General features: G+C 35.5%; 1 protein-coding gene and 1 pseudogene across 1 annotated transcript; one reads left to right on the top strand and one right to left on the bottom strand.

The window, feature by feature from the left end:
- The first annotated feature begins 32,082 nt into the window (after nt 1–32,082).
- B4GALT6 (beta-1,4-galactosyltransferase 6) lies at nt 32,083–121,484 on the top strand. The gene is made up of 9 exons (XM_044666440.1): nt 32,083–32,664; nt 55,718–55,834; nt 77,002–77,115; nt 88,407–88,531; nt 94,075–94,191; nt 99,614–99,801; nt 112,413–112,535; nt 119,549–119,650; nt 121,069–121,484. Exons 1-9 carry the CDS (start codon nt 32,550–32,552, stop codon nt 121,214–121,216), a joined length of 1,149 nt encoding a protein of 382 aa, XP_044522375.1. The 5' UTR covers nt 32,083–32,549; the 3' UTR covers nt 121,217–121,484.
- A 15,461-nt stretch (nt 121,485–136,945) lies between these two features.
- LOC123253702 overlaps nt 136,946–144,179 on the bottom strand; it is a 68,831-nt pseudogene continuing 61,597 nt past the window's right edge.

Raw genomic sequence — 144,179 nt, forward strand, 5'->3', positions numbered from 1 at the left:
GGTACATAATATTAAAAGTAATCTTTTTGTTTCTATTTGACTATGACTTGGACATTAAATAGATAAGAGATCTTTACAAATAATTTTATTTGCATTTTTTTCGGTCATGAATCAAGATTCAGAAATTGCTTCTGTTTCAATGAGAAAGAGAATATGGGATGATTGGGTTCTCCAGCACTGAATCGATTCTAATGGAATATTTATGAAATGCTGTTTAATTCTAGAAGGCCCCATAGTGTGTAGTAAAGGAGCAACTCCAATGCAACAGCCCCCAAAGAGTAGAGAATCCCAGCGGGTTCTTGCTATTGCTCATTTCAATCAATTTTATGCTGCACTCAGCGCCAAAAAAACAGGGAAACGTCTCCTTCAGAATGGTGCTTGGGTCCATGATTTCTTACTTCCTCTTATCCAGCAATAATATGTGACTTGATCCTATCTATTCTAGTTCACCATAACATAGTCAGGTAAAATGAACAAGTAATCATTAGTAATAGGCAGTTAAGTGGCAAATGTTGATAGTCAGGCTTGCGATCAGCAAGCCCTGAGTTTAAATCTGGCCTCAGACATTTACTAGCTATGTGAGCCTGAGCAAGTCACTTAAACCTGTTTGCCTCAGTTTCCTCATCTGTAAAATGAGATGGAGAAGGAAATGGTAAACCACTCCATTATCTTTGCCAAGAAAACTTCAGATGGGGTCACAAAGATTAGGACAGAACTGAAATGCCTGAATAGCAACAAATTAGTATAATGAGAGAATTTTTGTCACAAACTATAGTTGAGATAAATTTAGTTTCTCGTTAGTCGATTTCAAAGCATTGAACAGTTCCTTCCATGTGTTCCCTACTATTGGTCCTCTCTTCTCTCTCTTGATTTTTAAAAAATCCCTTACCTTGTATCTTGGAATCAGTATTATATATTGGTTCCAAGGCAGCAGAGCAGTAAGGGGTAGACAATTAGGGCTAGGCAGATTAAGTGACTTCCCCAAACTCTCATAGCCAGGAAGTGTCTGAGTTCAGATTTGAACCCAGGACCTCCAGTCCCTAGGCCAGTGATGGGAAAACTGTGGCCCATGGGCCAGATTTGGGCCCCCTGAAATGTTCTATCCCAATGGGACATTGTTCCTAATTTGACGAATACAACGAATAGGATACCATACAATGAAATTTTGAAAGTTGCCTTAGAAACAGACTGACAGATGGGCATTTCCTTTCCTTTGGCCCCCTCTTTAAAAAGTTTGCCCATCACTGCCCTAGGCCATTGAGCCATTCAGCTATTCCCCCAACCCTCACCCCTCCTTTATTGATTTCAATCCTAAAGATTGCCTTTTTTTTTTTCCCATTCTACTATCATTGTACTTTCCTGATTAAGTCTCTGAAGAAGTAAGATCTTTTCCTTTCTCTTTCTGGGCCCTAACCTAATCTTTTGCAGGTATGTGAAATCCCAATGTAGACAACATCAAGTAGGTTTTGGCTCAGGAATTGTTTACTCAGTCCCTTACATTAGACTGATTTGATCTTGAATCAGACTAGATAGTTATTAAAGGCACAAACACACAATGTAGGAGACAGATTGAGAGGAAGATGTTGGGGCTTCAAGTACTCAACATCATTGGGAGGTTCCCATCCAAGACCTAATAAACGGGGTCAAAAAGAATGAGAGGCTTAGAGATAAGAGGAAAGAAGTGAAACTTAATGAGGGGCTGAAGGAAGGCCAAGATTTCATAGAGAAGAGAGAGATCAACGAGGACGATCATTTCCCTAGAAGTTCACTGAACAGGTATCTCAGAGCAGATATTTCAGAGAAGAAATCTGGTGAAGTACCTTAAGGTAATGAACCTCTCCAAGGACTCAGGAAAGTTCCAACCAAAGGTCTGCTCTTTCCTCAACTTCCTTTCTGGCTACCTGCCTAATAACAGATATACTGTGTGTGTGTGTGTTATTCCTGTTGGTTCCCAGAGGAGCATAGGGCTGCAACCATCTCACGCCAACGGACTCTGTTCTGGGCAACTTCCCCCAGCTGGGCCCATGTCATTCCGATGGCCTTTGTTTCGTTTTCAGCAGATCTTCGCCAGGTCTGCCAACTTTCCTTGGTCGTCAGAAGATTTGTCAACCAACTGGCTTCCCAAAGGCTTTCTTTCCACCAAGGACTGTCCCAAGCCCGGCTGAAAAAGGAGGAGGGTTGGGCGTGGGGCTAGCAACCTCACCCAGTAAAAAATCTCACTTGCTACAGAAACAGCAACCTCATTAAACAGATATACTATTTCTATAAATTGACACATACTCTGTTTCCTTCTTTTGTCAAAATGTTTCTGGCATAATGCTTTTCGCCTCAAATCAAAAAAGTCAGGAATAATTGGAGATAAATACATTTAAATTAAAGCAGAGAGAGCCAAACTACTGTGTGAATTTTAGGAATTTTCCTAATTTGGAGTTCTGAGTTTTTGAGATTATACAGTTAACTTTTTCCTTGATTTAAACTCCATAAAACATCAAAGTAAGGGACCATTGGACCTGACAGGCTATAGTATAACTACTAGGCTAACAAAAGAGCTAATTGGTATAAAGTGTGGGTGATTAACTATTCACAGAGCAAAATGGTAGGCGAAGAAAGAGAGGGCCTAAGAAAAGACCAGACCCTCAACCATCATTCCTGAGAAGAGCTGGAAATGCCTGGAGTGCCCATCAAAGCAGGAAGGAGGAAGCAGAAAATATTCAGTACCATCTGGCCCACTACTGTCTTCACAGTGACACCAGTACTTCCCAGTGCTACACAAATGAGACCAAAGCTCTTTTTGTGTTTCTGTGGCAAATTAGTAGGCTCTAATCTATAAACTTCAGGGAAAAAAGTTCTACCACTTGGCACTTTTGTAGTAATAGAAAATTTCCTAACTAACCTGGGCCCATTTCCTCATTGGTAAAATGAGAGATTTAGACTAGAGGACCTCTAAAACTTCTGCCTCAAAAATTATCACCCTATGTTGTAAATACCTGAATTTTAAACAGGAAGAACTAAAAAGGGCTGATTAATACTTAAACCTTTCCTTTGCCCATTGTTGTATTTCAATAAGAAAGAAACTGAAATAGAAGTTAAAAATCAAATACTGTTATGTAGAGATGGAAAGCATGGAATCCCTGCAAAATACAGGGACAGCCTCACCCAGAATTCCAGGGGACCCCCCCTGGAGAACTTTGGGTGAGGGGGCAGTTGAGAAGGGTTGAGGCAGTTGCTTTGTGGGGGTTGAGGTGAGCAGACTCACTGCTTACTGCTCCTGACTTGGGAGGGTTCACCTGAATGGCCATTGTGGCATAAGCCATCGTGGTTTCTACTCTGGGGTTAGCCTTTTTGTTAGGATTAATCCTTACCAATATCAATATAATAATTATTTAGTGATTTAGTGATTAGATATATAAACTATCTAGCAAGAGAGCCAGTTCAACTAGGTGCCTTCAACCCCTCCTGTGGGGGGGAAGGGCAGCGTCAACCTAACAGATCAGGGTCACCTTTCCTTATCAAAAATCCTAATTACCTCCTCTAGGTTTTCCTTTACTTCTTAATATAAGCTGTACCTTCAAAATCTGTGCCTGAGAATTATTTGGAAGAATACTCACTGCTCAAGTCTAGTCATCTAGCTTGAATCCTGTCAGCTGCCAGTTTTAAGAACATCTATCTCAGTCCTCAACATATAAATAACTAGCTTCTACTTATTCCTCTATCAGACCCGTGGGGAATATAAGTTAAAGAAAGGGAACATCATTGGGGTTCAGCCATAACAGAAACTTACCAGAAGTACCTCAGTCAGTCTCCATTTTTCCAACTGAAACCTCAACTGCTTGGGGGGAGGGGTTTGAGAGTCAGGAGTGTCTTACCCCTCCCTTCTCACTGAAGCTTGTCAATCAGTGTCTGTGTCTTGAAGGTTTACTGGCCCTGACACATTTATCTGCTTCTCCAAAATATCTGTTATTATCATCATAACAATACAAAATGTAAAATAATTTGATTCCAAAATCAAAATTCCAATATATGTCACCAAAAAAAAAAAATTAAATCAGAGAAGTGAAAGCAGATGACTAAAAAGCCAACACAGGATAATGAAGCAAAGAGAGAAAGGTTAGTAGAAGGTAGAGATAAAATGTTATTTATAAAAGCAACAAACTAACAGTGACACACTGGTTGGCTTCTATATCCTTCAGGATCCTTACTCTATCTCTCTTAGAATAGAAATTCATGTGGCTTCCAAAGCTTGTCTGGTTTCCCAATTCAATTCGACCAACACTCAAAATGTAAGAAACTCTGAATTAGGTGCTTGGTAAGACAGGATATCCCCTGACTTCAAAGGCCTTTTAATACAGTCAAGAAGATAAAATAGTTCTCCTCCATACCATCTTCCTTCCACGATACCAATTCTACCTTTTATACTGGAAATAGCAATCAAATCAATACTAGGTATCCCTCATGACAAGTACCTTCTCTCTCCCCTGATGTATGGATTAACCTCATATGGAACAAAGCAGGCACTTAATTATTATTTATGTGTTGACTGATTGCTATCATTGCTACCAAAAGGGCACATTATTCAATTGCTCTATTGTTCTACTATCCCTGTGTCTTCAAGCTTTCCTGACCATTTCTCCTCTATTAGAATGTAAGCTTTCTGAAGGCAAACACTATTTTATATTTGTATCTTCAGCATTTAGAATAGTGCCTGGCACATAGTAAGCATTAAATAAATGATCTTTTTCCATCCATTCATTTATTCATTTCCACTCCCAGCCATACCAAGGACACAAGGAGATATGCGATTCTTATGCTTCTTTCCCTAAAAGATGTCACTATTCAATTAGAGACATAGGGCCTATATATAATAATAAGATAAATTACAATATATGGGAGTAAATCTAAGGGTCAAATGAGTGGTGCAGGCAAGAAATACTAAAGGAAGTTATAGTTGAAAACAAGCTATGAGGATTTGGTTGGGGATAATTTCATGAAGTTAAAATTTGGATTGGGTCTTTAAGGAACATAAGTATAGAAGAGCAGGTGGGCATTTCAGGTTAACTAGTGTCAAAGGGAGAGAAATGTAAAGCTTTGGAGGTTAGCAAGTATAACCATATGTATATCATACCTTTTAATTTTAAAGTACTATGTAGCATAATGGGGCACTATGACTGGTCTGGCTGATTCTCTCTCATGTATTATATTTTTACCACTTGTAATATATACCATGTGATCCTAGAGGTATCCCAGATTTTAATATTAATCTAGTAGGGCATATGTTTGAAACTGAAGAGAAGAGGAAAAAAGAACTCAGTACTTGTAGAACACTGACTAAATCACTTAACCTCTCTAGGTCATCATAGTTTTCTTGACTATAAAATGACGAATGTAGATTAGAAGTCTCTACAATCTATTCCAGCTCTAAGTTTATGGTTCTATAATTAAAAAAAGAACCTGACCACAAAAATCTACTATGGTGACAGGAAAGATTGAGAAATAAATTCAGAAGAAGGCAATGAAATCAAAAGAGCTACAAGCAAGGCCTCAAAGAAGAATGTGAATTGGTATATGCCCAACAAGGACTCATGGAAGAACTAAAAAATGATTTTCAAAATCAAATGAGATTGGCAGAGGAAAAATTAGGTAAAGAAATGAGAGCAAAAGAAGAAAATTATAGAAAAATAATTATAGTTCAGTAAAAGAGACACAAAAATACACAAATAGCAACTTCTATATCAGATAGGTCAAATAGAAAAAAAGATATAAAAACTAAATGAAAAAAATTATTCTTTAAAAATGAGAAGTTGGCAAGTGGAAGCTAGTGACTCTATGAGAAATCAAGAACAATAATAAAGCAAAGTCAAAAGAATGAAAAAAAAGAAGAAAATGTGAAATATCTCATTGAAAAAAAAACTGACTGGAAAATAGATCAAGGAGAGATACTTTAGGAATTTTGGACTACCTGAAAGCCATAATCAAAGAAAGAGCCTTGCGAGCATAGTTAAGAACTTGTAAAGGAAAACTGCCCTAGTACTCTTGAATCAGGAGATGATAGAAACTAAAGTATCTACTGATCATCACAGAATTTCTCAAATTGAAAACTCCCAGAAAAAGAAATCAAAGCTATCAACAATTACATTTTACAAAGCTCTAAATCACTACTTATTAGAGAAGTGCAAATTAAAACAATTCTGAGATACCACCTCACCTATTAGACTGGCTAACGTGAAAATGAAAAATGGATAGAATAATGTAGATAATACAGAAAATAAAGATAACAGGAAATAGAATAAGATAGCAAGTGAAAATGAAAAATGCTGGAGGGGATGTAGCATATGATTGTGATGGCATGTTATTGTGCTATAAAACTGATGAGTAGAATGGTTTCAGAAAAACCTGGGAAGAATTATATGAACTCATGCAAAATAAAGTGAGCAGAATCAGGAGGGCATCAATAGCAATATTGTAAGGATGATTAACTGTGAAAAATTTAGATACTCTGGTCAAGATAATGATCTACAGCAATTCCAAAGGAATTGAATTCCTAAGTACAAATTGAAGTATACCTTTTTTTTAAAACTATCTTTATCTTTCTTGTTTTATTTTTGTCTATATTTTCATTTTTTGCAAAATGGATAACATTGAAATACATTTTATTTGACTTCCCATGTATAACTGATATCAAATTGCTTGTCTTCTTAAGGATGGAGGTGCAGTAGAAGGAAGAGAGAGAATCTAGAACTTAGACTTTTAAAAAGTGGTTAAATTAAAATTATTTCACATGTAATTGGGAAATATTTAATGAAATAAATAAAAATTTAAAAACCTTTCCATCATCCCCAGTGTCTAATGCAATGCTCTCCACATTGTTGGTTCCTCATAATATGTGAGAGAAATAAAAGGGGACAAAATAGTTTTCTTCCTATGAAATTATTTCTTGATAAATATATCTCTGTGTTTAGAAACCTGGGTAAAGTGAGAAGAGACTACAAGAGTGCTTGAAATAAAAATAAGTGTGACATATTCAGTATTTGAGACATGTCTTAATGCAGTTTGGAGCTTTATATTCCAAAGGATGAATTTAACTCCTGTTCATTGTTTCCTGGTTCCATATCATCCATCCTGTACTTAAGACTTTACAATATAAGCCTATTAAGTTTCATCTTGCTAACTTTAGTGCCATTGTTTCAGTAATTGAAAAAATTTTTTGAAGTCCAATTATATTACCTGACATATTAGTTATGCTTCTAAGGTGTTTTTTACTCCTAAGTTCAGTTAACATGCCATTTAAGTAATTAAAAGACATTGGGTAACATCAGTAATAGCATGCTACAAAATCAGTGGTTCCCAAACTTTTTTGGCCTACCGCCCCCTTTCCAGAAAAAATATTACTTAGCCCCCTGGAAATTAATTTTTTTAAATTTTTAATAGCAATTAATAGGAAAGCTAAATGCACCTGTGGCCATCACCACTCCCCTGGATGTCTGCAGCACCCACCAGGGGGTGGTGGTGCCCACTTTGGGAATCACTGTACAAAATGAAACTAGAGTCAGAGCCTAGTGGCCTTCTGCTAGAAACCTTCTTCCAGGTTAATATTCACCTACTGATCACTACTTTGGGGTTTTCAAACAGTTTAATATTATCTAATCCATATCTGCATCATGTATATGAGGATATTGAATGAGATTTTTCTAAGTAACTTGTTAAATCTAAATGTAGTCAATTAAATTCTCCTGATCTAATAATTTTATTAAAAAAGGAAATTAAGTTAGAATAGAATAATTTGTCCTTAATCAACCCTTGGAAGTTTATAATAATACTTTCTCCCCTTTTAAAATAATCAGGTAAACAATTCCTTCAATAATTGGTTCTAGAATTTTGACCAGGGATCAAAGACAATCTTACTGACTGGTTTGAATATTCTACTTTCTTTTGGTTTCTGTAAACTGGGAGTAGTTGCCTGCCTCCAATTTTATGGGAACTCTCCCTTTCTCACAATTCCTCAAAAAAGACAAACTTGGGGAATTCTGGGAAGATGGCAGCTTAGACGGTGTAAATCCTAAAACCTCTGCACCTTTACACACTGAGATAGAAAAAAATGAGCTTCAAGAAGAAAGAGGACTGTGGGAAGCCGTTCTATGTATTAAAGCCTTTGGAGAAATAGGATCAAATTTAGGGCCTGTTATCTGGATTCCCTATGTGACCAATCCAGGCTGAGGCAGTCTTTGTGTTTGGTCCTGGTCACCTGAGCCCCAAAAGGCTCTGGTACCAGCAGGTAGGTTAATTCAAAATCAACTTGATCCCTCCAAGAAGGCTATTAGGAGTCATTTAGAGAAACAGAGTCTGTAACAGATATTTTATCTGGATCCCATTGCAAAATCATCGGCAAGTAAAACTGTGTGTATGATTTTCTACACTGCATGTCAGGATGCAGACTGAATGGGCCATCTAAGATAAAAATCTGAGGCTCTTCTTTTGACTCAGTCTTTGATCCCCACCTTTTTTACAATTCTTATTGGAGAGCTTTGAAGTGGCAGACCAGCATCTACTGAGTTAATGATTCCTTTCCTAACAAATGTTAATTAAATAAGAGTACATATTCAGATTAGAACTGGCTCCTTTAGGATTTGACTGGTGAGCATCTCCCTGGGATATTTCCTCTCCCGGAATTATCCCCTCCTGAAATTGGGGTTTGGAATTTGACCATTTGTCTTTGCATCTGTATTCTTTAGACTTCAATGGATTATGCGTGACTTATTGCCCCTTACCAACTGTGACTTCTTTTTACTTGAGAAAGGTATATAATAAACTTCCATGCCCGCACAATTCGGGACAGCATGGGCTAACCACTAGTCTATTTGTTCTCATTTTCTTTCTCCTGCTTTAACCATCCTATGCCACCACGCCGCTCAGGACCCCAAAAAATCATATAGAGGCATGGCCCCCTATAGAGGACCAAATCTAATAATGGGACAGAGCAGGGGGAGCCCTACTGCAGCACAACTAAAGAGATATGCCAAGAAAAATTCTTGAACTGTGGGTCTGAGGGTATAGAAGGGGAATCCTAGGATGCCTCCCCCACGTGCTGTGCGGAGTCTCCAGCCCTTGGAAATCTCAGGGTGGGCAGGCACACTCGGGCAGTTGAACAAAGGCACTGGAGAGGTGACTGGAATAGAAAACCAGAGAAACACAGCAAAAATGCCTAGAAGATGGTGGCTTAGAGAGAGCCAAACATCAGACTGCACACCACTTGGCTTCCTCACATGGAGATAGAGAACGAAGGGCTTTAAGAGGAAAGAAAACCAGATCAAACACAAAGACAGTGCAGGGGGACCCTACTGCTGGACAGCTCAGCTCAGCAAAGAGGCTTCTTCTTAACCCCCCTCCCATTTTTTGTTTGCTTGTTTTTCCCTGCTCTTCAGGTTTTAGCCTCAGGCCAGATTAAGCAGTAAAATTAATCCCATCAACACAGGATTAATCCCATCAATTGGATAGACAAGAAGTCTTTAGAGAGAAGAGAAAGTAATTACAAACCTTCATTGCCAGCTAGGGGGAAGATCTTTCATCAAAGATCATTAAATACATCTGCTTAAACTAGCATAACAGAAAAGGAAAAAATATGAGTAAACAGCAGAAAAAGAGAAAATGACAATTGACAACTTCTTCCAAGGAAGTGAAAAGAGAGTAAATGAAATAGAAATAGAAGAGAAAGAAGTTCCAGTGAATTGGACACAGGCTTTGGAAGATCTCAAAATTGAACTTCAGGAACTCAAAAAGCAATCAAGAGAGGCTGAAGACAATTTGAAAAAAGGAAATACATGAACTAAAACAAGAAAATAAAGTCTTAAAAACCAGAATTGGCCAGCTTGAAAATGAAGCAAAGAAGGCAAAAGGTGATTTACAAAGAAAATCAGACCAGAAGGAGAGAGATGACCAAAAAGCTAGGGAAGAAATTCAGTCTTTAAAAAACAGAACTCAACAACTAGAAGCAAATGACTTCACAAGGCAGCAAGAATATAAAAACAAAATGTAAAAAATGAAAAATTTGAGGAGAATATGAAACACCTCATTGATTCAACCAAAGATCTGGGGAACAGAGCTAGAAGAGACAATTTAAGAATTATTGGTTTACCAGAACATCATGATAAAAGAAAAAGTTTAGACAGCATCCTACAAGAAATTATCAGAGAAAATTGCCCTGAAATTCTCAAATAAGAGTGAAAAGTGGAATTTGAAAGAATCCACAGGTCACCTCCTACATTTAATCCACAACTGACAACTTCCAGGAATATTATAGCCAAATTAAAAAAAAACTATCAGAAGAAGGAAAAAATATTACAAGCTACTAAAAAAAGTCATTCAGATATCAGGGAACCACAGTTAGGATAACACAGGATCTGGCTGCATCTACATTGAAGGACCGGAAGGCATAGAACACAATATTCTGGAAAGCAAGAGAACTGGGTCTACAACCAAGAATCAACTATTCAGCAAAATTGACTATATTTTTGCAGGGGAAAGTATAGTCATTCAATAAAATTGAGGATTTCCAAGCATTCATCAAGAAAAAACTCGACATAAACAGAGAGTTTGCTGCCCAAACACAGAACTCAAGAGAATCACCATAAAGTAATTAAGAGAATGGGGGGGGGGAAATATTTCCTTTAAGGGAGCCAATAAGTTCAATTAATTTGTATCCCAAGAAGAAAAGAAGATATTGGCAAATATTAAAAATTGTTATCAACAACAGGATAACTAGAAGAAGTTTACATAGAGGGAATAGTGACAAACTGTATAGGATGAAATGTCAAGCAATATATATGTATATGCATATATATATGTATGTATGTATAAATATATAGAAAACTAGAGGGGGAAAATAAGATGATATTAAGAAAAATAGGAAAACAAACAAAAAAGAATAAATTTATATTCCATAAAGAAGCACGTGGGGCCAACAGGGAAAAATAACAATACACTGTAATGGTAAAGAGGTTGGTGAGAGGAAATAGTTAATAATTAAGTGCATTGAAATTAACTTAAAGAGGGAAGAACAATCAGATCCATTGGGGCAGAAAATTGATTCTTGCCCTATAGAGAAGTAGAAGGGTAACAAAAGGACTGGTGGAGAGGGAACTAACACTAGGAAGGGGGAGGTGTAGCTTAAAAAGATCCTAAAGAAGAATAAGAGGGGAATAAGAAGGGAGAAGGGAGAAAGGGAAGTAAAATAAGGGAAGGGATTAGGGGAACTGATTAAAAACAAAACACTAGTCTAGAAGGAAATAGTGAAAGAAGAAAGGACAGGACAAGGAGAGAGAATCAAAATGTCTGGGAATACACAGTTGATAATTATAACTCTGAATATGAATGGGATGAACTCACCCATAAAATGGAAGCAAATAGCAGAATGGATTAGAAACCAAAATCCTACCATATGTTGTCTACAAGAAACACACATGAGACAGGCAGATATACATAGAGTAAAAATGAAAGGATGTAGCAAAAGATATTGGGCTTCAAATGAGAAAAAGAAGACAGGGGTTGGCATCATGATCTCTGCCAGACCCAAAGTAAAAAAAGATATGGTTAAAAGAGATAGGGAAGGTAACTACATCCTAATAAAAGGCAGTATAAATAATGAAGAAATATAAGTACTCAACATGTATGCACCAAACAGTATAGCTTCCAAATTTCTAAAGGAGAAGCTAGTGTAACTCAAGGATGAAATAGATAGCAAAACTATACTAGTGGGGGACCTCAACCTTCCCTTATCAGATCTAGATAAATCAAACCAAAAATAAATAAGAAAGAGATAAGAGAGGTGAATGAAACCCTTGAAAAATTAGAGTTAATAGATATATGGAGAAAAATAAATAGGGACAAAAAAAGAATACACCTTCTTTTCAGTAGCACATGGAACATTCACAAAGATAGACCATGTAATAGGGCACAGAAATATGGCAAACAAATGCAAAAAAGCAGAAATAATAAATGTAACCTTTTCAGATCACAATGCAACAAAAATAGTTATTAGTAAGAATACATGGAGAGGCAAACCGAAAACTAATTGAAAATTAAATAATATGATTCACCAAAATAATTTAGTGAAAGAACAAATCATAGAAACAATTAATAATTTCATTGAAGACAATGACAATGATGAGACTTCTTACTCAAACCTATGGGATACAGCCAAAGCAGTTTTAAGGGGAAAATTTATATCACTGAGTGCATATATTAACAAATTAGGGAGGGAAGAGATTAATGAATTGGGCATGTAACTTAAAAAACTAGAAAATGAACAAATTAAAAATCCTCAGATGAAAACTAAATTAGAAATACTAAAAATCAAAGGAGAAATTAATAAAATCAAAAGTAAAAGAACTATTGAATTAATAAATAAGACTAGAAGCTGGTATTTTGAAAAAACAGATAAAATAGACAAAGTACTGGTCAATCTAATAAAAAAAGGAAAGAAGAAAACCAAATTAACAGTATCAAAGATAAAAAGGGAGACCTTACTTCTAATGAAGAGGAAATTAAGGCAATCATTAAAAACTATTTTGCCTAATTATATGGCAATAAATATAGCAATCTAGGTAATATCAATGAATATTTACAAAAATATAAAGTGCCTCGATTAACAGCAGAAGAAATAGAATACTTAAATAATCCCATATCAGAAAAAGAAATTGAACAAGCCATCAAAGAATTCCCTAAGTAAAAATCGCCAGGGCCTGATGGACTCACAAGTGAATTCTATCAGACATTCAAAGAACAACTAATCCTAATACTATACAAATTATTTGTTATAATAAACAAAGAAGAAGTCCTACCAAATTCCTTTTATGACACAAATATGGTACTGATTCCAAAGCCAGGTAGATCAAAAACAGAAAAAGAAAACTAGAGACCAATTTTCCTAATGAACATAGATGCAAAAATCTTAAATAGAACAAAAAGATGCCAGCAAGTGATCAAGAGGGTTATCCATCATGATCAAGTGGGATTTATACCAGGAATGCAAGGATGGTTCAACATTAGGAAAATCATCCACATAATTGACTATATCAACAAGCTAACAAACAAAAATCACATGATTATCTCAATAGATGCTGAAAAAGCCTTTGACAAAATACAACATCCATTCCTATTGAAAACACTAGAAAGTATAGGAATAAAAGGACCTTTTCTAAAAATGATAAACAGTATATATCTAAAACCATCAGCAAGCATCATCTGCACTGGGGATAAGTTAGAAGCATTCCCAATAAGATCAGGAGTGAAACAAGGATGCCCAATTATCTCCTCTATTATTTAACATTGTACTAGAGACACTAGCAGTAGCAATTGGAGAAGAAAAAGAAATTTAAGGTATTAAAATAGGCAATGTGAAGACTAAGCTATCACTCTTTGCAGATGATATGATGGTCTACTTAAAAAATCCTAGAGAATCAACTAAAAAGCTAGTAGAAATAATAAACAACTTTAGCAAAATTATAGGATACAAAATAAATGCACATAAATCTCCAACACACCACAGCAGCAAGAGTTAGAAAGAGAAACACTATTTAAAACCACCCTAGACAACATAAAATACTTAGGAATCTACCTACCGAAACAAACACAGGAATTATATGAACACAACTAAAAACACTTTCCAAACAATTAAAACTAGTTCTAAACAATTGGAAAAAACATTAATTGCTCATGGGTAGGATGAGCTAACATAATAAAAATGACCATCCTACCCAAATTAATTTACTTATTCAGTGCCATACCTATCAAACTACCAAGAAATATTTTTACTGAATTAGAAAAAATTTTAACAAAGTTCATTTTGAAGAACAAAAGATCAAGAATATCAAGAGAAATAATGAAAAAATGTGAAGGAATGTGGCCTAGTAAATCTTAAACTGTACTATAAAGCAGTAGTCATCAAAACAGTATGGTACTGGCTAAGAGACAGAAGGGAGGATCATTGGAATAGACTTGGGGTAAATGATCTCAGCAAGACAGTCTATGATAAACCCAAAGAGCCCAGCTTTTGGGACAAAAATACACTATTCAACAAAAACTGCTGGGAAAATTGGAAAACAATATGGGAGAGATTAGGTTTAGATCAACATCTCACACCCTACACCAAGATAAACTCAGAATGAGTGAATGACTTGAATATAAAGAAGGAAACTATAAGTAAATTAGGTGAACACAGAATAGTGTACTTGTCAGATCTCTGGGAAAGGAAAGATTGAAAAACCAAGCAAGAGTTAGAAAAAATTACAAAATGTAAAATAAATAGTTTTGATTATATTAAATTAAAAAGGTTTTGTACAAACAAAAACAATGCAACCAAAATCAGAAGGGAAACAACAAACTGGGAAAAAATCTTTATAACAAAAAATTCTGACAGAGGTCTAATTACTCAAATATACAAGGAGTTATATCAATCGTATAAAAAATCAAGCTATTCCTCTATTAATAAATGGGGAAGGGACATGAATAGGCAATTTTCAGATAAAGAAATCAAAGCTATCAATAAGCACATGAGAAGGTGCTCTAAATCTCTAATAATTAGAGAAATGCAAATCAAAACAACTCTGAGGTATCACCTCACACCTAGCTGACTGGCTAAAATGATAGCAGGGGAGAGTAATGAATGTTGGAGAGAATGTGGCAAAATTGGGACATTAATGCATTGCTGGTGGAGGTTGTGAACTGTTCCAACCATTCTGGATGCCAATTTGGAATTATGACCAAAGAGAGCTAAAAGAATGCCTGTCCTTTGATCCAGCCTTATCATTGCTGGGTTTGTACCCCAAAGGGATCATAGATAAAAAGACTTGTACAAAAATATTTATAGCTGCGCTCTTTGTGGTAGCAAAAAACTGGAAAATGAGGCTATGCCCTCCAATTGGGGAATGGCTGAACAAATTGTGGTATATGCTGGTGATGGAATACTATTGTGCCCAAAGGAATAATAACATGGAGGAATTCCATGTGAATTGGAAAGACTTCCAGGAATTGATGCAGAGTGAAAGGAGCAGAGCCAGAAGAACATTGTACACAGAGACTGATATATTATGGTAAAATTGAATGTAATGGACTTCTGTACTAGCAGCAATGAAATGACCCAGGACAATTCTGAGGGATTTATGGAAAAGAATGCTACCCACATTCAGAGGAAGAACTACAGAAGTGGAAACACAGAAGAAAAACAACTTCTTGAACACATGGGTTGATGAGGACATGATTGGGGATGTAGTCCTGAAACGACCACACTAATGTAAACTATCAATAATATGTAAATAAGTCATGATTGATGACACATGTTAAAACCAGTGGAAATTCATGTCGGCTATGGGGGGAGGTGTTTGGAGGAGTGAAGGGGAAAGTAAGAACATGAATCATGTAACCATGAAAAATTTTTCTAAAAAAAAATTAAAAAAATTAAAAAAAACACAATTACTCAAAAAAAATCACTCAGATGTATCTATCACATTCACAAGTTCTTTAAGGATTTTGAAATGTAGTAGGGAGGGATTGTCCGCTGGGCCTGATGACTTGAATTCATTCAGGAAGCTTTCTTTTTAGAAAGAGTATTTGCATTAGATGTCATACAACAGACAAATAACTAACTTTTCCATTTTGAAGTAGAGAAAATAGAAGAAACTCCTGATAGAAAACTGTAAGGTTAATTCAACTCCTGCTGTGCTTACCTAGTTATCCTTGTGTTGTAGGAGAACTGAATTCCTTCACTCTTGTTCCTTGCCCTAGGTATCACCTCTGCGGACCCCACTGAGCTTTCCAGGGGCCTAATTTGTGGGAAATTTACTTTATTTTTTGCACAACCACTCATGCTGTAACTATGAACATTGTCCTGTTTATCGGTCAGCAACCAAGTCACTACTATTTAAATTACTTTCATTTGGTTATTTGTGCCTACTCAGTCTTGCTCTATGTTAGGAAAGTGGAATTAGTTTTTGACTCTACCAGATATTTCAGGTGACAAAAATCAGTATTTGCATGTTTTCCTTAGCTCTGAAATAATAATGGTTCCTGGAATATATTTGTGGTAGATTTTCTCCTTGCTGATATTGTTAAATGTTTTCCCTCAGTTAATAATAGTTTAGGATGGTCACTGAGTTTGAACCAAGCTCTTTATTTATTTTTGCTAGCACATTTTTGTGCAAGAGTCATATCCTGGGGCTATCATTATATTCTCTGTTAGGCTTTGCAGAACTAATTTCTGTTTGAAGTACGGAAATAATGCTATTATTGCAGGCCAATCATGTTAAAGATTAATATATACTTGTGGAATGGTTGGGAAATGTCTAACCAGGGCATATATTTTTAAGCAGCACAATGTTTACTGGAACATAGGTATCCTCCTCTCCCAAGAGTATATGATTTTTAAAAGAACCAGGGGAAAGAATTCTCTTTCTAAAAGAAGTTAATCACACAATGCTTGCTTGTTGAAAGATAGAGCATTAAAAATGAAATGGAACACAGAGATCATTTGAAGTATAAACCTCTTATTTACTGATGAGAAAAATGTGGATTAGCGAGATTCTGAAAATTGCCCAAGGTCAGAAATACAGCAGGAGAAATAAAAATAGAGCCTAGGTCTTTTAACTCCTTTCCACGTATTATTTCCTTTATACTTTGAGACTTAAAAACAAATTATTAAATGTTGAAAAAAGAAATTGAATGGATAAAAATTTTATTTCATTTAAATAATAATTTCTTTCTTCTGAGATTTCTTTAAAAATTAAAAAAAAAAAACCTTATCTTCTATCTTAGAATCAATACTGTTTTTGGCTCCAAGGCAGAACAATGGTAAGGACTAGGTTGTGGGAGGACTTGTCCAGGGTCACACAGCTATAAAGTGTTTATAACAATAAAAAGAGCCAGTTACCAATGTTATGATAGAAGGGGAGAGAGAGAGTCTATATGGGGTGAGACTTTCTTCTAGCTCTCCCCTCATGCCAATATACTATGGGAGACTAAACTGGGTGACCTGGATGATTGTACTGCCCCACAGGAGTTGGGGGCGAGGCTTCCCTATAATATGAGGTATGTGGTACCCCAACCTGATTCTGAATGAGGGCAGGGTTCACACAAGCCTTCCCCGAGGTCAGTCAACTTTACTGTTGACTGCAGGTGGTCTGGCTTTAAGATGGAGGCATCCAGACCAAGCTGTGATTCCCCTCTCCCTTGTAGTCTCTTAGGCACTCTGGAATGCTATCTGACTAATGAATGGCTTTTATTATTCACAATTCAAGGGTTAGGGAAAGGGGTGAAGGGCAGAGGGATTTTGGGGTGCCCTTGTCTCTATTTCTATGGGGTCTGTCACTTGGGAGGGAACCTTTGGGGTTCTCCCAAGCTTCTTCCCCTGCCCCTTCTCCTTCTGTTTCTATTTCTATCCTTTTCTATAATTGCAAGGTTTGACTGAAAGGGAGTCTCTCAGCAAGGTTGGGTAATGGGGGAAGGAAACTAAGAGATTGCTCTCAAAATGGAGTCCAAACACTTAGCTGACTTGATGGTTGAAGTCTTGCTGGGTGAGATGCAATGGAATCTTTGATCAGGAAATCAGGGTTTCAATGTACAAAGAAAGATTCTCAGGAAGCCCTCAGGACTAGATGTGAGCTGGGATGTTCTCTTCCTCTCTCCTCTCTCAGTCTTCCACTGGAAGACCTTCTCCTCCTTCCTCCTCCCATGTATTACCCAGCATCCTCTCTGGTCTCAACTGTCAGTAACTGTTACCAACTGTCAGCCACTCCTTCTCTGGCTCCTTTTGTCCCATCCCCCTTGCACAAATCCCATCCTTACATGTTTGAGGCCAGATTTAAATCTAGTATCTTCCATATCTCAGCCTGACTCTCAGTCCACTGATTTCTGCATCATTTTTTCAGACTTTGACATCCCATCTTTAAAGGTTCTGTATTTTTTTTCAGACATTTTTCTCAGATGGCTCCTCTTTTTCTTCCTTCTCCTTAATTCCAAGCTGGGTGTTTCCTCCATTAAATGTAGGGCTTGCATGAGATTTATCTACATCCTGTATGGGGTGGGCAAAACAAAATATCACTATGAGTAACAGGAAGATTATCCTTATTGGTTATTATAACCAGTCCTACAACTTGGTCTTTGGTCACTGAGTGAGCCAGCTAATTTGGTAATGTTGCCTCATCTACTAACTTCCTCTCTTTTATCAATTTTCTTGGGCATATGGTATAGTTGACCCCTGGTCTTCTTGGATAGTCTTCCTTCCATGGCTTCCCTAACATGGCTCTTCTGTTTGGTGTTTTTTTTCCCCTATAGATATTTGCTCATTTTCCGTCTCCTATCCTGGATCCTTAGCTGGTCCTGAAAGCTCTGTCTTGGTCTCTTTTATCTTCATTGTCAATACTCTTTCCCTTGGTGATCTAATAAGTTCCCAAAATTTAATTATCCTTTCATCAAAGGAGAAGCAAGGATGATATCTGTGACTTGTCTTGGGAATGCACCTCCACCTAGAGGTCTTGGGTATGCATACTTGTGTCTGTTGGTGGTAGTTGATCAACAGTTGGTTACTGGTGGTGGTGAGGAAGGTGGGCCTTTTCTCCATCAGGATTTCTCTTCTCAATGAAGGCTGTGGGGCCTGGTCTGGAAGCCATTCTATTTCCAAGGGCTTCTGGAATCAGGTTCTTTGGTGAACTCCTTCAGAGTCTGTGGGAGGTAGTCATTGAGATGTGATGGTTTGCTTTATGTGGCACATGTTCCCTCCTCTGAGGGAGAGCACAATTTGGATCCAGACTTTCTGACTCTAAATCAGTGATTCCCAAAGTGGGCAACACCGCCCCCTGGTGGGTGTTGCAGCGATCCAGGGAGGTGGTGATGGCCACACTTTTTTTTTTGTATTACATTCTATTCTGAGTTCAATAAATAGTTTCATAATTTCCAGGGGGTGCTAATATTTTTTCTGGAAAGGGGGTGGTAGGCCAAAAAAGTTTGGGAACCACTGCTCTAAATCCACTAACCTGAAATAGCTGAAGTAGTGAGATGGGTCTGCAGTTGTTTAGTCATGTCCATGGGATTTTCTTGGCAAAGATACTGCAATGGTTTTCAATTTCCTTCCCCAGTGGATTAAGGCCAATAGAGATTAAATGATTTGCCCAGAGTCACACAGCTAGTAAGTGTCTGAGGCTATATTTGAACTCAGGTCTTTTAACTTTTGTCCTAGCTGCCTCAAAGATGTGTACAAAATGTTTTTCCCTCTATAAAAGCAGCTGCACTGACTTAAAATTATCCTATAGAATAAAATTACATAGTATGTAGTTTTATACCAAAGTACCAAAAAAGTACTGAATTTAAAAGTTACAAGATCTAGATTCAAATTATTATTTGTGTTATTTAGTCAGTTTTCTTCCCTGAGCCTCAGTTTCCATAACAATACTATGGTGGATATAATGTTGCCACAGTCCCCTTATAGAGTCAGACACAGAAAAAGACCAAACCAATCCCTGCCCTCAAGGAGCTTACATTCTACTGGGAGAAACAACATATGAGATATGTGCATTGTAAATAGAATGTAACCCTAAAACCAAAGACACTAGCAGTCTGTGGAATTGAGAAGGACCTCTTATAGATGATGATATTGGAGCTGAGTCTTGAAGGAAAACAGGAAAACCAGGAGGGGGAGGTAAAGCAGATGAGCATTCAGAAAGGTGGACAGATAAGGGAGGACCAGGAGAGAGCAGTGTCCCAACAAGTTAGAAAAGAATATCCAGGAGAAGAGGGGGAGCTACACTGTTAAAAGTTGTAAAACTCAGAAGCAGTTAGGTGGCTCAGTGAATAGAACACTGGACCTCAGATACATCCTAGCAATATGACCCTGGGCAAGTCACTAAACTCCAATTGCCTAGTCCTTATTGCTCTTCTGCTTAGAATAAAAACAAGGCAGAAGGTAAGGGTTAAAAAAAGTCACAAAACTCAAGAAAGATAAGGACTGAGGAAAGACCATTATATTTTACAATTAAAACATCATTGTTAACTTTGGAGAAAATAGTTTCAGTTGAATGATGCAAAAGGCAGAGTGCAGAGAGTTTAGAAGAGAGTAAGAAGAGACCTTAGATGGGTTTCTCAAGGTGTTCGGCCAGAAAAGGGAAAAGAGATTTTGGATAATAGTTAGTGGTGATGGTAGGATCAAGGGAGAATTTTTTTTAAAGATGAGGAGAGATGGTTGTATTTATAAGTAGAAGGGAAGCAATCAGTTGATAGAGAAAACTGGAGATTAGTGAGAGTGGGGATGACAGAAGAGTAATCTGCTGGAGAAGAAAGCATAGAATAGGATGATTTGTGCATGTAGTAGTCTTGTTAAGAAGCAACATCATCTCTTTACATGAAACTAGTAAAGGAAAAGATAGTGGGGAAAGGTATCTCTAAGTGATGTGAAATGGGAGGAAGGAAGAAGAGTGAGCTCTTGGGAAATAAGTTCAATTTTTTTTCAATGAAATAAGAGATTAGGGCGAAATGAAAGTAGGTCATGGAAGGTTTAAGAAGAGATGAAAAGGTTTGAAATAGGGATTCTGGTGAGTGGGATAGTGAATCCACTAAGAAGGTATAAAAGGATTGCCTTGCTGCAGTGAGGACTCAGTTACTATTATTATTAATGATGATGAAGATTAAATATAATAAAGTGAGGATCAGGAATTAATCTAAGATTGTAAAACTCATATCTCTGTAAAAAACTTTCTAGATCTTAAATATATAAATATATAAATGTCAGCTATTATTAGTAGACCTATTAGCAGTGTTACAGTAGTCTTATCATAATACAGAGTCTTAAAAGTCTTAGTGTAGTTTTAAGCCATTAAAGCTTAATCTTTGTTATTTGAATTATTCTTAGCTCTTTAAATCTTGGCATTTTTTCAACTAGATTAAAATTGGCTAATTTTGAGTCCATTAAAATATACAAAAATATTATTTGATTTAGATTCACTTTCTAATTATTAATCATTGTAAGGCTGTCCATTATTAGAAGTTGAAAGACAGACTGTGAAGGAAAAATATATTAAAGTTTGGAGAGTTAAAACAATATTCTTTTACATGGGAGTTTGTTGAAAGAAAGAGAAGGAAAGACTTTAAATAAGCTATTAATGGGGGAAGAAGGATAAAACTTCTTCTGCCTAGGCCCAGAGATCTGAACCAAGGAGTAAAAAATGAGGATTTCAGAGAGACAGATTCAGGTTTGACATAAGGAAAAAACTTCCTAACATAGCTAACCAAAAATGAACCATGCTTTCTCAAGTAATATTGGAGGCAGGTAGGCATTACGGTGGATAGAGCATCAGACTTCAGGTCCAGAAATCTTGTGTTAAAATTTAGCTTCAGATATATACTAATTGTGTGATAATGGGCAAGTTGCTTAACTTTTCCATGCCTCAGTTTCCTCTTCTGTAAAATGGTATACAATAGCACCTACCTCTCAGGGTTGTTGCAAAGAATCAAATGAGATATATTTGTAAAGATATTTGCAAATCTTAAAGTTATATAAATGCTAGCCATTATTATTATTTGTGGAAGTCTAAAATGGAAACTGGGATGATCATTGCCCAAGGCTCTAGTAGAGAAGAATCTTAAATTAAAATGAAAGTATTAATTATATTTTTTGGTCTCTGAGATCTTTATATTTTTGAAATTCTATGATTTCAGTTGTACTTCATATAACCAAGTGAGGATTATACTGATTTGCTTGTAGTTTTGAAGTAACAATGAGAAATAGCACAAAAATAGGAAAAATGCCAGATGTGACTTAACTGAATTTGTAGCTATAAATATAAATTTTATTAAATGTAATTACTGTGAGCAATCTTCCATTAAAATAGTGTAGGAAACAAACATCATCTCAATAGTAATCAACAAATATTGGCAAGTACCCAAATAAGCTAAAGGTGTTTTAAAATTTTGATTAATGGGCCAAATATTAGCATCTAACATTGTACTAGAGACACTTTGTACTTCTGAAGGTGAGTTGGCTCTCTCAGGCCTTTAGGGAATATTTAATGAATGTGAACAATGAGTTTTGCATAGTAATCTTCCATTAGACTGAAGAAGTTGGTGTGCTATGTAGCTGCCCTACTTTACCTTGGAAATATTGATTCCTTGCTAGTTTCTGGCCCATGATACTTAATGAAAGCAAGACAAGGACTTTTTGCTTTTATATTTTTATATTTGTATCACATTTTATATTTTGTATTTTTTTGTATCCCCAACACCTAGCATGATGCCTGGAATGTAGCAAGTGCTTAATAAATGTTTGTTGATTGAATACCTTTTTCATATTCCTCCAGAAACAGATTAGCCTTTTCCCAGAATTTTTCATGTTAACTTGGTTTCTTTTTGAGCAAGAGCATATGCCTATGGGAGTCAAGTAAATTTTGACTCTAATGTCTTCAAAGATCTAATAGGACCTGGTCTGACAGATCTGGTAACTAATAAAAGCCAGGTAAGAAATATTAGGGTCCTAACTGGTTGAGATAGCAAATGTCACCTAGAACAGGAACAGTAATGACAACCCTCTTCCGCAACAAAGAGATTCACCAGTTGGGCCCCTTTCTCTTTGTCTATTTTTTTAATTCAAAGATATTTTATTTTCCAGTTACATGTAATAGCAATTTTTAACATAAATTTTCTGAAATTTTAAGAACCAAATTATCTCCCTCTCTCACTTCCCTTCCCCCCTCAGAGATGGTAAGCAATTTGATCTGGGTTATATGTGTATTATTATACAAACCATACTTTCAGATTGGTCATTATTGTAAGACAGTACTCACATAACACCAAAACCTCAAAATAAAAAGATAAATAATGTAAAAAATAGCTTGCTTTCTCATCTGCATCTCTGGTGGTAGATCGACTTCTTTGTTGAAGTCTTTCAGAATTGTCTTGAATTATTGTATTGCTGAGAGTATCTGTCTTTGACAGTTAATAATCATAAAATATTGCTGTTACTGTGTACAATGTTCTCTTGGCTCTACTTATTTCACTCTGCATCAGTTCATGTAGGTCTTTCCAGTTTTTTTATGAAATCATCCTGTTCATCATTTCTTACAGCACAATAGTATTCTAACACCAGCACATACTACAATTTATTCATCTATTCCCCAATTGATGGACATCCCATTAATTTCTAATTCTTTCCCACCACAAAAACAGCTGCGATAAATATTTTTATATTAATAGATTCCTTCCTTTTAAAAATTATGATGTTTATATAATTTTATTTTCCTTTTTTATTATCTCTTTGGGATACAGACCTAGTAATGGTATCAGAGGATCAAAGGGTAGGAACAATTTTATAGCCATTTGGGCATAATTCCAAATTGGTTGGGCCCCTTTCTCAAGAAATTATCTCGATTCAGCAAACAACTAGCTTTGTTTCAGTCTTTCCATTCCTAGGAAAGATCCTGGAATCCTCTTTCCTTATTTTCTATAATAATAGCTTTAGACAGCAAGCAATTTCCCAATAGTACTTTATCATAGGATTATGTTTGGAAAGTGCATAAGATGTATGGCTATGACTTTAATTAGGACTAGTCATTTAATAACCATTCTGAAGAACTTTAAAAACATTTTAAAATAGAAAACTATCTTCAACAACACTACTTTTAGTAAAAATAATAGAAATGGGGTCTGGACCTATCTCATTTTTATAACACCTGGGTGGATAAGTTTTCTCCTTTGATGAAGATATACTTTTTCTGTAATTTGTAGTCTTTTTCTTTTTAATTGGAATGCAATAAAATCAACTATTCATTGATTACCTGTGTCCAGGGCACAATCTCTATACTCTAAGGGTTTATGGTCTTGAGGGAGAGATGAAATATAAATATATGAAAAGTTAATTATTGATAAGATATTTTAATAACCTTAAACAGTATAATCTTGGACAAGAAACTGAAGAACTTAGTGGGAATACTAGTGGTGTGTACATCACTGCTATTGATTGAAGAAGGTGCTTTGACAAGCTGGAGTCCAGAATAAGAAAGACTAAGAGCTAGCCATGGCAAGCAGAGAAGGCATCATTAAAATATGATTTGATTATATTTTAATAGATGGGGAAACTACCTTATTACTTATGTGAGAGTCATTCTTGAATCAAAAATTACCTTTAAGAACAAAGATAAAAATTTTAGTATGAAGCAAGAGGAAAGGATAATAATGGAAAAGAAACAAGGATATAGCACGCTACTGAAACAATTCAATCCTGACCTACTGAAATATACAGTCCCCCTCATTGCCCAGCCCTTCCCAGTCCATCTTGCCCTTTGCCTGGCTCTACTTCTCTCCATAAAGACCAAAAATCTATACCTAGGGCCTAGATTTCAGAATCCATATTTCTAGTCACTGGGAAGTGAATTTACTCATAGATAAAATTCCTATCCTTAGGTTGGAATGACTGATAAATTGCCAACTAGTCCACTTAGTCCAGAATGTCTAGTTTGCTATAGACAAACTCAAATTTGGCTGTTTTTCTGTTCCTCATGTATTACCATCATCTTTTACTCCTGCTCTCTTCTACCTTTGCTCTGGAAATCATAACCAATTGCTGCTGAAATGGGCATTTTTAAAGAGTTGATCTAAATGCAAACTCATCATCTCTTTGTTTATCTAGCCTCAACATTCCTTTCCTCCCAACCTACCACTACCTTATATTTGTGGTCTTCCCTTATTATAATATAAGGCTTCTTGAAGTCAGAAGCTGTCACTTAAAAAATATTTGTCTTTCTAGGACTTAGCATAATGCCTGACACCAAGTAAATATTTAACAAATGCTTTTCATTTGTTGACAATTAAAATTAGGTAATGAATGGTAGAAATGACATTGATACTTAGGATAATTCTTAATTTTAATTAGTGTAAATCATCTGTTAAAATAGGAAGAACAAAAAAAAATCCAAAAAGTTCATTGTTTGTAAATTGTTATGAAGGATGATCAAAGATTATGAGCAGCATTATAAACAATCATCCCCAAACATATATTATGTACTTACTATGTGCCAAAATACTGTGCTAAATACTGGGAATTTAAAAGAAGGTTTAACAGCCTGTATCATCAAGTTAACTATATTCTGATGGGGAATGGAATATATATATGCACATATATATATACATATATATATAAATTAGAACACATAAGATAAATCAGTTTGAATGATGAGATAATCTTATTGAGGAAGGCACTAGTTCCTTAAGCTCTATGAGGGCAAGGACTGTCTTTCTTTCTGATTGTAATTGTATTTCTTACAGTTTAAAACAGTGCCAGACATATTTTGAGTGCTTAATAAATTTTTGCTGATTGACTATGGGATTCAGAAAAGGTCTCTGGAGAAAGTGTTGAGTCTTAAAAAAAGACAGAGATTTGAAGAGACAGAGGCTAGAAGGAAAAACATTTCATAAACTTTAAATAACTGGTATAATGGTATAGAGATGGAAGTTCAAATATTGTGTATGAGGAAAAGTAAGTGGGCCAGTATGATTGGGTGAAAGGGGGTATAGAAAGGAAAGGAATATAAGAAGATTGGAAAGGGAGGAAGAGGTGAGTTGTTAAGAGCATCAAGTACCAAAGGATTTTATATTTTATCTTTTTTCTATATCTTATCTTTATCTTAATAAACAGGGAGTTGATTAAGGAAATGGGAAATCAGGGTATTTGAGGAGACATTTACATGTATGTTGGAGTCCTGTAGAATGAAGTGAGAAAAGAAAGAGAATGTTGTAGTATATTGATGGATGATAGCTATTAGAACCGGGATTAGGGGATAAATTTGGTTTGAATGAAATACAGGAGGAGAGTATGTTGAATAATGATAGTAAGGGGAATATTTAGAAGCAAGGAACATTCTCTCTTTACATCATGACCACCAAATAAAGGACATGAAGTTGAAAACAGTACTGGATAGGGCAGCAAGGGAAGCAAGCAGTGTTATCCTGGAGGAGCCAAATACAGTGAGTTGCAAGAGATGGAAGGAGTGATAAAGGAAGGGGTCTGAGATAAAAGCAAATTTGTTAAATTATGGAGCTATCATTCCAGAGGGTGCCAGGTACAGGCAGATCTGTAGTGGCAGTGAGAGGTAGAGTTGAAGAGGATGTGTTTGAAGGAGTAGTCAATTGAGATTAGAGAGGGTGGGTTATTCTTCAGCAGTCAGGAGTTATTTATAGGAATGGAAAGTGTAAGAGGATCATTAAACAATTAGTTTAGGCAGAATAACAGTGCCATTAACTGATAAAAGCAGATGATCAGAAAGTCTAAGTAAACTTATCTGTGATAGTGTAGTGATCAAATGTTTGACAGGATGTGTTGTAAATTGTGGTACCAACCCCATCCCCCTAGTCCAGAAGTACAGGGATGGGAGGAGTTGGAAGGTGTTTTGTACTAATATGCTTCTTGGGAGCAATGATTGTCTGAGTTTTCATAAAGTTGAGAGAAGCAGTGTATGATAAAACAATTTAAAGAAAGCTTGGTAAGATACCTAACTAAGCAAAGTTATCCAGAGGGCATTTAGGGAGGAGAATGGAAGGACTGAAGAAAAATGGAAAAAGATCTGTAAATATTTTTATAACAAATTATGAAAGTCACTATACTCCATGCTCTAACATCACAGTCTTGGATGTACTTAAAGAAGAGGTGGAAGTGGCACTAAAGAGAACAAAGAAGGAGTAGTGAGATTAGATTAGGTAATCTTGAAGAGATCTGTTCTAGAGGTAGCACAGTTTTGAGGGTAGTAAGGTATCGGTCATAAAGCATTTGAAGGAGGGAATAATACACAAGTGTGGAAAAACATCTTAGATTTTAATACCCTCAAATAGTAACGAGAACATCAGAAACCATTGATTTATAAGTCTTTTATATATTTTACATGATTTTTTTTTTGTGTGAATCATATCCACAGACATTAAGAACATCTTTGAGGGTATGAGGAGGAAACGTGACAGCTTTTGAAAATGACATTCTGGAGTGGTTCACCTTTTTTACCAACATATAATTGGCCAAATAGCTTCCACTGTACTTATTAATTTTTGTTTATTATCTCTTCTATCATTTTTTCTGCAAAAGGGAACTTACGCTGAGAAAACTCTTTCAATAGACTGATCACTATTTGTTCTTAAAAATAAAATGAAACACCCGTCCCCATTTTTGTCTTGGAATCAACACTAAGTATCAGTTCCAAAAGGGTAAGGGCTAGGCAATTGGGGATGTGACTTGTCCAGGGTTAATCACAAAGCTAGGAAGAGACTGGGGTCAAATTTGAACCCAAGACTTCCTGTCTTCAGTCCTGGCTCTCTATTCACTGAGAGACCTAGCTGTCCCCATTATTTGCTCTTAAGTTAGTCTTAGAGAGTTGTCTGGAGCAATAAAAATTAAGTGACTTGTCCTTGGTCATATGGCCAGACTATATCAGAAGCAAGATTTGAAACCAGATATTTCTGATTGTGAGGTTTGCTCTCTAGTCACTAACCACACTGTGCACTTATGTTTATTGCTTGTTGAGGATAAAAACATGAGTTTGTTTACCTTAAAAGTTCTTTTCCAATGAAGGGTCTTCCTGTGATACAGTAAAATCATTAAAGGTTTCTTGAAAGTTCTAACTTTGCTCATTGGACCACTGATTATAAATATCAAGTGAAGCATGAAAGAGGGAAATGTATTTTGCCAAAACATATTCATCATGGTGATGAGGAAAAACCAACAGAGTCCAAGCTGACAAGTATTCCCTTTGGATGATGATGTTTCCCTGATGCTCCTCTTTATAGATGATATCAATTATCTGACTATTCAAAAATGTTTGACTTGACCAAATACATAGAAAAGGAAAAACAAGTGGAGACCCTGAAGACTCCATTAGTATTTTCATAGTTTCACTCAAAGGTAACATGCTATAGCAGAGAGCTAGCCTCAAACCCTAGATGAAATATTGTCTGAGTGATCCTGGACAAGTCATTTAACTTCTCAGTACTTTAGGCCAGAGGTGTCAAACAAGTGACCCACAGCAGTCTGGAGTGTAGCCCAAACCATATTAAAATGGAATTGGAAAATATTTAACGAAATGAAAAAATACAATAAATCAGAGGTAATATGAAGTTTTCTAAGGCAATATGCCATCTGCAGGGATCCTTATGTAAGGAATAGTGGCTCAGTTCTTTCCTGAGTTTGACACTACTGCTCTAGACAACTGTCTAAGAAGATGAATTTCAGAGAAAGTGCTGACCGATATTGGTAAAAAGAATTTCCTCACCTGGGAGTTTTCTATGTCATTGAAATCAAGGTCCAGTCTCTGCCTATCCCCTATCTTGCTTTCCTTACAGTGGTTTTAATTTAGAAGACAAAAATTTTTACCAGCTAAAAACATCCTTACATTTTGTTATAGCCAAATCATGAGAAATGTTGGTGTCACCTTGATTGACAAGGGAGGCAGCTGGAGAGATTGGAATGTTCCCAGATGCCATGAGCCAGGGGCAAAGTCGGTTGGCCTGGAAGTATAAATACCCCTAACAGCCACCTGGAGGGGTTTCTTTGGACTTTGGTCTTTGGTCTTTTGGGTTTTTGGTCCCTTAGATCTTTAGGTCTCTGAATCTTCCTAGCTCTTTAAGTCTCTGGGTCCCTGGGTGGTGAAGGGAGGCTGGGAGGTCTGAAGAAGAAGAGGGTTGGTAGGATCTGAATATTTTGTGAAGGCTGTGAGAGCTAGTATATCACCAAACACTGATAGTGAGAAGCTGAGAGAATAACATCATCAACACAGCTGGTATCAACAGCAGTCATTTTTTCTGGTTTGGCAGTGGCCAAGCTAGGCCAGAGGAGTTGTGAAGAACAAAGCTTCAGCTTCTACTAAATCAATAGCCTCCAGCTCTAAGTGCTGATTAATTATAGATATTGGATTGATAGGGTCTCTAATCCCCAGTCCTTATTCTGATTATCCTTTCCCTGATTTAGATTATAGATAATGAGTGTTTAATAAATACCTTCCTGAGTGTATCATGACCCTTGGGGAGGGAGCAAATGCAGTCAGATAACAAACGTGATCCAAAGCTAATCAGAGCCCAATATTAATAATTGATCCAAACCCAGGTTGGACCTGAAAGGGTTACCCATCCACCTAACCTTTTGGGGTCTTTCCCTAGGCAACTGTTATTGAAAGGGGAAATTATAACAAGTAGCAAGGGTGATTGGGGTTGGTGTTCCCCAATCACCAGCACCTAGGGAGAATACAGAGACACATCCACCTCACTGCATATCTATATCTCCCTAGGACCCTTCCTTTCTTTATAACAATTTATAACAGAAATCAAAAGGAAGACTTCATTTAACAAATTTATTTATAGTTAATTTTGCTAGGCTGCTCTGATTTAATTGTTTAATGCCTATATTTTAAACTTTAACTATAAATGTTAATATATATATAATAGCTTGCCCATAAAGTTGGCTCTTCAATTAGACATTTATTAAACACCTATTAAGGCACTTGCTAGGTTGTTACAAAGATAAAAATGAGTTACTCCTTTCAAAGAGCTTATATTCTACTGTTCAAAGGAGACAGCAATAATTAGCAAAATATTTTTAACGTGTACTTAAATATCTACTTAGAATCATTTAAAAATTTTAAATGGTCATTCTAAATAAAATCTAACTATATTTGTATAGATCTTTTATTGAATAAATCTTTTATTTTTTGATAACTTGATACAAATTTTTAAAACATCTTTGTTTCAAAAAAAATCTCAAAGCCTTTTACAAAATACCTCATCTGTTTTCACAATCTGCCTTTTAAATAAAGATGGCATCATCCAGAGAGATTAGGTAATTTAGTTAGACATTTATTCACCTGGTACAGAATAAACCAAAAAATGGACTTTTATGAGTCTGTCTAGAATCTACCCACAGATACATCATATCTGGTACTTTGGTGGCAAAGTAAGTAGATCAATGCCAAGGAAGTGATACAGACTTTGGGGTTAAGGTACTGGCAGAGGAAAATGGCAGCAATGTCCAAATAGCTCCTGACGAGATTAGAGAGTGAATAATAGCAGAGGAGAAAGAGTGCTGGAATAGGAGTAATAAAAACTGGGTTTAATTCGGATTCTTTTATTTGTTTTATATGAACAATGCAAGTCACGCCCTTCCTAGATCGCTGCTTCCTCTTCTGTAAAATAAAGGCTTTGGATTAATGACCCAAGGTCCCTGTCCAGCTCTAAATTTATGATCCCAAGAGTAACTGCAGTACCTTCCTAACCTTCGAACCTCTGGAAAAACCCCAATAAAAACAAACCCAACAAAACAATGAAGCACAGTTTGAAATGATGCGATGTTCAGACATCAGACTATCTCCTCTGCAGCTATTAGAAAAGGGTGGTTTTTGAACAAAAAGCTGACAGTAGATCTGTAGGTGGATAGAAACAATCCGGGGCTTTGTAAATTGAAGGTGCAAAGCACAGAAGGACCTCCTGAAGCACTGGATCTTTCCAGTGACGACTAAACTCAGTGCTACTGACCAGCACCAAACGGTACCGTCTTGTTCGGAAATGAGCGACCTCCCCGAGGACCAAATATCTGCAGCCCTGCTAAGTCTAGTGCTGATCTTAAATGTGCTCATGTAGAATAGGAGTCACGTTTAGTTTCAGCCAGGTTGCCCAGCAGCTTCTGCAGCAGTGTCCACTCTCATGGCATCATTAGGGACCCAGTGCCTATCTGCACCATAACACCCTGATATACTCAAGACCCTATGCGCAGCTTCTAAAAGATCCGAAGACAAGGCGGTGGCAACCCTGCCCACAGGCCCCAAGGGGGTTGACCGACCCCAAGGGCAGAGCTGGGCGGTGGCAGAGGCGGCTGGGTGGTGACGCACGAGGTGGACGCGGGCTCCTCCCCACCCCCACCCGTGGAACAGACCAGAAACACGAATTAGGGGCGGCAGTGGAGAGGTAGAGGGGGTGGGATGAAGAAAGGACTGCTGTTTCTGACTAATCAAAAGGCTCTAGTCAGAGGTACGAGATGGTACTGGCCACTGTGTTGGCGGCAGACCTTTGGTTTTCTGCGTTACTAATGAGGAACAAGTCTTCCTCTCCTTCTCATCCCCCCTTTTTCTACTGAGTGGTGCGCTCGGCCCCGACCCCCGGTTCAGGCTCCGCGGCAAATGCTCTGCAGTGAGAGTCGGGGAGGGGAGGGGAGGGGGCACGTGGGAAGTCCCACTGGGAGCCAAGAGAGTCCGCTAGTCTTCCCTCTTTCCTCCGCCTCCTTCCTCCCCCCAACACGCTAGCCGGCAGCTTGCATCTCTCCTGCAGAGGCGCGGCTCCGGCGCCGCCCAGTCACCTCGCACCCCGCCCTCCTTTCCTCCTGAAAGCAGAATCTTTTCTTCCTGCAGCCCCCATTTCCCTGTCGCTTTCACGTCTCTCCCCTACTTGCCTGCGCGCGGTGCGGGGGCGACGTTGGGGCCCTGCTGACTTACCCCGGGGCTGGGAAGCGGGGATGCTGCTGCTGCTGCTGCTGCTGCCCCTGCGGCCGGGACAGCACCTGGAAGGGGAGGAGGCGGCGGCGGCGGCGGCGGCGGCGGCGGCTGCAGGACCTCGGGTTCGTGCGCCAGTCCCGGGAGGGATTCTCCCGGTAGCCTCGCTGCTTTCCGGGTTTTCCCCGCTGTCGCTTGGCTCCTGCTACCGCCGCTGTGCGCCGGGGCCTCGCCAGGCATGAGGAGACGCAGCACCGGCCAGCCGAGACCTCCCGGGCCCCCAGGGACGCCCCCGGCCACCGAGCATCGCGGACGCCGGAGGCGGCTTGGACTCCAGCTTTAGTCTCGGTGATAAGAGAACAACCGGCGGAGGAAGGAGAGATTGCGACTGCTGCAGAGGCTGCTGCTGCGGGAAGCCGGGAGAGTACGGGGTGGGGGCAATTGTCCGAGCTGGAGACCCTCGTTCCCGGGAACTGGACGCCTTGCCCCGGATCTCGGGATGAGGATGCGAGGCTGGAGTGTCTGAGGCGGTGGCGCCTTCGCCACCGCCGCTGCTGTCGCCGCCGCTACGCAGGGTCGTGCCGCAGTTTGGTGTCCCTTCTCCGCAGGGAGGGCTAAACCGGGGCTCACAGCCTGGCGCTTCACCCGGCACCGGCTTCCCCCTGCTACCTTTTCCCTCCTTCATCCCTGCCCCATACTATCTGATTGATAGAAACACCCTCCACCTCTGCGCCTTCTCATCCTTTCCCTTCTCTTATAATTCAGTGCATTTTCACCTTTTCCACCTTTGCTTTTCTAAATCCCAGTTACTCTCCTTTCCCCGTCCACTCTAGCTTTCATCCCGTCCTCTTATTACCCCACCCTCTCCCCCCGCCAAGTTAAATCATTCTATGTCTACCCCTCACCCCGACTTCCCCACTTCTCTTTCTCCAGTCTCTTTTTCCACCCTCTCCCGGCTTCAGCTCCCCCTCTGCAATTTGCGGGGTGGTTTGACAGTTCATGGGAGTGTAAGGCCTGGACAGTGCCCTAGTGCCCAGGATCGTTGAGCATCCAGCTCGCCTGATTAGGAGGAGGAAGATGTCTCTACTTAAGTGGCTGCTGCGGGTCTCCAATCGCTCTTTGCTCGCCTTCATCTTCTTCTTCTCCCTCTCATCGTCTTGTCTATATTTCATCTATGTGGCCCCAGGGATCGGTAAGCACTAAGGCATTCCCTCCTTAGACCAGGAGTTATAGACCTCCATACACTCACACCTAGCAAAATTCAGGAAATTGCTTTCTTTAAGAGAGAAGATAATTTGGTTATTACTGGCTAAGGGTCTTTAGGAAGTCGTTTACTTGAAACCTGATACCCTTGGATATGCTATTTCACAGTTCTGTTGATTCGAAACTGACTAAAACAATTTCAAATAAGTAAATTGAGGGGCTAGATCAAATGGACACAATTTTATTTTGTATGCCCCATTCATTTTTTTATGTATTCATGAAAATGTTATTCTGTAGTGATTAGGCTAACCCCATCACCACAGCCCATGAATAATTCTAGTAATCTTCAAAAGACCTCTAATTCATTATCCCTGGAGTAAGGTAGATTGAAAAGAGAAACCAACCCCCCAGAATTGTTTTTTTAGCTAGATGAGAGTTTTGGAATGTATTTACTGCATTTCCAGAATGAAGGCAAATAACAGTATTATTCTACTTTATGGACTTAAGAGAGAGCACCATAGTCTCTCTTGACCAGTTAACATTGTTTTTCCCCGTGGAGATAGTAAATATGGTTGCATTTCAAGTGATAGATTTTCTCCTCCAGCTATCTGTTTGGGTGTTTTCAGAAACAGGACAGTGTAAAATATAAGAGTGAAGGTTATATTCTTAAACCACAGATATATTAAGATTCATGTCATAGACAGGTTCTGACTCACGCTTCTGTGCCATTGGATTTAATATACAGAACTAATGGCCCACTCAGTGTTTTGAATGATCATTTCCCTAGGGTTTTCTCCCACCACTAGCTTGGTTGGTTGACAGTTTTACCATATCATTGAAGGGCTATTTAATTCTTGCATTATGACTAGGACCTGGGAATTTTTAATGCTTATAGGAATCCATAATATATTTTCTGTAATTTGCTGTATTTCTCCAAATGCTGATTTTATTTATCACTTAAATGTTTTCTAGATTATCCATCATCTGTATTAAAAACCATTGACTGTGTAACTTGAACATTTACATTAGAAAACTCTCAAATTTGCATATTATTGATTCATGAAAATTGTAGGTTTCTAATTATCTATCTGAGGGTCATTTAAAAATCCATTATGTTTATATAGTGATTTTTAAAATTTTCAAAGAGCTTCACATGTTATATTTGATGCCCACAAGCCTGGGAAGTAAGTTCTATTATCTCTATTTTTCATATGAGGAAACTGAGACTGAGAGAGGCTAAGTGCCCAGAATGATATACCTATTCAATTCCTGATGCAAGATTTTAGAACTCAGGTTTTCCTGATTGACTTCAGGGGTCTTGAATAATAATGCTTGGTTTGAAAAATTTCCAAAGGTAAAAAAAAAAAAGACAGTGTCATAGAAAACAGGCAGAAATTATTTTCTGAACTAGCATTCTTGAAAGTGGAATTTTTCTTTGGTCCATTGATGTTTAGATTATCTAGCCAAAAGTAATATTAATCTCTGATGTCTGAGAAACACTAAATCTACCCAAAACCTTGGTATATCTTAAAAAAGAATTTTGACCTAACATGAGTACTGTAATTATGTTTCCCCAGAAGGAAGTAAAACATTTATTAAGCTCTTACTATGTGCTGTGTTTTATAAATATTATCTCATTTTATCCTCACAATGATATTGGTCAATATTATTATGATGGAAACTGAGGCAGAGGGAGATAAAATAATTTGCTCAGGGTCAGTCACAAAGCTAGTAAGCATTGAGGTGAGATTTGAACTCCAGCCTGTCTTTTGAGACATCTCCAGCCAGGCCCAATGCTCTATCCACTGTACCCGACTGCAGGCCCAGCCTAGATATTTCCATCAAATGAAAAAAAACCAATGAGACTGATTTCATTAGCAGTAAAGAAAACTTAGTAGAATTAATTATCCAATCTATATGACAAAAACCATAGTACGATTTATTTTCTTAAAGGCCCGTCATTTTTTGGGTCTTATAAATCAAGTTCTCAAAATCTATAATAATCTATGTGTGTGGTCTGATTCTTTAAAGGTGTTGTTCTCTAGGATATGCTCTTTCTTGAGGATACCCAATTCTTTGACATCTCAGAGAAAAAAATTATTTAACTAATAAGCTACAATATTATTTATCTAATGGTTATTTGCAATAATTGGCCATATTAAAATGAATTTAAGTTCTTTATAGGTCATAAATTAGGGGACTGAGCCTTGTACTTTATTCTCAAGACCATTTATACTCCCCTACCTTTTCTTTTGAATTAGTAGTTTTGAAGGACTTTCAAAATACATTAAAATATTTTATATATATATATATATATATATATATATATGATCCTAAAATTTAATTAGTCTGAAAGCTAAAGTTAGTGAACAACTCAGGCAGTGTTTAACATGCTGTCCTTATCTGAGTGTACATTATTATATGTATATAAACTATACAATAGAAGATCAATTTATTCACTTCCATAAAATCTTTAATAGTAATAATTATAGCAGTTGAAATGATTTTAAACTTACTATTATTAGAATATCATATATATTCAAAATCTGAAATTGGACTTCTTGCATAGTAAGATCATTAGACTTTGTTAGTTTTCTAAACCATGGTCTACTTTTTGGTATCATTAACATCAATTTAAAACTGGTCAAGAAAAGCAAAATCCTAATTTGTAAATGAATATAATTTTGTTCCTCTGAATCATTTGGCAAGTTGCAGTACATTAGTGGAAATTAGCATGACACATTTATAACAGGTTTTGTTTAGACTATAATCCTGTATTAATGGTCTATATTTGCAGTAGTAAAAGATTATTCTGATATTCTACTTATAGGACATAAATAATATAGTGTAATGATGGCTTTCCACATTTCTGAAAAGCCCAAAAGCTTTATTTGGTGTCCCAGAAATGATAATACAGGGATGAAGACCGGATCTGTGATTTCATTGCTCCTTTACCATGGCATAGCAGCACCTTTTCTGCAACATTTGGCCAGAGAGTTGTTAAGAGCACTAAGAGCTTAAGTTACTTGCCCAGGGTCACACAGCTAGTATGTATGAAAGGTGGGACTTAAAACCAGATTTTCCTGGCTCGCTGGCCAGCATTCTATACACGATGTAACGTAGTAGTAGTAGCAGCTAATAGCTAACATTTATATAGTGCCTTCTGTGTGCCAGACAGTGTGCTAAGTGCTTTATTGATCCTCCCAACAATCCTGGGAGATAGTTGCTATTATTATCTCTGTTTTATAGATGAGGAAACTGGGATAGACTGTGGTTAACTGACTTGCCCTGGGTCCCACTAGGTAGTAAGTGTCTAAGGTCAGTTTTTCCTGACTCCAGGTTTTCCTGACTCCAAGTCCATTGTTCCATTGTGCTACATAGGTATTGTAAATGATGTGTGTGCATTTGTTATAAGAAAGTATCAAAATGTGGTTATGAATTAAACAGTTTTAAAGAACTATTTTTTTTGCCTTAGGAGATGACACTAAGACTGAGACTATGTTTTCATGGGGCCAAATATTTTTCAGGCTTATAACAGTAAACATTTACTAATGTTTGTTATGCTTTATTAAAATGTCTTTATTAAATACTCTCTATGTGCCAGGCTCTGTCCTAAGTGCTGGAGATATAAATAAGAAAAAGAGGCAGTTCTCAAGGAGAAGCTCAAGGAACTTACAAATCGAATGGGAGAAGATTCAAAAGGAAGCTGAAGCAGGGGTGATGCCAGAGGGTACAAGGCATGAGAAAGATGATGATAGAATTGAAATCAAGCAGAGCAGCTGGTGGCAAATGAAGAGATGGCTGACATTTTGAAACTTAAAGGGAGGGAAATGAAGTGAATTTTTGTTCTGTTAGAGAGGCTGAGGTTACTGATAAGGTATGAGTAGCAGAGCTGAAGAGTCTACCATGTTGAATTTCTTGGTGAGGAGTTTATCTTGGGCAGCACATGATGAAGATGATGAAGGAGTTGAAACCAAACATAGAGACTAGTGATAAATGAACAAGCCAATCCAAATTTTATATTGTTTTTCTGTTCACATAGAGGGTTCATGCCTTTTTCCCCCCTCAATGTTATATTGATGCCTTATATATCTATCATTTCTCAACAATCACCATACCTGCTAGACTCTTCCATGGTAATAAAAAAATATAATCAAACTACATCAACACATTAACCACATTTTCCTTGTTCTCCATCTGTATGTAGCTCAACCCATCTTTCAGACCAAGGAAATCACAATTGTCTTCAGAATTGCACCTCCAACTGCCTGGATTTCCAGTATGCATTTCATGCCCCAATTAGAATATCTCCCCCCCCCCAATCTGGCCCCCTTTTCCAAACTTTTCTATTACTGTAGAGGGCAGACACCTGGACTCACAACCTAGGTGTCATCCTTGACTCATTAGCTTTTACCATGTCCAACCCCTCCCTTGCCTACCCCATATCCAGTCTGCTGCCAAGACCCGGCAGTATCTTTGCAACATCTTTCATATATACCTTCCTTTCTTCTTTCAGCCTGCCATTATTCTGGGGTAGGCCTTCATCACCTCATGCCTGAACTATTGAAAGAGCCTGCTGGTGAGTTTGCCTACCTCTGGTCTTTTCCCATTCCAAAACATCATCTGTTCAGCTGTCAGAGTGATTTTCCTAAAGTGTAGGTATGATCATATCACCTTCCTACTCAAATTCTAGTGGCTTCCTATAACTTACAAGATAAAACAGAAAATCAGGCAGTCAATAAATATTTATTAAGCTCCTAAATGTACGATGTACCAGACACTCTTCCAAGTGCCAGGGTTACAGAGGAGCAAAAATCAGCCCCTGCTTTCAAGGAACTAAATCCTCTGATGGTATTCAAAGTCCGTCTTAACCCAATGCTCTCCTTCTTTTCCAGTCTTCTTTCACCTTGCTCCCCATCTTGTATTCTTCAATCCAGTGATGCTGGCCTTCTTCCTGTTCCAAAAACAAGTTACTTCATCTTTAGGCTGCAGGCATTTTTTGGGGGCATCTCCCATGCCTGAAATACTTCCCTTCCTCATCTCTGACAACTTCAGTGCCTTACTAAAATCCTACCTTCTGCCAAAACCTTTTCCCCAGCCTTCCTTAATTTGAGTGCTTTCCTTGTATTGATTATTTTCAATTTATGCTGTAAATATCTTGTTTATATAAAATTTTTGCTTATCTCCAATGTTAGACCGTAAGCTCCTTGAGGGGGGCGACCATATTTGCCTTTCTCTGCATTCCTAGTACACAACACAGTACCTGGTAGATAGTAAGCACTTAATGTTTATTGACAAAATTTTCTTCATTCCAATAAATTTGGAAAGAACTATAGTCTAAAATTTTAATTCTATTTTTTAATATGTAGACTAAAGAGGGGAGGAGAAGGACCTCGATAAATTTTCATACTTACTGCTCAGATATCCTATGTAAGTAATTTGCAAAAGTTTCCCCTAATTTATCAGTTCACACTAGCAAAAGGAGTGTAGGCATTTTCTTGTTTATAAACTTAAGCTGTAAGAAATTAGTTTGCAGAGTAACACAAAGACACATTCTATCCCTGAACAACCTGTGATCCACATCCTATTTATTCATTCATTCATTTATTTATTTACTTAGTTATTTATCTTTTCTTGGTATTTTCTCTTTATTTTTAGTTATCTTTAAAAGTTAATTAATTAATTAAGAATATTTTTCCATGGTTACACAATTCATGTCCTTTCCCTCCCCTTCCTCCTCCCCCCTCCTGGAGACAACTAGCAATTCCACTGGGTTTTACATGTATCATTGTTCAAAACCTATTCCCATTTTATTAATATTAGCAAGAGAACCTTATACACAGAGAGGGATACACTGTGGAACAATCAAATGTAATGGACTTCTGTACTAGCAGCAATACAAAGATCCAGGTCAATTCTGAGAAAGAACGTTATCCACATCCAGAGAAAGAACTGTGGGAGTAGAAACATAGAAGAGGAAAATGTCATAATTTGTTCAACCATTCCCCAATTGAAGGGCATCCCCTCATTTCCCATTTTTTTTTTTTGCCACACAAAGAGTGTGGCTATATATATTTTTGTACAAGTCTTTTTCCTTATTATCTCTTTGGGACATAAACCCAGAAGTGCTATGGCTAGATCAAAGGGCAGGCAATCTTTTAATGCCCCTTGGGCATAGTTCCAAATTGCCATTGAGAATGGTTGGAGCAATTCACAACTCCACCAGCAATGCATTAATGTCCCTATTTTGCCACATCCCCTCCAACATTTATTACTTTCCTTTGCTGTCATATTAGCCAATCTGCTACAGGTGAAGTGGTACCTCAGAGTTGTTTTGATTTGCATTTCTCTAATTATAAGAGATTTAGAACACTTTTTCATGTGCTTGTTAATAGTTTTGATTTCTTTATCTGAAAATTGCCTATTCATGTCCCTTGCCTATTTATCAATTGGGAAATGCCTTGATTTTTTTGTAAAATTGAGTTGGCTCCTTGTATATTTGGGTAATTAGACTTTTGTCAGAGATTTTTTCCTCAATTAGTTGCTTCCCTTCTAATTTTGGTTGCATTAGTTTTGTTTGTACAAAACCTTTTTAATTTAATGTAATCTAAATTATTTATTTTACATTTTGTAATATTTTCTAACTCTTGCTTGGTCTTGAAATCTTTCCTTTCACAAAGATCTGACAGGTATATTATACTACTCCATGTTCACCTAATTTACTTGTAGTTTCCTTTTTTATATTCAAGTCATTCACCCATTCTGAATCTGTCTTGGTGTAGGGCATGAGATTTTGATCTAAACCTAATCTCTCCCATATTGTTTTCCAATTTTCCCAGCAGTTTTTGTCAAATAATGAATTTTTGTCCTAAAAGCTGGGCTCTTTGGGTTTATCATAGACTGTCTTGCTGAGATCATTTACCCCAAGTCTATTCCAATGATCCTCCCTTCTGTCTCTTAGCCAGTACCATACTGTTTTGATGACTACTGCTTTATAGTACAGTTTAAGATTTACTAGACCACATTCCTTCACATTTTTTCATTATTTCTCTTGATATTCTTGATCTTTTGTTCTTCAAAATGAACTTTGTTAAAGTTTTTTCTAATTCAGTAAAAATATTTCTTGGTAGTTTGATAGGTATGGCACTGAATAAGTAAATTAATTTGGGTAGGATGGTCATTTGTATTATGTTAGCTCATCCTACCCATGAGCAATCAATGTTTTTCCAATTGTTTAGATCTAGTTTTAATTGTTTGGAAAGTGTTTTTTAGTTGTGTTCATATAATTCCTGTGTTTGTCTTGGCAAATAGATTCCTAAGCATTTTATATTGTCTATGGTGATTTTAAATGGAATTTCTCTTTCTAACTCTTGCTATTGGGATGTGTTGGAAATATATAGAAATGCTGATGATTTATGTGGGTTTATTTTGTGTCCTGCAACTTTGCTAAAGTTGTTGATTATTTCCATTAGTTTTTTAGTTGATTCTTTAGGATTTTTTAAGTAGACCATCATATCATCTGGGAAGAGTGATAGCTTGGTCTCCTCATTGCTTATTTTAATACCTTCAATTTCTTTTTCTTCACTAATTGCTACTGCTAGTGTTTTTAGTACCATGTTAAATAATAGAGGTGATAATGGGCATCCTTGTTTCTAGAGTGATCATTTAAAGTCAACATCCCCAATCATATCCCCCCTATCAAACCATGTGATCAATCTTATGTTTTTCTTCTTTGTTTCTACTCCCACAGTTCTTTGTCTGGATGTGGATAGTGTTCTTTCTCATATGTCCCTCAGAATTGCCCTGGATGTGCTCCACTTTTTAAAAAGTAGTTATTGCTATAAAAATGGTTATGGAAAGTTTCCTGTACTTATGACTCCTACATGCAATGTCGAGGTAAATAGCAGTAGTTCAAATCTATACATTTCACCACCAATGCTGACACTATTACATATGCTTCCTCTCAGGTCCTGATCTTTTTGGAACTGAGTACGGGGGAAGAAAGAGACAAACAGATCCCTTTGAGAGTCTGGGAAAGCCTATGGACCCCTTCTCAGAATAATATTTGTTGCCCAAATTAATAATAGTAGGAAATGCTAAATTTCAGTTAGAGGTTATCGAAGATAAAGATGCAATTTTTTTTAATCCCAATTCACAGATGCCTTAAAATTTTTCCAGGGATCCCCATGGAGTCTATATGTCATCTTGTACATACAATTTACCAGAACTGAATGCTGCCATTTTCCTGCTGTGTGGAAAAATAAGATGACACGCACACAGAAACAAAAACATATGCATGAATCTAAACCAAATCTTTTAGTAATGTGAATATATTCCAGACTAGGGATCAATGATTTGGTCCTAGATACAGGGACTTCAGTCTGGTGTTTACTGGCAAGCCCAAATAGACATTCCTGGATCAGGGTAGTATGTAGTTTAGAGAATATAGTCACTTCAGGAATGGCATGTGTCCTTAGTGAAGGTAGTAGATAAAATTAAATTGTTAATCATGAGCATTGCAAGCCCTATATATATGTATATACACATATATTTTAGTTTTTTTGATATTTGGTATAAATTGACTGAGAACTCAATGACCTAATGAGAAATTTGGACCATTTTTGCTTTTCAATTTAACTTTTTTGGTTATTTTTGACAAATATGACAAATTTTTTGTTATGAATAATTATAGTCAAGCAAGGCAAATGGATACATAGGTCAAATCAAAGAAAGTATATCTCATGCTATAGGTAGGAAGCAAGTTTCATCATCTATTCTTTGGAGGTGGTCATTGCATTGATTGGAGCTTTTAGGTCTTTCAAAGTAGTTTTTCCTGTACTATTGTTGTTTAGGCTATATAACAGTATGTCTAGGATCTCTCTTAGATATAATTCTTATTACAGAGGTCCCATATTCATCAAAATATTTGTAGCAGAGATTCTTTTGTTAGCAAAGAACTGGAAACAAAGTCCATACCCAGGATTGGGGGGTAACTAAACAATTGTGATATGTGAGTGTAATGAGTAGCTACTGATAGTCAAAAAGCATTTTTTGCCAGGCACTGCCTAGTGCTGGGATGCTCCAAGCACTTGGCAGAGGAGGGAGGTATGAGTTTATGGACATCAGAAACCCCCTTTTTTGACATTCAGAGACCTACAAAATTTCTTTCCACACACCTTTTCAGTCTTCCCTCTTACTCCCACCCCATGTACTTTGTGAACCAGTGACAATGGCCCCCTTGCTGTTCCTTGATCAAGACACACTCTGTCTCTCAACTCCGAGTTTTTACTGGCTGCACCCATGATTCTAGTGTTCTACAACTCCTGGCTTCCTTCAAATCCCAGCTCAAATCTCCCCTTCTACAGAAAGCTTTTTCTGATTCTCTTAATTCTAGTGTTTTTCTCCAGTTTGTCCTATATGTAGTTTTTAGCACATAGTGGTTTGCATGTTGTTTCCCCTATCAGACTGTTATCTCCTTGAGGGCAATGACTACTTTTTAAAAAATGTCCCCAGAACTTAGAACATTGGTCAATACATAATAGGCACTTAATAAATGTTTGACTGATATCTGACAAGTGTAAATGTGATAGGGAAGGAGGGATAGTGCTAGAAAAGTCAGTCACAGCTGAAAATGACTAAACAACAATAAATTCCTAGTCTGTAGAATGAAAGAATTTGATTAGATCTTTAAGTTTCTAAAATGCTTTGGGAATTGACAACCATTCCTATTTTTAAAAAATTAAATTTAATCTTTCAATTAATAATAACTTATCATTTCTTCCGTCCTCTTCCCCCAACTAGGTAAAAAATAAAATTAATATTTTTGTAATAAATAGGTGAAATAAAGCAAAGCAAATGCCCATATTGGCCATATCCAAAAATGTTTGTGTCATTCTGCATCTTTGGTTGAGCACCTCTGTTGGGAGATAGTTATCATTTTTATCATTAGTTCTCTGGAATCATGCTTAATCATTGCATAGAGTTCTTAAATCATCCAGTTGTTTGACTTTACAATATTGCTCTTGTACAAATCATTCTCCTTATTCTGCTCACTTCATTCTGTATCAGTTCATAGTGTCTTTATGGGTTTCTCTGAAACTATCCTCTTCATCATTTCTTTTGTTGTAAAAATATTCCATGATATGCCATAAATTCAGACATTATTTAACTGATGGGCACTCATTTGGTTTCCAGTTATTTACTACCCCCCCCAAAGAGCTGCTATAAATATCTTTCTATCTATAGGGCCTTCCCCTTTCATTTTTCTTTTTGAGATATATGCCTAGTAGTAATATGACTGGATCAAAGGGTATCCACAATTTAGGAATTTGGGGGTATGTTTCCAAATTAATTTCTGGAATGATTATTCTAGTTCATAGCTCCATGGACTATGTTAGATCTTCCCCTTTTTTTTCTTGAACGAGATAAGCTTGGGTGTTTGTGAGTCCAGGACATTTGAAAGCACTAGAGTCAGCATTACCTTTTTGCTCTAAGAAGAGTCTCAGATTAGAGAGAAAAATTCCCCAAACCAAAGTTGTTGTCAACCTCTCTCTTGAACTTCTATTGATAGAGCCATTCAAGTAGTACTAAAGTTCAAGGTAAGGATGGAAATCATGCTGTCATGATCATCTTTCTTTTTCTGAAGAGATTCTGGATCATTATCTGGTCATAGGAGACCTGGAAGACCTTTTACTTGATTTCCAGTAGTGGTCAATTTGATTTAAAACTCAATTTAAGGGTCTTCTCAGCATGCTGTTTCTGAGAAAAGTCTCATCTCTTCTCTGGTTCCTCACCCAGAGAAAGGAGAAGCAGGCTGGGTTCTTTGAGTGTATGAGCCTAGGGCTCTGCTCATATTGTTGCCATAAGCATTTTTCTAGTGATTAGATAGTTAGTAAGCATTTAGTAAAAGCTTACTTTATGCCTTGCACAGTGAGTTAAACCAGAGTGCAGGAAATGTGAGGACTGATGTGTAAGAAGACTAAAATGATAGCAAAGGGTCAGCTTGTAAAGAATTTCAATACTAAATAAAGGAGTTTGTATTTGATTTTATCTGTTCAGAGCTATAAGTGTAGTCCAGTATTCAGAGTGACTCAAAGGCAGAGAAATGTGATTTATTCTTCTATAAATCAGGAAAGCAAAGATAGAAAAAATTTTAAATAGTTTTGTTTACTGATTTAAATCTCAAGTCTTCATTTCTTTTATACAAATGTTCCCTTTCTTTAGTCTACTTTTCTCTTCAATATATGGTAAAAACATGCTATTAATAGTCAGTTGAAATTCAAATAGAATCTCTTAGTAAGGAAAATAAAAACAAATTATATATATTTTTTGAGTTTTTTTGGTGGTGTATTCCATGCTCTGAATTCTTCTCATTTTTCTCAATATATTCAAGGAAGAATTCATGAGTAAATGGATTCAGTGCCTTTCTGTTTTCATCATTTGAACTCTGAACTTATTTATTTAAAGCTATTTAGCATCTTCTTTGCATGTTCATGCAGTTTGATTTTTTTAAGTGGAAAATCTAATTGTGAATTTCTTAATTAATATTTAATCTTGTTATTAACCAGCCTTCTCCTCCCACTTCTCCCTATTCCCTCATCTTTTCCTTCTTTCTTAATCCAATATGAAAATCAGTCAGAATTACTTTTAACTTTTGATATTATTAGATTTTTTCTAAAGCCACTGCAGTTTTACACCATGATTTATTTTTTAAAATGTATTTATCTATTTAAAATTCATTAAAAATTTCAATTCTAAATTTTCTCCCTCTCTTTAGTTCTTTTCCTATCCTTTTAAGAAGACAAGCAGTATGATACCCATTCTATATGTGGAGGCTTGTAATACAAATTGCTGTTATCAATTTTCGCAAAAAAATTCAAGAAAAATAAAGTGAAAAAAATTATGCTTCAATTTGTATTTGGAATTAACCAGTTTTCTCCCTGGAGGTGGATAGCATTTTTTTAACATGAATTCTCAGGAATTGTCATGGTATTATTGTCTTGAAAAAGAATAGCTAAGTTTTTTGCAGTTGATTATTGTTATAATATTGCTTTTATTGTGTAGATTGTTTGCTTGGTTCTGCTCATTTTCTTTGCATCAGTTCATATTAGTCTTTCCAGATTTTAAAAAAATGTTTAAATATTTATTTATTATCAATTACATGTTATAACTAATTTCTACAACCCTCCTTCCCTTCCCTTACTCCTCCAGTTACTGGCAGACATTTTGATTTGCGTTATACATATATTATCATGTAAAATATATTTCCATATTGTTTATTTTTGTGAGTAATCTTATAAAACCAAAACCCCAAAACATAAACCCAAATAAACAATTGAAAAATTGTATGCTTTCATCTGCATTCTGACTCCAGCAGTTCTTTCTCTGGAGGTGGATAGCATTCTTTGTCATAAGTCCCTCAGAGTTGTCCTGGATCAGATTAACTAAATCTATTACAGTTGATCATTCCACAATATTGCTGTTACTGTGTCCAGTGTTCCTCTGGTTCTGCTTATTTCACTCTGCATCAGTTCATCAGTTCATGAATCATCCTGTTCATCATTTCTTTCAGCACAGTAATATTTCATTACCATCATATGCCACAATTTTTTCAGCCATTCCCCAAATGATGGACTTCCCCTTAATTTCTAGTTCTTTGCCAACACAAAAGGAGCTGCTATAAATATTTTCGTACAAATAGGCCTTTCACCCACTTTTTAAAAAATCTCTTTGGGATACAGCCTATCTTATCTCTTTGGGAGACAGTCTTGGATCTAGTCATGATATATTACTGGATCAAAGGTATAATTTGTTTTATAGCCCTTTGGGCAAATTGCCCTTCAGAATGGTTGGATCAGTTCACAGCTCCACCAATAATGCATTAGTGTCCCAATTTTACTACTTCCCCTCCAACATTTATAATTTTTCTTAACTGTCATATTAGCCAATCTGATAGGTCTGAGGTGGTATTTCATAGTTGTTTTAATTTGCATTTCTGTAATCAAGAGTGATTTAGAACATTTTTTATGATTATTGATAACTTTATCTTTATCTGAAAACTGCCTATTCATATCTTTTGACCATTTGTCAATTGGGAAATCTAGATTTTTCTGAAACCATCATGTTAGTTATTTATTATAGCACAATAGTATTCCATCACAATCTTATACCACTATTTGTTCAGCCATTTTTTTCTCTACAGTGGTTAGACTAGTTCACAACTCTATCGGGATTACATTAATGTATCTAATTTCCCACATTTTGTCCATCATTTGTTATTTTTCTTTTCTGTCATGTTAGCCAATCTGATATTGAGGCAGTACTGAAGAGTTGCTTTATTTGCATTTCTCTAATTAGTAGTGATGTAGAGCATTTCTTTATGTGACTATTGATAGCTTTGATTTCTTCTTCTAAAAATTGCTTGTTCATGCCATTTGACTGTTTATTCTTTAGGGCAGTGTTGGCGAACCTTTTAGAGATCATGTGACCAGACTGCACCCTCATGCCACCTGTGAGATTCCACCACCTCCTTTCCCTGCTTCCTTACCCCAGACAGGGGAGAGAGGAAGCATTTGAATTGGGCTGCTGGGCAGAGGGGTGGAGCTTATGAAAAATGTCCTTAGGTGCTGTGGAGAGAAGGAACAGAGCAGTCCTCTCCAGCACAAGGAGGCACACGTGCCATGCATTCACCAACATGGCTATAGGGGATGGCTTCTATTTTTATAAATTGTCTCAGTTCCCTATATATTTGAGAAATGATGTCTTTTTCAGAGAAACTTGCTATAAAATTTTTCCCCGGTTTCTTGTTTTCTACCTAATTTTGGCTACATTAATTTTATTTTTATAAACCCTTTTTCATTGAATGTAACCAAAATGATATTTTTTGCCAAAATGATATTTTTTACCTCCTGTGATCCTCTCTGTCTCTTATTTGGTTACAAATTCTCCCCTTTTTCATAAATCTAATAGGTAATTTTCCCCATGCTCCCCTAAATTTATTATATCACTCTCAAATTTAAAATGGATACCTAACTTAGATATAATCTTGGGATATGATGTGAAATGTTGATCTTTGTGTAGTTTCTATCAGACAGCTTTCCAGTTCTTCTAGCACTTTTTGTCAGAGATTGAGTTCTTGTCCCTAAAACTTGGATCTTTGGGGTTTATCAAGCACTAGATTACTATGGCCATTTACTTTCTATATATAATGTATCCAATCTGTTCCATTGATCAACCACTCTATTTTTTATCCAGCACCAGACTGTTTTGATGATTACCTCTTTGTAGTATAATTTGAAATCTGATACTGGTAGGATGCCTTCTTTTACTTTTTTTTCATTTATTCCCTTGATATTCTTAATCTTTTTGTTCTTACAAATGAATTTTGTTATCATTTGTTCTAGCTATGCAAAATAATTTTTATAGTTTGATATGGCACTGAAAAAAGAAATTAATTTAGATTGAATTACAATTTTTGGCTCCAGCTATCCATGAGCAATGAGTGTCTCTCCATTTGTTCTGCCTTTTTGTGTGTGTGAAAAGTGTTTTGTAATTGTATTCATAAAATTTTATGTATGTCATAGCAGGTAAATTCTTGATTGTTTTACATCATATGCAGATATTTTAAATGGAATTTATCTCTTCCTGTTGTGTTTTATTGGTAAGATAGAGACTGCTGATAATTTGTGTGGATTTATTTTACATTCTGCAACTTTAACAAAGTTGTTAGTTGTTTCACTAGTTTTCAGTTGATTTTCTAAAGTTCTCTAAATAGACTGTCATGTTATCTGAAAAGAATGATAGTTTTTTTTCCCCATTGCCTACTTATTATTCCTTCAATTTCTCATTCTTGCTTTGTTGCTGTAACTAGTTTTTTGTAATACAATATTGAATAATAATGATGATAATGTAAATCCTTGCTTTACCTATGACCTTGTTAAGAAGGCGTCCATTTTACTCCATTACAGATAATACTTGCTCTTAATTTTATGGTGATTTATTTTAGTTATATGATATGGCATGATGTTAGAGCAATAGTTTCATGTATGCTAACAATTTGGTTAAAAAATTCATTTAAAGCTAAATTGAGGTAATTCAGAAGATGCCTTTCATTTTGGGCAGTTTATATTGATGGGCCATTAAATGATAACTTAGAGAACCTCTCAGTATCTCCTATCAGGGCATCTAGATGACTCAGTAGATAGGTACTAGAGACAGGAGAAGTTCTGTGTTCAAATCTGACCTCAGATACTTCTTAGCTATGTGACCCTGATCAAGTCAAATGCCTAGCCCTTACTGCTCTTCTGCCTTGGAACAGTACTGAGAATCAATTCTGAGACAAAAGGTAAGGGTTATCCCTCACTTTGAGTTTCTCTAAACACCCATATCCTTCGACATCACTAAGTTGCATTTGGGGAAAAAAATCTAATTTTACCAAAAGCATTTGATACTGGCTAATGATTCAAATGAACATAGAGATAGAGATCGAGATTGAACTTGTTTTTTCATTAGTGGAGGGAATTCCCTCTAGCAGTGCAGGCTAGTTCTCTGCCATTTGTTTTAGAGAATTGCCTAGAACTCTGAGACTCATTTACTAAGGGACAAATAACCAGTATTTATCAGAGGTGAGTCTTGAACTCAGGTCTTACTGATTTCAAGGCCAGCTGTCTTTCTGCTCTCTGACAGCCATTTTCAGATATACCTACCATGCCCAAATAGCATCTATTATATAGAATCACTAATAAGGAAGAGATTATGAAACTTTTCGATATGCAGAATTTCACATTCAAAAAATTATATCTATATCAGCAAAATAGGATTAGTTTGCATTGTCTTTTTTTTTAAAGCCCTTTGTAAGCTGGCCCTTCCTACATTTCCAGTCTTCTTCTACTGTACTCTCTTCCACAGACTCTACAATTGAGTGGCTCAGGGGGCCTTGCTACTCTTCAAACATGACACTGCATCTCTGCATTTTCAAAGCTTGTCTCTACTCCCACAACTCACCCCCACGCATGGGATGCTCTCCTTCTTCAGCTCCAAATCCGAGAATCCTTGGCTTCCTTAAGCCTCATTTTCTTCTATGAAGACTTTGCAATCTTCTTCCTATAAAGGGCAAGGGAGAAGAATATTTCCTTTTAGTTTGAAGTTAATCTTTTGTGGGAATGAAAATTTAGCAAAGATCTGCTTAAATCATCTTTGATGAAATATGAAATTCTGGGCTGTATTATCTTTGACCATTTTAATGAATATGTATAAAACTTTTCTTAACAATTGGGAATTTAAAAAAAATCATTTGTTAGCAAGTTATTCATCTTTTGTGTCTTTATTCAGGCTGTTTCCCTTATCACCAATACTTTCTTTACTTTACTTAACCCAGCTCAAACATCACTTTTTTACTTGAAACATTTCCTGATCCCCTTTAGCTGCTAGTTTCCCTCACCCTGTGTTTATATTATATTTAGTTAACATAAATACTTTTTCTCTCTCCACATACTATTTGAAAGCTTGAAGTGTTTCATTCTTGTGTGTCTTGAGGACTTAGCACAGTACCTGGGACACAGTAGGTATTTAATAAATAAATTATCAAAATTAAAATAAATAGACCAAACAATCTATCTCATAACTCTGCCTGTCTCATGGTTTTATAAGAATCTCAAGTACTCAATTCTTCACCTCATCTTTCTTAACCAGCAACCTATTAATTATGAGTTCCAGCTACTCAGGGGTGGGTTAATCAAAATTGTGATTTTAAGTTATAATTATAGGCCATAGAAACATTTTTTAACAATAATAAGTTAGTCATTTTCCTTTGATATTTTTTACTGTATTATCTTGATATTTTCTTACTAAGAAGTCTGTCTTTACAAATAGCACTTTGTTTTCTAATGGTTTTTGGCCTTTGGGAATTAGACCCCTAAGGATAATAATTTAAAGAAGGCTTTTTAATTAATAGGAAATTATTTTAACTTAGCTAATTGATTTTATATTAGTTTCTAAGGGCATAGTATGTAATATTTTAATTAATTTACCATCTCACTATGCTTCTAAATATTACAATATTGGGAATTATCATAAAACGTAGTCAGAGGTGATTTCAAGATCACATGTTCATCATTTTTTGATTCTGATACCTTGGAGCATAAAAAAACCATGATTTTGATGTCTCATTCCAAATTCTTATTATTATTTGATTTCAAAATATTAAGCACTTTTCCTATTATGTTTGGTTGCTTTAGTTTTGATAAAAACCTACAACATTCAGAGTCCAATTTCTTCATAATCATTTTTTTTATTTCGTTATGTATTGAATTGAAAACAACCCTGGTCTTGGAGTTAAAAGACCTAAGTTTGATGAATGCTAACTGTGCTGCTTTGGGCAATGAATTAAATGCTCTGTGCTTCACTTTTTTCTTTTTAAAAATAGAGATGACAGCCATGTCTACCTTGCAGTATTGTTGCAAAGGAAGCAGTTTATAAATTTTAAAATGCTATATAATTGTGAAGGTCGAGGATATTATTTTTGAAAGACACACCTGAATTATGCCTGCTGTTCTAGGGCAGGCTTCCTTTTTGTATTTTGAAAGTACTAAATCCTTTAAAGGCTTTGTCTGGCATGAAGGAGACATTGTGGTTCTGGAAAGACTTTTGAGTGAGAAGACTAGTTCAGATAGGTTCTACCACTTGTTACTTGTGTGACATAGGTATCCCACAGTTGAAAGAAATGGAGATGTCTCTCCTGGTTAAGACAAGATTTAGCAGGAACATGATTGCTGTAAGAATTTGAAAAATTGTCTGCAATCAAGTCTCCTCATAATCTGAGATCCTTGGACCATTGAAGGAACTTCAGATAATCTAGTCCCACCCATTTATTTTATGAAGAAACTGAGGAGGTGGGATGGGGATGGAGATCTAGACCTGTGATTTCTTCAGTGTTCAGCTCCTAACAAAGGAAACTCTCTACTAATGCAGATCTTCAGCTGTTCTGCTGTTTAGCTGTTAAATAGAGAGAGTTTCCTTGAACACTGAAAGGTTAAGTATTTTGCCCAGTGCCACAGAGGCAAGATTTGAATACATGTTGATCTGACCCCTCTATCAGGCTGCCTTTCTTATTATTAGTGTAATAAGTATTCAAATTGAATTAAAATTGCATGCCCAAGGTGGTTAATATCAGGGTGTTGACCATTTTATCAGTATTGCTTTTAGAGGCAGCTTTTTTATGGAAAAAGAATCATTTGAATGTTTTATCATGTTGCTAAAAGGACTTTATAAATGTGTTTTCTTGATTTTAGAGAGTCAGAAGGGATTCTCAAGGTCATATAGTTCTAGACCCTAGTTTTACAAGTGAGGGAAAAGAGTCTCAAAAGGCTTAGATGACTTGTCCATGGTCACAAAGCTAATTACTTTCCAAAGGCAGTAGGTCTTCTTGACTTCAAGGTTATAGTACAGCATACTGTCTACAATGGAACACTACCCTTAATCATTGTTATGATTATACAATATGCAGTTTGATTTTTTATTTCTGTTTACATTGTTGTAATTATCATCTATATTGCTTTTCTACTTTTCTGGTTTTTATTTACTTCACTCATCATCTATTAATATAAATCTTCCTGTAGTTCTCTGAATTTTTCATATTTATCTTTTATTATGTTGCAGTAATATGTAGTTACATTCAGAAACCAGTTTGTTGAGCCATTCCTTAATAGGTGGATAGTTCCCAGTTCTTTCTTTGCTGCTATGAAAAGCCTTGCTGTGGATATTTTGTTTTATATACAATCTTTGATTCTGTTTTTTTATTTTCCTGGAGAGTATGCCTAGTAGTGGGAGTCTCTGGACATTTTAATCACTTTTTAAAAGCATAATTATAATTTTAAAAATGATTGGACCAATTCACAGCTTTACCAACAGTGTATTATTAGTATGTCTGTATTCATCCAGCCTTCCAAAATTAATATTTTCAATTTCTGTCATTTTCAGAAGTTTTAACATTTTATCATTTTGTGGTTTAATTTTTGAAGGCCTTGTGTATGCACACCTATGTATGTGTTCCAGTGTGCATATTTTTCCTTTCCTCAAAATTCAATGGTACTGATTCCAAAGCCAGCCAGACCAAAAACAGAGAAAGAAAACTACAGACTAATCTCCCTAATGAACATAGATGCAAAAATCTTAAATAGAATACTAGCAAAAAGACTCCAGCTAGTGATAATGAGGGTTATCCATCATGATCAGGTGGGATTTATACCAGGAATGCAAGGATGGTTCAACATTAGGAAAACCATCCACATAATTGACCATATCAACAAGCTAACAAACAAAAATCACATGATTATCTCAATAGATGCTGAAAAAGCCTTTGCTAAAATACAACATCCATTCCTATTGAAAACAATAGAAAGTATAGGAATAGAAGGTCTTTTCCTAAAAATAATAAACAGTATATACCTAAAACCATCAACAAGCATCATTTGCAATGGGGATAAATTAGAAGCCTTCCCAGTAAGATCAGGCGTGAAACAAAGATGCTCATTATCACCTCTATTATTTAACATTTACTAGAAACACTAGCAGTAGCAATCAGAGAAGAAAAAGAAATTGAAGGTATTAAAATAGGCAACGAGGAGACCAAGCTATCACTCTTTGTAGATGATATGATGGTCTACTTAAAAAATCCTAGAGAATCAACTAAAAGTTGCAGGATAAAAAAATGCACATAAATCATCAGCATTTCTATATATTTCCCACATACCACAGCAGCTAGAGTTAGAAACACCATTTAAAATCTAGACAATATGAAATACTTAGGAATATATTTACCAAAACAAACACAGGAATTATATGAACACAGCTACAAAACACTTTCCAAACAATTAAAACTAGATCTAAACAATTGGAAAAACATTGATTGCTCATGGGTAGGATGAGCTAACATAATAAAAATGACCATTCTACCCAAATTAATTTACTTATTTAGTGCCATACCTATCAAACTACCAAGAAACTTTTTTACAGAATTAGAAAAAACTATAACAAAGTTCATTCAGAAGAACAAAAGATCAAGAATATCAAGGGAAATAATGAAAAAAATATGGAGGGGGGGGTCTAGTAGATCTTAAACTGTACTATAAAGCAGTAGTCATCAAAACAATATGGTACTGGGTAAGAGAGAAGGGAGGATCAGTGGAATAGACTTGGGGTAAATGATCTCAGCAAGAGAGTCCATGATAAACCCAAAGAGCCCAGCTTTTCGGACAAAAATCCACTATTTGACAAAGACTGCTGGGAAAATTGGAAAACAATATGGGAGAGATTAGTTTAGATCAACATCTCACACCCTACACCAAGGTAAATTCAGAATGGGTGAATGACTTGAATATAAAGAAGGAAACTAAGTAAATTAGGTAAACACAGAATAGTATACTTGTCAGATCTCTGGGAAAGGAAAGAATTTAAAACCAAGCAAGAGTTAGAAGAAATTACAAAATGTAAAATAAATAGTTTTGATTATATTAAATTAAAATTTTTTTGTACAAACAAAAACAATGTGATCAAAATCAGAAGGGAAACAACAAACTGGGAAAAAATCTTTATAACAAAAAACACTGACAAAGATCTAATTACTCAAATATACAAGGAGCTAAATCAATTGTACAAAAAATCAAGCCATTCCCCAATTGATAAATGGGCAAGGGGCATGAATAGGCAATTTTCAGATAAAGAAATCAAAACTTAAAATTCAGAAGGCTATAAGTTTGAATCAGTCACACATTCGACAAACACAAAATTATTTTTGCACCATGGAAATTTTTATTATCCAATCCAGTATACATTCAGTGTCTACTATGTATTAGGCATTGTGTTAAGGATCAGGGATATAATTAATAAAAAGAAAAACAATCCTTGCCCTGAAGGAACTGACAGTCTTATGGGAGGAAATAATATGCAAAAGGAGGAAGGAAAGGGGCAGGGGGAGGCAGCAGGGATTATTTGGTGCAGGGGCATCTTATTCCCTGGAGTTGAAACAAAGCAGGAAAGCAGATGCAAAGAAGAGTGAGCTGAGTCTAGTTTCTGCCTTCAATAAATGAAGGCATTGGAAACAATTTAGACCACTGTTCTCCAGACCTGCAATTAGAGGGGAGAGGAGGCTGAAGGAAATAGTGTCAATCAAAGCTTGAGTTAGCAGCATGGTGGTGAGTTTAGAAGTGATGAGCTTATCCTGGGAGAAGCATCTTGTTCCAGAAAACTGAAACCAGGCATGACAGCAGATGCAAAGAGAAGCGAATTAATAAAATAGATGCTAATGCTTGATTTTAGGAGAATAATTGAAATGATATAAAGATCTTTGAAAATAGAATAAAAATACTACTAGTATATTTTAGGAATGCAATTTCCCCATATTCTGTAAGTTGAATATATTAGGTGTGGTGTTACATAAATCACTTGTTTCAGCAGCAATTATTTTTAGTCTTCCTGAATAATTGTCTAGCTTTCTTTTTGATTGTTCCTTTTTTTTTTTTAGCCTATGGCTTAAAAAAAATCCAAAACCAGAGCTAGAAGAAAAATCTGACATCCATGAACTCAAATGATCAGGACTACCTGAATAAATAAAATAAATGTAATTATAGTGCCGGCTTCTAGAAAGATTGTAGACATGCCTGAAGGAAAACCATAGTGAAGTCAGATTCTCAGTTTTCATTTTTAAAGGCTGGGAGGCAAGTGAAATATATATGTATATATACTTACATATTATATAGAAAACTTTATTTCTTTACTAATCATATTTCATTGCTTTCCATTTGTATTTAAGAATGTTGTACACATTCTTTACCACTTAGGTTTTGAAAAATTCAGTTTAATATATAGAAAAGGGAAGTATGTAAACAAGTGGTGGGCAAATTATTATTTTTGATGCATAGTGCATAGTGGTAGAGTGCTGGATTTGGAATTAGGAAGCTTGAGTAAATCCTGCCTTAGATATTTACTAGCAGTGTGACTCTGGACAGATCACTTAATCTTTTTCAACTTTACTTTCCTCATTCGTAAAATGAAAATAATAACAACCCCTCCTTCACAAGGTTGTTGTAAGAATCAAATAAAATAACATATAAAGCTCTTTGCGGTCTTAAAGGACCATGTGTAAATACCATCTTTTATTAGTTTTATTCTGTCTATAATTTCATTTATCAAAACCCAAGCATTTATTAAATACCTGCTATGTGCTAGTCATTGATTTGGGTACTAGGGATGCAAAGACAATATGAAACAGTCCTTACCTTGAGGAGCCTATATTGGGGAAACAAAATGCACACATATACATCAATTGTAAAATATTTTACAGGATTAGGGGAAACATGAGTTCTTCGGAGTGCCAGAAAAGACCAGTTTAGTTGTATGTTACTTTTATTTTTCTTTGAAGGAAGCCAGAGCAGTCAGAAAACTTGGGTTTTAATCCTGTTTTTCCTCTATGGCTGCCTATATCAGCTTTTTCAAGCAATTTAACTCTCATGAATCTTGTGCAAATCTGACTTTTAGCATTCTTGTCTGTAAGATAGTGATCTGAAAACACTGGGTTCATTTTAAAGTACTATGTAAAGAGATTATTAAAGACCTGAATTGGAAGGAATAATCAAAAATTTGAAAATGTTATTTGTGCTACATGGTTTTAGAACACATTTTTCATGTTTTAAAAAGTATTAGCAGGCAAGTATGGTTAGAAAGAATGGTATAGATTGTGCTATCATGAAGATAATGGATTTTTTCTGAGTGAGGCTGAGATTAGATTGGATTGAGATTGGATTTTTTCCATCCTTCATCGATTGAATCTTAATTCATTTGTTAACCTAACACTACCACTTTATGTTTGGACAACAATAAATATATAATTTGGGTAATGTGGGGAGTAGCTCTCTAATGTTTTATTTTTCTCTATTTTATGTTTCTCAAACTAGATGAGTCAGTTTATGTTGTTGTTGTCAATAAATTGAGAAATTTATATACTAACTAAATGTTTATAGTATGTTACTTTATTTTTCTTTTCTTTATAGTAAACACCTATCTCTTTATGGTACAAGCCCGAGGTATAATGTTGAAAGAAAATGTGAAAACAATAGGACATATGATCAGACTATACACAAATAAAAATGCTACTCTCAATGGTACAGGTAAGAATATTTCTTGCTTAAAATGTTTTGTTTTTCGTCTGATTTTTTTTGTTAGAGTAATCAGTAGTTAAAATTATTAAGCACTAGATCTCCCCCATATGAATATTTGTTTTTGAAAATAATCTTTTATTTCCCTCCTATTATGTGTAAAAACATTTTTTTCTAAAACAGTTTTAACATTCATTAAAAAATTTTGAGATCCAAATTCTCTTCTTCCTTCTCCTCCTCCTCCTCCTTGATATAATAAACAATGTGATACATATTTTATATATTTAATCATGTAAAACATTTTTCCATATTAGTCATTTTGTGGAAGAGATCTCAAACAAATAAAAAAGAAGAAAAATGTGGAATATAGTATGTTTTGGTCTGCCTTCAGACTCCCATCCTGCTTGTCATGTCTTATAGCACAATAGTATTCCATTATTATCATATACCACAACTTGTTCAGTCTTTCCCTAATTGATGGACAACCCCTCAATTTCCAATTCTTTGTTACCACAAGAGCTACCACAAATATTTTTATACAAATAAGTACTTCTTTTCTAATTGTTATTTCTTTGAGATACAGACCTGGTAGTAGTATTGCTGGATCAAAGGGTATGCACAATTTTAGAGCCCTTTGAGCATAGTTCCAAGTTGCTCTCCAGAATGGTTGGAGCAGATCACAACTCTACTCACAATGTATTAGTGTCTCAATTTTCCCACATCCCCTCCAACACTTAGCATTTTCCTTTTCTGTCATATTGACCAATCTGAAGGGTATGAGATGGTACCTCAGAGTTACTTTGCTTTTCTCTAATAAAGAGTGATTTAGAGCATTATGAATCTAGATAGTTTTGATTTCTTCATCTGAAATCTGCCTGTTCATATCCTTTGACCATTTATCAAATGGAGAATGATCTATATTTTTTATAAATTTGAGTGAGTTCTCTAAATATCTGAAAAATGATTCCTTTATTGGAGATACTTGCTGTAAAATCCCCACCCTAGTTTCTGCTTTCCTTTGAATCTTGAAGCCTTTTTTAAAAATTAAATGTAATCATTATCCATTATAATTAATGTAATCTTTATCCAAAATTATCTATTTTTATCCTATAATAATATCATTTGGCTATAAATTCTTCCCTTATATATAGATCTGATAGGTAAACCATTCCATGCTTCTCTAATTTGCTTTTGGTATCACCCTTTGTGGCTAAATCGTATACTTATGTTGATCTTGTCTTGGTATATGTTGGTTTGTTCCTAGTCTCTGCCATACCATTTTCCAGTTTTTTCCAGTCTTTGTCAGATTATGAATTCTTGTCCCAAAAGTATGAATATTTTGATTTATCGAACACTAATATACCATGATCATTTATTATTAGGTATTGTGTACCTAATTTATTTCACTGATCCACCACTCTTTTTCTTAGTCAATGCCAGATTTTTCAATATGGATAATTATTAAAGATGAAGATATACTCTTTTAAATTCACCATTGGCTTCTTTTAAAATATCTTTACCTTCCTTACCTAGCTATTGTTTGCCATATGCATTCTAGAATAGGTGAAGGCATGCTTTAATACAGTAATGATGTTAAGCATAAAAATAATGTTAGCTTTTGCAACAAAAACAAAATAAAGGATAAAACATCATAAAGACAGATTTTTAGAGTTTACCTATTATTTTTATTATTAAGGAGGAATTAGTGACGTAAAATAATTCTGTTCATGATTTTCAAAAGATTATTGGGATTCCCTCATGCTTTTTCAAAAATAATAAAATTTTTTTTCCAAAACCCAGTGAGGGTCTTTAGTCTTTTGATTGATGGAATAGAATATATATATATATTTTTTTACAGCCTTTTAGGGAATTAGAAGATATTAAATATAAGTTGGAAACAGTAATTTAACTCGGTCATTATGATCTATAAAACTAAGAAGTGGAATTTCTATTGAAAATATATACTGAGGTTAAAAGTTGTATAGTGTAATTGTGGTATGGATGAAAATTCATATTGCTTTATGAGACTTTAAATTTTATTTAATACTATTTCCCCCCCAAATATAACTAACTAAATATTAATGCAAGATCACACATATGTATATGTGAACATACATACAAACACACATATACATACACATATATGTGCATATATGTGGTATCGTATAGTTGTTTTCAGATGTTTCTTACTCGTCTATATTTGGGTTTTTCTTGGCAAAGATACTTAAGTGGTTTTCCACTTCCTTTTCTAGCTCATTTTACAAATGAACAAACAGGTGATCAGAGTTTAGCGACTTGTCCAGGGTCACATAGCTACTAAGTGTCTGAGGCCAGATTCCAGGCTTGGCATTTTATCCACTGTGCCACATAGCTGTCCCCCACACACATGCAAAAACACACACACACACAAACACATATATATGTCATTATAGTTTTCAATGTGACATAAAAGGCAAGAAGAGATGTATTTAAGTCCTATCTCTGTAATATATTTGCTTTATGAGCATGAGGAAGTCAATAAACCTTACAGTGGCCTAGGCAATTCTGAGACTCTGATTTCCATGAGTTGCTAATTTGCACAAGGATGGGAGTTCTCCACACTGAGAGTCCCCCATATTGATAAAACCCAAATATTGGCTGCTCATATTTCCCTTATGTGTATGTATGTGTACTTTAGGATATATTACATACATTTTTAAATTTTTAAACATTTATTAATATTCATTTTTAACATGGTTACATGATTCATGCTCCTACTTTCCCCTTCACCCCCCGTATTCCCCCCCACCCATGGCCGACACACATTTCCACTGGTTTTAACATGTGTCATTGATCAAGACCTATTTCCAAATTGTTGGTAGTTGCATTGGTGTGGTAGTTTCGAGTCTACATCCCCAATCATGTCCACCTCAACCCATGCGTTCAAGCAGCTATTTTTCTTATATATTTCCTCTCCTGCAGTCCTTCCTCTGGATGTGGATATTACATACATTTTTATCATCAACATAGTTTTTACAATTTAGTTTATGATGCTACAAATGAGTTTTTTTTCTTCTTCACCTTAAGAAAATTTCTGATTCTTAACTCCATAAATTTCCAAATGTTTCTCACCTGTTTTAATAGAAAAGAGAAATATTGCATTACTTGACTATGGTTTAAATTTTCTATGACTAGAAGCCCATTTTCTCAGTAGCTCTTGAAGCGTTTTTTTTTTATTTTAAAGAATTAGGGAGTTCAGAATTCTCTTTAATGTCTAGTAAAGGTTAGTTGTTAAGCTTGTAAATACTCTGTTGCGTTCATTGCTATTCAACAAATAGAACTTTAAATTCCCAGTTGATCCTGACATGAAAGAACCTACATAATTTGGGAGGAATACATCCATTAAACACATTTAAGCATGATAGTGTGGTTACTGATCTAGAGTTGACATCCTGGAGAATGAAGTCAAGTGGGTCTTTGGAAGCATTGCTAGTAGTAAGGCTAGTGGAAGTGACAGAATTCTAGCTGAACTGTTTAAAACACTAAAATATATATATATTACTACACTCAATGTGCCAGTAAATTTGGAAAACTCATTAATGGCCACTGGATTGGAAAATATCATTCCCTATCCTACAGAACGACGCCAATGAATGATCAAATTACCAAACAGTTGTGCTCATTTCACATGCCAGCAAGGTTGTGCTTAAGATTCTGCACATTAGGCTTCAGCAGTACGGGAACCCACAATTACCAAAAGTATAGGCTGGTTTTTGAAGAGGCAGAGGAACTTAGAGACCAAATTGCCAATATTTATTGGATTGTGTAGAAATCAAGGGAGTTCCTGAAAAATATCTACTTCTTTTTTTATTGACTATTAAGTCCTTTGTGTGGATCACAAAAAAATTGTGACAAGTTCTCAAAGAGATGGAAGTACCACATCATTTTCCTTGCCTCCTGAGGAACCTGTATGTTGATCAAGAAGCAACAGTTAGAACCAAACATGGAAAAACTGGTTTGCCTAAGATTGAAAAAGGAGTAAGACAAGGCTGTATGTTATCATCTTATTTATTTAATTTATATGCAGACTCCATCAAGTGAAATCCAGATTGGATAAATCAAAAGCTAGAATTAAGGTCACGAAGAGAAATGACAACAATTTCAGATAGTAGATGATACCACTCTGATAGCAGGAAGGAAGAAGAAATAGAAGCAGATTTTATCTTCTTGGGGTCAAAGACCATTCTGTAGATGGCTACTGCAGCCATAAAATTAAAAGACTCTCCTTAGAAGGAAAGCTATTGGAATATCTGGATAGTATACTAAAAAGTAGAGAAATTGCCTTGCAAACAAAGGTCTGTATAGTCAAAGCTATAGTTTTTCCAGTAGAAATGTATGGCTGTGAGAGTTGGAGGATGAGGATTTTGAGTGCCACAGAATCGATGCTTTGAAATTGTGGTGCTGGAGAACACTTTTGTGAGCTCCCTTGGACAGAAAGATCAAATCAGTCTATACTTTAAAAAATTAATTCAGACTATTCATTGGAAGGACAAATACTGAACCTTAAATACTTTGGTCACATAATGAGAAGGGGGACTCACTGGGAAAGACCTTGACGTTGGGAAAGATTGAAGGTAAAAGGGAAGGAGATAGCAGAAGATGAGATGGGTAGAGTGTCATGGAAACAATGAACGTGAGTTTGGACAAACTTTGGTGAATAATGAAGGACAGAAGGATGTGTCTTGCTATGTTACATGGGGGTCACAAAGAGTTGGATATGATTGAATGACTGAACAACAGCAACATATTTATATAAGTGAACAGTAATTAGAGAATCTAAATCAGTTGTGTAAATCAAGAGTCCACTGAAGAGAAGTGCTTACTTGTAAAAAAGCCAAAAGAGCCCTATCTAAATAGGAAGTAATCATCCATGTGTCCTATAATTCATTTTACTTTGTCAGTGTTACTTATCAGTAGTCCTCTGTTCCAGGCATCTAAGTGGAAAAAAAAACTAAAAGTCTACCCTATTTCCCAATTAAGAAAAGATATGATAGCAAATAGTTGTTGAATCAATTTATGAATCAGTAAATGAATATACATTGTTGACTTGCCTTTGTTAATTTGTTGAGATATTAGAAATTTTTATTAAAAACAAGATGCAATTTTAGTGTTTGCCATCATATCTTTCCTTAATTGGGAAATGGGGTAGATTTTTAGTTGTTTTTTTTTCCATTTAGATGCCTGGAACAGAGGACTGCTGATAGGAAAGGAAGTGCTTTTTAAGTAAATCTTGGTATAGGGTATTTGCTTAGGTAAATGTGTACTAAGAGGTTTTTCTTTTATATTCCTATAGGTTTATCTGACAATGTAGGCTTTATCTTCAAATGTCTGAGACTACAGATTTAATATTATTTCAGAAAAGAGCTTTTTGTTTTCTTCAGCTAATTTAATAAAGTTTAGAAAAATTAGAAAATTACAGGAGAAATACTTTCCCTCAGAATAAAATAATCCCTTATTTTGTGGTCTGTTTGGATTGGAGGTGAAATATTTTTTTTGTCTAAAGTGGAAAAGTCAGGACAGGACTAACAATTAGTTGGGTGATAAGCAGAATTACCTAGTCTCAATATTAGCCCACAGTAAGAAGCCTGAATTTTTCCTACATAATTTTGTTCTCATGATAATATGGGAATATACCATGGGGCTCTTTTTATTTTTAACAAACATAATTTTAGTTATATTAAAAAATTTTATTTATAAATAATTTTCTCAAATCTATATTCAGTCTGACTAATTCAAGTTTTTTTTAATCCTGTTTTTAGTCAAGCAAACAGTTGTCAATCTTCCTAACCAAACTTTCTTTCACCATTCTTTCTCAGTACTCTCTTCTCTCTGACTCCTTTTTAAAAAAGCTCTCTCCTAATATGGAATAAAAATTAAATGTATTAAATACAAATGCAAAAAGATAAAATTACAAGCAACAAATATCAATCTTTAATTAGACTGAAAAAAGTTTAGGTTGGCATTTAAACCATTTCTGAGGGAAAATAGTCATAGGGAACTAGTTTGGGAAATATCATTTATCATTTTCCTATTGGAAAACCCTTAACTTCTTTGAAAAATAGGATATGGAATATAATTTATGTGTGCATAAGCATATGAATATGTTTGAAATCAAGCTTATTTTTCATTTCTCAAGTACTAAACTTCTGTCAAGTAAAATAGATACATTAGTAACTTAACAAATTTTTTTTGCACTAGAATCATTTCTCAGAAGTATTTATTATTTGTTCTGTAACCATTTAAATTCAACAAGCATTTGTTAAGCTTCCACTATGTGCTAGATACTTTGGTAGGCATTTGAGATAAAGACACCAAACCTAAACAATCCTTGCATCTAAGAAGCTTATATTCTGTTGAACAGAGTTAGCTATCCAGAGCCATAAGGAAAAATTCTCAGTGCCTACTGAATCATGGAAGCTATATTTGTTACGGGATGGTTTCTGAAGCAGAGATTTTGTGGTTCAGTTGTTTCGGTTGTCTGATATTTTGTGACCTAACTTGGGGTTTTCTTTGCAGATGCTGGAGTGATCACACTACTAGTAAGTGTCTGAGGACACTTTAGAACTCAGGTCTACTGATTCCAGCCTTGGCACTCCATCCACCTTTCCATCTAGCTGCTAGTTATTGTTTGAAGTTGTACAAATAGAGACTATTAGTTTCCAGATCTTATTGAAATGTCTCAAAGTCTAGCATTCTTTCTATTATGCCTTACTGCTTTTCTGTTAGGGAAAAACAAAAAACAAGAATTGAGAAATCTCTTTTCTGATCTTCTTTCTCCATTAGGTGATATTATACAGAGGACAGTGAATGGAAGGTCCGCAAAATTATTGTTGTTATTAGACATTATGGGAAAGAAGGAATATGGCTACTGTTTCTCTTTCCTTACTATGTGAAATCATGTCTCCATTTCTAGCTGCTGTTTTGTATAGTTTGTTTTGTATATATTTGTTCACATCTCTTCCATTAGATTTTTAACTCTTTGAGGGAAGGAACCTATCTTTACTCTTTAGCACTTAGCAATGCCTGGCCAAGAGGTACTTATGAATGACTGATGGTTTGCATGCTATCTCATCCACTAGATTCTAAACTCCTTGAGGGCAAGGACTGCCATTTGCCTCTTTTTGTAGCCCCAGCTCTTTTAGCACAGTGCCTGGCACTTAGGAAGTCCTTAATTAAAATCTATCAATTGATTGGATCAAAGACAGTACTTCCCCTCCCCCCACCCCAAAGTGATGATTCTTATAGATCCACTCTTACCTCACCACTTTCTTTACTCACATGGGAGAATAATGTTTCTATGGATTTTTTATGACATCATCTATCCAGAAGCTGAGGCAGTTAATTGCCTTTGTCTTACCCTTTGGTAAGAGGGGCTACTTGACAGGCTGGCTGGTGGTTCAATGATGGAGAGTTTACTAATTTCTCTCTTTTAGGGAGAATATGTAGAAAATGATGGAGGAGGGGGTTCTCTTATAAACAACAGATGGCATAACATCTTTTCTGCTTCCTCTGGAATAATGTGGGATTACTATATGGAGTTGGAACCCTTTACATCTTGAAATAGTACTAGGATGTTATAGAATTTTATAGAATATTATAGAATAGATTATAGAATCATAGAATATTTTATAGAATATTATAGAATAGATTACAGAATCATAGAATGACATAATTTACAGGAGGTGTTGGAATGTATGAAATACTCTGTTAATTAAAAGTTAGAAAATAATCTGCTATTTTAATACTCTCTTGCATAGTTGAAGTTATCAGAATCATTTTGATATTTTTCTATGTAGCTAATCATAAAATGACACTCCCTTGGAGACTCAAGGGTGTAAACGAGAATAAGGAGGACATCTATATACTTTTGTGCTTTTTAAAAGAGCGTGGGCTACTGATAAGGTTTGAAGTGGTAGACTTGTTTTTGTTTATGACCATGGAATATTAGAATTGGAAGGGATCTAATCTGCCCCTCCCTTCTCCCTTATTTTATAGTGGCAGTAAAGCAATCTGTTTGACTTCTAGACTAATATTTATTGTGTTAAACGAGGTTCTGACTCTATCGAATTTCCCATATTATTTTTTATCTTATTGTGAATGAATGCTGAGGTTCAAAAGAAAAAAAAATGCATCATACTTCAGTTAGTCTAATGAATGAGTCTAAACATTCCCACTATCCTTAATTTGAAAACACTTCAACTTCAAGGACATAAAATTTTGGTAGTGTGGGTTCTCCCTCTACAAATGCTGATTACCATCCCTCTTGAGAGACGGCTTTGAGCATAAACTAGCTTTAAGGTTAGCAAAGTTGTTTTCTATATATTAAGTTATTTGATCCTCGCAGCACCCTTTTGATATACATGCTATTATTACCCTGGTTTTACAAATGAGAAAACTGAGGCACAGAGCAGTTAAGTGACTTGTTCTAGGTCACCCAGCTAGTTAATGACTGAGTCAGGATTCAGACTCATGTCCTGATTCCAAATCCTGTTTCCTTTCCACAGCACTACTTAGGTGTCTATGGATGTATGGCTAGTAAGTGTTGAGAGAATTTGATCCTTGATTTTTGTTGATTCTGTCTGTTGCTCTTTTCATTATTTTACTCTGTAATCAATATATATCATTCTTTTCTATTAATTTCAGTCCGGAAAAATATTTCACATTCAAGGTACTAAGGGTGTAAATACAGATGTGACATGTCTTATTCTCAAAGAAATTGCAATCTCTAACAATTTTATTCTTCTTTTAAATTATTTTTTAATTTTTATTCCAAATGTCTACAAATCCAAACAAAACAAGCATTTCCATATATAAAGAAAAAGATATTACACTAATGAAATGACAAACATCCTATGTTTAACTTCCTTTTCTTCATATTTATATAATAGTTCCTGTCCACAATTGTCCCAGCCCTTTCCCACCCTTTTCACATCACGTAGGATATTAACATATTCATACAAATTGTCTTTCATGTTTTATCTTTCTGTTCAGTTTCTGAAGATAACATTCTCAGTTTATTCTTCCAGTATTATATCTGTGGTTGTGTATAATGTTTTCCTGCTTCTACTCATTTTACTGTTCATTATTTTATATAGTTCTTCCTACGTTAAAAAAAATCAGTTTGTTTCTAGGTTTGAAAAAAATCATTTCTTATGGTGCAGTAATATTCCATCACAATAGTTTACCACAATTTGTTTAGCCATTCTCCAAATGATAGGCATCCCTTCAGTTTCTAATTCCTTGTCACCACAAAGAGAGCTTCTATAAATATTTTGGAACATATGGATTCTTTTCCTCTTTCCTTAATCTTTTTGGGAAACAGACCCAGGAATAGTATTGCTAGGTCTAAGAATATACATACTCCTGTAACTCTGGATATAATTCCAAATTACTCTCCAAAATGGTTAGATCAGTTCACAGTTCTACCAATGGTGTATTAGTGTCCTCATTTCCCCCCATTTCATCCAACATTTGTCACTTGGACCTTTTGTCATTTTATCCAATCTGGTGGGCATGAGGTATTATTTTGGAGTTGTTTTGATTTATATTTCTCTAATTAGAAGTGATTTGGAGCATTTTTCATATAACTACGTATGGCTTTGATTTCTACATCTGAAAATTGTTCAAATCTTTTGCCCATTTATCATTTGGGGGATGGATGGCTTTATCTTTCAAAAGGTACAGAAAGCACTAATGGAAATCACTGTGGTGGACATTACTTCTCTCCCACAAGGAGCTGGCTGCTGAAGTAGAAATGATGGGGGTAGGGAAGAGCAACAGGTTACAGGGAATACAAAATATTGGCATGGACTTATAAAATTGTTTGGCAGGAGATCTAAAGCTTAGAGTGAGCTGGGACTGCTGAAAAGTAATGACAACAAAAAAGGTTTTAAAAGTGATTTTGTGGGAAAGAGGAGGACTGAGCTCCTGCTTGGTTGGGACAGAGAGGATGTTGATAATGGACCGTGGAAAGAAGACAGAGTTTCTCAACTCTTATTTTGCTTTTTTTTCTCTGACAAGGAGAATAATCTTCAGTTTGGAAAGCATGGACAAAAAAAATTGGTTAATAGAAAGCTGATCATTATGATGAATAGGGAGGAAATAAAAGAGAATTTAGCTCTTCTTTATGTTACCAGGCTCTGAAGAACTATAGCCTGAGGTATTAAAAGATTTGGTGGATGCAATTGGGACTCTGCTAGATGCAGAAAATGGGAGAGGTAGTGCAGGACTGGAGAAGCACATACTTCCAACCTCTTCATCTTCACCTCTGGGCTTCCTTCAACCCCTAGTGAAAATCTCAACATCTCTAAGAAAACTTTCTTTTAAGAAACTTTAATGCCAATAACTTCCCTCAGATGTTTATCTTCTATTTCTCTTGTATAGTGTTTGTACATAATTGATTGCATATTTTCTCCCCCTTTAAATCATAAGCTCCTTGAGGGCAGGGCCTGCTTTCGCCTTTCTTTGTATCCTCGATACTTAGCACAGTGCCTACCACATAGACATGCTCAATATATACTTGTTTACAGACAGAACCAATTTTCAATAAAACTACCAGAGTGGAGTCTTTAGACTGTAGGCAAAGGATTTAGCTTTGACTCCTGGAAAAAAAATCTTTGACAAATTACTCATTGAGTTAAACATTTATTAGACTCCTTTTATGTGCCACACACAAACTGGTACCTAGATTAAAAAATTTTTTTTTTAATTTTCAAGTGTGGCAACTTAATCAGTTTCCACTACATATAATATGAACCTCTCCCTCAAATTTCTTATAATTTAATAGGTTTGATAAGACATAGACTAGAAGAGAACTAACTAGAATACAACATAGAGTGTTTAAAATGTATGATGTTCTTTTGGCTTTGAAATTTTAGATTTGTTCAGTTTGTTCTTTTTTTCTCCAAGGATTGATTTATTATTTTGTTGATTGCCTAGACTTAATAAAATAATGGGAAAATGTTAATTAAACATGTTCTGTTATATTTTCTCCCTAGAGAATCAATGATTAAACATTTATCTGCATGCTTTTAGATAGGATTGACTTGGTAGAATAGAGGAATTTAAAAAAAATTAATAGAATTTATTTTCAAGTATCTCAGCCCCTCTTCCCTCTATGGCATTATAGAAGGCATCATCCGACAAAAAGATATGTGTGTGTATGTATATACATACACACATTATGCCTTTCATGTTTCCATTTTTTCAATTTATTCTCTGGCGATGAATATTAACAAGTTATTCTTTAAGCATTAAATCTGTAATTATATATAATGTTCTCTTGTTTCTATTCCTTTTGCTGTTCATTATCTCATGTAGTTCTTTCCAAATTTTTTTTAATTAGCCTGTTCATCACTTCTTATTGCGCAGTAGTATTCCATCACAATCATATATCATAATTTGTTTAGCAATGGCATTTCTAGGTCTAAGGTTGTACACAGTTTTATAATTCTTTGGGTATAATTCCAAATTGCTCTCCAAAATGGTTGGATCAATTCACAGTTCCACCAACAGTGTATTGGTGTCCCTGTTTTTCCACATCTCCTCCAACATTTGTCACTTGGAACTTTTCTCAGTTTAGCCAGTCTGGTGGATATGAGATGATATCTCAGAGTTGTTTTCCTTTATATTTCTCATCAGTAGTAATTTAGAGCATTTTTTCATACACCTATATATGACTTTGATTTCTTCATCTGAAAATTATTCATATCTTTTGTCCATGATGGCTTTTATTCTTGTAAATTTGACAAAGTTCTGTATATATTTTAGATATGCGGTCTCTAGCCAAGAAGCTATCTATAAAATCATCTCCCAGTTTTCTGCTTTCCTTCTAATCTTGGCAACATTTGTTTTATTATACCCCCTTTTGAATTTAATGTACTCACAATTATCCATTTTGCATCTTATAAAATGCTCTCCATCTCTTATTTATTCATAAATTCCTCTCCTATCCAAACATCTGATAGGTAATATATTCTCTTGCTCATTTGCTTATGATAGCTCTTTATGTCTAGATCATGTATTAATTTTGGTCTTATTTTAGTAAATGTTGTAAAATATTGGTCTATATCTAGTTTATGCCAAACTACTTTCCAGTTGTTCTGCAATTTTTGCCAAATAGTGATTTCTTATCCCCACACTCTGGCTCTGTGTTTCTGTCAAATACAAGGTTACTCTAATCTTTTCCTACTGTTTGTTGTATGTCTATCCTGTTCCTTTGATCTATCTTTATATCTCTTAGCCAGTACCAGACAGTTTTGATAATTACTGCCTTTTGATATAAAAATGTAATGTAATATAATATAAACAGTTTAAAGTCTAGTTCTATTAGACCCCCTTCCTTTTCATTTTTTCATTAATTTTTTTGATAGTCTTGATCTTTTATTCTTCCAAATGAATTTTATTATTTATTCTAGCTCAATAAGATACTTTTTTGGTAATTTAATTGGGATGTCATTGAATAAGTAGATTAGTTTAGGTAGAATTGTCATTTTATTTTATTTATTTTTAAAGATTTAAATATTTAATTTTTTTAGAAAAATTTTCCATGGTAACATGATTCATGTTTTTACTTTCCTCTTCACCCCACCCAAAGCCAACACACATTCAAGACTTATAGAATTGTCATTTTAAATTATATGGCTCTGCCCATCCATGGACAATTCATATTTTTCAAATTATTTAGATCTGACTTTATTTTTGTAAAAATATTTATATTTATATTTGCAGTATGTGTTCTTTATAGGAAAAATATCTAATTGTAAAATGGGACATTATTTTTTAAAACTCATTGATAATATGACTGTTCACTTATGAAACCTACTAGCTGAGTTCAGAAACTATATTTCTATTTCACTGAATCCTTTCTTATATCTGAGACTAACTTTCAAATGTACATTGAAGTTTATAAAACCAGTATTAAATTGATTAATTTTGTATTACTGTTGGGGAAGTAACACACAGTGAAATGTTAATATTCACTTTCAGAATTCTTGGCAGTTTAGATGGTAACAAAATTGTAGGGTTATGCTAGTAGCACTGAGGCTTTTAATTATTTTTGCCAATTTGATGAGTATGAGCCATTACATTTTTTGATTATTAGTGAAGTTGTGCATTTTTTCAGGTGATTATTTTCAGTTTGTGTTTTTCTTTTGTAAATTATCTTTTGTCCATTTATCTATTAGAGTCTGAAGGTTATCTTTTAAATTTTTTACCAGTTCCTTTAGTTGGAAGTCAAATTTGTGGCTGTCATATTTACCGTATATTTTTCTAAATTCTTATTTCTCTTTTGATTACATACTTTATAAAGGAAATTTTATATTGATGTAATTTGAGCACACTTATATTGAACCTAATAATTCTTTCTGTATAATAAATATAAAATGCCAATTTCCCTGAAAAATGAAGATTATTGTATTTTGTAGATGTTCTCTCTTATCCCACTTCTTCATTTGGGTAGCCAAATCTTACTGAGTCTATCTTCACATCTCACACTACTGCCTTAGTTCTGACCCTCATGACTTCTAGCCTGATGTATTGCATTAGACTTCTAAATGGGCTTTTATTCTGTCTGTCCCTCAATCTAGCTTCCAAAATTATTTTCCTCAAGTACATGCCAACTCTACCCCTTCAATAAATGCTGGTTGTTCCTTACTGCCTTTAGAATCTATAATTCCTATTTTGCATTTTAATTTTTTCATAGCTTTGACTGAAAGTACCCTGCTAAACTTTTCACTCATCACATAGGGTATCTCTCATGCCTGAAATTTAAATTCTCTTCCCCTCTGCCTCTTAGAATCCCTAGTATACTTTAAAACTTAGCTCAAGTATTACTTTCTACACGAGGTTTTTTTCCCTGTTTTCTCCCCCAGCTACTAGTGACTTGCCACACAAAATACTTTTGTATTTATTTTTTGGATATACTTACTTGTGAACATGTTGTTTCCCTGGTAAATTGTGATAAGCTATCCCCAGCCCTTCTTGTCCTTCTGCTTCACTTAGCACTTTTTTCTACATGGTGCTGACACAGTGTAGGTTCTTAATAAATGTTTGTTGATTGAGCATTCTATTTTCTTTCATTTCAGTAGTTCACTTTTTATGCTCAGGTATAACAACAAGCTTAAAAACATTGTGGTATACAATGGGAGATGTTGATCAAATTCCATTTTCTTCCATATTGCTAATTAATTTCCCCAAGCATGTTTGATCAATGATGAATATTTTCTCTTGATCCAATGTTGAGCTGTTGTATAAATGTGCTTGGTTTTTGTACTTTTCTTGATCTTGAGTCACCTGGCCCCTCTCTATTTTCCTAGTCCATCAGCCCTTTTCTTTTATTCCTCTCTAGTTCCAAATTTATATACATTATACTTCAACATTTTCATTACCTATTTTTTCATCAAACTTTTTGTAATTCTCCCTATCTATCACTCCACTGATACAGATCCCTCCAGTCTTAACAGTAACAACCTAATTGCTAAATCTACTATTCTTAAAATTTTCAGCCTCCTTTTGACTCTTCTGCAGCATTTTGGATGGTTAACCAGCCCCTTTTCTCTTTCCTTTTCTTCAGGGGATAACAGTCTCTCTTAAAGTTCTTTTTCCTGCTTCTCTAATCAGTCCCTTACTACCCTTTGCCAATTCTTCAGATTCCAGTTTTTATGGTAGTGTAAGAAAATATAAGTAAGGTAATGGGGTCACCAGGGATATTATAATAAACTAAGGGGTTTGTGGGAACACACTTTGGGATTTAAGAGAGATTAGACTTGGACATTGAAGACTTGTATAGCTAAGCTACTCCTAACTGACAAATAACAGTCAACTGTCACTCTGGCCAGAGGCCTTGAATTCAACAGACAAGGCAACAAGATGAAACAGGGTTTTAATTAGAAACAACTAAAAGGAGGGATAGGAATGACTACTCTAAACCCTTAACACCTAATAACAAAACCCACAGGGAAAGGGAAGGACTTATTCTACTCTAACTTAGTGATCTAAACTAACAGGGCCCAAGGAGCTATAAATGGAATCTCTGGGTTTCTGCCTCAAACCTGGAACCTGCCAGGCTTGAGTACAGCTAGGGCTTTGTGGCTTTGGGATTCTCACTGCAATCCACTGATGATCTCTGGATGCCAGGAGCTAAAGTTTTCTCAGGAACCAAGTAGAGAGGGTTTTGCTTGAAGCACTGTCCTCCAGTTCTTAAACTTCTCCTCCTCTCTTGGCTCTGTAGATTTGTCCTTTTGCTAGATGCCACACTCAGGATCCCAGGGGAAAACAGGCTGTAGGATGTCCTTTGCTCTGAGGTCTCCCAGGCTGGCAACAGTTTTTCCCACTACTAATGGAGACCAGACTCAGGGCACAGACAGACTTCCTCCTCCTCCATTCCAACCTGTAATTCCCAGCTCCAGCTCCTTCCTGCTAGGTACATCCTAATCAATACATAATCAATACCTAATCTAATCTTCCTCACAACAGTAGGTATTCCCCTAGAAGTCTGTCTTCAGATTTTTCTTTCCTTATGTTCTCCCCTTTGCCATTTTCATTTATTTTTTACTGAGTTAGTTCTAACCAGCACTTTCATGCAGATAATTTGAAAAAATCTTTCTTTAATGGTTTATATGATATTTCTACCTGAATATTCCATTGGTACCTCAAACTCAACATGTTAAAAAGAAACCAAACCATCTTTCCATTGTCCTCTTCTTTTGAACCCTACTATTTCTTTCGCCTCATCTTTTACATTAGAAACTGTAAGGTTCTCTTTGATTCTTACTTTTCTCTTACTCTCATAGCCAGTCATTTAACTTGGTCCTGTGAATTATGCCTCTGAGGTGACTTTCAAATAAATTTACTTTATTTCTGTTTTCAACACAATCATTCTACAAATGATTATTGTGGTCACCTGACTAGATTACCACACTAGCTTCCAAGCAGGAGTAGGAGTTGGCATTAGTGAACCTAGGTTCAAATCCAACCTCTGTTATTTAACCAACTGTATGACCTTGGTCAAGTCACTGCAACTCTATGGATTGCAATTACCTCATCTGTAAAATAGGACTGTTGAACTAGATGATCTCTTGTAGCTTCAAACCATATGACTGGGTCTGCCTGTCTTCACTCCTACCTTCACTAGTTCATCCTTCACATAACTTTGAGACTTTAAAACACTATAATCTGACATTCCCCTACCTTTGCATATTTATCTTATAATATTCTCCTTGTACTGTTTGCTCTAGTAAAACAAGTTCTTCACCATCCACTTTACATACTCTGTTTCTTTCTACCTGCCATTCTTCACCACACTCCCTGTGCCTGGAACTCTTTTTCTTTAATGGTAGAATTCCCATCTATCCTTTAAGTTTGAATGTCACTTATTCCAGAAGACCTCCTTGATTCTCTCAGTCCTTAATAATTTCCTCTTCCCTCTTTCCTCCAGTCTTCACTTTGTATCTTTTTAGTTGCTTATATTATTTTGCATTATTATTTTCATATGTGCCATACCCTCCCTTGCCCTTCTAGATGGTAATCTCCTTGAGGTAGGGACCATGTTTTATCTAATTTTTGTGTTTTTCCAGTGTCCAGTCTTTTCTCAGAAGGTGCTTAATATTTATTGAATAGAATTATATGGAAATTTGAACAGGACTTAATTTTGACTATTATCTAAAAATGTTATGATGAAATAGTTCAGAGCAATTGCTTTAAAAACAAACAGCTACTATGTAATGAACCTTTACCTCCAGGAGAGGGAAATCCAAAGGATTTTGGAGCTATTTAAATATAATACTATAATAATTGATCAATTTCTGTTTCTTACAAAAGTTGGAAAAACTAAATGCAGAACTATCCTTAAGTTAAATAAAGAATACAAATCCCTATTCCATTTCCCTACTGAGCACTTATGAATTAGCATAGATTTTATTTTTAATTAATATATCCCATTGAATATTTCTAAATTATTGAATTGAATTTTGAATGAATCTGCTCCTTTCTTTCACTTTTGTAAAGAGCTATGTTGTATAGCATGCACTGTTAGAAAATGTAAAATTATCAAATATATGCTTTCATATAAGGATGACAACCACCTGGATGATGTTGGCTTAAGAAAACAGAATTAGGAAGCTGTAAAGAGGCCAATTTAGGCTTAAAATAAGGATAAACTTCCAAACAATAGAACTGTCCCAAAGTAGAATGGACTGCCTCAGTAAAGTAGTGGATTTATTCTCATTAGAGGATTTTAGGAAAAAGCTATATGACTATTTGTTAAGTGTGCTGTAGTGGGAATTCTTTTAAAAATATGGTTTGGATGAGATGATCAACTTTGAAGTTATAGGATTCTGTGATTTTATTTTCAGACTATACAGTATTCAGAATATTAACTTAATTAGCATTTATATTTTCAAGTATAAATTTTTTAAAAATGTGCTACTTATACTTTTCTATAAATACAAAGGTTTTAATTCTTAAATATCCACCTAAATTTTCATGTGAAAATGTATAAGAAAATATTCCTATAATCTCACTTTGAATGACTGTAACTTATGAGTAGAGATGAAAGAGAAGGATTCATACTTATAGTCCCCAGTTAGGGACTGGTGTAGATGAACTTTAAGGATTCATTCACTTTTAAATTCTGTGATTTTTTGAGGGTCTATAATGGTTTTAATTTAACCTTTTTGATGCCTCAAACAATTCCCACAAACCTATAATTCTAGAGAGATAGAAAGTTGGTTGAGCTAGGAGTAGAGCCAAGATATTGGAGAAGAAACACAGAGTGATCTGATTCTCTACCAAATTACCCTCCAAAAAAACCTGTGATATAACACCTCAGGATGAATTCTGGAGCAGCACAACCCACAAAGAGATGGAGTGAAGTAATTTTTTAGCGTAAAACAACTTAGAAGGTCAGCTTGAGGGATCTAGTGACTTTCAAATACAAAACTGTAGAAACATAAAAAGGTAAACAGTAAAGAGAAATCAAAAGACATTCAATAATTATGTCTATCCCTACATGGGGAGATGATTTTTGTAACTTCAAAGAACTTTATCATTATTAGGACAGTTAGACATAGACATAGACTTAGTTATATATAGACAGAGGCAAGGGTGGAAGTTGAATATGATGGGATGATATAAAAATAAAATAAATTGAAGGCATGAGAAAGAGGAACACATTGGAAAGAAGGGGAAAGGAAAAATAGAATAGGGTAAATAATCTCACATAAAAGAAACATGAAAGATATATATATATATATATATATATATATATATATATATATATATGAGGGAAAGATGGGGAAGTGGGAGGGGAACCTGCGGACCTTACTTTCATAGAGGGATCATATTGACTACTAATTGGAGAAATGCAAATTAAAACAACTCTGAGGTACTGTCTCATCCCTATCGGATTGGATTTTATGACAGAAAAGGAAAATGACAAAACTTGGAGGAGATGCAGGAAAATTGAGACATGAATGCATTGTCGGGGAATTGTGAACTGATTCAATCATTCCAGAGAACAATTTGGACCAAAGGGCTATAAAACAGTACAAATCTTTACCTGGTTTGTATTTCAAAGAGATGAAAAACATAAGGGGAAAGGACCTTTATGTACAAAAGTATTTAAAGCATCTCTTTTTGTGGGAGCAATGAATTGGAAAGTGAGGTGATACCCATCTATTGAAGAATGCCTGAGTAAGTTATAGTATATGATTGTAATGGAATACTATTGTAGTAAAAGAAATGATAAGCAGAAGAAACTTAGAAAAACCTGAAAAGACTTACATGAACTGAACCAGAGTGAAATAAGCAGAAGCAAGAGAACGTGGTACCCAGAGTTAGGAATGCTGAATATGAACAACTGAATAGTTTAGCTATTCTCAGGAATACAGTGACCCAAAACTCTATCCCAAAGGACTCATGATAAAAAATGCCATCTACTTCCAAAGCAAAAGAACTGATATAGTCTGAATCTAGACCAAAGTAAACTTCACTTTCTTTCCTAATTGTTTTATTTGAGTTGCCTTCTACAGAGGATTAATATGGGAAAATGTTTTACATGATTGTACTTGTAAAATCTATATGAGATTGCATACCATTTCAAGATAGTGAGGAGTTTGAGAGAGAGTGAGGGAGAGAATTTGATTTTCAATATTCTTTGAAAAATGTTGGAAACTGTTTACATGTAATTAAGGGGAAGAATAAAATAAAATAAAAAAGAAAGTTGGTTTGGCTGCAATTTTTAAAATTAATCATGTGTTGCAGGTGTTATTGTAGTTAAAGGATCTTGGAATTACCAGATATGTTAATGATGGTAGTTATATATGGTGAAGAAAGTAGAAGGAATTTATAAACCTGATTCAAAATGTTTCTTTGTATTAGCACATACTTTCTTCAGATTGTTTCTAATAGAAAAAAGAACTTAAAAAGATTTTAATATATCATCTGCAAAAGTGTTAAATATCTAATATACCTTATTACAGATGGTATAAGAAGTGTTGAAATATAATAGCTAATTTTGCTATTTGTGTGATGGCAATTTGGAAGATTTAAAAAGTGGGAAATATGATGTAGTAGAAAGAAAAAAGTTACATCTCTGATATAATTTCCTCCTCAAACCATATTTTATAGTCACACACAAGTGCATGTGTGTGTGTATGTGTGTATTAACTGGATTTGCTTACTGGTATACAAAATACTTGGAGTAAAATGGTATACGAAAATTCCTGTAAGGAAAAACTCTCTATCAGTGTTTATTGGCACCAGCTCTAAAATTTATAGTACTAGAGAGTTGTCTGGTTAAATGAGACATTAAGTGTCTTGCCCAGGGATGTTTTCTTCCCTTGGCTAAGATGTTTTAGAGGCAGAACTTGAACCCAGGCTTTGACTCCAAAATCAATTCTCTGTTTTTTTATAGAGGTCTCTTATTTGACCTTAAGAGGCAACTTCTGTCTTTTGTTTTGAATGAAATGATCAGATCACAGATAAGTCAGACTTGGGAAAACTAGCCACTCTTGCATGGAGGAGAAATCTTTTCCAAGGGTGAGGTTTAGGATTTATGAACGGAGATAGAGAAGAAATTAGCAAGACCAAATAGGTTAGGATACGTGTATGGAATACTTTCAAAATTTCCTTGAAATGTAACACAAAAAACAGTGTGGTTAAACAAACAAATAGCCTTCCACTGAGTGGGAAGAAAGAGGACAGAGAAAGGAAGAGAAAAGAAGAAAGAGAAAAAGGGGATGAGATGCAGAGTAGAATGAACTGTATTAGAAGAAAATTTTGGGTGACTGCTGGTCATGAAGCTCATACAATTCAGGATTGTGTTAATTAATATGTGGTGCATTAGAATGATACATTAAAAAGCTTGAGTTGGTAACAGTAATGGAGAACATATTCCTAAACAGGTGTATTTCTCATTCCCATGCTAAGGGGCCTCAGGTGATCCTATAGATTGTATGGATGAATGCCTCGTTGTGAGTGTGGGAATATCCCATTTGCAGCTGTCTAGGACAATAGATAGCCAGCAGTGATTTAATAGCTAAGTGGAGTCCTTGTTATATTTCCAAACAACATGTAGAGTTGATTGTGTCTTCCCAAAGTAAGTGTGGGAACCAAAGGCCCCTGATTGACCACAGTTTAGAATACCCAGAACTGCATTTTAGGTCTATAAAAAGGGTAAAAAAATGTTCTTATGAAAATGGGTGTGTTCTTTTCTAAACCCTGTTTCCAGGGTTCCCTTGCAGTACCCTTTGTAGGGTCAGTCAGACATCACATATTGAACACATGATTTGTATTCAAGAAAACCTGAGTTCAAATCCTGATTCAGACATTTGAGGCAAGTCACTCAATTTTTCTCAGCATCAGTTTCCTTATCTATAAAATGAGAGGGTTGGATCAGATGGCTTTTAAGTTCCCTGCAAACTATAAATCTGTGATCCCATGATCCTAAGGAGATTAGCCATGGTGAGTCCATCTCCTTTTCTCTATCTTTGCACATAATTACTGGAACTGCTTCTGCCAATTCTGTGTATTATAATTTTCCCCACATTGATAATAATATATATGCTGAAAAACTGAGAATAAAACATCAAGTAATTTGCTAGAGATAGAAAACCCTAATTTTTCTTTTTTTCCCCTCAAAGATTACCCTGAAGGCAATAATTCAAGTGATTATCTTGCTCAAACAACAATGTATCTTCCAGAAAACTTCACATATTCTCCTTTCCATCCATGCCCAGAAAAGCTGCCTTACATGAGTAAGTGAAACCTAATGTTAATTCAATTAAATGTTTTTTTTTTGTGCTATAATTCATGTTGCAACAGAACCATCATTTCATTGATGTGGGAATTTCCTCCATCAGTGAAAATTGCAACCAATTCATGCTTTCTCATTCTCTAATTCCTATCCATGTTCTTCCATAGATCCTTCACAGAGTATCTCGAAGGGACCAATAGAGGTCCTTTTATTTTATAGGTTAGGAAACTGAGATGAAGTCAGGTTAAGTGACTTGACCAAAGTATCATGGGTAATAAGTGGCAGAACTGGAATTTGAACCCAGGTTCTACTTCTCTGAATCCTGTGCTCTTTTTGTCATACTGCATTGAGGCCTTCTAGATGAGTTTTTTCTTTATTTTTTAAACATTTCATGGGCTCCATTATAGCAATAAGGCTATTTTTTGGTTCTTTATTTCTTTAGTCTTATCTCGTATGGTATTTTTAAAACATAGATCATTATCAAAAATATGCTACAAATTCCTTGTGCCTACATGTATCTCTTCATTGCCCTTTGGGCCAATTTGCATATAACTTTCATTTCTAAGATGATGATGATGATGTTAGCTAGCATTATTGTGGTGCTTTAAGGTCTGTAAATAGCTTTACACATTATTTTATTTGATTCTCATATCAATCCTATAAGGTAGGTGTTATTATTGTCCATTTTTTTACAGATGAGGAAACTGAGGCTAAGGAAGGTTAGTGGATTTGCTCAGGGGTGATAGAGCTAAGAAAGTCTTTGAGATGAGATTTGAATTTAGGTCTTCCTGCCTCCAAGGCCAGTGTTCCATCTACCTTGACATCTAGATGAATTAAAAAATTATAATGTTCTAAAATGCCCAACTATATTATTGTATTGGCAGGAGAGAACTGAATTAGAAATGAGGAATTAAGCTCTCAAATCTTAAATTAAAGAATCTGGCCCAGTGGCCTCATTTTGAGATCATGTGTGAATCATCATGATGATGCCATGTTTTAGAAAATATTCTTTCCAGAGTGGAGTTTCTCTTCTCATAAACATAATAAAGTGGGTTTATTAATGTGATTAATAGTTGTATTGCTGAAAGAGAGAGGAAGGGGTGCCATGATTTGAGACAGCTGATTATAGTAAGGGTATTTATAAACTCAAGAATTCAGACAGGCAGCAAAAATTTGTTAAGCATGTACTGTATGCCAGGACACAAATACAAGCAAAAAGATAGTATAAGGGGCAGCTAGGTGGCTCAGTGGATAGAGAGCTAGGCTTGGAGACGGGAAGTTCTTAGTTTAAATATGGCTTCAGACATTTCTTAGCTGTGTGACTCTAGACAGTTCTTTTAACCCCCAATTGCCTAGTACCTAGCACACTTCTGCTTTAGAACCAATTCTTAGTATCAGTTCTAAGAAAGGAGGTAAGGATTTTAAAAAATAGTACCAGCTCTTAGGAGTTTACATTCTATTTGAGGAAGACAATTTAAAAAAGGAACTGATAAAAGAATGTGGTGACAAAGCTTATAGAATCCAAAGCATAGCCAAGAGAGTAATAGAGTATGGCTGACTTGATCCTGTTCACAAAATGGAGGCATCAGGAATAACTCAACAATGGGATAAGAGGCTGGCATGTTGGAAGTGTTCCAGGTTGAGAAAGTGGAATAGAACAAAATGCCCAACGAAACCAATCAGTCAGATCTAGATTTTATGGTGACAAAGAGGTAATCTAGATATTAAGATTGTTAGACTAATTAAAAACTGATTGAATGACCACACTGATTATAATTGAAAAAGTGTTAACTTTGGAGGACTTATTCCAAAGGAGTAACCCAGGGAACCATTCTTGACTTTGTGCTGATCTAAATTTCATCAGTGATTTTGATAAAATCATGGATGATATAATTATCAAGTAGTCCCAAATTTGGAAAGGTTAGTGGATAACAAAAGGTTTAAAAAGCTAGCAAGCTAGAATATATTAGGATGCAGTTTATATAATGTTCTATACATGGTTACAAATATCACCTGTACTGGTTCAGGAAGCATGACTAGGCAACTATTCATGTGGAGATGATTTGGGGAGTTTTAGCATCAATCAAATAATTTATTAAGCAACTACTATGTGCTTGGTGCCGAGAAGACAAAGACAAAAATGACAGTCCTTGCCTTCAAGGAATAGAAGAGAATAACATGTTCATGTATAACAATATCCAAAAAATAAGATAATTTGTGTGGGAAGGCACTAGAAGTCTGAGGAGGATCAGGAAAGCCCTCATTTAGAAAGTAATATTTGAACCAAACTTTATAGTAAACTTAGGCTTTCTCTCTTGCCATGCAGATGTTAGGAGGGAATGCATTCCAGGAATAGGGGACAACATGTACAAAGATAAAGAGATGGGAGATGGAGGGACATTAACAAGTTAGGTAGGCAGGACCATAGAGTATAAAAAAAGAAAATAATGGGTAATAATCCTAAAAAGGTATGTTGAAGCCAAGTTATAAAAGGTTTTAAGTAATTCACAAAATGGAATTGGTATTTGACCCTAGAGGAAGTAGGGAACCATTGGAGTCATTGATTAGAGTAGCATGACTAGACCCACTTTGACATAATGCAGTGGTTGAAATGGAGTAAGAAAACTGAGATCAATGAAGATGCTGTTGTCTAGGTGAGAGATTATAAAGGCCTAACCTGTCATGGTGGCTTTGTGAGTGGATAGAAGAGGAGAGGTAAGAAATGTGGAGATAGAATTGAGAAGATTCAGTGATTTATGGAATATGTGGGTTGAGAGAGAGTGAGGAGTGAAGGATGCCTGAAATTTTGAATCTGGTTCTGTGTTACCTCCAATGCCTACCCTTCTTGATTTCCTTATTTCCATCAAGGTCATCACAATTTAGGCTTTGGGGGTAACATAATGAACTCTATTTTGGATATATTGTATTTTACATGTTCATAGAACATATCCAATTTGAAATATTCCTAGGTCAGTTCATGATAAAAAAACTGGACTTCAGGAGAGAAGATAGGGCGTCATATATAGGTTTATATATGATCTGCATTGAAATGATAATTAAAACTTTGGTAGCTAATGAGGTCATCTAGAGAGAATGTAGCAAGAGAAAAGGACCCAGGACACAAGTTTGGGATCTGTGGAGAAAGGAATTGGAAGTAGGAGATAGATTCAGCAAAGGGCACTAAGAAGGACTTGATAGGTAAAGAACCAAGAAAGAACATTGTTCTTGACACATAGTGCTCAGTACATGCTTGATGATTGATTGACCAACAAGAAGCCATTGCAATAGTATATGCAAATGAGGATGAGAACCTAAATTAAGGTAGTAGTTGCTTAAGTATTGAGGAGATAGATTTGAGAAGTGTAAAGGTAATGGGAAGGATTCAAACATGAGATTCTGGAAGGATAGTGATGATCAAGACATATGAAGAAGTTTGGGAGGGGTGAATACTGTTTTAGACATACTAAATTCTAGATACTTACAGGAAATCCAAGAAGCAGTTGATATTGCAGAACCAGAAGTCAGGAGAGAACCTTAGAAACAATAGCACATGCAGACCACTGGCCCTGCTTCCAGACTAGCCCATGAAACTATCACTAAAGGGAACAACTCTTGTTGAAAAGGGATCCATCATCCCTACCACCAACTACTGACCCTTGATGGTACAGAAAAGCCAGCCTAGCTGAAGCAGCAAAGGACCTTAAAAGAGATAATAAATGGCACGTAGCAGAAAGTCAAGCCATCTTGTCAGCCACCTTCCTTAGACAGTTGTAGAAGTAGCCCAGAACCCTGAATCCAAGAGTCCCTGGAACATCCATGCTGCCATCATGGGATTGCTTAAAATCCTTAAAATCCTTCAGTGCTAAGCAGATATGTCCCTAGAAGCAGCTGAGGGAACTTAGCTCAGCTTCATTTATGTTTTGTGAGATGACTCTAGGAATTCCATCTTTACCCATGCCCCAAGGAAGGCACGTCAATCTCATCCTTGTTACATTAGCATCAGTTAAAGGACCTGGAAATATTCAGCTGAAGAGAGGAGAAAACTCATGATGTCATGATAGTTTTAAGGGCTGTCAAATGGAGGAGGGATTGTACTTGTTCTTCATGACCCCAGGAATCAGCCAGAACTTGTCAAGAAACATATTTCCTTTATAAGTAAACTTTCCTTTTTTTTTCTTGTTTTATTCCACTCTCCTCTCTGAACACCATTGAAGGCAAAAATATAGAGATTATGTTCTTCTTGTTTCCAATTAGTTCATTCTCTGGAGGTGAACATTCACAAATTATTCTTCAACTATAAAATCTGTAGCTATATATGTATATATGTATATATAATATTCTCTTGATTCTATTCATTTCACTCTTCATTATCTCATGTAATTCTTTCCAATATGAAAAGATAGGATCTTGTTTCTTTCAGTAATATTCCAATACAATCATATACCACAATTTGTTTAGTTATTCTTCAATTGATGGACATCCTCTCGGATTCCATTTTTCTGCCACCACAAAGAGGGCTGCTATAAATGTTTTGCAACATGTAAGCTATTTTCAACTTCCCCTGATCTCCTTGGGAAAAAGGCCCAGCTAGTGGTGCTCCTGGGTCTAAGGGTACACACAATTTTATAACTCTGGATATAATTCCAAATTGTTCCCCAAACACCTACAACCTGATCTGGTTGGGCCCTACTCAATAGTGCTGGCATCTAGGTTAGTTCAATTTATAGGGAAAGACCCTGGGATACTGGCTCTCTGAAAGGAGGAACCTGCTTTTGGGGAAGATAGAAGCCTTAGTAAAATGTGGGAGTATTTTCTATTATAATTAATCTTACAAATATTTGCTGAGCTTTATTGACAGCACAGCAGGGCAAGAGCTTTAGGATTCCCTAAACTTTCTCTGGAACAAAGGTCTGGTTGTTCCATCTAAGCTGCATATCTGTTTTCAAAAGACTGAAATTAGTCTTGGTAATGTTCTAATTAATAAGAAATAGAATAAATGTATAGTTGACTAAAACTTCTTAAAATATAACATTTAATAGATTTTTTTATGCTGTTGATGGAGAACAACATAATAAATATATACACATAAAGTCTTATTAGCAAACAAAAATAATTGACTATTCAATATGTGAATACAGTATATATGATAACATTTATTGAAAACAGAATTATTCTGCTTAGTTTTTCAGTTCAGCACAATCAACAGTAGGGAAGTTTTATCTTAAAATTGGAGTATACCTTTTTCTTAGAGTAGTAGAGACTAGTCACAGTTATATCAAAATATAATTGATCTTCAAAGTCAAGTTAAGATGAAATATTTGTTTAAATCTTTTCAATAATAATATCGAGATTTAGAATGAATAATTTAGAGCCATTTTAATATTTATAGATACTCCAGGGGCAAATTCAAAATGGATTTCATTACATTTCTGAATTCTATCCAACTAAATGTAGAAAATTTGCTTTATCTTAGATATAAAAAATAGAAGGTGCAACTTAATTTCTTTTTGGTAGATGTGAAAATGTGTAGAATTATTTAAAGCAATTTTGTTTTGTATTAACATAAAAATGATTATCTTTAGTATTTTAACTTTTAAATTACCCAAGTACAGCTCATTTTGGGGAAGAAGGACCACATTTTTCCTTATATGAATTCTAATTTGATTTATAATTGTTTTATGCGTTCTCTTTGTCATATATGGAGCAGACCCTTTTTAGTGTGCAACCCTGATAATGACTGCCGATATTAAAATTGGTAGTACAGCAAAACTATGAGCAATAGAGTTCTTTCTTAGGAGAGTTAAATTATGTCTTTTATCTGGGTTTAAATAATTCAAAACTATGAAAGAGGGAAAAAGAGAAAAAAAGATCAGTAATAAATTTGTTGTAGAAAACAACAATGAAGGTAAAGATCATTAAGTACACTAAAAAAGAAGAGAATGTCATAGGAGATGTATGGTTATTCAGGAAAGCTGCAGAGATTGTGTGTGTGTGTGTGTGTGTGTGTGTGTGTGTGTGTGTGTGTGTACACATATGAAGGGTAGAAGAATCAAAACAAAATATGTAACAAAACTGGATAAATAAGCCTGACCTACATAAGGATGATGTTTATTCTTTATGCCTTCAAAAGATAGGACTAGGATTTATGGGTTAGAGGAAGGAAATTTTGGTTTCAGTGTATACAGAAGAACATCAAGATCTGGACTTTGTGATAAGATATTGAACTCCTTATTGTATATGATAATTCTTCATATATTTGAAGACCTCTGTTGTATATCCCTAAACCTTCTCTCTTCCAAGCTAACCGTTTCTGTTACTTCAGGTGAAATGGTTTAACACTTTAACACAATAACACTGGGATTATTATGAAGATCAGTGAGGTTATATATGTAAAGTACTTTGCAAACCTTCAAGTACTATATAAATATTTGCTATTATTTTTATTTTTACAATTCTGATAATCTTTCTCTAGATATGGTCAATATTTTTCATTGTCCTTATTAAAATGTGGTATGCAGAAACTGAAAATATCCCAGTTGTGGTCTGACCAGTAAAGAATACAGTAAAATATTATTTCCTTAATCTGGATGCTTTACTTTTATTAATACATTTTAAGATTAACGTAGTTGTCCCAAAATTAACACACAATATTGATTCTCATAGAGCTTTTGGTTACCTAGAATCTTTTTTTCATGGGAACTGCTTTAAGAAAAGTCAGGTTTTCCCCAACCTTATCTTCAGCAGTTGGTTTTTGAAACTCAAACTGGATTTTATTTTTATCCCTATTAACCCTCATCCCAGCCTGACATAATAATTTTGAATTTGTTTCTTTTAGCTAAGGAAATAGCTTTTATTCTAGCTTTTAGTCAACTACAAAGTTAATAAGTGCCTATTCTCAAGTGGAAGACATTAGCTAAAACATATTGTTTAGCATTAGTGCAAAAAGCTTGCATGTCAGCACTGAACTTGAAAGGGTGATATCTACATGGTTAATAGCATTTGTACTCAGGCGACCATATGCTGATTGGAGAAATAATAATTCCTGGAGGCAGGCTTGAAACAGGTGTGTGAAAAAGACACAGCTTGATTTTTCTCTGTCATTTCTGTTTCTAATCCAGGAAAGGAAAATTATAGCTGAAGGGATATTTCCAGAAAGCTAACAGGTACAATATATTGGCAATTTAACCTTATATCAAAAGACAAAATTGCCTAGTAGCAAGAAGAGCTTGCTGCCTTTAGAAGACAAAATGTTCAGAATAAGACTTTAGATGCCAAAATAGTGTTAAAGATAGTAAAACTAATGCAATGATTTAAATTATTTGAGATTAGAGAGAAAAAGGGAAACTGAGTTTTACTATTTGTTTGCCTTTTGCTTCAAAGAAATTTCCTAGAATAAGATGAAATTTTTATTGTTATTTTTGCATGATGATGTTGAGGCTTTTTGACTTGAATTAATTAGCCAGTCAATAAACATTGATTGAATATCTCCTCTATGCCAGATACAGTGCTAAGCTCTGGGATACAAAACTCCCAAGGAGCTCACAGTTTATGGAGGAGACTCATGCAAACAACTATATACTGGACAAAGATGGAACTGATCTACACAAGGAAGGCACTAGAATTAAGCATATGGGAAAGAAAATTTCCTGTAGAAAATGTGATTTCAGTTCCAGGGAACAGAGAAAAAAAGGGAAATTCCATGCATGGGGGATAGTCAATGATAATGTTCAGATTTGAGCTATAAAGTCTCTTGTTCAAGGAACAGAGAGGAGAACAGTGTCACTGGATCAAAGAGTATGTTGGGAGGGAGAATATAAAGTATTAGAAGATAAGAAAGGTGGGAGGGAGAATATAAGGTTTTAGAAGATAAGAAAGGCAGGTGGGGAACAAATGCCAACAAGAAATTTTATATTTAATTCTGGAGGTGAAAAAGAGTCATTGGAGTTTATTGAATAGGGGGGGTTGCATGGTCAGTACTGTGCTTTAGGAAAATCATTTTGACAGCTAAATAAAGGATGGCCTGGAGTAGAGACTGGTGGCAGTGAGACTAACCAGAAGGCTGTTGCAAAAGTCTAGGCATGAGATGATGAGAGATTGTTCCAGAGTGATGACTGTCAGAGGAGAGAAGGAAGAGACATGTGCAAGAGATCTTATGAAGGTAAAATGGACAGGGCTTGGCAGCAGATTGAATATGGGTGTTTTGGGGGTGAGAGTGAGAATGAGGAGTAGAGGATGATGCATAGGTTTTGAGCCTATGTTTTCTTTTGGGAGACATATATACTTTACTAATCTCTCTCCTTTCTTTGAGATCAATGTTTTGCTTGTATGAAGACCATATTTTCTTTTAACATTATCCACTTTTGGTTCTCTTCTTTCAGATTGTTCTTCATTTCTTTGCATTCGCATTTTCAATCAGTTATTCTTTTGTTTGCTTGGGGATCCTTGCTACCATGGATTCAGTTTTTCTATTTTGTCAATTCTGCTGTGTAAGTCATACATTTTGCTTTTATAGTTCATATCTCTCTTTTTAAACTATTCAGAAACATTTTGCTGGGGTATTCCATATCCTCTTGGGAATACATAGGGTCTTCAACCAGCCTTATCAGGTGCCCATTCATCTTCCTTTGTCATGCAGTATTTATTCATAGATACCAGGAATCTTTTATTTGATCTAGAGACCATATTTCTTTCTGTTATTAACATTAGTCCCTGTTGCTTTATCTACTTATGCTCAAGATCCTTAGCTAAATTTTTTTCCTTCTGAGATCTCTAATAATTTTGTTCTTTTATCCTTATGTTCTCCTATTGCTCATTTTTTGATTCTTTCCTCTTTGATGACAGTTTCCCCTTTCAGTTTCTCTGAAAGCAAGACTTCACAGGCTTGTAAACTTCCTGAGGAAATCAGACTCTGCCTCAAGAGAGTTCTTGAGAGAAAAGAATTGTTCCCAGATGAATGTTGATACACACACACACACACACACACACACACACACACACACACACACACACTTTGGCACCTTGTCCCAATTCCCTCTCTTCCTCAGTCCTCTAGCTAAGTACTATTGTGGCACAGAGGACTGCAATTTCAGTTGGAGCAATATTCTTCCTTTTAGTTTTCCAAGTCATTGGGAAGTAGACAAGGTAGAGTTGAATTTTCTCACTATCTTGCCAGAGTATGGTGGGGAGTGTGTGTGGGTCATGTTGTATTGGGGGTTAGAGTAACAATTAACTTTCTTTACTGTTAGTTCTTTGGGTTTTTACTTTGTCAGGGTCTTGGTGTCCTAGCTGGTGGAAAAAGCTGAAATTGCTTTATCTCTTGCACATAATTCCTATTTTGGAGAGGTTTGAGAAGTTGTGAGGATTAGAGAAAAAAGTCTAGTCCTCTACTTTGTTCACAAGACCTAGAAGTCTATAACTATTAAGTGCTAATATTTTTAGTACTTATGTTATCTCTCACATCTAGCACCTCTGTGCAGATAATTCCAAAATCTATAACTGTAAGCTTTTGATTGGCATTCTCAAATGTCTGTTTTATATCTAAATATATATGACCTGCTGGCACCTCAAATACAGAGTGTCTAAAATTGAACTTCTCCCCTTCCCCCAATCTTTTCCTTTCTTCTCACCTCCCAATTTCTGTCAGTTGCCCTATTACTCACATAGCCACTTCATGTTGAAAAGCTTAGTATTATCTTTTACTCATCCCTCTCTCTTACTTCCCACTCCCAAACAATTGCAAAATCTGGTTGATTCTGTATCTTCAGTATCTCTTGCATCTTTTTCCTTTTCCTTCCCACTGCTGTAGCCTTTGTAGATGCCTCATTACCACTGACCTGGGCTATGGCACTACTTTCCCAAATGATCTTTGCTTTCAGACTTTACTCTCTCCAATCCATATTTCATATTCTTGGTAGACAAATATTTAGGAAAAATTACTTTTCCACCCAAAACTCTTCAATTCAGTGTCTTCTGAATAAAATCCAGACTCCTCAACTGACACTTTCTGGCACCAGACTGATTTCTAAGCCTTATCTCATATAATTACACTCCGTGCATTCCACCCTCCAGCCAATCCAGCCAATCTGGACTACCCAGCTTGTGTTCTTCCATTACTGTGCCTTTGTTCACACTATATGTCAAATTCTTTCAGCCTCCTGAGATCCGTTAAGATCTAACTCAAATGCAAGCACTTTTATAAAATCTTTTCTGAGCCTCTAGTTAGAAATAATCTTTCATTCTTATATAATACTTCGAACTTCTGTAGGCAGCTAGGTGGCACAGTAGATAGAACAGTAGGTCTGAAGTCAGGAAGAACTGAGTTTAAATCTAGCTCCAGACATTTTCTGGCTATGTGATCTGGGCAAGTCTATTAGTTCATTTCTTCTTCTGAAAAAATGAGGATAATAATAACACCTACCTCCCAGGATTGTTCTAAGGCTCAAATGAGATACTATTTGTGAAACGCTTGGCACAATGCCTAGCACATAGTAAGCACTATATAAATATTGGTTTATTGTTTTTATTTATTAATTTATTACAGTCTTTTTATTTGAAACATTTGTGCTTTTGTTGTAGCCCTCTCCTGTCTTGTATCTTCCTGTGATCTAAGATCTTGTATTATTGATTATTATACTCCCCTAACACATTATATAATTTTCTTTTGGCAGAGCAGGGAGGAATGTAGGGGTGGCGTAGACTTGGTGTTTCCTGGTGATGAAACTCAATTGATGAGAATTTGTAACTATTATGCAACTTATAGTTTAAAAAAATTCTTACTGTTTGTCTTAGAACCAGAATTAACTATTGGTTCCAAGGCAGAAGAGTGGTAAGGGCTAGGCAAATGGAGTCAAGTGACTTGCCCAGGGTCACACAGCTAGGAAGTATCTGAAATCAGATTTGAACCCAGGTCTTCCCAACTCCAAGCCTGGCTCTTAATCCACTGAGCATCTTAGCTACCCTCAGTTCATAGCATTAAAGAGTTGCCTGGACTGAAAAATGGTTAAGTGATTTGCTAGTCAGGATATGCTAGAAATGGAACTTTAACCAGGTCTCTCACTCTGAGGACACGATACCTCTCTGCTCTGTGCATATTTGGTGCTTAATTAACATTCATTGAATGGTATTAGAAGATTTGCAGCAAATATGAATATTTTATTAATCCAGTGTGCCAATTAAGAACATTAAGTTCAGGTAAGGAAATTTATTTTCCCTTGGTCATTTGACATTTAATGTATTTTTGAATCCTTGTTGTAAAAGACATTAAAATGTTTACTTATGCTTTTTTCTACTTAGGGGGCCTTATCAATGTCAATATGAGTGAAATCAGTTTGGATGAAATTCAACAAGTATTCTCTAAGGATTTAGACATTGGTCCAGGTGGTCATTGGAGGCCCAACGACTGCAAACCCCGATGGAAGGTAAGATACTCTTTCATATCAATTTCATATGTTTTGAGTGTGAAAATATTTTAGATTTAGAGTATGGAATTGATCACACTTATCATTACTCCTTAGATCAATAATCTTCAAGTGGTCATATAAAGACTGTGATATGGCTTAACATCATAATTGTAAATGTTATGCAAATGTTCTTAAAGTTCTTAGTAAAAAGATTTAGGATGAACAGATGGCCATCATATCACTTGAGATACAATCTGATTCAGTTAAAGAGATTTGGCTTTAGATTTGGAAAACCTGGTTTTGAATCATGACTGTGTCAGGGTGGAGAGACACTGTACCTGAAGTCAGGAAGATGCGAATTTAAATTTGACCTCAGATTCTAGGTGTGAGATCCTGAGCCAAGACACTTAACCTCTGTCTGCCTCACTTTTAAGAGTATTTGTCTCCTAAGGATATTGTGATGATAAAATGAAATGTTTGTCACATGCGTAAAACATTCTATAAGTGTTAGCTATGTTTATTATTATCAATTATTAGCTTTATGACTTTGGAATCAGAAAGACTTAGATTCAAATCTTTCTTGAATCTGTGGGACTTTGGGCAAATAGTTTAACCTCTCAGTGCCCAGGAAATTCTAAGACTAAAACTTGCAAAAAAAATGCCAGCCTGCCTTGGTAGAAAAAGTTGTCTTCACCCAGGAGTTCTTATTCCAGTGACATCACAGGTTCCCTCCCTAGCCTTTAGTATTGATTCTAAAGCAGAAGGTAAGTTTTTTTAAAAAAAAACCCATCCATTTCTGATGTTAAACCATTTGATCTTCTTTGCATTTTCAGGAACTAGCTGCTAGTAGGTTGCATCTCCACAAGACTTTCTCCCCACACATTCAAAATACTCAAATTATCAGATGGTTCTTTAATCTCATTACTTTGGATGTTCTCTCCAGTGATGCAGTTTGCAACTCATTCATGCCCGACTGTTCTGTGTGAATCTTGCTGGTTTTCTTTTTTTGAAATCTGTTATCTGATCCCTGAATCTTTGGGGGTCTCACAGTTTCCTGATACAAAGATGAACATTTGTGGCAATTGTGCTTTTTACCTGGGACCTTTTGTTTTTATCGTGTGGCCAGAACATCTTTTTTCTCCCTCATATATTTCCTTGTTAATATCTTTAACACCAATTTTCAAAGTTAATTATTTGTTATAGATTGAAGCCTATATATATGTCCACCATACACCTCTCTGTTAGTCTCTGTTACATAGTTCAGTTCTTTGGCTAATGTAGTAGTTCATTATCTATAGCTATATAACACCAACAGAGTATTTTTATTAAAAAGATGAGCTTGTGTTTCTGGGATAAATTTGGAGATATTAAAGTCTTCCAATTTCCTCAACTTTTCCATTCTTCTCCTCAATTAATTCTGGTTACAATTTGTGGTGTATTTATGTTTGGTCCCAGATATTGATGGTTAACCTTTCTATAGTTTGCCCAGTGAGTTGCTTGTCATAATATGAGCAAAGATTTTTTCATCTACCTTGTTTCCTATATGTAAGTGGAGGGCGGACCATAATTCTTGAGAGATTATAGATCTCTTATAGGAAGCTTTTTAATATTATACAATATAATAATTTTATATATGTAGGCATATATCTGATATAATTGGGCAAAAAAAGCAGAACAAATATGACACAATGGAAAGAGCTTGGAGTTGGAGTTTGGCTTTGGTTAAAATTCTAGCTCTTATACTTATTAATAACTCTGTGGCCTTGTCTCATCACCTTTCAGTTTCTTCATCTATGCAAAGTTTAGACTAGATGACCCCTAGAGTCCCTTCTACCTCTATAAGTATCATGACTATGATGGTAAATTACTGATCAAATACATAGATTTCTCTATATGAATTGCTACTTCCTATATGGAATTTCTGTTCCAGATAAGCTGATTTTATATTTAACAAGCCCACTTCTACTTCCCTGTCTTTGCTTATGATGTTCTTCCCCCTAGATTGACATTTTTTGCCTTCTCTGCTGATCTAAGCCCTATTATTTCTTTAAGAACATCTCTTTTTTTAATTAAAAATATTTTTAAACCCTTACCTTCCATCTTGGAATAAATACTGTGTATTGGTTCCAAGGCAGAAGAGTGGTAAAGGCTAGACAATGGGGGTTAAGTGACTTGTCCAGGGTCACACAGCTAGGAAGTGTCTGAAGCCAGATTTGAACCCAGAACTTCCTGTTGCTAGGCCTGGCTCTCAATCCACTGAGCCACCCGGCTGCCCCCTTAAGAACATCTCTTGCATGAGATTTTTTTCCTAACCTTTGGTGGATAAAAGGACTTTAAGATCTTATGGTACCATTTGCTACCTGTATATCCTGTATGTACATCTCATTCCTTTTATATTCTAAGTTTCAGCACACTCTTCCCAATGTATTTGGTGCAGAACATGCTGCAGGTTCATGAGGGAATGCTTTGTGGCTACTATTTTATTATGCCCTCATATTAAATACTTTTGCTAGCTAACTGTGTCTATGGACTGATAGTTAAGGAAGAGCAGAAGCTCCCAAGCTCCAGCATTAGGAGTTAATATATATAAGCTACCTCCTTTTAGGAGAAGGATGCTGAAATCTGCTTACTTAATACTAAAATGAAGGGAATGGATTACTATGGAGATAAAATAAAATGATGTATTCAAAGCACCATATGAATGTAAACTTCTTTTTCAATGATCAATCATTATTATGTGAGTATAGAGGGACCAGAAGTCAAAACAGCTATTTAGCTAACCAGAGAACTACTTTAGTGCTATTGTCAATAATCTTTAGTCACATGGGCTTGTCAACAGTAAATTTGAGAGTACATGGCCTGTCCTCTTTCTCTGGGTGAAATAAAAGGGGAAAAAATGAAAAAAAAGCTACCTCCTTTAATTCTCAAACCCTTTGTGGAACTAGTCCAGAGAGGATGAAAATTTTACAGAGTTGTTTTACGTTCTGTAAATTCAAAATCTGAGTACTAGAAAGATCTAGATACTGAAAAAACTTTCATTTTTCCTTTTGTCAGAGTCTTGCTGCTGTAAAAAAAATAGATATAGTGAGTCAGCAAATAGCATTTAAGCACTTACTGTTATTCCAGTTACTATGCTAAACACTGGGGCTAAAAAAGAAGAGCAAAAGCAGATTATATCTTCAGGGAGCTTACATTCTGATAGGAGAGACAATACAAATGGGTAAATAAAAGGTACAAACAGGATAGATGGAAGATAAACTTGTGAAGTGTTTGGGAGACCAGGAGTTGGAACTTGAACTGACTTAAAAGAGGGCAGCAAAGGCAAAGGGACAGGAAATAGAGCTCTGTGTATGAGGAACAGCAAATTCTAACTGATAATATTACTGTACTGAATGGAGGGGAGTTTAAGAAGACAGGAAAGACAGGAAGGGACTAGAACAGAGGACTTATTTGGTCTTACAGATAATTGGGAGACATTAGAGTTTACTAAGAACAAATCAGACTGACACGTTAGGAAATTTACTTTGGCACCTCTGGGGAGGATGGATCGGAGATGGGAGAGATTTGATTGAGGCTCAGAGAGTGATTTATGAGATAGTTGTAGTAGCTCAAGTTAGTGGTGATATGGGTTCAAAGTAGGGTGGTAGCTATGTGGGTGGAGAGAGGGGAACATTTGAGAGAGATGTGGAAGAAATTATAGGATTTGAAAACTTTTTAGATATATGGGCTGAACAAAAGTGAAAAGTCAAGGATGACACTGAGGGGGCTGCCAGGTGGCAGAATGGATAGAGAGCCAGGTCTGATGTCAGGAGGACTCTGGTTTCAAATTTGGCCTCACATCCTTCATAGCTGTGTGACCTTGGACAAGTCACTTAACCCTTTTTGCCTAGTCTTTGTCTTTCTGTCTTGGAGTTGTTACTAGGACAGAAAGTAAGGATTTTTTTAAAAGGGTGATGCAGTGGTTTCAAACTTAGGTAAGTAGGAGGATAATGATGCACTCAACAGAAATGAAAAAGTTTGGCAGATGGATGGACTTGGGGGAAAATCTAATGACTCTCCCTCTGACATGTTGAATTTAAGATGACTGTGGAGTATCCAGTTCAAAATGTCCAGTAAGGAATTGGTGATGTGGGATTGGAGCTCAGAAAGAGGTACAGTGGTGAGATACAGGTCTGCCAATCATTTGCCTAGTGAAGATAGAGAGCATATCCAGTAAGAGAATAGTAACAATTGCTGATGAGGAAAGGGATGCCAGGAATACAGTTTTGTCCCAGGACTCAGTAAGTGCTAGAAGTTGGAAGGATTAAGAGAGGAAATGGAATAAGTTGGTTAATTTGGGATCATTAATTCCAGAAGGTATAGTGGAAGGAATGAGCTCTTCTGGAGTGGAACCTTTTCAGGGTAGGGATGAATTGAATGGGAATGAAGAGGCAAAATAGCTGGTGTTGAGTTGAGACAGTTGTATTTTGGTTGCTCAGTATTACTGGGCTAGTAAGTGTAAGAAGAAATGAAAGTATGTGGTCAATTGGGGAATGAATCATTTGAAGTATCAGTGAGTTCTGATGGTTTAGTCTGATGATTAGAAGGATAAAAGTTGACTCTCAATGTTTTGGCACAACTTACTTGCTATATTGCTCTGTCCTAGGATGCATCTGAGAGCCTGAGTTTTCCATGAAATTAAGAATATTTCCATTCTAGTAGCTTCTTGATTTGTCCTTCTTAGGCTGTCTGGATTTCAGTCATATCCATTCACAATAGACATGTGCATATGGTGGTAGGTTCCTCCCCAAGAGACAGTTGTGTCCCAGGAACCAACTCCCATTTCTTACTATTAATTAACTTTTTAACATTTCTTACTATTAATTAACTTTTTAAAATTTCTTACTATAAATTAACTTTTTCCCCCATGGAAAATAAAACAAATTTGATACACACCAAAAACTACAGAAAAAAACACCCATCTACGGGTTTGGATACAAGGAAAGTTCATTTTCTGATGAATTCCACCTTCCCCCTGGGTATCATATGGTAATTTCTAATTGATAAAGCTGTTTTGGCTTTGGGGAATACTTTAGGCAGGAAATGGAATTTTGTTTTGGAGGAAACTGAGGCAAACAGAGGTTAAGTAATGGACCTAAGGTGATATAGTTAAGAAGTTTCTGAGGCTAGATTTGAACACAAGTCTTTCTGTCTCCAAATGCAGTACTGTATCCATTGCTCTATCTAGAAAGGCTTTGAATATTGACCCCATGTCTATTGTTTGATCACTAGTCCAGGTAAGTACCAAGAAACTCTGACGATCACAGGATGATGAATTTTTTGGCCAGAGCAAGTTTTGAAGACAAATATTAAGTCAGAGAGATTGTGATCTCTGTTAATACTCAGTGAATAAATCAAGGTCCTTGAAATATTGAAATTGTAATAGCAAAAAATTGAATTTATTTTACTAAATGTTAGCGTTTGTATCAAAAATTAAATATTAAATCCTTTGGTAATTATCATCTTTTATTTTATACCCATTTTTTATTTACATGAAATTTTCACTACTTATATTTTTGAAGGTGGCAGTTCTCATTCCTTTTCGTAATCGGCATGAACATCTTCCAATTTTTTTCTTGCATCTGATACCAATGCTACAGAAACAACGACTGGAATTTGCCTTTTATGTCATTGAACAGGTGAGACTTTTTGGCTAGAGTGGTAAATGTGTTGAGTTCTGGGGCCTTGTTCATTAAATAGAATAGGATTTACATTATTTATCAGGACCAACTAATGCCCATATATGTATGATCTAAAATTGTATTCCAGATTTAGCTTAAATTCCAACTTGCCAAATTTCTTCATTTGACCAGAAGCCCTATAATTGGACACTATACTAAAATCACATTTTTGTTAGATTATAGCTTACATTAGTTTTTAGGGCTAAAATCACTTACCACACCCCCATCAGCAATATCCCTTAACCACCTGTGTTGTGTTGCCACATTTCATACATAACCCTTCACTTCTGAATGGAATTAAATTTTTTCAGAATATTTTTTCTTAATTTACATAAAATGAGTTCCTTGGGTCTAGATCTTTCTAAGATTTCTTCTTCTAATCACTCTCATTATGTACAGAATGTATAAGATACTAGATAGTCTACCTTCCAGAATTATATGAAAACAACTATGGACAATTGTTTTTAGAAATACAGACATAAGTAACTAGAAAAATGAGCAATCGATAGGATAAGCCAATATAATAAAAGTGACAATATTACCTAAATTAATTAGTACTATTGATAAGCTTGTGGATAAGTACAGCTATTTTGGAAAGCAACTTGGAATTATACACAAAATGTGTGCTCTTTGATCTAGCTATAATCCTGCTAAGACTATATCCAAAAAAGATTAAGAAAGAAGAAAAGTTCCTTATGTACAAAAATATTTGTTGCAGCATCTTTTGTGATTAAAAATAACTAGAAACTAAGAGGATTTCCAACAGTTGAGGAGTTGTAAAAGTTGTGGTATAGGAATGAGATGGTATAGTATAGGGTTATTAGAAATAAAGAAATAAAGACATGAGTGAAGTAATGCAGAATGAAGTGAATAGAACCAGAAGAACAATTTATAACATAACATCAATATTACCAAAATGAATATTTTTGAGAATTTTTATGAATTGATGAAGAATGAAATGAACAGAACCAGGAAAACAATTGTTTTATACAGTCATAATAATACTGTAAAAAAACAAAAAAAAACTTAAAAAACTATAACAACTATCATCAATACAATGATCATTCATGATTCTAGAAGATCAAAGATGAAAACATGCTATCTCTTACAGAGAAGTGATTGATTTGGGGTGCAGAATGAGAGACATTTTTTGGTGTACTTCTATTTAAGGTTTTGTTTTGCTTGATTATGTGTATTTGCTATAAAATTTGTTTTTTTCTTTTCCTTTTTTTAATGGAGGGAAGGAAGAGGAAACAGGTTTTAGTTAATTTTAAAAACTAGAGAGGTGGGAGCAATGCTATAGATGTGAAATGTTTCAGGGAATTTCAGATTAGATCACTGTAATTATTCATTTTTTTTTTTTATCCTGGGATTCCATTCTAGGAGCATAGGGCCACAACCAGTAGGCAATGGGTCGCTCAGGGTCACACAGCTGGGAAGTGTCTGAGGCCAGATTTGAACCTAGGACCTTTCGTCTCTAGGCCTGGCTCTCAATCCACTGAGCTAGCCCAGCTGCCCCTACTTTGGGTTGCAGTTTCTTTAGCAGATGTAGTTTTTACAGGGTGGGGTTGCTAGCCCCACGCCCAACCCTCCTCCTTTTTCATCCGGGCTGGGGACCATCCTTAGCCCAGGAGTGGTAAGGGTGGGCGATAGGGGTCAAGTGACTTGCCCAAGGTCACACAGCTGGAAGTGTCCGAGGCCAGACTTGAACCTAGGACCTCCAGTCTCTAGGCCTGGCTCTCAATCCACTGAGCCACCCAGCTGCCCCTAATTATTAATTAACTGTTTTACAAAAGTAACAAAGTGAGAATAATCTGTAAATATGTAATATAAAACAAAGCACATCAATAAAGCAGAAAGTGACCAACAATTTTAAAAAGGAGTATTTTAGTTTATGGTATATGAATTTTGTGTAAATAGAGAAATACACAGAGTTCCTTTAAATACTTAACTGATATGTATGGATGGACCTCTGTGTGTCTATATTTTATATATATGTATATATACATACTTACTAAGAGAGAGTACCTTCAGGTTTATAAAGCATTTTATATACATTATCTATTTACTTCTTTAAGAACTGTGTAAAATAAACGTATAGCTCTCAGCACCTCCATTTTACATATAAGGTGTAAAGAAGTTGTAATTTGATTACAGCTTATAAGAGTTAAATGTCAGAATTTCAGATTCTTTTTTTTACTCTGTTTCTCTTCTCTCTATACTACATTGCCTTTCATAAATTTTTTAAACATAATATATGCACATTTTAATGAATCTATGATTTTCTTGGAGCCAGCAAGCACTTTTTCTGTTCAAACTGCAGCTCCTTCATATCTTCTTATCCTCTATAATACTTATTTGTCTCCTACCATAAATCCTCCATAGTGGAGCTACCTAGTACATTGGAGCCCTTCTTTGTCTTTAATATTTTGGGTGTATGAGTTCCATATTTTTCTGTCTGTTACTCATCTTGTTATACCTTCTTGACTTTAATGGAGTCTTTTGTGCTACTTTAGAGCAAGTCATTACCTAGTATATGGCATACTATACTCTACTTATTCACACCATAGGTCTTTACATTGTCCTTAGATTAGACACACTTTTGATTTTTCAGAGATCATGATGTTCCATGATTCACAGCTATATAGCATCTGTGGGAGAATATCATGTTTGTGTGTTGTTTAATTATGTGAGTGTTTATATAGGTATGCATATTTCTGTCCACATATATATCCATGTATAAAGAATGAATTATCTAAAGTTTTTTTGACAATTCATAATTTATAAAAATGTAATATCTTTTTAGAGTGAAGAGTGGTATAGGCCATTCATTAAAAAAGTAGTATATCAGGTTCTCTAGTTCAAGATTGGTCAAATGAAAATCGGATAATTGGCTACTTAAATGTAAATTAATGTACTTTTTCTATTCTTTTTGATTTCCATTTTGTTGGATTTTACTGGGACACTTCTGAATATATAATTGAGCTCTGGTTTTATACAGTGTAGGCAGATGCTTGTGTTCTCCCTAGCCTATTAATTATGGGAAGCAGTATTTAGGATTAGAAGACAGTTGAACAGATAAATATAGGTGGAGTCCATATACAATTTGAAGATGTAATTATTTTTGGACACTGTTTACAAAGCTGTTGCAAATGTGCGTTGAGCTATAAAAATGAATAGTAATTGAACTGGTCTCAATGTTTTTTAATGACTATATACTTTTTTGGTTTGTTTTTAAGGAACAGGTGTTCCTTTTTTAAAAATTAGTTTTGTATAGTCTCTTTTAAAATTTTAAAATTGGTGCCATTTCATAAATATAACCAAGTAATGCAATTCATGACAAAGCTATAGGACTGATTACCATAAGCCACATGCAAACTATTTTCAATATGCTATAGTTATATCTTGTGCCGTTTCATAGTTTTAGCCTTAAAAAAATCAGTCCTTTTTTCTTCAGAACTTGATAACTTGCCTGCTTTTATCCTTTATCCTTTATCCTTTTGTTTTTTGATCATTTTTTCTCTGGCCTTAGGTCTGGTTTCTTAAACATCTTTTCCATTGTCTTCTTGCTTTTCATTACCTTAAGTTCTTTCTATATTGAAATTCTTTGTTCTGATTCCTCATAAAATCAATTTGTTCACACTTTCAGAATTACATCTCCCTTAATGTTCTGCTTTGTCTTTGACATATCATTTAACTTTAACTCTCACCAGCAATCTCTATTCGGATAAATGATTACACCCTTATTATGGTAATGATGCTGTCACCACTTCTGTGCCTTCACCTTTTTAGCTTTTATCCTTTTCTTTTCAACCTTTATATTTTTACTTCCTGGAACGATCACATTTTCCTCCCTTTGTTTACTTTACATATTGACAGTTGATTCTAAACCTCTTAATTTCTCTTCAGTATCACAGCTCTATCTAGCCATTATCCTTTTAGATCCTTTTAGATATAGTTTTAAGTTCAACATCTTGAATTTGAACATATTAGAGAGTATATATATTTTTTCTCCTGTCATTTTTACCATCTTTTTAAAGAGGTCACTTTTATTTCCATTTTTTCCTTTCAACTATTACAATAATTTCTGAAATTTAGCACAGTCTTTTAAAAATGGCGCATTTCTATTCCAAATATGAATGCTTTTTGTGTTGTAAGTATTTTTGGTTCTGACTTTTGGACAGCTTCTCACATTAATCATCTCACTTTTTATTTCTTTTATGAAATTGATTGCCAAAGTTAGAATCATAAAACCTTAGAACTAGAAGAGACCTCATAGAATTTATCTAATCTAACCTTCCTTTGAAGAATGGAGCATCTCTATAACACCATGACAAGTGGTCCTCTAGCCTTTGATTGAGGATTTCTGGAGTTTCAGGCCTTATCAGTAGACTCCCTCCTATTCAATTTTAAAAAGTCAAATTTCTTATCTTTGGAAAGCTTATTAATATGTACCACTTCATGACTTAAGTTTCTTCTCTATTTTTTTTATGTATCTCTGAATCTCATAGAGATCTTTCCATACGTCTCTTTATTTAAATTTCTTGCTGCATATTAAATTCCATTTCATTCATTCATTAAATTCACATAGTACAATTTGTTTAACCATTCCCCAATTGATGAACATCTACTCTGCTTCTAATTTTTTGCTATTGTGAAAAGTGCTGCTATAAATATTTAGTGTATGTAAGGACTTTCTTCGTGTTTATGGCTTCTTTGATAGTCAACTAATGGAGTCTCTGGTTCAAAGGGTATGGACATTTTAGTCACTTTATCTGCATAATTCCAAATTGCTTTTCAAAAATGGTTGTACCATTTCACAGCTCCACAAACAGTAAAGTAATACACCTATCATTCCATTGACTGTTGCCATTTTTTCTGGTAATCTTTGCTAATTTGCACAATGTGAGGTGAAATTTTAGGGTAACAGTGTTTTCTGCTAAGACCTCAGAACTAGGAAAGGAAACCACTTTTTCATTTATATAGCCAGGTTCTCTTGAGACTCATTGGATAATTGTGATTGGTTCAGACACTTTGGAAAATAATCTTCTGAGGAATAATCAAGTTCTGATGTCATCTTCTATTTGGGCTTGGAGCCTGAAGTGACTATTAATTGTCAAGACCATCTAAGCTGGTACTTGAATATTTGTACTCTGAAATGTTTATTACTTTTATATTCTACTCAATCAGATAGTGGTTCCTTTTTAAATTTTTTGGTTATTTTAATATGATTTCATTGATGAGTTTTACAGAGAAATGATTATAACCAAGACCTTGGCTTTTGTGCTTAGTAATAAATTTTCTTCCTCTATAGTATGATAAGACCAGTGTGTTTTCTTGTTCTTATCATTTGTGTTCTCTTTGGTTTCTCTCCTAAAAGACTGGCACCCAACCTTTTAATCGTGCGATGCTCTTTAATGTTGGATTTAAAGAAGCTATGAAAGATATGATGTGGGACTGTATAATTTTTCATGATGTGGATCATTTACCTGAAAATGACCGAAACTATTATGGTTGTGGAGAAATGCCACGTCATTTTGCAGCAAAGCTGGACAAATACATGTACATGTAAGTAATATACAATTTCTTTGGGAAAATGCATTTGTGAAGTATTAATAACTGCATAGCATTATATGGCTCAAGTCATAGTCAGAGAATTTTGTAGTTGGAAAAGATAGTAGTAGTCTTGTAGTTAAACACATATATAAAAAAATGGAAGCTAATATTTATAGAGTACTTTAATAGGCTTGAAAAGTGCTTTACGTATATTATTTCATTTGGTCCTCACAAAATCCCTGTGAGATAGGTGTTATTATTTTCTATATTTTGTAGATGAAGAAATTGAGACTGAGAGAATATAAGTGATTTGCCTAGGGTCACATAATCAGAAAATATTTAGAGAAAGGTTTAGAACGTAGGAAAAGCACAAGGGACTATTTCACAAAGGAAAAAAGAATTTACCATACAACTTACTTGACAAAGTGGTCATTCATCCCTTTTAAAAAATCTCCAACAAGGAGAAAACCCAGTCCATTGGATGTTCAGTCTGTTCCATTTTTGTATAGCTCTTAATGTTAAGAAAAATTTCCTTATTTCAGCCTTAATTTTGCAATGTCTGTTCATTGGTCTTAGTTCTTTCTTCGGGGACTAAACAGAATTAATGTCATTCCTCTTTCACATGGCAATCTTTCAGATACATGATAAAAGACTATCATGTTTCTGATGAGCCTTGTCCTTTTCAGGCTAAACATCTCGTTTCTTCTACTGACTCTCATCTAACATGAACTCTAGTCAGTGTTTCTAGAACTGAACTATGAGTTAGTTCATCCACAGTTAGTTCATCCAAGGGTTCTGTGAATTTAGATGGGAAAATAATTGCATCTTTATTTCAATATAATTGACTTCCTTTTTGGACCTATGATTTTATTTTATGCTTGTAAAAACATATTTTTTTCCCTGAGGAGTAGTTCATAAGCTTCACCACATTGCCAACTATGTCCATGATCTCCTTCAAAAGTTGAGAATGCCTGCTTTTAAAAAGCACTTTATAGGTACAGTAATAAAGAACTTAACATTCATGTAGGAATGTTATTCAACCCTTTGCATATTAAGAAGTCTTGCTTCTCTGAGATGAATCAGCAAGAAACTACTAGGGACTAGAATAGGTCCTACAGTTGTGGTTTCAGAATTTCATTCTTGGAAATTTCTTATCCTTCCTTAGTTTAATTACCCTTGTAGAATTTTAGTTCACGAGATCTTCCTAACTTATCTTTTTTCTGAATTCTTTGCCATAATGGCCCTTAGCTTTCTTCTCCTCTGTCATGTAAGATTTTTTACATTATAGTACCATAAGGACAAAGGAAGCCAATCATATTGAAATAAATATGTGATTATTTTCCCATTTAAATTCATAGACCCCATGGTTCCCTGGAATCCAAGAACCCTTTCTTTAAAAGGTACAGACTGGTTCAGAAGTCTTAAATTAGAAATTCAGGCCATGAATAAAATTAGTGTTGCATTTTTGTTTTGCCAGGGAGCACCTTATTCAAATTCCAATGAGTTAATATTTATCTATTCATAGATATGAACTCCTGGAATCTAGAAAACTGGCAGATAAGTTATGAAAGTCACTTACTATTGCCTGTACCTGGAATGGGAACTGCAATAGGCTTCACTAATAAAATTTGAGCAGACAGTATCAGACTCCTGAAATCATAGCCTCAATAGTTCTTATACTCTATACTTCTTCATGCTATTAAAATTTTTACTTAGTAGCATCACAGGATGCAACCTGGACTATTGCTAACATTTGAGACTCCTCCCACTTCTCCTTTAATAATTCATAATGATGACATAGAGATACCAAATTAATAATGATACCAAAGGAATGCCAAAGACCAATACTATGGGGAATATCCAGCTGCCCTATAATTCCCAGGTGTCATTTCTTCTCCAAATCAGATAAAATGCTTTTTCCACACTCAGTAACATACTCCTTCCTGAATACGTTTTGCTATCCCAAATAATGACTAGTTTCTAGCTTTACCAAACACTCACACAGCAGCAGTCTTCCCTGAAATCAGTGATTTTTTTTTTGTCAGCTGTATGAGCTGCGTGAAAAATTGAACTGACCTACTTTAGATCTATGATCCCCATTACCTCTCTGCCCCATTTCCAGCTCCACAGCATTCCCAACCCTTAATAATAAATAAATAAGTATTTATTAAGTGCCTACAACATACTAGGAGACACTGTGTTGGGTGCTAGGGTTATGGATACAAAAGTGAAACAGACTCTACCCTCGAAGAGCATATGTTCTTTTTTCTTTAAACTCTGACCTTCTGTCTTAGAATTGATGTGAAGTATCAGTTCCAAGGCAGAAGAGCAGTAAAGGCTAGTCAGTTGAGGTTAAGTGACTTGCCCAGGATCACAGAGGTAGGAAGGGAGCATGTGTTCTAGCAGGAGAGACAACATTCAATACAAGGTATCCCAAAAGTCTTAGTGAAGTTTTAAGGCATTGAAGCTTAACATTCGTTCAGGACTTTTGCCCAGTGCTCTGTCTATTCAGAAGCCTTGAGTCTATGAGACAAATCAGTAGGTAGCTACTAAGGATAAGAATTCTGGGTCTTACAATTATGTCTTCAGAAAGTTACTAATTTATTAAAGCTTAAAATTGTACTAAGATTTTTGGACACTGGTGATGTAAATATATATGACACATATACACAGCAGATGCCAGGTGGCTTTTGAGGGAATGGCCCTAACAGCTGGGGCTGGGAAGTATTTGCCTCATGCAGAAGATGATATTAGACCTGTCTTCAATCAATAAACAAGCATTTGTTTTTTACTATGTGTTAAGTGCTAGGAATACTGAAAAATGCCAATACAATTCTTGTCCTCAGAGGGCTCCCATTTTAAAAAATTCTTATCTTTTGTCTTAGAATCAATACTAAATATTGGTTGCATGGCAGAAGAGTGGGCTAGACAAATTGAGGTTAAGTGACTTAACCTGGGGTCACACGGTAAGGAAGTGTCTGAGGCCAAATTTGAACCCAGGACTGCCCATCTCCAAGCCTTGGCTCTCTGTCCACTGAGCCTCCTAACTGCCCCCAAAGAACTCACATTCTAAAGGAAGCAGACAGTAAATACATAAATATGTATTTACAAAATACAGGCAAAGTTGAGGGATGGTAGCAGCTGTGGGGGTGGGGCAAAGAAAGGACTCCCCGAGAAGGTATTGCTTGAGCTAAATCTTGAAGAAAGCCAGGGATTCTAGGAGGCCCAAGTGAGAAGAGAAAGTAGTCTAGCCATGGAGGACAGAAAATGCATCTTAGGGTTGGAAGGGACTTCATAACTTATCTGCTCTAGTCTCGCACTCAAAGCAGGAATCTGCTCAGTAGCATGGTGTGGTAGATTGTGTATGTGTATGTGAATATATATGCATACACACACACACACACACACACACACACACATATATATATATACACAAATTAAGTACAAGGTAAATAATGGAAGATAATTGTGTTGGGGGGAAGGAGTAGTGGTAAGTGCCAAGAAAAAGCCTCATGTAGAAGGTAATGCTGGAGCTGAGCTTACTAAGAAGCCAGGGATTCTTAGAAGTGAAGGAGACATAGAGGAAAGCCTTTTTGAGGGTAGGAAGACAGAACATAGGAGATTAGGAGCAATGGGACAGCAAATAGACTAATTTGGCTGAAATATAGAAATGTGAGTGAAGGAGAGTAATGGATATTAAGCCTCAAAAGGCAGATTAGATCTAAATGGTTGTTATTGTTATTTAGGCATTTCAGTTGTATCTAATTCTACATTACCCCAATTAGGGTTTTCTTGACAGAGATACTAGTGATTTGCCATTTTCTTCTCCAGCTCATTTTACAGATATGGAAACTGAGGCAAACTGGGTTAAGTGAGTTGCCCAGGGTCACATAGCTAGGGAGTATCAGAAGCTGGATTTGAACTCAGGTCTTTCTGAATCCAGGCTCAGCCTTCTATCCACAGTGGCTGCCCTAGATCCAGATGGTAAAGGGCTGTAATGAAGGAGGTGTTTTATTCTAAAAGCAATAGGGAGGCACAGGCACTTCTTTAGCAGGACAGTGACATTATTAGGAAACTGTTCTTAGAATAATACTTTGTCAGCCAAGTGGACTTGAGAAAGCTAATAAAGTTTTGTGGACAAGCATTGTAATATAATGTCAGTATCTATAGCTGGTATAGGCAGTGGAAAACCTGAATATCATATCACTTAATTTAAGATAATGAAAAGTAATTCAGAATAAAACTCTCCAAAACAAAAGTACTCCAAAAAATTGAAATTCCCTTTATCATCAGTTAAAAGAAAAAGTCAAAATTTTAAGGTGATACAAGGACTGTTGAAAAAAAACACAACAATTCTAAAAGGTGGAAGTGAATAGGTAGTACCATCTAGGCAGAAAGATCTAGAGTGTCTTTCTCTCAAAAATATTGCCTGTCCTAAAAGGTATTGATATTCTCCAAAAAGCACTCAATTTAATTTTTAAGAATTTATTACAGGAAGTTTACTGTGTTAAGCATTAGGGGAAATAAAAAGATAAGTAAGACATGGTGTCATCCTTATGGACCCTTTAGTAGAGTAGGAAGAAAAAGTGCAGGCATATTTTGGATTCCTTCCATGCTTTTCATGCTTAGTGCTTCTCCCTAGCACATTACCATTCCCCCATATGAGATATTTGGTGTAAATCTTTGCCAAAACTTTGAATAGTAGTGTTTGGACTGGACAATGTGAGATAGAACATCAGAACATATTAGACAACATAATATATCACACGTGCAATAATTTGTCATATACATTATTTTTATGTTTTATGAATGTGACATGCCTGATCTATTAAAGGAGCAGCCAGAGAGAGAGGAAAAAAAATAAGAAAGAGCTATTTATGAAAACCAAGAGGAAAGAGTATCCATGAGGAGTAGTTGATCAATAGTGTCAAAAACTGTCAAGAGGTTGAAATAAATGAGGATTGAGAAAAGACCATTAGATCTGTGAATTAAGAGATCATTTATAACTCTGGAGACAGCAGTATCAGTTATTTTTTAATTTTTATTTAATTTTTATTTTTTAAACCCTTAACTTCTGTGTATTGGCTCCTAGGTGGAAGAGTGGTAAGGGTGTGCAATGGGGGTCAAGTGACTTGCCCAGGGTCACACAGCTGGGAAGTGTCTGAGGCCAGATTTGAGCCTAGGACTTCTCGTTTCTAGGCCTGACTCTCAATCCACTGAGCTACCCAGCTGCCCCCCCAGCAGTATCAGTTATGTTAAGATTGGAAGTCAGAGATCTTTCTCAGAGTTTGTTTCTGTGTATGTGTCTGTATCTTTCCCTGTCTTCTCCCTTCTGTCTTCCTTTGTTTCTCCTTCTTCCTCCTGCACGTGTGCACACACACACACACACACACACACACACACTCTCTCTCTCTCTCTCTCTCTCTCTCTCTCTCTCTCTCTCTCTGTCTCTCACACTCTCACTCACTCACTCACTTACTCACTCTTTCTCTCTCTCCTCTCTTCTCTTCCCTCTCCCCCTCATTCTATCTCTATTGTATAATCAGAAGAGTAGTTTGTTACTTATGCCCATTCAAGGCTGACTTGCTTTAAATGCAGTGAACTAGATAGCTTTCTTTGTAGTTTGATTTCATAGATGTCAAGCTGCCTTCCTTCCCCCACCCCACATTGGCTTCTAAAATCCATTTAACAAAGGTCAATGGAATGCTTAATATTTCTTTTAGGAGCAAATGTAAAAAATAGACTGTTGTGGTTTGTAGCCTCAATATGTAAGAAAATTTAATTTATTCTATTTTAAAACAATTTAGTATCTGTCTTTGGAATGGTCTTTGGAAATAAGTGAAAAATAATATGTGTTTTCTTGCCACCTATTTCTTTTGTCTCAATGGTTCTCATGTTCCTTATTAGAGCTCTGTGCCCCCCAACAGAGATAAATCATTAGTCATAGAATTTTACAACTAGAAGGATCTCAGACATCTTCTAGTCCAGTTCCCTCATTTGTAGATGAAGGAAAGGAATTGAAACTCAGAGATGCTACATCACTTGCCTAAGTTTACAGAGGTTTGGAATATTTTTATAGCTCTGATATCTTCATCCAAAAACTGTTCATATTTTTTACTACTTGTCAGTTGAGGAATGGCTCATATTCTTATATATTTGACAGAATTATTATCTCTTTTAGACATGAGACCTCTATTCATGGAATTGTCTAGAAATTTTTTCCAACTTATTGCTTTCCTCCTAATCTTGGTTACTTGTGATCTTAATACAGATGCATGAGCATCTCAATTAGGTTTATAAGTTTAACATTGCCATTTGGTATATAGTGGAAAGAGTGCTTAACTGAGAGCCAACAGACATGGTTCAAGCTCTTATTCTTAATAGCCGAGTGATCATTGGCAAATTGCTGAACCTTATGAACCTTAGTTTCTTTACCAATAAAATGAAAATAATAATTCATTAAGTACCTACTTCACAGCAGGGAAAGTTCCTTATGAAACCATAAAGCTATTACACATGTGATCTGTTCTTCTTATTGAAGTTGAACAACCAGAAGCTTCCTTTCAAACAAAAATTCAACATTCACAAGTAAATTTGAATGCTCTAAATCATTATTGATTAGTGTAATAAGGGGAATTATCTAGATGTAATAAGGGAATTTAAGGCAGATGTAATAAGGGGATAAAACTAGAGGGTAATAAGGTGGTTGTAATATGGGAATAGGCTAGAGGTAATAGGGAGATTAAGGCAAGGTAAGGTTGCAATAGGGATAAGGCAGGTAAAGGACTAAAGGTAATGTGAATAGGGATAAGGCACTGTAGATAGGGGTTTGTGGATCCCTAAGGCAGTAAATAGATAATGAAGATACAATATTGAAGGTGGTAGATTGAGGTGGTAGGATAAGTAAGGGAATGACTAAGTTTAGGGAATATAAACACGGAGGTATAAAGAGTTGTAAGGGTAGACAGCTACAGCCTGAGAGACACAGAGTGGGACACAGGTTTGAGACAAAGACACTGAAGGGAAACAAACTGAGCCCTCCAGGTAGGAAGGGCACTTCTACAGACAAAGGTTGGGGCCAGCCAAGAATGGCTTGAAACTGACTAGAGGGCTTCTAGTCAGTTTCTCAGGTTCACAAAGGAATAGCTCAGAGGAAGTATTAAGATTGCACTTCCTGAGGGCAGCTGGGTAGCTCAGTGGATTGAGAGCCAGGCCTAGAGACGGGAGGTCCTAGGTTCAAATCTAGCCTCAGACACTTCCCAGCTGTGTGACCCTGCACAAGTCACTTGACCCCCATTGCCCACCCTTACCACTCTTCCACCTAGGAGCCAATGCACAGAAGTTAAGGGTTAAAAAAAAAAAAAAGATTGCACTTCCTCCAAAATGGACACCTCCACTTCCCTTCATGACCCAAGAACAATGTTATTCCTTTCTCCCCTTCTCCCTCTCTCTTATCAATCAACTAATGAACTAGCCAAAGGTTTGATTACTCGACCAACTGGGTTTATTGATTTTTAAGGTTGATTGGAAGGGATGGAGGGGTAAAAGGTAACTCTAACAGCCGCCTAGGGAAAGCTTCAGGTGGGGGAGGGAGACAGGAATGTGAGACTGAGATAGGACCTGCCTAACTCACCCCCAAAGGGTTTTGTAGCCTATAGGGTTAGGAAAGTTGGATACAATGATTCAAGAGATAATTTGTAATTTGGGTAAGCCCTATTTGACTACAGGGAAACTATGTCTACCAAGTTTGAAAGCTAACCCCAGATCCACCCTGCTTTCAAAACTTTTCAAGAAATTTAGGAAGGGAAAATGATGTTTGGGAATAAGGGAGGTTAGGGAGATCCAAAGGAAATATTTAAGCTAACGAATTTTAAGAGAAAAGCTGCAGAATATAGGTCCGGTTTTCAGTCTAAAGAATAGAGCTCAGTTGACCCTTCTACTCTCATCGGGTCCCCAGGGTCAACTGACTAACCTCAGGATTCTAAACCCTTTTTCAACTGTCAGAAACTCTGCAGTAAGGCTTTACAGGGCTGATATGCATCCTATTTGCACTACATTAGAGAGAGGCAAATCAAAACAACTCTGAGATATCTCACATCTATCAAATTGGCTAAATTGATAAAAGGGCAAAATGACAAATTTTGGAGGGGATTTGGAAAAATTGGGAGACTAATACATTGTTGGTAGAACTGTGCACTGACTCAACCATTTTGGAGAACAATCTGGAATTATACTCAAAGAGTTATAATGTATATACCTTTTGATCCAGGAATATTGTTATTAGATTTATTTCCTAAGATGACCAAGGAAAAAGGAAGAGAAACTATATGCTCTAAAATATTGCTAGCAGTTCTTTTTTTTGTAGTGGCAAAGAACTGGAAACTGAAGGGATGTCCATCAATTGGGGAATGGCTGAACAAGTTGTGGTATATGGAATACTATTGAACCATAAGAAATGGCAAACAAGAGGATCACAAAAAACCTAGAAAGACATATAAAGTGAGGCAAAGTGAAGTGAGTAGAAGCAGGAGAACATTGCATATAATAACAGCAATAATATATGCTGATCAATTGTGAATGATTTAACTATTATAAACAAGGCAAGGATCTAGGATAACTCCAAGGGACTCATATAGGAAAAGGATATCTATAACCATAGAAGAAACAGAGGGAATCTTGAAATGCAGATTGAAACATACAGTTCTTTACTTTATTTCCTTCATGAATTTTTCTTTAATGTAAGCAACACATGTCTTATTTCCCAAAGACAGAAACAAAGATCTAATATTGATGATGAACAGGGAAATATGTGTTATATAATAGCCTACTTATAACCTTTATCATATAACCTGCCTCTTGGAGAAGGGTGAGGAGTGGGGAAAAAGGGTTGTGTGAAGAATGAGATACCATTTTTGGACATATCTAATGTGAGAATTTGTTTCTCTTGGATAAGCACATTTATTATAATTTATTATATATTTAAAACGAAAACAAATCTGACTAGTCACTGTAGAATTACTGCTTGAACAAGCCATGCTTTTAAACTTAATATACCATGCATGAATATTATATGCACAAAATAAACCATTCATTTCATGAAATGATTTCCATTTACTCCCTCTGTGAAGATGGTAGATGATTTTAAAAGGGAGTCAAATGCCTGGCCTGATAATGCAAATAACTCAGCCTTGTCACTCTAATTCCCAGACACTAACAAATAACTAGTAACCTGGAGCCCTTCACTGACTTATCTGGAAAAATAATAGAAGATGCAAAAAAAAAAAAAAAGAGAGAGAGAGAGATGAAGAGTAAGGCAAAAGACCGTTTAAGGGCATGGCAACAGGATATAGCAGATATAGTTTCTACCAGGAAGGGAAAATTTAGGAAAGTAAGGCCGGGAATTTCAAATTCACAAACATTTACTCTTTGTTCAGCATCTCCAAAAAAAAGCTAGAAGAAGCAGAAGGGAAAAACCTTCTATTAAAAAAATCATTAATTATTTTTTACATTATAGTTGCTTCTGGAAGTACTTTTAGTACTCTATTCTAGATTTAATCACTCCTGTAAGAAAAATCAATTAGGCAGAAAGACTAGCTATATTATCTAATGTATATGATATTAGCTTTTGACCTCTTTGCAGGAAGGAGAGAAATATGTTTCATTATTAATTCTCTTAGAATATTAAGGTTTTTTGGTCCCTCAGAATTCAACTTCCTTTTAGGGATCTTTTCATTGTGATATTATTATAATAATTGGTCTATTGCTATTTTGGTTTGAATATCTCACTTTTGGGTCATACAGATCTTCCTATGGTTATCTGACTTCTTTATATTCATTATTTCTTAATGCAAGATAATATCCCATTACATTTATAAAGGTTTGTTCAGCCATTCCTAAATTAATGGATAGCCACTTTGTTTCAACTTCCTTGCTACTATTAAGTGTGCTGCTATGAATATTAGATCTTTGTTTCTGTCTTTGATACCCCTGGGGTTATTATGTCTAAATGCTTACTGATTTGATAACAGAATAAAAGTACATGCTTATTAAAAAGAGTCAACAATTACACCCAACTGAAGAGTTAGGAAATAAGAATAGTTCAGTTTATGATTGGTCTCCATCAGTCAGAGCATTCTCCATCTTGTTGGCTATTCTTCATCATCTTATCTTTTTCCTGTGACCTAGGAAACAAATGGGTAAGCACAGGACTGAGTTTTGTTTTTGTTTTTTTTTTTGGTTGTTGTTGTTATAGCTTTTTTTTGTGGCTTTCTGCATATCATGGATTGATGTGATCAAAGGTGGTAAGGCTTTTCATCTATGGTTAGGCTAGTCTTCAAGAAAATATAGTCTTGCTGGTAGCCTAGTGTTTTTTCATCTTGATAAAACCAGTTCAAGTTTGTGCCCGTGTAGGCACAGCCTAGTAGAATGTAAGCTCCCTGCGGGCAGGGACCACTTTTTTTTGTCTTTGTGTTCCTAGTGTCTTGTACATCTGTTGTTAAAACAGTTTTGTCATTTGGTCATGTTTGACTCTAGTGATCCTGTGAACTTAGCCCATGGGGTTTTCTTGGCAAAGATACTGGAGTGGTTTGCCATTTCCTTCTCCAATGTGTCCCCATTTTACAAATAAGGAACTGAGGCAAATAGGGAGTAAAATGACCTGCCCAAAGTCACATAGTTAATGTGTGTGAGGCTGGATTTGAATTCAGATCTTCCTGGTTCCAGATCTGGTGCTTTAAACACTATACTGCCTATCTGCTTATACACAATAGACCTTTAATAGTTGTTTGTTGAATTGAAGAATCCTTTTGTGCCACAATGAGGAATCAGAGAAAAACTTTCCAAGAGGCTGTAAAGGGGACTAAAAAATTTCCAATATTATATATATATTGCCATTGTTTTCTAAGTTCCTCTTTCAGAATAAATAAGAAATAATGGACTCAAATTTGTGTAGAGACATAATGGCATAATGGGAAAAGAGCTAAAACTGGATTCAGGAAGACCTATGTTTGAATCCTATTTCAGACCCTTAGTAGAGTGTTGGCAGGTAGCAAGCACTTAATAAATTTTTATTGATTAATTGATTAGTATTTGGGAGAGAGCCACTTAGCCTTTCTAACTTTGAGTTTCTTCGTCTGTTAAATGGGTACATTACACTTGGCTGTGAGAATCAAATAAGATATTGTATATAAAAAATTATATATTAGCTCTTATTTTTTTTTAAACTCTTACATTTTGTCTTAGAATCAATTGATTCTAAGGCAGATGAGAAGTAAGGGCTAAACATTGGGGGTTAATTGACTTGCCCAGGGTCACACAGTTAGGGAGTGTCTGAGGGAAGATTTGATCCCTGGACTTCACTTCTCCAAGCCTGACTCTATCCACTGGGCCAATTAACTGCCCCTTTATGTGAACTCTTAATGTTATTATTCGGGAGGAAAAATTCCTCCATCTTCTTCTTGCTTATATCCAATGACTTCAACATTTTTGGAAGTTTTCTCTAAGCCATGCTGTATTTCAGAGCCCCTGCCTCAAAATGTCTTTGACCATTCTTCTGTGTGGTTGGAATAGTTCCCACATTAGCAACAGTAAAATATTTGATTTATGACCTATTTTGAAGAGTATTATAGAAATAAGCAGCTGGACCAAATAAATTTATTTATCCATCTTAATTTTGATTTTCCCCAAACTAGCTTATTTTAAATTAAATAATGTTTCTGCGTTTTATCAATGTAATTAACTAACTAATAAGCAGACATTTGTTAAACACGTACTGTGTGCCAGGTAGTGTGCCTTGAGGTGAGGTTAGAAAGACAAAAACAAAGCAATTCTTGTTCTCTGGAAGTACACCTTTTAATGGAACTCTGCTGTAATAAGTGCATAGCAACTTAGACATAATTGTTGATAGGCTTGGTAAGAGTTTAATTTTAGCACAAAAAAAATCAAGCAGGATACTTTGAACACTATTAGTATTTAGTTCTGGGAAAACAACTATCATAATTACTTTTTACAGTCTTTGTGACTAACAGTACATTTGAAGGGCATTTTCCCTGTTCACTGTAGTATAAAAACGTTCTATTTATTGACAATTTTTAGTTATATTTTTGTTGTTGTTGCTTATTTAATCATTTAGTCTCATCTGTCTCTTTGTGACCCATTTTGGGTTTTCTTGGCAAAGATTCTGGAATGGTTTGCCATTTCCTTCTCCAGCTTATTTTACAGCTGAGACCAACAGGTTTAAGTGATTTGCTCAGTCACACAGCTAGTAAGTGTCTCAGGTCAGATTTGAACTCAGGAGGTTGAGTAATTCTGACTTTAAGCCCAACACTATCCACTGTACCACCTAGCTGACCCAATTAAAAGTTTTTTATGTTTTTAATAATGCACACTTTTGTCTGTTAGAATAAGAAGCTCTTATGGGCATTTTTACAACTCTTTTATGACAGAATCAATATTTTTTTCATGAAGGTTAATATTGTCAAAGTGGATTTTCTTCATGAAAATAAGATTACTGCCCCCCACCCCACCCATTATACACATTTATAAACTTAAAGTTCTGACTTGTACATAAAACTGCTGGGTAAATTTTATTGCTTAGAATAAATTTTACCTCCTTTCTTTTTCAGTCTTCCATATAATGAGTTTTTTGGTGGTGTGAGTGGACTGACAGTGGATCAGTTTAAAAAAATCAATGGATTTCCTAATGCCTTCTGGGGATGGGGAGGAGAAGATGATGATCTCTGGAATAGGTATGTTGCTTGACTGTAGTTCTTCATTTCATGTAAGGGATCAAATCTGTTTTTGCTAAAAAACTAATGGGGAAATGAAAGGAAAAGGATTGACTACCTAAGTAATTCTTATAGCCATATCTTTCTTAATGAAATAGAAATGGTTCAATAAAGTTTTCTAGAAAGGGAATTTTAGGTTAAATAAACTGTTTTATAAAGTTGAATTGCCATTCTTTGAAAGATATTGGCCCTCCTAGATACAACAAATTACCATCTTTAAAAAGCTAGTAGGATTATAGATAGAACTGGAAAGGACTCCAAAAGTGAAAATTTGTCTAACCTTCTTATTTTATAAAAGAAAAAACTAAGGCCAGAGTCAAAGTGAGCAGAGCTTGGAGTCTCAAAACTATATTTAAAGTTGTCAGGAAGGAGGGATAAACAAAACAAGAAATAATAATCAGTATTACTAATAATACTATGTTATATTCAAAATCCATCAGCAAATAGAATTTTTTAGAAACTGGCATTATGATTGTCTGCTTCATCCTACCCAGTATATCACTTCCACCTTAGAAGGATCAGTCCCCAAAGTTTTAGTATCTTGGATAAATTTTCATCAACTTTAATCCACTTTAACATGTACATTTATTTGAAGGTAATCATTTTCTTAACTCTTTTCTGTGATTGAGGAAGGGGAAAGGATAGAGAGACAATGAGAGATGGAATGACTTTTTCCAGCCTTTACCATTTACCAGCCTTTCTTTTTAGAAATCTCTAAGTAGCTCATGTATAGTTCCTGTAAAAATTAAAAATAAATGCTGGAAAGCAATTATTTGAACCATACTAACATTTACTCTTAAAGGTTGTAAATTACAGAATGTCATGGTCTAGGCGTATCCCCTATCTGGCCAACAGTCCCAGAACACATTTGTCAACTGTTATATACAGAGTTAGATTTCACAGACTCCTCTCTTAAAGGGAGAATGGTTTTCTGAATATATCTTCTCAGAAAGGGTGACCAGAGAAGAAGATATTTTTTAAAGAAAGTATATTCTGTAAAATAATGATTTATTCCATGTAGAGTAAAACCAAGGCCACTTTCGTAGTTTCAAAGCTGAAATGTCATAATGTCTGGACACATTACAGGATGCTATATGCATGCACACAAGTCCCCTTGGCAAAGCTATCTTGCCAAGATATTTCAGAGGATTTTATTCACAGACTCATACACAATCATTCAATCAATTAATAATTGGAATTATTCCTTATAACTTATCAGTAAAATACTGATTAGTAGAAATATACAGTTATTCAGATGCATAACAAAGTGAATATAAATCAAAGTTGCTTAATTAGATTATCTTTTGCATTCTTTATGCATTTTCAGATAGAACAAGATAGTAACCCATAAATCTAAGGACTGAAATATTTAACCATTATTTTATAATCAAGATTTACCTTAATGTCCTTTGGGATGTGTAACTAACTTTCCACTAGCTAATGTTTTCATTTGCAAATTAGTAGATTGTGCCTTTGTTGAGTTCTTTTTTAAAAAAAACTGATGGTTTTGTTCACGAAAGAAAGTCTATATTTGTTGCTTTCACTGACCTACACAATCACTTCTCAATAACTTTCCATGGACAGAAATGACTCTCCAAAGTTCCAAAGGACATCTTTATCAAATATCGTGTTCCTTCTTTCATTGTCCTTGAATATTCCAAATCAATTGACATCATTGACCTCCCTATCCTAATGAAAATCAATCAATAAACATTTAAGTATCTGTTATGTACCAGAGACTGTACTAAATTCAATACACAAAGAGGCAAAAGACAGTCTAATGGGAGAGATGACATACAAACAAATATATACAAAGCAAGCTAAATACAAGCTAAATAGGAAATAATTAGTAGAGGTAAGACCCAAAGTTAAGATGCAATGTCAAAGACTGCAGAGAAGTCAGGGAGAATGAGAATTGAGAAAAGGCCATTGGATTTAATGACAAAGAGATCATTAGTAATTTTGTAGTGAACAATTTCAGTGCAATGATAAGGTCAGCAGCTGAATTGAGGTTAAGAAGAGAATGGGTGGAAAGAGGAGAAAACTTTTATAGATGACCTTTATAGTTACAAAGGGCAGAAGAGATATGACAATAGTTAGTAGGGGTGAAAGGATCAAATCAAGGTGTTCGTTTTTTTTTTCAGAATGGGGGCAGTAAGGAACAAATATGTAGGCAGTAGGAAATGAACCCAGTAGAGGGAGAGATTGAAAATAAGTAAGAAAATGGGCAAGATGGAGGGGTGGTAATCTTTTGGAGATGTGATGGAATGTGATGGAGATGTGATGGAATGAGATTGCTTAAAACAGAGAGTTAGCTTTGTTAAGGAGTGAGGCCACTTCCTCATGTGAAACAGGAGTAAAGGAGTAACAGAAAGTATCTGAGTGATAGAAAAGAAAGAAGAGGCGAGAATGAAAACCCTAATGTATCCTAATGAAGAGCATCATCTGCTTTGGCTTCTGTGACTCTACAATATCATGGTTCTACTTCTATGACCAGTCTGTCCTTTTCTTTCATTTGCATATTCTTCTTTCTTCAGAATTCTAAATATGGCATTCTTTATGTCCTTGGCTCTCTTTTAATTAATATCTTGACTAAAGTAACCACTTTTTCCCAAACCTATTTCTCTCTAGCCCCACATCTCCAAACCTACATTTCTACTTGTTAGATTTTTTTCCACCAGGACATCCTGCTAACACTTTCAACTTAACATATCCCTAGCTAAATTCATTGTCTTCCCCTTCTTTTCCTAATTTCTCTGTTTTTGTTGCTGGTAGCCCCATCCTCTCAGCCATCCACAGTTAGATCCTTATAAGTCATCTCATCACTCTGAGTCATTCTTTCCTCTGGCTCACCTTGACACATTCAGTCAGTTGTCTAGTGCCAGTTCCATTGTTTCCCATTGTTTGTTAAACTTTTTTTCTATTCCCCATCACCCCATTCCAGTTCTTATTACCTCTTGCCTTGACCTTTGTAATAACCTCATAACAATTTTTCTTGCTTTCCTGCCTATAAAGGTGACCTGCGGCCATAGTCAAGATGCAGAGATTTTTATTCTTAGAATAAACAGGAACCTAGATAAATAAATGGATCAAAACATTTGAACCCTTCCCCTAAAATAGTAAACATATTAAAGATTAAAGGAGAGAACAGAATTCATTTTTCCATCCTAACTCAATCAATTGAAGAAAGAGACCTGATAATGAGTAGTCCTTTACCAGACCTAAGAAAGGATATCTATCCATCCAGTGTCAGTTATTAACCATGATTAGTTGGTCAGTTAAGATATACCTAACCTCCATCTGCCCCAACCATAGCCAAATATTTTAAGGAAGAAAATTATACTGTCCACATAGCTTTTGCTTTTCAGACCCAGTGTATAGGATCTATAAGCCCCCTTCATTCCTTTGAGTCTTTTACCACAACCTCAGGTTTCCTTTATTGTAGTCAGTTAATAGCTGAGTCTTATAATAAATCTTTACAAGTTTGTCTCTTTAGTAATTGTCTTCTATGTCAACCCAGTAGGACCATAAAAGGAAACCTTGTATGTTGGTACCAGCAAGTGTCAAGAGCAGTGGGAAATTTGTCAGACCTCCCTCCCTTCATCATTTCCCTTCCTTACCTCTAATGTGTATAGAAATCAAGCCAGAGGTTCAGCAAAAGTCAACTTTTCCTAGGTATTTGGCTTGTTCAGATTTCTGGGCCAAGGACATCCTACCTAGACCCTCTGAATACCTTCTGAGCTAATCTCTCAACATTATCTCCTAGAAGGTATCCTTATTCTTATAGGTTCTCGTAAACTTTGTGGGGTTCCTAAAGCCCACGATTACTTGACCTTTTTTCTGTGATCTGAATGAATGAAGGAAAAAAAGCACTTATTAAAAAGTTATTGTATCAAGTACTTTGCTAAGTGCAGAGAATACAAATGTAAAAGTAAAACTAGTCTTGCCTTCAAAAGGTATAACTTCTTTCTTAAAATTTCATTTTATTATTCAGTTTACAAGTAGTTATTGTGTCTCCCTCCAACATTCCCCCACTTCCATTTAGAAGAAAAAAAAAGAAAAACAAAACCATTATAACAATTAAACACAGTGAAGCAAAACATACCCCCTTAATTTTTCATCCCACCATGAATATGTTTCACTTTTTTATCTTAACCCCATCACTTCTCTTTCAGGATGTGAGTAGAATAGTTTATCATCAGTCCACTGGAACCAATATTGATCATTGCATTGATCAATATTTTTATATCTTTCAAAGTTTTTTGTTTTGTTATTGCATACCTTTTTCTATTAGTTCTGTTCACTTAACTCTGCATCAGTTCATATAAATCATCCTAGGTTTCCATTGGAACCTTTTGACAATTCTTATGCCACAGTAGCTTTCCATTGCATTCATATGTCATAATTTGTTTTGCCCTTCCCAAATGATGATGACCTCCTTAGTTTCCAGTTCTTTACTACTGTAAAAAGAGTTGCTCTAAATATTTTAGGAGCAAAAAAAAATAGTGGAGAAAACACATAGAAAAAGGTGGCCATAGAGGGATATTTTAGTTTGGAAAGTTATGGGGATAGTAACGGTAGCCACAAAGGGATTGGTTGACAAATCCTTTCTAGGACTAAAAACAGGGATGATTTAATTTTGTATACAAAAATGAAAACATAGATAGAAAGCCAGGCCTGGAGATGAGAGGTCCTGGGTTCAAATACGGCCTCAAACACTTCCTAGCTGTGTGACCCTGGGAAAGCTACTTAACCGTTATTGCCTAGCCCTTACTGCTCTTCTGCCTTGGAACTAATACATAGTAAGGTTTTTTTTTTTAAATGAAAAGGAGAAGATAATGTAAAATGAGCAAAGAGAAGGCAGGGAATTAATATAAAGCACTGCTGGAGCTAAGTCTGGATGTAGTATATAAATGAGGCACTTACCACCAGGATAGTGGGGTCTTAGAAGAGGCATTCTGGGGATGAAAAATCTCTAGGACTTAGTTTCAGGTCTTGGCATGATAGCTGGTAATTAGTCTATGTGGGTAGTAATAAGAATACAGAAAAGGAAACAGATTCATGAGACATTTGGAGGGCAAATCAACAAAACCATGTAACTTATTGGATAGAAGACACAAAGGAGAAGGAAGAGACAAAGAACTTCAAGGTTTCAAATGTGGAAGACTGGAAAACTACTTGTGACACTGACAAAAATAATGAAGGTAGAAAGAGAATGAACTTGGGTTATGAGCATTTTGCTATTGATATGCTGAAGAGACCTCCAGTGGAGCTGGCTTATAGACTATATATAGAGCTTTTTGAGGGAGTTCAGAGTTATAAATCTGAGAATCTATATAGTAGAGATAGATGAAGCTTTTGGAGAGAATGAGATTGTCAAGGAAAAGAGTATATATAGAGAAGGGCACAGAGAGAACAATCATAGTAGAGCATCTACTATAAATTGTCAAGAAGATGACAAATACAGAGGAATGGTTGGATAGTCAGGAGGAGAAGCAGGAGAATATCACACCTGAAGCCAAAGGAGGAGAAAGTATCCTAAGTGAGGAGGTCATCAGTTATGCTATATATTACTGAAGGTGATGAGTCAAAAAACCCATCAGAGCTGGATCAACTTTCAGAGAGCAGTTTCACTAGAATGGTAGGAAGGAAGCCAAAGCAGAGTTTGTGCTGGTGGCGGGGGTGACGAAGGTATTGGGAGCAGATAAATTTGTTTTCAAGAAATATGGATTGGTGGGTATCTGAGGTAGAAGGATTATGGATATTAGGGAAAACTGGGCATATTTGTAAGACATTTGAAGGAAAGATTGAAGATGGATGAAAGAGATGCTATGATTTCTGGTTCTAAGTTCTGGAGGTGGCTAAAGAAGTTGGCATCAAGTCTTACAGCTTTAGTAAGAAGTAAAAATTGTTCCTCTTCCTCTTCTGAACAGTTCTCCAATTCTAGTTTGTATTGTAATAATTTCTTATGTTACATCTTGTGTCATATACTGGCTACATGAACTTGACAGAATGTGAGCCCTAAATATTGAAAATTCAAGGATTATTCTTCTTCAAGGTAGTCCTGTGACTGACTACAAATTTCTGGAAGTCTCATTGTGAAAGGCAGTAAGATATAGTCATGGATAAAAAGTTGGTTTTAAAGACAAGAAGCCCATGCTTCAAGCCCTAACTGAGACACATACTGACAATGAGATCCTGGGCAAGTTAACCTTTTATAATGCCCTAGTTAATTCTCTAACCCTATTTATTGCAGGAAAGTGCCAGTCTGCATTGGTGGATAAGATTTCCCTACCCAGGAGTTCTCTGTGTCAATGAAATCATAGGTTTAGTCTCTATTCTAGATTCTGTAAAGGGAATTTCTGTTAAGCAGGAATTCCTGTTATCATTCTTTAGGTTGCAGAAAGACATCTTCATCTTCTTTTCTCTTCTAGACATAGCATGCAGAAAGCTCAGAACAGATGCAAAAATAAGCCAGACTACACCATTGTTAAAATGAAGCATTTTGTTCATAACATTGCCAATGTTATGATAAAAATCTTTATTGAATTGAATGGAATTGACTGTATAACTTTTGTCTCTTAATGTCTGTTGAACAGACCTCTTTAGTATTTCTGAATTCATTCTATAAGTGGCTATTGTTTATATATGTTTTGCCATGAACACCCTAGCCTTGATATTACTATTCCAGGTATATCTTGATTCTCAAGAATGTGTGAATTCCTTTTGGATGGCATATTCAATTGGATTCCCAATTCTTATTCCATAGTTGCCTTTCTCTTTCTATGCCCTGTGCCTTTAAAAAAAAAAAGGAGGTGGGACATAGTACTGTGGCAGTCTAGTATAACTCACAGGATTATAAACAGATTCCTCAGAATTGCTTTGCATATTTAAATAGAAGACATAGTTCAGATTTTCATGTGTAAAATTTGCCTTCCTTATATTTTCCTCTCTTCACATATATTGAACCTTAGAGTTCATTATGCTGGATATAATGTAACAAGACCTGAGGGAGACTTAGGAAAATACAAGTCTATTCCTCATCATCATCGAGGGGAAGTCCAGTTTTTAGGACGGTAAGTTCACATCTAGAAATCTCAATATGAAAATTTCACATATAGATGGTCATAACTCTATATGAAGCATTTTTACAAAGATATTTTATTTTTAACAATTTATGTAAACAAATTTCAACATAAGTTTTCTAAAGTTATATGATCCAAATTATCTCCCTCCTTCCCTTCCCTTCCTGCTCCTGGAGTTGGCAAGCAATTTGATCTGGGTTTTACATGAATTATCATGCAAAACATAGTTCCATATTGTTCATTTTTGTAAGAGAACAATTGTATAACACCAAACCCCAAATAAATTTAAGTGAAAAATCACATGCTTTGATCTGTATTCCGACTCCAATAGTTCTTTCTCTGGAGATGAATAGCATTCTTTGTCATAAGTTATATGAAGCATTTTAAAAGAATTATTGCTATGTTGATGAAATCCTCTAAAAATTTTTGCTTATATATTTCAAAATTACAATTCTTTACAAAAGGAAAAATAATGACTCCTCTTCCCCATAATAAAGACCATATGGCATTAAAGGACTTGATTTATTTGTAGTAAAAATGACTGTTTCTTGACATATCTCCAAAAAATATATATAATACTTTGTCAGTTTCCGGTTTTCTTTCTAAAGTTTGTTTTATTTGTTTTCTTTCTAAACTTGATCTTGCATCCTGAATTCTCAAGAATATGTGAAGTAAACTATGCACAATTCAGTTAAACAGATTATAAATGAAGATCAGAGAAAGCCTCCAATTTCTATTCCTTTTTTTAGGTCTATGTGACAATTGGCAGAGTATGTTAATAAAAAGGCAATTTGGCATTAAATGTTCAGGAACATATGAATCTCATTCAAAGATAAAGCTGTAAACAAAAAACTTACTCTTTCTTTATAGGTTCTGTGTGAATCTCATATAAATTAATGGCATCAGTAAGAATGGCCGTCATTTAAATACCAAGGATTGTCATGTTGCAAAAAAGGCTACTTTTTTTGTTGTCTTTATTTTTTTTTAACTTTTGAAAATGTAGGATGTGGGGGTAGTGAGGCGGCTCAGTGGATTGAGAGCCAGGCCTGGAGATAGGAGGTCCTAGGTTCAAATGGGGCCTCAGACATTTCCTAGCTGTGTGACCCTGGGCAAGTCACTTAATCCCCATTGCTTAGCCCTTACCACTCTTCTGCCTTGGAATCAATACTCAGTATTGATTATAAGACGGAAGGTCAGGGCTTAAAAAAAAAGAGAAAAGAAGGGGGGAAATGCAGGATGCTAGTAGTTATTTGGGCTTAGAATAAGTATTTATGAATTTTTTAATTTTAAGATTTTTTTGCATATCTAAGACATTTCATCTATTCAATGTAAAATGGATCCAAAGATATTTTTCTTTGTATTTCTTGCTAAACATTTCACCATATTTTCTGTCCTTTCTCATCCTGCAGATACAAGTTGCTACGGTATTCAAGAGAGCGTCAGTACGTTGATGGATTGAATAATTTAATATATACTCCCAAAATACTGATCAGTAGGTTGTATAAAAACATCACTGTAAACCTCACTCCAGAGTTAGCTCCTGTTCAGGACTATTGAAAGAAATGGATATGATTGCAAGACCAACTGGACTAGAAGCTTGGGGTGGACTGGTGGGAAATATTGATAGGAGCTTTATGGCTATTGAGAGATGTGTGAAAAGAAGTCAAGTGAATAGGTGCATGACGTGCACTGTACGCTGAAAAGAAGAAATGCCAGCAGCCAATACTCAGTGTTTACAGCATGGAATTATTAATGGTCAAGCCTTCTTTCTCTGTATTCTCTCTGTTAAGATACCACTTGGCTATTTATACATGGATAGCACTGCAAAAACCAGATACCATTGCTTAGGAGTGAGGGAGCTCTCTTCTATCAGAAAAAAGCTTTTTTTTTTTAAATACTAAAAGCTATGATTTTAATTTAAGTGAATGCTTTATTTCCTTTTAAAAATGTTTTGTATATATATGTGATGTAAATTTATGTGGTCAAATAGCTTTTAAATCTAATAATGTGTTGAAATTCTGCATGCTCTTATTTGTTTTTTGCAGGAATTTAAAAAAATTTGCATGGAAGAACTAATGTAAATTTGTTACCAAATAGAGGTTAACTCTTGTGTGAAATGAAGGAACTGTCAATAACCGATGACCAGCTAGGATAGTCAACTGTTATACTAGTTTTGAGCTTTAGGCCTCCAGCCTTTTTTTATTGGGCAAATTCATAGTGTTCGTCAGATGTTAATGGCAAAGAAGAAAGAAATTAAATAGTTCTCTTCCTGCTAGATTTATGTAATTTCCTTGCTCACTTCCTCAACTAGTTTTGCTGAATCATATTGTTTATGCATATTGCATGTGTAATACAAAGAAATCTTAAAAGTTCATATATATCATTATATAAAGGACCTCTTATTTTAAGCTGTCTTCACATGTGCCACTAGTGTTAGTGTCAGGGATTCTGTGCCTAAAACAATGTTCTCAAATTCCTGGTGTTTGTATACTGTAGTATTTTTTTCCTTATTACTAGTGAACAATACTTTTATTCTTCTCAAATCAAAAGAGCCAAAAAGTCTTCATTTCAAAAAGAAACCACCATATACTATAGTTTTGTTGTTGTTGATGTCACTGTTGTTGCTGTTTCTAAAGAATGAATTATGGAAAACCCTGCAGTGCTTGTGTTATGCTAATGAGTTTGAGGGTTTCAATAAAGAATTTAACTTTCTATTTTGTGGAGATAAATATTAGAAGGAATGATCATATTTTTAAAGTTTGATTCAGTCTACATTTTTTATATTCAGAAAGATAAAGATGGAAGGGACCTAAGAAATCATTTATTCCAGTTTCCCCTTCTCACAGATGATGATGTTGACGTGGAAATGAATTGACTTGCCCAAGATCATAATATTGCAAGGGGCAGAATCAAGATCAGAAATTAGGTCTCCTGATTGTTGGTCCAGTCCTCATTTCATTCTAGCACATTGCCTCTTCTATATAATTCACTTAAAGAAATCATTCACATGGTGTTACTGATTACATTTGCCAACATAAAACATTTATGTACAGAACCCTGTTATAAAAGAGCTTGTTAGGAAATTCATTTAGAGATGAGTCAAATGATGCCCTTTCTATGCCTCCCCCCACCCCATAACTACATTTAAAAATGCCTGATATAAAACAGTTCCTAAGTAGGTATTAGTCAAGTCTCTAACACTAGGGTAGTAAAAAGGTTTCACTTTATTTAGAAACATGATATATTTAGTTTAAATTTTAAGTGAATTTTCAACATTGAAGCAAAATATGCTACTTCTTTTCAACAATTCTGTCAATCACAGTCATTCATTATTTCTTGAACCAAAGATTTTTTTTTAATCCCAAAATGTTTATGATGAATGTCAAACAAAAGAGGTAATTGCAGAGTTAGAAAAAGTGCTTGTTAATTAAACTGAATATTTGCTTCCTGGCTTCCCCTGAAAAGATCCATGATTAGGTTATCCCAGGTTGTGAGTATAACTTTAAAGTAGTTTTTGGTTTAGCAGCCTTGAGAGTCCAAAGGATCACAAACCAAATTTTAAAAATTGTGGAGTTGCCTGTAATTTTGAGAAGACAGAAAGATGTTTGTCATAAAGTTAATAGATGAGAAATTTATTTATGTTGCTTGGAAAATGTTTTTTTTTAATATATTCCTTTTTCACTTCCTTCTGTGGCATAAATAAATGTCAGCCAAACTTAAAAATGGTTCTTTAAAGTGCTTTTAGAATTTTGTTCCCTGGCCATTTTTCTTTTACCAAAAATATTTTCTTTCTTCTAGAAAACAAAGAAGCTGTAATTTAAATAATAGCATTTAACAAAGCCTACAGTGATCTAAGTTGTTTTGGGGGGGTTGGGAAAGGGAACAAAATAACACTAATTAGTAAATGCTTACACTGAAAATTGGAGAATAAGATTGCAGATCTAGAGAACTCCTATTTCTCATTAAAGAATTTTTTTTTCCTCAGAATGTTTTAACCAGATATAAATCTTAGTTTTTTTGTTTTTTTGTTTTTTTTTAACACTTTTAGAAAGTTGAGAGTTGCCCACAGTTTGGTCTTTTCATTAGTATTTACTATAGTATTAAGGAAAACATAGTACTATAAGGTGTCTGCCATGTTTGTATAGACTGTATGTTTCCTGATATGACTTTCATTTTTTTCAGTTTTGAAACTGAGTGTTTGGAAATATTCAGGCACAGATAGTTGGAAATTGTCTATAACTTTTTGTTTAAAAGTCTAAATAATCATTTTTTTTTAGTTAAAAAAGAGTGAATATAAATGTGGTTCTGTATTATTGGATAGATCCTTGCCCAGCTTTGCTTAGGCTCAAATTTTATCTATCTTTTAAAAGAATGTAAAGATTATTGTTCAATAATTTAAATACCGATCCAGAATCTTTAAAAAGACTACCTTGAGGGTGTGACTTTAAAATGTCCTTAGTGCCCACTGCAAGAGTTAACAGTGCCTTTTGCAAAAAGGAAATGTAATGACTGGTGTACATACTTGTGAGCAAAGTTTTGTACATATGGTCTGTCTGCTGCTGAGGTTCTTTTCTAACTCACAATTAAAGTATAAAATTCCATCTTTTTTGGCTCCTACACTTGAGAGAAACAGAACAAACCTATGCCAAATATAGGATATAATGAACTTAAAAAATCCAGTTTTCAAGTTCTCTTTCTATGGGAGGGGGTGAGAAGTTGGGTGGGGGGGAGGTGTTAATGACCATACCTCATCCACTCAATTTGCATTGAAAAGTGATTGCTTATTGAAAGATTGTCTCTACTACTCTCCTAACCAAATTATTGCTCTCCATTTGAAACCAAAAAGGAAAAAATAATCAATAGAACTTCCTCTCTTTTGGGGAATGCAAACTATTTCTCATTTTATTTGGCCTTTAGTGGTCTGTATTATACTTCTTTTTTGTCTTTCTCAACTAAATACTAGATTGCTAGTCATGTTGCAGTGGAATCATGAGTATGCTAGTTAAGAAAAATAAAAAGGATGCAATGGTGTGTATCAAGAGAAAGTGTACTTAAGACTTATTTATAAAGATGTGAAAGGCTTTTACAAAAATACATTGAAATGCTGGGAACTTACTGTGTACTATCATGTTGTGATTTTTATTTTGCTCTTCATGAAAATGTTTGTACTTTTTTATCATTGTCTTTTATGAAATATAATGTTCTAAAGATTTTGTGTGATTTAATTTTTTTCTCACACATGCTTTGTGTAAGGTTATTAGTATGATTTGTTCTCATTTTCTAAGCTCCAGATTAACTTTAGTGCATGTAGTATGATTAATATAAAATATTAATATAAACGATGGGCTATATAGCTCTTTGCTCCCATAATTATAATTAGTTTAGTGGAAGAAGCTCAATTTGATCATACATTTCTAAAAGGGCATATGATCACAAATCTCACAGTTGGAAGGGACCTTAAAAGTCATCTAGAAAATTTTTCTTTACATAAAGCAAAAATCATTCTCCCTTCAACTTCCACCCCATTGTTCTCAGTTCTGTCTAGCGTCTTTTATTATTTACTTGTCTACTAATTAATTTTGTGTGTGTGCATTTTACTAGACTTGTGATTTTATTAGCATAGGTAACTCTCAGTGTGAAAACTTTCTCTAGGAGTGAGACAGGTACCTGCCCCACAACTTACAGTCTTAGATAATTATCTGGGGACCATTTAGGGAGGTTGTATCTCTCCCAGATGTTCAGTTTTAATGTGTTCTTATCTTCTTGTGAACTTCAATAAATCAAGTTGTATTACATTTATTTCTTGTTTTTCACTTACAAAGTAGGATGAATCTTTAAAGGATCGTTTAAACACCAAGATCCCTTCATTGTATTCTTTTTTCCCTCATGGTTGATATGTGACAAGGTTTGGTTCTAAACTCTGTAACAGTCCTTGTAACATCTAGAGACTTATGTGATTTATGTGATATGAAATAAGTATTACATTTTGTAGCATTTACGTTTGATGTAGGACCCTGAGACATGGGTAGTACCAATATTATTATCCCTGTTTCATAAATGAAGAAATTGATATTTAGAGAGATTAAATGACTTGTTCACACTCACAGAGCCAGGTTGACTTAACAGGTAGGGTTGACTTAAATCTATTTTTTCTAGGTTTAAGTCTCTCTAGTATACTGTGATCTTCCTCCAAACCACTGCCATTTCCATTCTCAAATATTATCATTTCTATACATCCAGATTTCCCTGTAGGATAGTGTGTGTGTGTGTGTGTGTACACACATGTATGTAATTTTACTTATAATTCTAATCTGTTTTGTTTTGTTTTGATGTAGTTGTAAGGTTGCATTGGTAGAATGAATTTTTTATGATGTTTGTGGGAGGTTGTTTTAACATAACACCCTATATTTCCTTAAATTATTATTGGGCTTCAAGGAATGAGTGTTAGATTTCCAGATATCAACAGGGAAGAGGGCATCTTCTACTAGTAGGAGAAAGAGGTGATGGTGGATGGCGGTGCTTCCACTGGGGAGAGAAGATAGTCAAAATCAGCTTGACCTGAAGCATAGGGGAGGTATGTTTTCCTGGGATATGAATCTAGAACAGAATTAACACACAAGAACACAGGTTCCCCTTAGAATTTAATAAAATGTGAAAAGAGTCTTAGCAATCACCTAAGAAACCTTGACTACTAGCCCTTACTTAAGGATCTTTGCCACTGTATATTGACTTAGAAAATCACATATTAACATTATTCATATATTATGTTTTTGTTTATTTTGTTAAAAAGAGTTTACTAATTACATTTTAATCTTTTTCGGGGGGGTCACTAGGGAGTATTGTTGGTACCAAGCAGCCCACTTATTTGACACCTCTGCTGCCTTTTTAAAAAAATATTTTTTTTAAAAATAGAGACCTAAAGGATTTAACTTGTCCAAAGTCACACAATTAATGTGTATCACATGTCTAGGTTCACTGACTCCAGATCCAGTGTACTTTCCACCCACTACATTGTAACAGAATTTTATAAGATTAATTCCCAATTTTAGGAATTCATAAACTTGAAAATCCCAAGAGATTCTCAAGTTTCCAGATTTCCAATAATTATCAAACTTGACTACCATTTCCCTGATGATTAATGTGAATATAAGTCCTACCACCTAAAGGAAGAATCTTCTAGAAAAATTATTTGGAATGACCAACTCCTGGATAAGAAACTAAAGCTCTTAGTTGTAAGGTGACATTTTCATCATTGCTTCTAACTGAAAGGAAGGGGTCTCAGAGATGAAAGTTGAATTAGAGATATGAACAGCCAGGTAAGAAAATGATGTCTGAGAATAAAATCTGGATTTCTGTACCATGCTTAAGATATAGAAGTGTTGAGTTCTTGGGCATAGGTAGAGTGTGCATAAAGGCAGGCCGATAAGAAAAAATTTACCTGGGCTTTCAAATAGGATAAAACAGAGGGGAGAAGACTATCTATGTATAATCTGCCAAACCCACTAATTAATGAGCATTTATTAAGCATCTACTATGGTAGGCATTATGCTTAGGCACTGGGGATACAAAGATATATATACACACACATATACATGTATATTTACAAATGTATACATATGTATATATACACACACATTTAACAATTCTTTGTCTCAAGGAATTCATATCAGGGGAAATAACATTTGCATATATGGTATATACAGTATAAAATTTTATATACCTCATACATACTGTAAAAGTGAGGCACCAGGGATGTTAATTATTATTAAAATATAACCTAAATGGTTTGTGGGTCCACACTGGGTTGAAGGAGAGACAGGACCAACCAGGATAGGGAGACCACGGTTCACTGTTTTAACTGACACAGGAATGGCAGTTGGCCCAACTGTCACCCAGCTCACCCTAGGCCAGGGTCTATGGAAACAGCAGGCAAGGTAAAAGTTTGTACAGTTTTAATTGGAGAAATAATAATGAAGGATGGGAATAAGGGAATTCTACACTTGAAAACCTAAGGACAAAACACAGGGGGCAGGGAAGGACTTAAACTGCTCTATCCTAATTGACCTAAGCCAGGCAGGGACCAAAGGAGCAGTACTGGAGTCACAGGGAAGGCTTCTTCAAAACTGGTTCCAGCCAGGTTTGGTCAGCACAGCTAAAGGGCAATTGGGGTCTCATGGTAATCCAAGGATGGTCAGTGGATGCCAAGAGCCAACTCCACCAGGTGATTCAAGGTACCCAGGTAGGGAGAGTGAGTTTGAAATGCTGTCCACCAGATCCCAAAACACTTCTCCACTTGGAGCAGCTCTGCAGGTCTTGTCCACTTGCTGAAAGCCTTCACCTCTCAGGATCCCAGGGAATCAGGATGCAGTTTTTCCATAACTCTGAGATCTCCCAGGGTTAGCAACAGTTATGTCCAACTACTAATGGTTATGTCCAACTACTCTTTCAGAGCACAAGCCCTACTTCCTGCTCCTTCATTCCATCTTGGAATCCTCCAGCCCTTCCTGCTAGGTCCAACCTTACTTAATTAATCTTCCTCACAACAATACAAAATAAATGCAAGGTTATTGTTAAGTCAGGTCTGACTTCATGACCTCATTTGGGGTTTTCTTGGCAAAGATATGGAGTGGTTTGCTGTTTCCTTCTCCAGCTCATTTTACAAATGAGGAAACTGAAGCAAACAGGTAAGGAACTTGGCCAAAGTCAAACAGCTACTGTCTGAGTCCAGATTTGAATTCAGGAAGTCTTCTTGATTCCAGATCCAGAACTCTATCCACTGCACCACCTAGCTAGGAATTAGTGAGGAACAGAGGGCACTAGTAGTTGGGGGAGGATCTCATAGAAAGTGGTGTTTGAACTTAGTCCTGAAGAAAGTAAGGGTTTCATCAAAGTGATAGCAAGGAGGAAGGGAATTCCAAGCATAGGGGGACAGCCAGTAGAAAGGCATGGAAAAAATACAATACTAGGTCAGACTGGCTAAACTGTAGAGAGAAGGAAGAAGGGCAATAATGAAACTGGAAAATTATATTTATACCAGGTTATGAAGGGCTTTACAGGCACAACAGAGGAGTTAATTTTTTTTTTTTATTTTGGAGGCAATAGGGAGCCACTTGAGTTTATTAAGTAAGGAAGTGTCCAACTGACTCTTGAACATTTTGAATTGAATGTCTGGAAGATGTCTCAGAATCAATATTTCCAGAATTAAATTCATTATTTCCCACCCCACAAAGCTTTCTCCTCTTACAAAAGTTCTCCACTACTATTTAATGTTGAATCATCCTTGCATTCCTGTTATAAACCCCACTTGATCATGGTGTATGAGTCTTGTGATATAATGTTGTAATCTCCTTGCTAGTATTTTACATAAAATTTCATCAACATTTATTAGGGAGATTGGTCTATAGTTTTCTTTCTCTGTTTTAGCTCTTACTGGTTTAGGTATCAATACCATAAAAAGAGTTTGGAAAAATTCTTTCTTCCCCTCTTTTTCTAAATACTTTACATATTATTGGAGTTAGCTGTTCTTTCAATGTTTGGTAGAATTTACTTGTGAATCCATCTGGCCCTGGGACCTTCTTTCTAGGTAGTTCTTTAATGGTTTGTTCAATTTCTTTTTCTGTGTTGGAGTTGTTTATTCTATTTCTTCTTTTGTTAATCTAGGTAACTTATATTTTTGTAAATATTCATCTATTTTGTATGCCAGATTTATTAGAATATCATTGGGGAAAATAACTTCCAATAATTTCTTTAATTTCTTCTTCATTTCCCCTCTTTGGTTTTTAACACTGGAAATTTGGGTTTCTTCTTTTTTTAATCAAATTACTAATGGTTTATCTATTTTATTTTATTTTTTCACAAAACCAACTCCTTCTCTTGTTAGTGCAATGGCTTTTTTACTTACAATTTTATTAACCTTTCCCTTGATTTTCAGGATTTCTAATTTAATGTTTGATTGGGGATTTTTAATTTGTCCTTTTTTTTAGTATTTTAGTTGCATGCCCAATTCATTGGGTTGTTCTTGCTCTAATTTATAAACATTTAGAGATATGAATTTCTCCCTAAGTACTGCTTTGGCTACATCCTATAAATTCTGATATGTTTCCTCCTCATTGTCACTTTCTTTAATGAAACTGTTGATTGCTTTTGTGATTTTTTCTTTGACCCCTTCATTCTTTAGAATAAGATTATTTGTTTGCAATCAATGTTTGGTCTTTCTGCTGCTCTTTGTTGAGTGTAATTTTTATTGTATTTTGTTCTGAAAGTTCTCTATTACTATCAAGAGCACTCCCATCCTCTCAAGCACCCTAATTGTCAATTCTTCACCTTTTCACTACCTCTACATTTAATTTGTTGCCAAGTTCTGTCAGTTCTACCTTTTTGATCTCTGTCTCTCTCTGTCTCTCTTTTAACTCTTAAATTTTGTCTTAGAATCAATAGGCAGAAGATTGTTAAGGGCTAGGCAAAGGAGGTTAAGAAACTTGCTTAGGCCTAGAGACAGGAGGTCCTGGGTTCAAATCTTGGGCAAGTCATTTAACCCCCATTGCCTAGCCCTTACCACTCTTCTGCCTTAGAACCAATACACAGTATTGATTCTAAGATGGAAGGTAAGGGTTTTAAAAAAAAGAAACTTGCCTAGAATCACATAGCCAGGAAGCATCTTCCATCTCTACCTTCCATCTCTACACCTATATGACATCTCATTGAATCCAACTCCTACTCTACCTTCTTCCCATTCTGGATCCACCATCATCCTGCTGCAGCATTTTAATTATTTCTTTCTGGATATTACAATATTTTTTCTTTGACAAGGAAGCTCTGTATTTTGGCTATAATGTTTCTGAGAGTTTTCCTTTTGGGATTTCTTTCGAAAGGTAAGCAGTGGATTCAATTTCCATTTTTCTCTCTGTGCCCAAGAGATCTGAACATTTTAAAAAAAAAGATTTTTTGGAATATGATGTCTAGGCTCTATTTTTTGTTCATGGTGTTCAGGTAGTGTAATGACTTCTGATCTATTTCCCAGTTCAGAAGCTTTGCTATGAGATACATTATTTATTCTTTTTTTTTTTTTTAAAACCTTAACTTTAGTCTTAGAATCAATACTGTGTATTGGTTCCAAGGCAGAAGAGTGGTTAAGGTTAAGCAATGTGACTTAAATGACTTGCTCAGAGTCACACAACTAGGAAGTGTCTAAGGTCAGATTTGAACCTAGGACCTCCCATCTCTAGGCCTGGCTCTCAATTCACTGAGCCACCTAGCTGCTCCCTACCTTATATATTCTTTTATTTCCTTTTAAAAATGTATCTATTGTTTATTTATTTGTTACATTAACATATCCTGTTAATTCCCTCCTTCCTCTACTGGAGAAGCCATCATTTGACAAAAAGATAATATATAATTATTATTATTTCTTGCTTGTTTCTATTTATCAGTTCTTTCTCTGGAGGTGTATATACACATTATTTTTCACACAACATTTCTGTTGCTGTATATAATGTTCTCTTGGTTTTGCTTCTTTCACTCTTCATAATTTCATATATGTCTTTCCATGTTTTTCCAAAATTAACCTGTTTGTCATTTCTTACAGTGTAGTAATATCCCATCATAATCATATGCCACAATTTGTTTGGCCATTTCTCAATCGATGGGCATCCCTTGCATATTTATTGTCTCATGGAATCATTGGCTTCTATGTGAACATTCAAGATTTCAGGAAATTTGTTGCTTAGGTAAAGTTTTGTACTTCTCATGCAAAGCTATTTATTTCTTTTCTTATTCTTTTTTTCCATACCTTTATTTCTTTTATAATTTTTCTTTCTTTAGCACTTGCTTTATCTATTCTAAGAATTCTAGTTGAATTTGTGCCAAAGCTGTGTTTTTCTTTGAAGCTTTGCTTACAGATGTTTTGGAGTAATTCTTTTCTGGATTTTGTCTTGAGTATCCTTGTTACCATAATACTTTAATATGCTGGGATAATTTTGTTTGTTTGTTTATTCTTCCAGACTTCTTCCCAGCTTCAAACTTGATCACTAGGCTTAGTAATCTGGAGGGAAAGTCTGGACTTTCAACTTCCATTGATTTCAGAGGATAATTGAATGTTGTGTTATTGTAGGATCTCAGAAGCAGTTCTGGCTGGAGACCTGAAAGTTTTTTTTGGTGCTTTTAAAGTGGTCTGATCCAGGGCAAAGCCTGATTACTGGACCACTGGTCTGAAGAATGAAAGTTCCTTACCTGGATTTGGGCTGAGCAACAATAGTCTGTACCTGGAGTCAGCTACTGTCAAGCCAACTGGGAAGTTCTGTCAGTTCACAGTAATAGAACTGCTAGTTCCCCTTTGATCTGGGATTTCTGCCCTAGTTATTCCTCTGAAGATTTCAGACAGGGCTAGAAGAGGAGCCTAAGACCTTTTTTGTTTCTGGGGTCTGAGTCATACACAGCTGTTAGTTGCTTCTGATTCCCATCCTCTCTCACAGGCTGGGGCTGCTGCTTACCTTGGAATGCCACCAGTGGGTGCAGGTACTCCCCTTAGAGACTCTCTGGGTCTATGCCCTAGAATGGGGTAATGGGTGAGAAATACTGCCTGATCTCACCTAGGTTAACTGGAGTGCCCTAGTATGGGTCTGGGACCTCCCTTTTCCCTGATGTCTAGTCTTTTGCTGGGCAAGAGTGCTCCCCTTGGCTATACTCCTGGCCAGTTGTTGTCCCCAGTGTCTGTAGATCGTTCTTTATCTTTTCTTATGTCACTCAAAATGGACAAATTGTCATGTTTTCTTTTATTTCCCCATCAGAATTTGGTCAGGTGAATTTTCTAGATCTGATTAGAGTAGGGTTTTTTTTTGGAGGGGGGAGGAGGGATCCAGCAATGCCCTGACCACAGCCCCCCAGATTCTTACCTCAATCTTTCTTTGTTTTTAATATGGTGAATGTTTTTATTCAATAACAACAAAAAAATTTTAAGCACTAGAGAATGATTATGAACATCCCAAGCTCCAAAGTGACATTGCTTATAATTGGGGGATTAAACTATATTGAAGGAAAAGGTGGGGGGAAGTTGCTATACTGCTTCCTGCTAATCTGCCATCTTGGGTCTGCATTCTAGAGCAAGTCTTTATAGAATTCTCTAATTTTTAAATTCATTCTCCCTGGAGTATGATGAAGGCAATACAATTCCTTAAAAGTTTTTTCCTACACAGCCAACTGAAAGAATGCTCTGAATCACTAGCAAGAAAAGAAATACAAATCAAAACAATCCCAAGGTTTTGTTTTACACCTTGCAAAGTGGCAAAGATGACCAAAAAATGTCAGTAGTCAAGGTTAAAAGAGTTATGGAATGATAGGCACACTATTACATTGTTAGTAGAGCTGTAAAATCTTTTGTAACAATTTTGGGAAAGAATTTGGAATTATATGAATAAAATGACTAAGATATCCATACTCCTTTGAACCCCAAACTCCATTTTTTGGAGTTATACCCTGTGGAGGGTTAAAATGGGGGTGGGGGTGGGGGAAGGGGCAGGAGTTTGCACAAAAGCCAGTGCTCAGTTTATTAAACGCAAAACACTTAGTTTATTATTAGGAAATATGGACAGGAAATAGGAAGGAGGAAAGTGAAAGTAATCTTATAATAGACTATAACTATACCCAAGATCCCAATCCTAACTAAATTTTTCTAGAAAACCCTACATCTATCTGCCTCAGAGGGCAGTATCTTCTGTTAGGCCAAAGCTTTCCCCTACTCTCACTATTCTCTCTATCTGATAATATAACCACTATCTATCTACTTGTCTACCCAAGTTATCAATGATCAGTAAAGCTATTAAGACCTTATTCTGTTTCTCTGTCTCCAATCAGAGAGAGTGCTAGCAACACACCCTCTCCCCAGGAGAGACAGAGACAGAAGCCCTTTCCAAGGGTCTGCAATTTACAAACCACACTCAGCCATGCCCTTCTAACTGTCACCAACTGACAAACTGCCTAGCAGGAGGTCACCAACTACTGACCTACACAGTGTGAGGTCTCCTACTGAAAAAACTTATTACTTATTTTCTTCTTAAATATAAAAAGTAGAAACTAATAAAAACCATCTTAACAACCCTAGGACACTATTGATAAGAAGAGTCCCCATATAAACTAAAATTTTTACATGAGCACTTTTTGTGATTGAAAATAATTGGATATAAAGTAGATGGTCTTTGGTTAAGGAATGGCTAAATTGTGGTACATGAATGCAATATAATATTTCTGTGCTGTAAGAAATCATATACGTAATGAATATGATATACTATTAAATTCTGAAGATACCAAGAAAACCCAAACATGATCCCTACACTCACTTAATTCACATTCTAATGAAGGGAGATAACAAACAAATAGCTTTCCATATAAGATATAATCTCAGAGAGAAAGATTAGAGTATAGTGTGTTGGGAGAACTGGAAAGGTTTCTTACAGAAGAAGGTAAGATTTGAGCTAAGTTTAAAGAAACAGGGAAACTAGGAGGTAGGGGTGAGGACATGAAAGACAGCCATGGAAAAGGCCCAGTGGATGTGAATACACTCTAATATGTTACCTACAAAAGTTCCTGACTTTTGTTTTAATTAACTGTATTAATTAATCAACTATTAACCTTGACAAGTCATTTGTCCACTGTTTTAGTGGGCTTTGCTTTCTTCTTCTGTAAGACCTAAATTGAATGCAAAGAATAATGTAATGAATATCATTAGAGAAATATTATGACCAAGAAAAGGACAAGAGATTGTCATTTAGCAAGAAAGAGGGATGGACAACCAAAATGTTCTTATAACCACGTAGAAATCCTAGAGTTCTGATTGATTTTCTTGTTGGTTCTGGTAGGTTCCCTTATGTTCTGATTGATCTTTTCCTTCAATAATGCTTGATGTGATGGCTGCAGCCCACCTCACAATTGTAGTTCTCACTACCATGAATTTTTGCTTCCCGAAGAAAGGCTAAGTGATAGACTAAGCCTTTGGGTAAGGTTGAATCAATTTATTAAAATGAAAATGCCATTTGTGGATTATTCTCATCTATTGTACTTTTATGTTAGAAGTGAACAGTTTTCTTTGAACTGTGATATTCCCTTTGTAAGTTTCGCAAGAAACTTTATTGTATTTTGGCCCATCTCCGTCTAAGAAAGTAGACATTTTTTTTTTTCAAGGACATTCTTTTTTTTTTATTTAGTAGGTACTTAATTTTAAAAAAATTTATTTTTATTATGCAAAACACACTTCATATTGGCCCTTGTTGTAAGAGTACACTCATACGAAACCAAAACCCCAAAATAAAACCTTAAACATACTGCTATGAATGATAGTATACTTTGATCTGCATCTATCTGACTCCTGTAAAAATAATAGGTGAATGACTGTGAAAATAATGGGCAAAGAATTGATTATGGGTTATAAACTGATTTTAGATACTCTGCTTGCTGCACTCACAAAATATCCTCGGTTTATATCAGTGAAGTGAGCTCATAAGTGAACTTCCCCTTAGGGCTAGGTGCAAGGACACTAAAGAGACTCTTGTTAAAAAAATTAACTGTTTATTGAAATATATAAGGATAAAAGGATTTCTAACTCTAAGGGATTCTAACTCTACCCAAATAAAGCTCCCTGGTTCTGCAAGGAGCCACTTCTGTTTTCACAGGCTACACTAATCCTTTCTCATCTGACTAACCCAAATTTTTACTATTCTAAATAAACTAACCATATTATCCTTATAATTCTTAACTTCTCCTTCAAATTATAAAAATAACAAAGGCTAACTGGTTGAGACTTAACAAGAATTAAGTTAGGACTCTGAGCCTTAACAGATCAGAGGCCAAACAAAAGACCAGGTTTTCTTTGGTTTTCTCAGAGTTAAATCAATCTATAAAATAGCAATAGATAATCAATAGTGTTTCCCAAGTTGGAAGAAGAAAACACTAAGCTCCTTCAGGTCTTTCCATTAGACAGTGAGAGTCAAAGATGTTACCTCCTCCAGCCCTGAGAGAGAGAGTCCTTGTGTGTGACTCTGCCAACTGCCAAAGACCAACTGCCACTCCCAGAGAGAGTAACTGTCACAGAAAAACCATTACAACTGTCAACATTTGAAACTGACACTCTATCTCAGCTCTGCTTCAAATTCCAATTCTTTCCAAGCCAGCTTCTCTACTTCTTATCTCTAAACTAATATAACAATACCTAATTTATAATAACATCTTTATACTCCAATGATTTTTTTTGGAGATGGATAGCATTCCCAGTCATAAATCTTTCAGGATTGTCCCAGAATATTGCATTGTTGAGAGTTGCCAAATTTTCACAGATGATAATCATCAGACAATATTGCTGTTGCTCTGTACAATGTTCTCTCAGTTCTGCTTATTTCATTCTGCATCAGTTCATGCAGATATTTCTAGCTTTTTTCTGAAAACATTTTGCTTATCATTCTTTATACCACAGTACTACTCTGTCACCAAAAACAATTTGTTCAGTTATTCCCCACTTGATTGACACCCCCTTGATTTCCAATTCTTTGCTGCTAAGAAAGAGCTGCTATTAATATTTTTGTACATCTAGATCCTTTCCCTCTTTTTATCATCTCTTTGGGATATAGATCCAGTAATGATAGGTATTACAGGATGAAAGGGTATGCACAGTTTTTTAGCCTCAAGACTTTTCTTAAGGCAATTGTTAGATTCTGCATTGGTAAGGAATCCTGTCCAAGATTATTGAATATATGTCATCCTTGGTGAATTTATGAGGAACTGAATATCATGTGCATCCTATCCAGATAATCGTCACTATTGTCTAAGGCCACTGAGGACATACAATGTACATCAAAGCCAAGTTGCTCAAAAGACTGTCCAAAATCTTAGGCACTTGTACCCTGGTGAATCAACACTCCCTAAATGTTCCAGGCTTGCTTGAAGTTGAGAAATACTAAGTAATGTCTGAAGCAAGGATTTTTTTTCTCCATATAAGCAAAAGTAGGTCACTCTCAAATCACACTTTTTTGAAGATGAACTCTATCCAGAAATCAAGGCTGCTGAAGGTTCACTGCTTGTTTGCCTATCCTCAATGCAAGATGTAATAAGAAATAAGACTTCTTGGTAAGGTCAGGAAAAACACTGTAGGTAGTCATGTATATTCTCTCTTTTCCCCCTCCCTTTTCTTGGGGTCTAGATGACTAGGCAATGCCCCTTAACAAATACAACTTGAATTGGTAATTGATGCACTAGGTCTTGATTTCATTTTTTTTAAGTAGTAGAACAGAACCACTTTCCCCCCAACTATTGATTTAGAAAGCTGTAGCTGCGAAATGTTGGGGAACGGGCAGCTCTAGCCTCTGAAAGCATCCTCTTAAACATAGGATGCCCTTGGTTGTTGGGTGGGTCAACTATGAAGGATTCATTGGAGCATATTGAGAAGAATCAATCCAAATGAATTATGTAAGAGGTGTGAACTGCAGCTTCAGAAGAAGTACTCATATTAATGAGATCCATTAAAATGAATTTCAAAGTATTATTGCATTGGACTTTTTTTTTGCCTTTTATAAAGAATACAGGTTATTTATTGATATTTCCAACAGCTCAATGGCATAGTAGATAGAGTGGCTAGATTGAAGTCAGGAAAACATCTGGCCTCAGAATTATTTGTGTGACCCTGAGCAAGTCATTTAACCCTGTTTTCCTAGTTTTCTTATGTGTAAAATGAGCTGGAAAAGAAACCACTCAAGTTTCTTTGCCAAGAAAACCCCAAATGGGGGCATGAAGAGTTGGACATACTTGAACGACAACAAATTTCTTCCAGTGCCAGGTTTCACTGAAAGAATTTTTCTTTTGATGTTCCAATCGATGTCTGAAATGTCAGCATTTGATATCCTGAAAAAAACTATATGTCTAAAAAAACCCCAACCAGATTGAGTAAGAATGCCTAGACAACAAAAACAAGTTAAACAAAAATAGTCTTCCCCTTTATTATAAATAGACATTGAAGTGGGTTTATATCAGTTTTCTTTTTAAAGACTTCCCACCCCAAATTTGAAACTACTTAAAACTTATTTAAAATGAATAAACATTTGAATCAAGATACTAGTCTCCAGCTCCATTTTCTGCTTTCAGTTATTTTAGTGCAGGTTCTTCTTTTTCAGATTCTTCTGATGCCCTTTTAAGCAACACCATTTTATTGTTCTTTATCACTATGAAATTTTTTTTGTCCTGGTATTGTATTTTTCTTTACTGAGTATACTATGGGCAGAGTGTTATTGGAAATTTTGGGGTCCTTGAACTACATTTCCCATGAGCCTACTGGCTTTCCTGTCATTACATGATGATGTGGACAGGAGGATAAAACTGAGTGGCTATTAAAATTGATAAAATTGAGTGTTCTTCCTCTTTGCTCTCTATCCACCGTGGTGATGGCAGGCAACGGTGCACTTTTTAAACTGACAAGCTAGAATGCCACATGCTTCATTTTCTAATGGCTACTAATAAATCTTTTAAAAATCCATAATGATTTTTAAGTTATCCTTTTAATATTAATTTTGTTTCTTACAGCAACTTTATCACCTCTTCTTTTTCCTTTAAATTTTCAACCTTTCAAATTTAACTTATTTAGGGATCCTTGTGAATCCTCAGTGACTTTTTTAAAAAAACCTGTTACTGTGTATTGGTTCTAAGGCAGAAGAGTAGTAAGAAGTAGACAATGAGTGTTAAGTGCCTTGCCCAGGGTCATACAGTTCTGGAGTGTCTGAGTTTAAATTTGAACCTAGGACCTCCTGTCTCTGGTCCTGACTCTCAATTCACTAAGTCCTTCAATGATTTTTTAAAGCCTCTTTTTTCCACTTCTAATAATACCAGTGTTACATCTTTATTTCTTAATTTTAAGTTTCCATTATCTGCTTGATTAGTTTTTATTGGTGCTTCTTATGTCTTTTCTTTAAATAGGGTTATTCCTCTTTTGTTCCTCTGATGAAGTCTATCTACTTTATTTCTCCATAATTAGAAAAAAGTGGGTAAAGATTTTTTCTACGAGTTTGACCATCTAAGTCAGCAGAGAATTTCAGCAGACATACAATCTTTTCATCCAGGGATTTCAACTCAGTGTCTTCTGCTTTTCTCCTTGCACATGTTTAGCTTTTGTGTGTGTGTGTGTGTGTGCGTGTGTGTGTGTGTGTGTGTGTGTGTGTGTGTGTGTTTGAGAAAGAGAGAGAGAGAGTTATCTTTCTTAAAGAATATCAGGAATGTTGTATCTTTATATTTTTGTCCAGAGGTTTCTACAAACTTTCTGGCAGATTCAACACTGCCAAATATAACAAATATTGATCCCTTATATGCTTTATGTTCTAACCATTCTTTTATATCATTGAGGATTGCATCTGTTGGGAAGCCTTTAACATAGATGGATTGGATTTTTTTCTTCATTTTTATACTCATCTGTTACTTCAGAGAAGGATTTGCCTGGAGATCTTCTGATTTCAGTTTTATTCCCACTAATTTTTATGAGTTCTGCTTTTGATTTCTATAAAGTATTTCTTTCTTTGCTCCTTTCCTTCTTTCTTTGTTTCTTCCCTTACCTTCCATCTTAGAATCAGTGCTGTGTTTTGGTTCCAAGGCAGAAGAGCAGTAAGAACTAGGAATGGGACTTAAGTGACTTGCTCACAGTCACACAGCTAGGAAGTATCTGAGGTCAAATTTGAACCCAGGACCTCCTATCTCTAGGCCTGGCTCTCAATCCACTGGGCCAACTAGCTGCCCCCTAGAGACCTTCTCACATTACAGTCTTTTGTCAGTTAGTTAAATCTGTTGAATTTGATCATCTCCAAAGGTACTCACCCATCATCTATTTTGATCTGTTTCTTTAAAAATTTTGTTTCCAGGGGAAAGCAAGGTGGCTCAGTGGATTGAGAGCCAGGTCTAGAGAGGAGAGATCCTGGGTTCAACTGTGGCCTCAGACACTTCCTAGCTGTGACCATCTAGCTTTCCTATCCAAAGTGATTTTGAGTTCTATTATTTATAGTTATTATTTTGAGTTAATTATATGCTAGTTTTTAAATGAAGAGAGAGCTGGTGAAAAGCTCTCTCTATAGTCAGAGAAGTTATTACTGGAGAATCCTTTACTGAGTACATATGTTCCTCACTTAAAGAAAATCAACTTGTCAAAATCCAGACTTCTAAAGTAGATACATTGGAAGGTACTTATTTACATTATAAAGAGATTCATCAGGGAGTCTTAAAATAGGAACTAAATTTGAGTTTTTATTTATAGATCATTTGACATCCTTAGAACTATTATTAGGAGCTACAGTCAGTGATAGACCAATCAGAAATGAAGCTAAACATTTTATAAATGAGAGTAAAAATTAGAAATGAAATAGAATAAATTTGGATAAGATTTAGACAAACTAAATCACATGGAATGGCATAAGTTAAAAATATAGGTTTATATTTATTATGTCAGTGGAAAGAAGAAGACAGATGCAAGAGACACTGACGAAAAAGCAACTAGATGTGGTGGGCAATTGATTGACTTATGAGGTGTGATGGAGAAGGAAGAGCTAAGAATGACTCGAGGTTTCCAAGCTTGGGAGCTGAGAGAAAGAAAAGAGGAATTTTAAAGGGTAGGCATGCCGAGTACAATTCTTGGTAGAGTTAGTGCTTAATAAATGCTAGTTGACAGTTGACTGAAATGTTGAGTTGGAGATGCTTATGGGACAACCAAGAGAAGATGGTCCAGGTGATGGTCCAGGTGATGGTCCAGGAGAATAACTGATGAAGTAAGCCTGGAGTTCAGGAGCAATTATAACTGGATGTATCAAGATAAGGAAACAATCCAGTTTTGTGGAATGTAAGTGACTCATAATATGCTTAGGCTCAGGTTAACGTTTTAGAAACATAATACTAGATACATCAAAAGCAAAACAAAACAATACTCTTTCTGCTTCATTCCCTCCCCACCATGTTTCATTAAGAGGTGCTTTAATCAGGTAATAATGCTGTATATAACTTAGCAACTAATTTCTACCTCTAGATGCACACTTTTCAAATGCTAATGAGTGGCTCTTTCTACATCCTTTCCACAGCATCTGCCGTACCATATAATGTAATAAAAATTTCACTGAGGAACATTATATGCATGGTGGATTTAATGATAAACTAAACTTCATGGGATCCAAACACCATTAACCTTGAACAGAACAATAACCTAGGCTTGGTTTTTACTTCTTACTTTTTTAGCATTATGTAGTGTTATAGCTCCACTCCATCTCTTCTTGGAGGCATTTCTTAAAATAAGGTGAAATGTAGAGAAATTCCTTCTTCCTTATTGTCTGAATTCGGAATGGTGAATAATAAGCGAGAAAATTGTAAGAGCATAATATTTTTTGGATGACCTTCATATGTTTTCAAGAGCAATTTAAAGGATTTAGTGAGATACTGACAGGAAGAAGGAACAAAATCAGGAGCTGAGGAAGCTATTACACTAGTCTTTTGAATATAAATCAGGAAATAGTGGGCTTTAGAATCAGGGATGGGATGAGAGATAAGATAGACAGAATAAGAGGAGAGGATGCGAAAGCATTCCATAAAATAAAGAAAATAACACAAGTAGATTTAAATAGGGCTTCATTAAAAATATTATCCTAGATACTAGTTCAGAATGCTAGAATTTAATCCTAAGAAATCTAGCAATTGAACAAATTTTTTTAAGAATTTAAATTTATTTAATTAATTTATTTTGAATATTTCCTCATGGTTACATGGATCAAGTTCTTTCCCTCCCCTCCTTCGGTTTCCCTCCCATAGCCAATGAGCAATTCCACTGGGTTTTACATGTGTCATTGATCAAGACCTATTTCCATATTATTAATATTTGCATTAGGGTGATCACTTAGAGTCTACATCCCCATAGTTGAACAATGTTTAATAAAAACACTAATCCTTACCAATCTTCCACCTATAAGTCAATACACAGAAATTAAGGGTTTAAAATTAAAAACAAAACAAAACAAAACACTGAAGCCTCATCATCTTTTTTTTTTTTTAATTTTAAACCTTTAACTTCTGTGTATTGACTTATAGGTGGAAGAGTGGTAAGGGTAGGCAATGGGGGTCAAGTGACTTGCCCAAGGTCACACAGCTGGGAAGTATCTGAGGCCGGATTTGAACCTAGGACCTCCCGTCTCTAGGCCTGGCTCTCAATTCACTGAGCTACCCAGCTGCCCATCCTCATCATCTTTTAAAAGACTGCCTCTCCTACAGGGGGGTGGGGAAGTTTGGGGGAGAGGGAAAAACATGAAACATGTAACTATGGGAAAATATTCAAAATAAAAAATGTAAATAAAAAATAAAAGACTGCCTCTATAATATCTTACACACAGAATATTGTTTATGGAGGAAATAATTCAGAAATGCAAAAGAATCCACTTGATGCATTGGAAAGAATTTTGGATTTGGAATAGAAGGCCCTGGGTTCAAATTGCATTTTGCCTCTTACTCTCTCCAAAATATAATTTTGGCTAAATCCTTTAGTTCTCAATGTATTCTTCTGTAAAATAAGAGATTTGGACTAGATGACATGTAAGATCCCTTAAGATTCTAATTCTTATAACTCCTAATCCATAAAGAAACTGATCTCTCCAAAATGTGTTCAGAAAGAAGATAAATGTATTTTAAAGGTCGAATAGAATAATTTATAGAAAGTCAGAGGCAACATTGTATAGAGTGGCGAGTGCTGTTTAACTTCCTTCTCAGAAACTTAGCTGGGTGACTTCAGTTTCCTCTTTAGTTAAAAAAGGAATTCTAAGAACTGGATTATCTACCTCATAGAGATGTTATGAGTGTCAAGAGACCAATATACATTTATCCTTTCCTATAGAAAGGAAGAGATGGCTAGCTGGCTCAGTGGATAGAGTCAGGAAGATGAGTTTAAATCCAACTCCAGGCGCTTACAAACTATGTGCAGGCAACCAAGTCACTTAACCCAGTTTTCCTCAGTTTCCTCATCTGTAAAATGAGCTGGAGAAGTAAATGGCAAACTATTCCAGTATCTTTGCTAAGAAAACTCCAAATGGAGTTAAGAAGTGTCAGATATGACTCTACATCAATGATGGTAGAAAGAAAGACCCATGAATAAGAATTATGTCCTTTCCCCCCCATCTTTCTGTCCCCAGAAAAGACTATTACACCTAGGAGATACTTCAAGATGTTTGTAATCTTGTTGCTCAAATTGAATTGCAGCTGTCTTCTGATGCTCTTGTCACTTTTACAATGGCAACCATTTTCTTCTTATTGCTCAGAATCAGACCAAGAATAGCAGTTCCTTTATTTCTTCCTTCACCTTCTGGAGTATAAAATTATCAGCAAGTCAAGATAACAATTTCTTAGCTACTACTTTTAGCTGAGAAAAAACACCCTGCAGGTGTCCTTATTGGTGAAATTCTTTCATCACTGCTATATCTTTATGTCCTTTTAAGGTTAATCACCTGCTTCTAGATTTTGTTGCCCATTTTTTTCATTCTTACCAGGCAATATACTCCCTCCACCATTTTGCTTAAGCTTTCCCCTCAGTGAATTGCCATTGCAGTGTTCTCTATAGAATATGTGTGTGTGTGTGTGTGTGTGTGTATACATATATATATATATATACATGTATTCTTTCCTTTTCTGGTTCATGGATTTCTGCACTGGAATATCACTTCTTGATATGTCATGCTACTTTATCACCACCTTCCTCTAATCAGGAATTGATTAGAATGAGAATAAGATAGACATCTGCATCCCTCTCCTCCAGTCATGAGTCACAGACAATAAGTCTCAGTGATACCAAAAATTTTATTGCATGAAGATCTCCAGTTCAGTTGTGCTTAATACCCAGACTTCGCACTTTAGTGTATAGATGCTTGAGTCTATAAATGCTGCCCCTTGTCATGGTTATTATCTCTTTTGAATTTCTGGGTGTCTCTGTTGTTTTTCTTCTCTTTATGTTATGCTTTCAACTTTCTAGTTTAGTATTTAATATATGAGCAGTCCCCACTCCCCAATTTTCAGTTTGAAGCTGCTTTGATCAGTTTTGCAAGGTTCCTGGAAAAATGTATTTTTACCAGTTAGGTGGTGCAGTGGATAGAGCACTGAGTCTGGAGTCAGGAAGACTTGAGTTCAAATCCAGCCTCAGACACTTACTATCTGTGTCCCCGACCAAGTCACTTAACTTTAACCCTATTTCCTCATCTGTAAAACGAGCTAGAGAAGGCAATGGCGAACTACTCCAATATCTTTGTCAAGAAAACACCAAATGGAGTCAGACACAACCAAAATGACTGAACAACAGTAACAATTTGTTGTACTCCATCCTTGGCCAAAAGTCCATAATTAATTTATTTTCATTCATGGCCTAGAAAATCTAAATGGTGTTTAGAATAAGGATTATAGTCCTAAGGCAGCGATGGGCAGCCTTTTGAGCTTGGCGTGTCAAAATTCACCAAAAAACCGAGCATAACTCCGGTGGTGTGTCACTTCGAGAAAAAAA

Source organism: Gracilinanus agilis, chromosome 1 (assembly GCF_016433145.1).
Source record: "Gracilinanus agilis isolate LMUSP501 chromosome 1, AgileGrace, whole genome shotgun sequence".
Lineage (NCBI taxonomy): Eukaryota > Metazoa > Chordata > Mammalia > Didelphimorphia > Didelphidae > Gracilinanus > Gracilinanus agilis.

Excerpts from the sequence above, each read along its gene's own strand:
- B4GALT6 (XM_044666440.1), top strand. The coding sequence starts at position 32,550 with ATGTCTCTACTTAAGTGGCTGCTGCGGGTCTCCAATCGCTCTTTGCTC. Across the intron at positions 88,532-94,074 it reads ACTGCAAACCCCGATGGAAG|GTGGCAGTTCTCATTCCTTT; the intron begins GTAAGATACTCT and ends ATATTTTTGAAG. Across the intron at positions 119,651-121,068 it reads GAAGTCCAGTTTTTAGGACG|ATACAAGTTGCTACGGTATT; the intron begins GTAAGTTCACAT and ends CTCATCCTGCAG.